General features: G+C 42.5%; 2 protein-coding genes across 11 annotated transcripts; one reads left to right on the top strand and one right to left on the bottom strand.

The window, feature by feature from the left end:
* The first annotated feature begins 23,008 nt into the window (after positions 1–23,008).
* On the top strand, positions 23,009–108,682 carry ncor2 (nuclear receptor corepressor 2). 10 transcript variants are annotated; one of them, XM_069706714.1, is made up of 47 exons: positions 23,009–23,338; positions 41,265–41,460; positions 42,181–42,296; positions 48,027–48,204; positions 53,555–53,737; positions 57,939–58,052; positions 63,513–63,569; positions 64,322–64,374; positions 67,151–67,217; positions 68,321–68,493; positions 68,698–68,791; positions 70,439–70,617; positions 71,394–71,448; positions 71,538–71,636; positions 73,887–74,020; positions 74,112–74,165; positions 76,039–76,199; positions 77,434–77,496; positions 83,118–83,260; positions 83,410–83,545; positions 84,295–84,718; positions 85,784–85,928; positions 86,410–86,818; positions 87,844–88,008; positions 88,167–88,303; positions 88,496–88,595; positions 88,743–88,850; positions 89,711–89,814; positions 92,910–93,060; positions 93,182–93,331; positions 93,443–93,535; positions 94,325–94,542; positions 94,628–94,973; positions 95,140–95,343; positions 95,939–96,187; positions 97,108–97,260; positions 97,368–97,640; positions 97,754–97,937; positions 98,066–98,562; positions 100,786–100,904; positions 101,167–101,354; positions 101,542–101,676; positions 102,687–102,829; positions 102,949–103,002; positions 104,052–104,243; positions 105,202–105,381; positions 105,479–108,682. In XM_069706714.1, the coding sequence occupies exons 2-47, from the start codon at positions 41,356–41,358 to the stop codon at positions 105,673–105,675; spliced, it is 7,482 nt and encodes a 2,493-aa protein (XP_069562815.1). In that variant the 5' UTR covers positions 23,009–23,338; positions 41,265–41,355; the 3' UTR covers positions 105,676–108,682. The 10 variants fall into 10 exon arrangements, with proteins under 10 accessions (XP_069562815.1, XP_069562814.1, XP_069562816.1 ...); XM_069706713.1 differs by having other exon boundaries at positions 83,407–83,545; XM_069706715.1 differs by having other exon boundaries at positions 23,010–23,338; positions 83,407–83,545; positions 85,784–85,904.
* A 2,088-nt stretch (positions 108,683–110,770) lies between these two features.
* rflna (refilin A) lies at positions 110,771–119,237 on the bottom strand. Its single transcript, XM_069706701.1, has 4 exons — positions 118,971–119,237; positions 118,501–118,854; positions 113,725–113,834; positions 110,771–113,621 (listed from the first exon to the last, which is right to left on the bottom strand). Exons 2-4 carry the CDS (start codon positions 118,717–118,719, stop codon positions 113,288–113,290), a joined length of 663 nt encoding a protein of 220 aa, XP_069562802.1. The 5' UTR covers positions 118,720–118,854; positions 118,971–119,237; the 3' UTR covers positions 110,771–113,287.
* Positions 119,238–134,729: the final 15,492 nt, after the last annotated feature.

Here is a 134,729-nt window from a genome sequence, read left to right as displayed (position 1 = left end):
AAAAACACCTTTCAAAACAGAAGTTGTCATCAAAGGCTGCTGTAGATCTTCAGTGAGTTTGCAGTTGATGGTGCATTTGAAGCATCTTGACAGTGGAGCTTAGAAAATGCCCCTCAGCACTGTCTGTTTGGACGCTGCTGATTCAGGCAACATGTCAGCTGAGTAAGTCGGACCCATCGGGCAAAGGAGCTGAGGCGTCATCGAACCAGCACGCACACTAGGAGCATTTCAATCTTTGAAGTCATTGGACTTGCAAACCGGCTTTCGAAATCAAGAAACATACTGAATCTTTAAAAGGCCGCTTGCCAACACACAGTGCAGTGCTGTGTTTGTCCACAGGGGGTCACTGTTGTATCAGTATCAGCTGCTTTCTGAAGAAGGCCCGCAACTACTCTAGATTTTCCAGCTCTTTGAAATGTCCCATCTGCTGCTCGGTGCAGGCCCTAGCGTCTCCTCTCCGCTCCGTGGCCGGTTCCACATTCACCACTAAACAAGTGAGACAAGAGAGGTGAGGTGGAAGGGAGGGCTCAGAGATGAACAGATGGGCGAAGCTGGTTCCTTTGGCCAGGACGTCACTCCGTCCCTGAGCTCAAACTCCCTATTTATTCCCAGAAAAACTGTCCTTTAAAAAAAAAAAAGAAAAAAAAAAAAGTCAAGGATAGTAATGGCTTATTTTATTTTTTTTTTTTTTACACAGAGCGAAATGAAAGCGCTAAAACGGTCTGGAAGAAAGAACAGCTGTCAGACTTCAGGACGTGGAGCTGTCATGGTCGTAGTGAAGGGAGAGAATATGAATCACACCGCTTCAGTTCATGCACGTAAGACCTCCTCTGGTGGGATGTGCGCATTTGACGGAAGGAGCTGTAGAGAAGCCCATCTCATCTCATCAGCTTTCAACTTTCGTTCAAATGCCAGTGTGCAGCAGATAAAGATGGGTGTGACTGCAACCTTTCACGCACCCGGTGTAAACACACAAGCCGCAACGTTTCCACTCTTGATTGGAGACCCGAGGCACAAAGACGAGCTCTGTGATCCAGGAACTGAGAGTGACACATTTACAGCTGACAGATCTGCTAGTAGAAAGCCCCCCCCACCCCCTCCCCTACCCCCCCTACCCCCCCCCCCGACAGCGGCGCTTTGGAGTTCAGGCTTTTATTGTCATATCTCTTATTTCCAAATGAAACAGCTCCGCGTTAGGACGAGGTGGGGAGGGGGGGGCGAGGGGGGGAGGAGGTGGCAGGATGAGCAGTGTGGCTGCGGCGGCGGCGGCTGTTTTATGCTCCTGCTCAGACACCAGCCTCCCACCGTGTCACTGTTAACCTCAGCAGGGTCTTTCAAAGCCTCTGGACGGTGGCAAGCGTGCGAGCGAGGAATCGGGGCAGCTGTTTCCCCTGTTGTGTGTTTTCCTGCCTTTGCACAGCGCCGTGAAGGAGAGCCGTTTGAATGACAGCCCGTGGAAACAAAGGAGGACACACTCATTACATGTGTTGACACAAGCGCAGAGAAGGGATCAACACGGCGAGAGGTTTTTGTTGCTGCCCGAGAGGGCACGCGGAGCTGAGGGAGGACACTGAGGAGTGTGTGCGTGTGTGTGTGTGTGTGTGTGTGTGTGTGTGCGTGCGTGCGTGCGGGAGGAGAGGGCGACATCCAGGTACCAGGAGGTAAACCGCGGAGCTGAGCCTCACACTGCATCCTGTGTAGATGCTGAAGGCCAAATCCTCCATCACTCTCTCCACACTGTCTAATGTCCCGGCCGGGCGCTGATCGCACCGCCCCGGGGAGCTCCCTGCTAATGATGCTCCGCCAATGATGCTGATGATCACCGCCGCTGGAAGAGAAACAGGCCATCTATACTGAAAGGTTGCCTTGGTAACCGACTGCGACCCCGTTTAGTGCAAATCGCAGGGCTGGTGGAACAATGGGGGTTTTTATGTTGGAAATGCAGCTTTTCAGACGTTGCCTCAGTTTGAGTTTCTCCTTAAACTTCACATCCCGAACAACAACAACCAAAAAAAAGTACATTCGCACCGTGCAGTCTGAAGGCTGCCCGTGTGCTCTTAAGCAAAGGGGTGTTTAACCCTCAGTCGTTCCTGGGGAGCTGCTCTGTGCCAAACCGTGGAGCACCAGGTAATAAAAAATTTAAAGAAAAAAAAAAAAAACCCTCATGGCAGCTTTTGTTTAATAATAAACTCCTGCCTTTCTGATCCATATTAATAAATAGGGGTAAAAGGTGAGATTATTTCCATGGTGTCCGCCCCCTTCCCCCCCTCCCCTCTCCTCCCCCCCTGTAATGCGATAACTTCTCTGTTTAGTCACCTCCCTGTGCTCCTTAAGCCTCCTGCAAGCCGCGAGGCTCCCCAGGCCAATACAGGACAGGCCTATTACTCTAAATGATGAGTCACAGGTCTGCTGGCTGATTTTACTGAATTGAAGGGGGATGTTGGGGAGGGGAGGGGGGGGGGGGCTATGTGCCAGTGGTAATTGCTCCGCATGCAAGACGGGGTGAGAAAGCACCGGAGCTGACACGCTCCACTTCCCTCGACACAGTGATAGGAAGTGTCATTGGGCTCTTTGAAAACATGCCACGGAGATCTACACTCTCGGCTCCCCACCTCCCACCTCCCACTCCTTTTTCCTCTGAATCTCTCTGTATCTCTCTGTTTCCGCGTCTCCCTCGGCTTCTCCCCCCCTCCCCTCCCCTCCCCTCCTCCTCCCTCCCTCCTGCCTGCTCCTCTGCTCCTCTTCCTCTCTGCCTGCTCCTGTCAAGCTCACTTCGCTCGGCTGCTCTCATCTTCCACGCAAATGTCTTGCGGTATGACAGTCATGTAAGCGAGTGGCTGTGAACCACAAAGGGGATCTCTGTCTGTCTCGAGGTGTGGCCCTGCGCTCCCTGCCAGCGCCGGCCTCAACACACAAGCCCCCTCCTCCTCCTCCTCCTCCTCCTCCCTCCACCCCTCCCTCCACCTGGCTGTCATTTGCCCGTCCTGTATGTGCTGTGTGAAAATATTTAGGTCCACTTTAAGGACACAGGGAAAGAAATTCCCCCAACCTGAATTGCACCCTCCAGCTGTAGTTTCTCGTTTCCAGGTGCATCCACGGTCTCCTCCTCCGTGTTACAACATTGGGTTGTCACATACTGTATATCATGATTTACAGTTATGTTATGCTTTAATGAGTAATGCACTGAATTTATCTGACAGCTTCTAATACTGACTAAAATGTACCACAGTCTTTTCCCTTGTTGTTGTTTTTTTTGCTTCTTTTTTTTTTACACAGCTTACAAATTAGAGACACCTCAACGATTTTGAATTGCACTTTTTTTTTTTAATAAAGAAGAGAGATTAAAATCATCAGGGGGAGAGATGTGCACAATTATATTCCTGGTATGAGTGAGGCTTCAAAAACATGTTTATTAGACCGTCATCTTTGAAAGATGCTGAGTTAGGATTATTCTCAGGCCTAAAAGGAACGTTTATGCATTTAGGGAAATGTGCGTGTTCAATTCCTGAGGGAGAGTAAGATGAGACGATCACTACCACTTTAAAAAAAGTATGGTCTGGTCGAGTGATGGCTGCAGCACCGCATTTAACTGTCCGATGATGTGACCAGTGTGGTATTGATTTTTTTTTTCATCTAACTCGCAACCAGAATGAGAATATATATCCAAAGTGAGCTCAGAAGAACTTCAGCTATTTGGACAAGTTGTTTAGTATTAACCATAACATGTTAAATTGTAGGAATGCCCCTTTAAATGATGTTAAAAACATTAGTTTGGTGAAATTCAGAAATCTAGTATGTGTGTTGTGATGTCAGAAGTAAAAGTAGCTTTGAGGCTGAACTGTTGCTGCTTCCGAGGGAAGAAGACGAGCTCCATCTCCTCTTCTTCTTGGTTTTGTGAGGAGCGAAACTCATGGCTAATGTTTAAACCAGCCGGCTCCCCCAGTGAAACCACCGTGCAGAGTCTGGTGGTCTGCAACGGGGAGCGAGACAGAATACAGAATGGTGTTTAAGGGGGATGGGTGTGTGGTGAAACATAGAAGACCCCCCACCACACACACACACACACACACACACACACACACATACACCCCACACCCTTCCATCTCTCCATCCCCGTCCCCACCAGTCCCTGCCACCCCCTCATCCACTGAGCCCCCACCCCCTAAACAAACCCACACACATGCTGAAAGATGAATGTCCAACAAATGGAGGCAAGAGTTGAGTGAGGGCCCCGAATGAGAGGTGTATTGTGCAGCCGGGCCTCCATCCCCCTCCCTCCCCACTCTCAGAGGCCAGTAATCAAGGGGGCCCAGTCGGCGGGGCCAATGGGGTTAGGGGTGGAACGGGTCGGTGGTGGCGGCGGAGGGGGGGGGGGAGGCAGTCGCTGTCTCACTAGGATGTTATTTATTGGCCTACTTTGAATCTCCTGCTGCCTCCTGCACTCCCTGTCACTCCCATTGATCTTGTACTGATCCGCCCCCATGGACGGCTCTGTAGACCCCCCCCCCACCCTTCCTCCTCCGCCTCCCCTCCCTCTCTCTCATGAAGTACATTTTCTAAAAAGCCTTCTGCCCCTGACTCGATGTCCAGAGGGAATGGAGAAAGTGCTTTTGCATCATTTGAACCCATCTGACAACAGGTATAAGTGATGTTAGTGTATATGTTTATGGTTTTTAAAGAGGAGTCACTGTTTACATACCAAGCATGACCTCAAGCTTTGTCATGACATCAACCCCATTTGCTCTGTACAGTCTGAGTATGTCGGCTAAATTAAATCTTAAGAACCCCTTAGTGCTTGTTCTCCCCTTGTCGAGGGTCAGATTGTTGGCTAAAAACTAGAATTATGAGTAGGTTTAAGGTGCTGACTATGAACACACTGCTTGTTCTAGTCTCGCCAGGTACTTTTATTTATATAATCCTTCTCCCTCTGTCCTTCTTTCCTATCTTCGCTTCTGTGAAATCCCTATTAAAGGCATGAAATGGCCCCCAAAGTGCTTATATAATAGTTTAACTGCAATGCTAACTAAAAGTGAACAAACAGAGCGTGAAGCATCACAAGTCACAAGTAAAGAGTCAGACATGCCAGTTTCTAGCAACAAATCCCCAACAATTTGGGTGCCAAACCTTACTTTTGCTTTTGTTTGTGTCTATAATCTTGGAGGCAATGGGCACACAAAAGAGGGATCCCAGGAGCTACAGAAATAATCTTCCCTTACACAGACGTGTTCCCACGCTGTTGGCGCACCCACAGCAACACTAATGTGGCAGAAACGATGCCACGCAATTTGTTGGCTTCACATGGGTTTTCACCAAGTGGCTGTGATGGTGGTTCGAGCTAAACCCTGACATCAGCATGTTAAAATGCCAATGTTTAAAAGGTAGGATTTTTCACCCTCTTAGATCTGTAAATCTAAAATGTCTGAAATAGCACTAAAGGAAAAGTCTGGGCATCTGCAAAATCCTATGGATATATTTACTGGTAAGTACATGTGTTATTATTTTTGAATGTTGGTTCAAAATCTTTTGGTAATTCTTTATTTGTATGTTGTAGTTTGAAAACCTTTCCGTGTAGTCTGGACGTGGGAAACCTTTGAAAACGATAACGCAGACGTCCACGTCCTCTTCCTGATTGGGCCTTATCAGTCACGACCTGTCCTTCCTTGATACGTCACCACCTTACCACGTGAGCTTTTTTTTTGTTTGTTGAAGAAACAGCCTTGACTATCGGTGGTTAAGTCAACATAGAAAACAAATTACGGGATTTGCTGACCTTGTTGTCCACGCTAGCATCTGTCTACGTATATATCTACGTACAAGCAAGTTATTATTCAAGCAACATGCGACAATTTATGTCTAAATTAAATCTTAATTTATGGGTGCACTCATGTTGCCAGTCTAGATGCTCGCGCACAGCGTCTCGCTCCTTCCCAGCTCGTCCAAGAGTGGTCACTTCAAAACGACAGTTCACAAACCAGTGGGTGACTTCGCGGTAGGTTGCTGCTTGATCGGGCGGCGCTATCATCACTACATGAAGCACCGGTGTCGCACCTGCCCTGATATTCTTACCTCAACCATCTTAATCCTCACAAACCTAAACTTAATCGACGCTGCCAGTCGCAGAATCTGACGGGTCACCAAATACGATGCATCAGCGGGTTTCATCGAAAGGCCCAGACTGGTCCCGTGTTGTGTATTTTTTGGAGTGTTAGTGTCGACGGCGATCAGTCCTGAAATAGTGCTAAATCAATAGTAATGATGGAGATCGTTTTAGTTAAGAAGTGTATTAAAACAAGTGATTATTTGTGTATAGTTGGGGTTGTCCAACAGAGAAGCATCACCTTTATACTTCACCAGTAGCATCTTGGTATTTACTTACAATATATACTGCCATATGAAGTTAAACAAGTGAAATTCAAATTTATTCTCCACAGTTTTGTTTTGCACATTTTGTTTGGAAATAGTAAGACATGGGCGACCAGGTAGCCGAGTGGTTAGGGAACATACCACATGGGTGTAAACGCCTTCAGCAGTGAATGCCCGCTTTGATTCCTGGTCCCGACTGCATGTCATTCCTTTGCTCTCTTTCCCAACGTTTCCTGTCTGTTTACTCTGCAACTGATTAATGGCAAACATGGCAAAAAAGAAAGAAAAAAGAAGAAGGAAATAGTTTAACAGGGCTGGGACACTGCAGTGTGACAGTGTGAACAAGGTCAAAACTGGCGTCGGTGAGAATTATGCGTTCAGTGCAGATTTGCTAACAACTGCACTGATTTCCATTTCCTTTATCACATTACATACATCACACGGACGGACATAAATTCGTATTAGGTTTCCATCGCTGTGGTTTTATCTTTGTTCTATCTGGACGTGCTCGGTATTTAATAGATCTTTTCTGTGGAACGCCTGGAATGTCCCGACCGTGATGGGAAACATGTGTGTTAGATGTGTGCTGAGGGGGGAGGGGGTGGTGGTGGTGGTGGTGGTGGTGGTGGGTGGGGGCTCCAGTCATACATCACAGGTACAACACATTGATCATACAAGTCAGCTGGCTCTGCTCCATAAACCGCCCAGACGCCCATTCATAGTGCTCGCTCCTCCTTGTGAATGTCACAGGGTGTGCATGCAGTACCTCCACACGCAGCAAACACGTGATACAAACACACACATTCCTGCCACAAATATAACAGAGTTTGAGCAATGCAGAGGGAGCAGGGGTCATTAATCTGAGCATTGTTATTCTGGTCTGTCCGCATCCACAAATCCCGCCGCTACCCCCATGGACAGCCAACGGCCGGAGGATTCAGACGTGCAGACAAACCAGCTAATAACGTCGCTGTTTGAAAATGGCTGAAAGGCACGCACATGCGGTCACAATGCTCCCGGCGAGGTGGGGTGCGGCTTTAGCTGCAGCACATCCACAACCAGCCGTCGACTTTATACCCACACTAATACTGAGGCTTCAGTGATGGGGAAGTCAGAAATATCTCAGCAACTCTTAGAGGGATGGCGAGTTTTATTTCTAATTGTTACATTTTAAAACTTTTTTTTTTTTTTTTTTTACAGAGAATGAATCTGAATGCCTTTGTTGTCTTTTGATTTTTTTTTTCCGACAAACACCACCAGCAGCTCAAACTTGTCATGGATCCAGGGAAATATTTCCACACCTACCCGACGGGTTGGCCCCAAATTTTGTGTAGGCTACATATTCATAGTTCCTTGAGGATGTATCCCGGTGATTTAGGGATAAGATGTTGTGCATGGTCGGCGTCATACCGGGTGTTAGGGTGTTTGTGTGCATACTAAAATGTTGATTTTAGGATTTTGCCGTAAAAACTCCTGAGATTAATGCAGTCTTCAAAACGGGGTCGTGTTGATCGTGTTAACGAGAAGGGTTCATGAACACCCCCTTCTTTTGGTATTCACGACGCTGGACCTCTGAATTTTCGGAAAGCTCCGAGGTCACGAGGAAGCGGCGACCAACAAACCCGCTGTTTTGTGAACGGCCATTATGAGTCCTCGTGTTCGGATTTGGCCGCCACCGTGCTGCACGTTCAGAGCGTTTGGAGCCTGAAGGGAAAAGATATGGATGAGATGGAGGGGATCTAACTCGATTTGACTGGACGACACTACGATACTAAGTCCCGCCCACCAATAGCCGTAACCTGACTGCACTGTAGGCCTGTCAATCGAACATGCACGCCCCCAAAAACACGGCATTTTGAAACTTATTTTCGAATTAATGACGGGATTATTTTCAGATGGACCGCCAGAAAACTAATAGGGGGGAGTGACTTTAGCTAGAAAAAAACAAAATAACTTCATCGACTTAGAATTTTTTGGAACTAGTTGAATGGGAGTCTAAGGAGCTGGAGTCTATTTTGGAGCCAACCTCTAGTGGCACTCGGTGGTATTGCAACTTAAGGCACTTCTGGTATATAATGATCACGAGTTTCACATGTTTGCTGACCTTTATGGAAATGATGGAGGCCATGTAATTCATTTTCCGTTAGATCTTATGCTAATATATTGTCATTTTAGACATACAGAGTTTTTCTTCATAATTTAATAATACTGTGGAGAAAAATGTTGATGTTCCCATTGGCCTCATGTTTTCTCTACATTATTAAACTTTTGCATTTCCTGCACTATATTACCAGCCTGATAGCTTGCTTAAATTTTTTTTTGCCTGTGTGGCTTCTGGACGCTGTCCATGTTTCCATTCCCTAGCAACAATGCTGTCATGACTCTAACAATTGAACGGCAAGCACACCGTGCGCGCGGCTTCCCGTGCCGTAACCACTGACTTGTATATAAAAGGTCATGATGTCACGATTTGAAGGAAGAGTTGATTTCAGCCTCGCATGGCTGCCAGGCTAACAGCCAGCTTTGCGGTCGAGTTTTGTGTTCCGCACCGAGCATTCATTAAAAGCCCTGATGGCCTTTGTATCCTCACTTCTACAACTTATACTGTAAATTCCTGTGTACCATATTGGAATCAATACACATCACTGCACTTCGGGGGTCCTTTTAGATTTGACTGTGTTACGGTGCATGGTATTATAGCCAATCCATAACATTACTCGATCACCCATGGCTGTTGTGTGGCAGAGACTGCACTGCTGTGTGCAGGATTGGCTGCGGTGCCCACAACATGCAGTCTGCGAGCACGTCGATAACGAGCAGCAGCCTCTCTGACAGAATCGTTTACTGCCCGGAGGGCTTGGAGACGAAAGTGGAGTGTGCATGCCTGCCTCTAACCTACTTAAGCCTCTAGCTGCACAAATGGACGTGTTGATATGCAACATGAGATGTCCTGGTGAATTCCTGCCTGCAAGTAGACTGACCAGAATAAAAGTGTGAGATTAATGCGAGAGGAAGCACTTTTATTGTGTGTGTGTGTGTGTGTGTGTGTGTGTGTGTGTGTGTGTGTGTGTGTGTGTGTGTGTGTGTGTGTGTGTGTGTGTGTGTGTGTGTGTGTGTGTGTGTGTGTGTGTGTGCGCGTGCGTGCGTGCCTTATTCCTTGCTTATGTCAGCATGCGAGTTCAGAGCCATAATATTTAGGAAGTGTATCTTATTGCAAATGATACATTCTCTGGGTGTTTAGTCTGGAATGTTGGTCAAAAATAATGATTCAATTCGATCACTCTCTCTGTTTACCTGACAGTGTTATGTAAAAAATGTGCAGGTATGAGAAAGACAAACAGGGAGAGGGAACACTGACTGGCTTGGGTGTGTGCTCCCGCTGTCACTGAGGAGCTACAGCATAGTTTCAGTGACTCAAGTTGGCTCCTTAATTCAGTCTCTCAGGGGAACCTCCCCCAAACCTCTGACACACATTTTTAGAGAGCTTTGTTGGGCAAGTGAGGGAGGATGGGGGGAGGTTTTTACTCTCAGCTTCCACTGTGTCTGGACAAGACACATAAATCACATGGTCACAAACTAACTGACGCAGAGCAAACCTGGGGCCAGGTCTTCCTGCACAGGGCTGGTTATTGTTCACTCAGCCTCCAGATTTAATATTATTTAGATGTTATAAGTATTCTGCTCTGAGAACTGCATGTGACTGATATTTGTGCACCAGAGCTGGAGGAATTTACAGCTTGTTTTGGTACCTGGGTCCTCGAGCAGTTTCATTTTAGCCAAATACAATTGAATTATAGTTGATGGTTTGTATTCTACCAAAATAAATCCTGAAAGATAAACCTCAACGGACTGGCCAGTCTGTCATGGAATATTAACACAAGGGGAATTGTATGCTGTACACTGCGTAGCACACTCCAACTATTTCTGGTGGTTAGTATTTAACAGACATTGCAGCTGCCTTCGCTGTCTTGTTCTTACTACTGAGCATTCAAATCAAATCCAAATCTAGCCATGAGGTGATGAGACTACAAATGTTATCCTTAATCCTGAATGGGATTATTCTCTTTGGAGAAAAACAAACAGAAAACGGAGTTGGGAATTAGATGGAATGTAAAAATGAATTTAAAATACCATCACCATCGCTGACAACATTCCAGCCGCTGAAGTAAAAGCACACTCAGTTTAAAAACATTACTGACAAATAGACAAGCATCCCTACCAACATTTGGGCAGCCTCGTACGCATTATCTTTGGAGTATGAAGTCATTTTAGATCATTCTGATGTGTCCTCCCAGAAGCTCCAAGACGACTAGTTTAGGCATACTAACATTTGATTGCCTAAATCTGAAGGCTCAAGTCACTTGCAAAAGTATTTTTCACGTGCTCAGGTAGCTCGTTGAGACAAATAATCTAACCTCTACGCGAACTATGTAGGCTAGGCGTACCAAGTCGGACTATTTCACCTTATTTTCAACGCATTTACTCCTTTACTCAAGTGTCGTCAAACCCCCCCTCTGCCTCTGCCTCTGCTCCAGTGCCGGTAGAGGCTGCTGGTCTCAGCCACAGACCCAGACAACAGCTGGAGGCCAGGCCCGGGGTCAGAGGAGATCAGGTCCTCAGCCAGGAACTTACAGAGGCAGGCCTGGCCTTTAAAAGCCACAAGCCAATAGACCGGCTCCTCCAAAACCACTGAGGGGAAAGACTGGAGGGAAAAGTGGAGCCACTTCTGTGGGGGAGGTGAAGTGAGGAGACTCTGAAGGAGGGGGAGAAAATCATATTTTGTCTTAGCTGCAGTCCTGTACCTGGATGGGCGAACATCCTGTGCTAATAAGTGTTTATTTGTCAAACTAACCTCTGAAATGTTTATACTATCCATCAGTTACATTTCTCTCTTTTAAATGAGGCACTTATTCTGATTGGCTTCTATTCTGTGAGTCTGACCTGAGTTCTGCTGCTGCAGTGTTGTTGTGAATCCTTTACAATACTAATCAGGCCCTGCAGTGTGAATTTAGTTAGTTTGCTGATTTTAAATATCTCCAGTATATACACATAAAATGTCTTAACATGGTCATTTAAAAAGGTTTAAGCACAGTTCACCTGATTTCATTCATTACACTTTAACTGCACAATTCACTGCTTTCTGTTACACATCAACTGTTAGACTGTTTTTATTTGTAATTATTTAATAAAAAAAACAAAACTTTTTTTTAAGTAATTACAATGCAGCTGACGCTTCCAACTCATGTTAATCACACTTTCTGTTTCTTTTTTGTGCTTAAATTTTAATACTAAAACTTTTGCTTTTTTCAGCACTTTCATTTAATTTAATCTCCCTTCAGTAATTGTATTTCAACTGTCTCTTAACTTCTGTCAGTATTTCAGCTACTTCAGAAGTTTCAACTGCAAATTTAAGCTACGTGCAAATTAAAATTGATTATTTTGGAGTCTCCCTGGGAATGTCAATGACAGTCAGTCAGCCAGCCTGTCACTTGGTCCAGACCTAATTGAATACTTAAATGGATTGCTCTGAATTGTGATAAAGACATCTATAGTCTCCAGGGGACAAATCATTATGACTTAAATGATCCCTTGACTTTTGCTCCTGAGTCAAAGTGAGGTTAACAGTTTTGTTTTTCTATGAAATGTCTTCACAACTATTGGATGGATTTGATCGAATTTGCATTCATGTTCTCCCCCAGCATGAGTTGTGATTTCTTCACTTTCCAAATAGGGCCGTCATCGGGTCAAATCTTTCATTTCTCCACTACTTTGGTGACCGAACAAACAAATACCTGCAGAGTGAATGTTGTTTCCATCAGCCTCAGCTGTTTAAATTTGCAGTTTTTAGCATGTTAACACGCTGATGGTGGACATAATATCAGTATGTAGCACAATATTCAGTGTGTTTGTGAATGCTACCATGCTGATGATAGTATTTAGCTCACAGCAACACTGAGGCATGAGTTCAATTTAATCCAAATAACCATTATTACAGATATTAGTAATTAGCTACCTTCCCTTGCCACATGTTCGTAAACAAAACATTGCTCATTGCTTTCAGTGAGTAAACTGACATTGAAATGTTTTGTATAATCTTTTTAAACTTATATGTATTTTGTGTTTGCATTGACAAACAGTCAATGCAATGAAGTGACTGAAGAGTCCAGAAAGCACAGATGAGCAGTAAGCTCATCTGCTCAGGCTGATCCCACCACCCCGCCACCTCACACTCCCCCATCACAGACAAAGACACACACACACACACAGACTATTCTCCTGCCTCGCCTCCCAGGCACAGAATTGCCATAAATCCTGTCACAGTTCCCAGACAATGACAAGCCTGGCCTTTGCCTCTCCTCTATATCACTCTGACTCATCCAATGTACACAAAGCTGTGGCTCATCAATGGACCTCGCCGGCTCTCTCTCCCTTCTTCTAACAGCAATGGGGGAATAGCGAGCAAGAGAATGTAAATATTGGATTAAATATGTATAAACTGGGGCAGATGACAGTCCTTTGGGTGGATCATGCATTTGTGTTTGTGAGCTTTATCAGAGCGATATGCGGAGACAGGAGACAGAATGTCGTTGGCATTTTGCCTGCCAGAACAAGCATTCATTGCATGATATGCGAAAGAGATAACAAATAAAAATCTTGCTGTTTCTCATCACTGACACAAAGAATATTTTACAGCCTTTGAGACACCAAAAAAAATGTCTTCTGATTTAACAATGGAACATCTAATCATGTGCTCACCGAGGAAAAATTTCACTCAGTCAAACAGATCCCGGGAAGAAATCTTAAGATCATTCAGCCGTCATACAATGAGTTTTCACTGTTCATGTTTTGTATTTTGATATTCTGGGGGGTGACTCTTCAGAACATCTGTGAGGTGTTAACCAGCTTCCAGTGCCGAGCTGACGCCATCTCGAAAGAGCGTCATTAATTAACATGCCATTATCAGAGCTGAAAGCTGGCTGGAGGAGATTAATGCTGAAAGGAGCTGCTAGTGGATTAAAGGTCACATCCTGTGTGTTAATCACCCAGCACCCCTGACCTCTGGAAGGAAACACAGTAGAATGGGCACATTATTGCCACCTGGCTGGGCACCAGTTACTACCAGGATCAAAATGAGGACTGTTCCTCTGGGCAGACACTGACAGTGAATAGTTGGGATGGAGAGAGGTTAAAAAAAAAAAAATAAGGAAATTGTTTTGGCCAAATATTGACATGAAAGGGATATAACTGCAAGAGAGGAGATAGAGGTGAGCGTGTAGTTAAGATACGACACATGCAATGGAGATCTTCATCATTTGAATAGTTTAAAATGGTTGCAAAGGTCACTGAGTGCAAACCTGCTCTAAGTATGACTGCTGTTGTCGAGTTACACACCGGAACCAAGTCATGAGTGCAAGTCTAGGGTATCATTATCACTGAGTTTCTTCAAACAAAAGATTCAATGTGCATCTTAGCTTTTAAGCATACAGTGTATAGTTTCCCTTCCTTCACAGTCTCCTCTCTGTCTCTTATGGACATAAACACACAAAGAGCCTGTGTAAGTCGAACACATTACATTCTTAGTGTGAAAAGCCTTGAGGACTTTCCAATGTGGATGGATTAATTTCTGGGTGTTCAAGAGAGAACGCTCCCAGGCTGGATTGGCGCTTCTATATCATATTTCTGCAGCCCACACACACCTCCCACTCCACCACATCTGACACGCATCGCTCAGATCGGATGTGACTCACTACCTCTGGCAGTGGAAGGCTAAATTCTTCTTCTGTTACTCTCTTACGATGGCCACTTAGCTCCTTTCACTGCCTTTATGTTTTCCCTCTTATAGTCAACCGAGCTGGACTCCAGCAACTACTGTGTGTTATAACACCAATGAACACGTTGTTTTGCAGGAATTTACATTATGTCAAAATGAGGTTTCGATTTTATTGATATGAATGCCATCTGACAGCTGTGGTGGTGTAAATCCAATAAAGTGAATTACATCCTCTATTAGTATCCGTTTTCATGACAAAAGCCTGACAAAAAGACAATTCTGCAAACGCACCTCGAGTGTGTTCGAGGACAGAAGTCGAGGTCTGGTGGAAAAAAAGAGTCCACACTATATGCTCAGGGAGCGTTGTATATGCTTACAGAGCGGCATCTATTCTCAGAGGACCCCTGTATTCCTGCATCAACAGTTTCCAGGATGCAGGCACTTGGTTCATTGCTCGTTTGATGGACTATTTTCCCTCTTTTGCAGGCAGGACTGTGTGCGTTTTGACCTTGGTGTCAGCACAGCCCGACAGAAGCTGCTGAGTAGGATATCTCCCTCTTCCTCAAGGACACACAGCAACACACACTCTTTTGGGTTTTTATTGATAAATTTGAAAAAGAATCCTGAAATGTATTTGCTATGATAATGTGTTTTTTTTGCAGATTCCCATAAATATGTATAATCTACACTGTCCATCGTGTGCATTATCATACTGCATCGTACTCTATATGTCATCTTTTATTCTTGTACCATGTGTGAGTTAAAGTGTGAACGGTGGTTATATACATCTTCTGTAATTACTGCAGCTATAAATATTAATACTTGGATCCTGACTGAAATAGCACAAGAACTATTTAATGGATTGACTCTTTCACTACTATAAAGTACATTGTTGTTTTTCATGGAAATGTCTCAACTATCCATGAAATCTTATGCGTTCATCTTCCACTTTTGATTGGAAACTTTAGATGTCCTTTCAATAGTGCTGCCATCAGGTCAAGCTTTCTACCTCTCCAATACTTTGGTTTATGATCAAATGCACTAAAATATTTTAAGTGCTATTGCTACTACTGATATTAGCATTTAGTTGAAAGCACCATTGTGCCAAAATACAGCATTTAGCAGCTTAAAAGATCCCCAGTAGTTGGCAGGGACCAATAACAGAGCTAAAAGGAGGCAGAGTATTAGTCTGGTCGTGAGAAACCCAACTCCAAATGAATGCTAATGTTGCTTCATAGCAGGTGTAAATAGACATCTATATGCTAAGAAGTTCATGATATCATCTTGCAATAAGAGGTGATGACCATTCAGTACATCAGTGTTATGTTTGTGGTTTGTGTCCATTGCCTCGGAGCCAAAGTTATGTAACGTAAGCTTCATTATCAAGACACACTTCTGTATTATTACAAGATTGACTCCACCAATGTGATTCTATTTTATAAGAAGAGACATTGCCTCTTGTGCTATTTAGTTTAGATAGCAATAGAAAACAAAAGATATACGTGTCTTATCTGCAAAGAGTAACAGCAGTGTAGATCAGAGGTTCACAAACTTGTCAGACGTCTGAAGTACCACAGATACTACAGATACTAAGAGATTTTTTTCAATAACATAAATTTCTCTGGTTTAACCATGCAATAGCCTCAGAAAGGCTAAACAACAATAACAACAAAAGGCTGGCATTTCAAAATCAAAGGAAACATTTACATCTCTTGCAAGAAATGAAGCTACTTGGCAGCTCAACTGTCAACACTGACTTGAGACTTATGTTTGGCCCTCACATTTTAAAATTCTTTTCATTCTACTTGCAAAAATCACTGAGGTGAAAAAAAAAAATCAGAGGTGTCCGCTAATGTTAGTGTTATGCCGTGTTGTACAAAGTGACAACCTACCGTGACGTCACTCATTGGTTTGTGAACTGCAGAGGTTGCTTTATTTGGATGAGCTGAGGAGGCTCTCAATCTGACTGAGAGCTCGAGGACACTACACCGACAAGAGCAATACTGGAAACCTTACTGCACCCCGGACATGTCAAACCAGACACACCTAAACATATCTCTTTTCGAGGACTAATATTTAATTAACTTTAGAGCACTTCCACATTAGCTTCACTTGTCAGATCCGGAGGCTGCGTTTTTGTATACAGCCTATGTCTCAGACACTTATTTATAGAATATTTGAAGATTGCAAAAAGTGTTTAGGACCTTTAGTAACAATGAAATACAGAGAACCTTTGCTTTGCTGCTCTCCTCTTCTTGTTAAAAAAGACAAAAGAACTCAGCAGCGTAAGGACTCACAATAACACTGTGGTCTGTAAATGGGCTGGTGGTCAGTGTATCTGACTGCAGCACCAGGCTGTACGATGTAACATCTTCACTTTACATTTCGCTCTCCTTTAATATCACAGTTGTGCTGTATTTAGCTGATAGGCTACATCCCATTGGTAACAGCAGATTATGGGAAGTTGTCATCTTTAATAACGCACTGTGCTTCTAAATTATTCAACTTGCACAAATCTATTTTTAGTTGCACATGCAAGTGATTTACTTGCACTATAGAGCCCTGATAACAGGCATATTTGAACAAAAGTTTGAGGTTTTAGGCCCCCTTGATTTTATAACATTCACATCGTTGCGTGTTTGTTGAATTTCAAACAACACTCACAATACTTTTGTCCGTGTGGAAGCGCACTGTCTGACGCGTTTTCATGTCACCTTTTGATATCGGCTCAGCTCGCCTGTAACCCCAACATGGTGATACTAAAATAGTAGCAGGTCCCACACAGCATCCACGGACAATGGAAAACAAAACAAAAAAGCAAGTTGATTTGATCCGATTTCAGCCAGTGCTTTCAGCAGAGACGAGGATAAGGATAAGGATTATACTTTCTGTGAGGCCAAGGGCACTATGCTTCTGTTTTAGTGAAAATGTATTAATATAAAACGCGTCGCTTATCCAAGTTGCAATGAACTCGCCAGTGCACAACCTCGGGCCCCCAGCAACACACCCAGCAAGTTTGAAGCAGATGGGGCGAACGGTTCTCGAGCCATGGGAGGCACAAACAAACACGCATACATACAAACATACATACAGAGATTTTGGACTTGTGCTAGTTGGAGTGTAACTGTTATTAGGCTTTTTGGCAAGGCTCTTGTGTACCACTAGTAATACGCATACCAAAGTTTGGGAAATTCTGCTGTAGAGGTACCTTCAGCTGGGAGGAGTGGAACTGTTAATTCTGTGTAAGCTGTGCAGAATAGTTTAAAATAGCTCAGTCTTCCTTTGGTCTGTCAGAGTTTGAGTCTCGGGCTGCTGCAATTCACAGGAGAACTGCATCACCATGTCTGGAGACTCCGTTTGCTTTTTTGACAGCGAGGTGTAATGAGGTTGTTTGTCTGTTGGAAGGCAAAGCTGAGTACTGAGTAGCAAATTAAACTTTGAATGCCCTCGCTAAGGCTCACTAGGCAACACATCAAGGCACAGACGAGGCAGATTTATATTACGTCGCGAGGGTCGAGGATAAGCTTTGAAGGAGAGAGATTCAGTCTCCTTCATTTCATTCTCTATAAAGCTAGAATTGCTGCACTTCCATAGTCCAAACGTCTCAAAGCGAGAGGTTACGTTTTTGGAGAATTTCGCCAAGTGTAAATCTGAATTCTTGACTTGATACAAGGAGTGAAATCCTCAACTGTGTGATCAAAGTCCAACATTTGCTCAGCTGACACCGGAGCAGTTGAGGGAAAAAACGGGGGGACTGACTCAGATGGAGAGTGACTGACAGGGATTTTATTCAGTGTCTTTCTGTGGCATGTTTGAGTGTCGAGCTTCCTCCTTTCAGCCGTGCCGCTGAAAAGCCATTCCCTCAGGGTGTCTTACTCAGCCGGCGCAGACACTGCCACTATCTTGTGATCTCACTGCAAAAAGCACATGAAAGAACATTCTCAAACACACACACACACACACACACACACACACACACACACACACACACACACACACACACACACACACACACACACACACACACACACACACACAGAAGGAGGGGTGTGTGACAGAGATTACTTCAGTCACAGTGTCTACTATTGCACTCTATTCTTATCTCCGCACTCTTATCAACTCCCTCTAGACCAAAAAGCTCTGTTGACATTTCACCTCATTTCTGGTGTAAAATACTTCCAAGGCCTTATTATCTTCATCACATGCCTTGTCTTAATTCCACGACTCTGTTGCAGTAAAGAACTATTTCTTGCTCCTTCATATTTTCAGCCTGCCCCTTTGGGATCATTTAAAATCCCCTGCACTGTTTATAGTATATCATAATCTTAGGCATGTGCTGTTCTAGTTTATTAACAGCCCTGCTTATGAATTAGGTGAACCTTATCAACCATTTATGAGTCTCTTTCTTGTCATTCTCTGAGATGATGGCTCCTTGCGTTTTCTGACTCACACAGCCTTTTCACCATCCACCCACAGAACTAGAACAAAGATACTGTGTCCAAAGGGGAAATACAGAATGCAAAGGTTTCCATTGCCTTTTAAAACGCATATGCATGTGATCATAAGTTGCGGCAATGTGCTTGGTGTGTTCTGTGCTATATGTTGAGCTACCAGTCTGCACAGTGTGCCGAAAGTTACCCATCCCCCAGCTGAGACATTTCTGCTCTCTCTCTATGTGTGACTACATTACACCATCCCCCCACTAAAGTGAGCCTTCTGAGCAGGTCCCCAGGGTGGGTGTCAGTGTGGAAAGCAGACCTTTTTTCCTGTCCATGGGATGTTATTGATGAGGTGAGGTAATAGATCCCTCCCGCTGTGCTCACAGGGACACTGAGGATAAATCAGACAGTGGGTAAGACCCAACCAGCCATTCCACCTCTCTCCAGACTCAACTGCCATTTCATTAGCTTTATTTATGGGGGTGCTGCACTCTTCTGAACCCCTCCCCTTTCCGTTCTCCCACTGAAAATGCTGCTATTCTTCTTCCTCCTTTATATAGTGCTATGGCAACCGATGTACACCTCAGTCCTTCCTTCCTCCCTTTTTTCCCCCTGGAAACACAAGTACTCTCCCTCCCACACATCTGTCCGACTAGTCCTTGCCTAAATCGAGTTTACTGTATTTGAAAGTGAGCCCTCAGTCTGTTATCATGCATGGAAAAAGAGCTCCCATAGATAGTGATGTGCTCTGAAGTGCTGAAGGACTCGGCACCGGCTGGGCTTTTAACATTAGATACAAGACCATCCAGCTCAGCACTTCCTGCAGAGCCATGTTTGAGTTGGCTGATCAGCAACAATTCACCTCTGCACTTACAGCACAGCCACTTAGTGAGAAAACAGCCAAAACCATCTTTGTCCTTGAGGAAAGAAGAATAATTTCTTGTTTGTCCTTGCTGGAAAGGACTAGTTGAAAACGTATCATCATCATTGCAGATCAAATGTCATTTCTTTTCTGTCAGAGATGGTGTCCATTATTAGCTGGCAGACAGGATTCATTCTGCTTGAGTTGGAGAAGCTTTCACCTCACCTCCACTGTACATCCAAGCCAGCAGAATACTGCTTTAATTCCCTTGAACTCTTTTATCACTATTGCCTCTCACCTGCCCAGGTTTATCACACAACATGGTATCACATACTGAGGAAAGTCCCCAACACCATAACCTGATTTAATCTGTAAAAGACATCCGTGTTGTCACTCCTATTGCTGTCTGTTGATGTTGTGGCATACAACCAGAGAGCAAATATCAACGCTGAATTGCTATTCAACATTTTTGAATGCCCAAATTTGAGCCATATGTAACTGCTGATATACATACATAATATATGCTGTATCATGTGTCTGTACCTAATTTATTTAAAGTAGTGAAACGTGGATTACACATGAAAGGTGGTGAATCATAATCTGCTCACATGCGTTTTCCATTAGAAAGAGAAAGGAATGTTTTTTCATGGTGAACATTGATGTCATGACAGTCATGCTGGAACATGTCCATACAAGGTCCACTTTAGTGTGCTCTGCATGAATTCATGCAACCTAACAGATGGTTGACTGAGCTAAGCTGCAGCGATGCTGTGCCACTGCCAGCTTCATTACAGGGGTTCACTTGGACTTTGGACAAGTGTGAATGTGTCTGTCACGCCCACAGCGACAAGAAGCAAATTCAAGCACAGTTTTCTACATGAAAATAGAGAGCACATTTGATCATGACACGCTGCTTCCTATTAAGGATCTATATTTGCTGCTGGAACACATAGTGGTTATACTATTATAAGCGATAAAAAATTAAATAAATAAAAAAAGAAGGAAAAAAAAAAAGCTGTTAAAAACATGAATATATGATGTAACAGAAACATAGAACATTATCCGACTTTGTGGGTGAGGCTGAAAAGACTCAAATTATGTCTCAACAGTAAAATTTAGTCTACATATGATCTCGATAAAAAGAAAGGAAAGGAAAAAATGAGAGAAAAGCGCATGTTGGCGGTCGGCCAGGTGTGGACAGACCCAGGAAGTTAAGCCGGAATTCCAACAATGCAGGCAGTCGTTAGACTCTTCAGTGAGGTGCTGCCATTTCTGCTCTCAGTGCTGCCTTTGTTGTGGCGAGGAGGAGGCAGTTAGGTTTAAGTCCTGTGGCTGTGAATACATTTCAGCCCTGACTTTGCATCGTAAACCAAGACTGATTTGTGAATGATACGAGGGAAATAGTGTCATGATTGAGCAGATAAAAACAGGCTCCTCCGTCTGCCTCTGACATCCACAGAGAAGGATCATTTTCCCAGGCTGTTTGACTGGAGCCCAGTCAGTGACAATAATAAATGCCAGCCGGTGGCAGAATGAATTATGTCTCGGCTAAAAATGTACATCATAGCAAAAGGAAGAACCTGGCATGTAATTATACCGGTGTTATAAATAGCAACACGTGCCACATATTATCCATCTCCTCCATCTGAAAATCGGGTTATTAATGAACCCCATGACATATTTCATGTTTTTAGAGCACGATTAGTTTCTAGTTTAACTGTGCTTGAATCCAATTAGTTTAATTCTTACTGAGCAAGCCTTAAATACTAATCATGAGGACAATAGAAAACTAAGACTGCTAGAGTGTAATCATGTGTTACTAATCAGCCACAGTTTTGAAGGATGGCACTAGCCCACAAGTATTTGAATTTCTAACCAAAGCTGATCATTCACAAAGAGGAGCGCCATTAATCTGGTCGACTCCGGGTGGCAGCTCGCCTTTTTAAGAGCGCTGTTTTGATGAGGATTTTTCCCTCCAGCCTCCTTCATGTTCATCTTTTATTTCAGAAACATTATGACTGTCTGCAGTGCATCTATCAACCGACGCCTTTGAAATCTCCAAAGTCTGCTCAGTTGATGCCGTCACTCTCGGTGGAGTCTTTCATGAGAGCCCCTGGATCTACACTAAAACAGTCCTGTCCAGTAATTTGCATTACTGGTAGAAAAGATACTTCAGGTGGTTGCCCCTGAAGTGGGTTTGCGAATTTATTTCCGTAATCATGAAAAGTATTTATTAGTTGTGAGAATTTAGGATCTGGAGATCGTTCATCTGTCCATTTGGCCTTTGCCTGAAGCTTTGTTTATCTCCATGGGGAAGCTGGCTGCAGATGAAACACAGCTGTTGACATCAAAACTAGCAAGTGAGAAACAGTTGTGTTTATCACCCGGCTGACAAATTGGGCATTGCAGAGATAGGGGGGTAGATATTATTCAGACGTACGCCTGGGTGCAGAAAGCCCAGCTGAAATAAACAGTTATCTTTCCTGCTCCGTGATGGCAGGATGAAGAGATGGTTGTTATACTGATGGTTAGAGGGGGTCTCCCAAACCACAGGGCAGAAAGAAAAACACAGGGAAGAAAAACAATCCCATCTGACATCATAGGAAAGGCTGCTGCTGAAATTTAGGTCAAGATATAGCCTGCCTGAAGTGTGCCAGATAGTCGAATGGCAAACACAAGTTGCCAGTGCCTCGTCCAAGTGAAATACCATGACACACAATCAAGATTATGCAGTATAAAACGATCTTAAACTAGTTGCCATAGCCTGTCAAACCCTGTCAAAGGATTACGTACAAAAGCAACAGATTTCCTTCTTTAGTCTCCACTGACTTGAAGGTAGTCAAGACTTTAAAAAAAAAAAAAAAAATTACACAAAAGCTTTTCTATAGTGTGGGTGGTGATTTAGGAAGCTTGTATAGCTGTGTGAACCAGAGAGAGAGGTTTCAGATCATTAACAAGGACCGGGCTTCAGTTGAGTCATCAACCATGTACACAGCATGGGATGTTGTGATCTCCCAAATACTATCCTTCAATGTTGAGTCACTGTATTCACAGCTTGTCCTTCTCCATGGGAATCAAGCAGCACAGATGTAGACTTCCTGGTGTGTTGATGAGTTGGACTCTGAGTTCAGAGTGGAGCAGGGAGGGAGGAGGAGGAGGAGGAGGAGGAGGAGGAGGGGGTGTGCTTGATGTGTGAGAGGGACAATATAAGTTTACAGAATAAATCAAAGTTTAATGTGCATCTATCTATCTTATATGTAACTGTTTTGTGGAATATGTTATGGCCCGGCATTGCTATTGTGATGGACATATAATGTATGCAGACGATCTCTCGTGCAGTTTTAACATTTTCTGATCAAACGTAAAGCACACAGGACACTTCCAGAAATCTACGAACCGTGATACGTGAACCCTGTAATATGTGCAAGGTCGTCTGCAAACATGTGAGATGAGAAGATGAGAGTTATATCTGAAATGTGCAGCGCTTTGAGTAAAGAGGAGGGGCGAGAGAGCTTGTGGACCTATGGAGAGAGAGAGAGAGAGAGAGAGGCGGTTCAGCCCCATGCTATGGTCTCAGCAGCAGCAGCAGCAGCAGGAGGAGGATCAGGGAGTATAGTACCAGACCACCGTGTTGTGCAGGAACACGCACGACATCGCTGAAAACCCGCCAGCGGAACAGATGAAAACGAAAACTACTCGTTCATGTGGATTAAATCAAGCTCGAGACGTTCAATCGAAGCGAGAAGATCTTTAAAGCGAAACCGGGACCGACTTGACGAGGGGACTGGGACACCAGCTTACTGTACACACACACAACAACAACAACAACAACAACAAAAACAACAACAACAACAACAAAAAACCCCAACCGCCGAATGGTTTCCCCTCGCTCCCGCCGCTAAGGTTAGTTAGCTTCCATTGCTTGGGTTGGTTTGGAGGGGTGGAGGAAGGGTGGAGGTGGTGTCTGCTCTGTTGTTGGATGACGGGGTCCGGCTATTCTTTGGGAGGAGAAACAGCCGTAGCTGTATTGACCCTTCCCCCCCCCCCCCCCCCCAGAGTCTCCCACGTTAAGCTGGTCGTAACACGGTTCGTCAAACCTCCGGGAGATGAAACGCGGAAGGCGGACTGTCGGTCGGGCCGCCCGGTTGATCGCCTCGCCTCGCCGCGGTGCGGTGCTCGTCGTCGGCCGGTCTGTCGGAGAGCTCCTTCGTTATTTTAGAAATCCGGAACACGTGCTACATGGCTAGGCTAGGCTAGGCTAGCTCAACGCTAGGCTAGCTGGCTAGCTGTCAGACTCGCCGAGAAGCCAGTTTAATTGAACAAAAAACAACAAATTTGAATTCATCCAACACTGGTTTTTGTGTCTTTTTTTTAAATTTTTATTTTTTTTATTTTAAAGACGCTTGCTCCAACACACGACACTACCAATATCCCTCCCCCCCCTCCTCCCCACACGTTAATAATGAATGTCAATATATCTCGATATCTGGCTAAGTCATCTAGCCTGCTAACTTGGCTATATGCACAAAAGCGCCCGGTTTGTAAACATTGTTGTTTTTTTTGTTGTTGTTTTTACATGAAGTTGACAAAATCTGCTGCAGCTAATGGTTTGTTGTCGGAGTGGTTGAACAGCTACGATTTACTGACTGTTAGCTGTCCAATCATCTCGATATGAAATCGCACAAGACGCGAGTAAATGTGAACATTTAAGTGAGTCGGCGTCAAAGATTAGTCGTCTCCGATTGATGATGCGTTGTTGTTGTGTTTTGAAAACATAGTTTTGAACTTTATTATTTTTGCTAGATTACTTTCCGAATCACCTTTGGACCTGAGCACTGAATTTAGATTGTGACCCATCATTTTTGTTAATTTTTTTAATTACTACACGTTTGTATTTTTGCATTAAACTACACGTGGCCTTGGTTTCATGATAACATTGTCCCCTAAATGCTTAAAACAGCACTTTATTTTTTTTATTGAATCTTCTAGTGAGAGACGGCTCGGTGTTATTTCTGTAACGTTGATGTTTAGCAATTTGGTTGGATACACAAGTAATGAGTTACAAATATGATTTAAAAGATTGTATATGTGGTATTTAATGCTGTGGTCGACGCTCAGTTTGATCCGTGTACTTTTTGTTGTGGTGTTGCAACTGCTGTATTTTGTAAAAGCAATTATTGGAAGAGGTTTGTGGTCTGGTGACTTCTACTGGGTTGAAGACATTTGTCAGCTATCAAACAACTCAGTTTTTTTTTTTTTTTTTTTATAAACTGTTGTCCTGTTTGTTGTTGATGTGTTTGTTCACCCAAAACAAAACATAAAAAAAACAACTATTTTGTCTCTTACCTCTGGTGGGCTCTAACTATATAGTCAGTTTCAGTTTTACGTGCCAAGGGTTTACGATGTCTGTCTTTGAAATTTCACCCCATGCCAGTGAAATGAACTTGTGTAACCTATCTCAAAACTTGTAAACATGAAACTTTGGCTGTCTAGTGGTGGTAAAGGACTTTGGTGAATTGTCCTTTTTGATTACGTAACACAGGGGTTTCCCCAGGAAATGGCTCGACTGAGGCGGTAAGCCATGATCTTGAAACACCTCATCTCGTGATCCACTTAGTTGTTGATGACCTATAACCTAAAGCCACGCTCATTAAATATCAGCTATAGAGTTTGCTGTTTGAAATGGAGCATGTTCTCTTTAGCTTAGTGTTTTATTTCATGGGTGTATCACATTTTATGATGCCAGTAGAGGCGGTCTTTGTTTTGGGTTATGCTGTAACACACCACAAAAGAAAAACCTTGCTTGAAAACCTGTAATACTGTTGTTGCTGCTTCACGATTAAGACTTACACCGGTCAACCCTGTCAGGGTTCTTATTGAGAAACAAGCTACGAGTTCCTTATTGCTTGATCAGTAAAGTTAATGAGTGCTACTCCCTCAGAGTAAATATGGATATGTATTTGTTGTTCATAGCGTCCATGTTTTCAATATTGCAGGGAGGAACTGGGAGAGGAAATGACCTCAGCCACAAGCACCTGTATTGTGCCTGCATCCCAGCTTCTAAACACATACTGTACACGGACATATGCGGGGGTGCACCTTATGGGAAAAATAGAACCACTTTTAATAATTGACATTCGTATAACAAAAACAAGCTCAGTCAATATTTGCTTTGTTTAATAACTTTGTGGTGATGCTTGCCTGGTAAAGACAACATAGGTTCACAAAAAGCTGTTAACAAAAAAATTTAGTCTAGCATGGCACGTAGGAAAAACAGCATCAACTACATTGTGGCTAAACACCATTAATAATTTGATTTGGCACCTTGTTCTGCTGCGTTTTGACATTTTCTGCAAAAGTTTTTATTTACTTGATTTACTTCTATGTGTACTAATACTGATGCTTCTTATATGTATCTCAGTACACACCGTGGTTTTATTTAATTTGTAAAGTGCGCAGTGATGTTTAAACTGAAGTTGATTTGATGAACAAAGCCACACTTCTCCAACATCAGATTTTCCTGCTGTCGTCACGTAAATTAAAAGAAGATACAATATTTCGGTGGATGATATATTAATACCTGACATGAACTGAAAACCAGTCCAACAGTAACTTTAATGGTTTTTGATGTGAAAACTGGAAGGTTTGGTCTAATTCAAGTCTGTATAATGTGTGCATCATTATATATTATATATCATCTTATTACAAATGTGATAACAATGATTTACCTTAATCTTAAATCTAGGGTTGATGAAAACTCTTTATGGGTTGGTACTGTTAAAACAATAAACTTATGAACTTTATTTTTTTGCATTTGCAAGATCAATATCTGTTATCGTGTTGATAAGAGACACACAACAAAGAGATTATCAGTAATCATTGCCTGCCCCGTTATTCCACATCATTGCATCTAAACAAATAGAAATATATGTCCAAAGAATAGACTAAGACTGATCACACAGTTTGTGCCAAGTTTGGTTACTTGCTGGTTAAATCATTTGTGGTATGGAAACGGCTTATTTGGTACGTGAACATGAAATATTCGGGCATTATACGCACTCATGGTGTCTGAAGAAAGTCGGTTTGTCTGAAGAGGCAGCCTAAAGAGCACAAAGTCTCCCGATTATCCATACAGGCATGACATTGCTGTCATAAATCCACAGAGCTCAAGTCAGCATAGTACAGTGTGAGTTTAGCACTTTGGATTGTAAAGAGTTAAACGAGATTGAGGAGATATCTCCCCCTTATCCAAAAGGGTAACGGGGGCAGAGATAATCCCGTGCTCTGCGTGGTGCCTCAGGGAGACCGTTTCACTGCTCGTTCAATTTCAACTCGTATTATGAAACACAACACAGTTATGAAACTGGAAAGGGGAAAGTCCTCGCTCATTTTATTGTCTGTGAAAGATGAATCCTCCCACTGTATTCTTGTGGGAAGACAAAGCATGTTGCGTCATCATAAATTAAATGTTTCCATTCAAATTACAAATGTCCTTCAAAAGCATAAATATTGTAAGTCGTCACTTCTAGTTGAATCTGGAAGTGTCAGTAATTTATAGAGTGATCTCTTGATCATTTTAGAGCAAGAGTAGATGTAGTAGTTTTCATTTTACCAAGCATAAGATAGATGTTGTTATTGTTAATCAATAATTATGAGCAGGTAATGAAAACTGCAGTGCTGCAACATTTGTATTAGTGGTATACGGCACAGTGGTAGACGCTGCTATATTCAACCATTGTGCTGTTAACATACTGTTATGCCACTAATAAATATCATGACACTGTTTTCCACAGACAGATACCAGCTTCCTGGTGTAAAACATGAGGAAATTGTTGTGTGCATTTATGTGAAACAGTGGAGAATTGTTGTGCACAACCATTGTCTGTCATTTTTTTATTATGTGAATGTGACCTGATCCTTCCTCATGTTTAGTCTGTGCTAGGGAACTGTAACATTTCTTGTGTCGTCCTCTATCGAGTTGATGAAGTATACTACCATACCATATCATACTGTGCTCACAGCAAGCCCAATAAACCTAAACATTTATGTTTTGGTTTCGGAAGCGGTTCTGGTTTTGTAGCTTTAAAACCTGCGCAGCAGACGAGCTTATTGGGAACCATTCGTAGCCTGGAGTTGAGGGCTCTGTGGGAAGAGAAGTTCGAGAGAAAGAAGGCCAATTCACTGTAATTACAATTTCATTGTGTTTCTTTTTTAGTAGATTGAAGCTTGTTTTTTTTACCTGAACTTGGTACACCAACGGCCAACGTGGCACTAACACGCATGTGTACACACTCTAATGCCACATATTGAATTGGCTGAATAACAGATGTTAACATATGACTAGAGCAAGCAACGTTTGGCCACATCCAAGCAGTCTGCTTGGTCTGTCCAGGCCATAAGACGTGATTCGTATCATATATAGTCCTGGTTAAAATCCCAACTGGAATTTCAGATGCTAATAAATAGGTTGGATGTGTAATTAAATCTCTGGTCAACATATTCCGTGACCTTATAAATAAATAAAAATGTCCACAGAGAGAAATATTCAGCATTTGAAGGTTTAAAGGTGAGCTTTAATATAGGCATATCAGATGTAACTATTCCAACAATTTCCAATTCACACAGCATTGGAAATTTATGTTGACTGTAATTACTGGCAGCACACATGAAACAATGATTATAGGGAGATGACACAGCTTTGGCATGTGGTGGTGCACTTTATGAACCTTTAAGTTAACGTGCAGAAACCTAAGAGGGGAATATGAGGCAGTCGCCGTGAAACTGCCTCCCAGGCGCATTCCCTCCTCCCACCCAGTTTCCCTCTCACTGAATGAGTAACAGCAGCTGTCGAGCATTTCTTGCTCACCAGTGGACTGCACCTGGTAGGTTTTTGTGTGTGGAGAATGTTATGCGTGGTAGAATAATATGATCAAGCTTAGCTGCTCTGTTGCTGGGCCTCAAATTACTCACAATCAAAGTGCCATAGAGCTGAAAACAGGGCCACCTCAGTCCCAGTGGTTATGCGGGAGCTGAATTTGAGCAGTTGTACTATTTTCTGGGAATTTCCGAATGGAAAAACTGTGGTTGTGACATGTTATTTGAGGAAAATGTGTCTCTTCTGGGCCCCTGCAGAACCCCTGCAGACCTCGCAAGTAACTATTAGCTTACGGCCTCACAAGTCCGTCTTCATCTTAAATACCCTCCTGTTTTCACATTTAGGATGCAGTTGAGATGCGGTCTTCGAAGGGTGGCGGGAGGGGTATGTCGGGCCTTCTGGGCCAGGGGTTAATGGGGTCTGGAGGTCAGACTGATTCTGCATCTGTCACCCTGTAGAGCTTAAAAGGAGGACAGGATTTATTTGTCCCTCCAGAAATTTGTTAGGCTGCTTGTAATAATTATATTTGACGCGTTCAAATTCATTATAATTTTGTCTTTATGTATGTTAGACCTTGTAATTTGGACTAGTTGTTGCATTTCAATTACTGTATGCATATTTATTTCCTGTGTAAAATTAACAATTTAAAAACCACTATTACCAGCTCAGGTGAAATAAAACTGACATTTGTTCTCAACAAAAAAACAATTAAATCTGAGTAAAGATAAGGGGTTTTCCCCTTGAAGTTGTCTTCACCGGCGGCAGTTTAACACCAAGGTGTGTGTCGCTCTGAACAAGCATAAGCAATTCTGATTCAAATGTTTAAAGATAATGATTTCTCTTACAGGAACTTTATTTTACAGTTTTCTGAGTGTTTGTTTTTTTAGGCATTCACATAATTTTCAAACTGTTTAGACTACGGCTTTTCCATTTGGCTTCTGTGGATGACGTACACACCCTGTTGTCAGGCTGTATTTACAGTGTGATTTTGTGGTAAACAGACTGCACTAATGCCTGATGCTGTGTCTGTTGGTGTAGCAGTCAATGTGTTAACCCTGTACCCATCGTGTCTGTGCTTAATTCAAATCTTTTGAGTCTTTGCTCCTAAAGTTAGCCATTATCTTTTGAACAAAGTCAAGTTCAAGTTTAGTTTATAAACGGCTCTTTCTCGCTTCTTTTAGTGGACATGCCATGTTGTCTCATAAATATTGCTCACGAGCAGCTATCACTGAGCAAAAAAATTCACTGTTTATTATACACAAGCACAGGCTATCCTTTTTGCCTACATAGTGTATATGTAAACAATTAACCTTTTAAAACACACCTATTTTTTAGACCTCTGCTCGAAAATTGCATACCCATAATAAAAAGAGTATATCTCTGCTACCACAATAAAATACAAATTAAAAAAAATCATTAAAAAAAATATTTGAAAAAATAAAGGGAACACTTGTGAGATTTGTGTAAATATCAGCTTACATGTTCATATTTTAACAATAGTTTTGCTAAGTCTTCTCCCCGGCCCCCAAATGGGCTTAAAGGGTTAAAGGTCCTGTATTTTACACTTTTCTAGTGTTTTATTTTCTGTCTCGATATCCAAAAGAAAATATTTTTTGTGGTTTTAAGTACCAAAACCATTTCAGTATAGTTTTACATCCTCTCTCTTAAGCTTCTTTGTGGAGCTCTACCAGCGATATCTTAACGACACAAAACAGCTTATAATATCACTGACTCTCTCCTCTGATTGGCTGCTTTTCGGAGGCACGCCCAGGCTAACAACAGGTTTACTTTGATCTTGTGGCTTGTTAGCTCCTACACAGAATGACCGCTCTGTGTATTCCTCCAGATAAAAGGTTGGACAGTGGGCTATACTGGTGGGGCACATATGACATGACCGTAAGTTTGTGACATCACAAATTTAAGGAAGTACAAACACAGTTGCTGATTATGGGCTGTGTGAATCTTTAGGTTGACTGAGTGTTTAGACTCTTTCATAGTATTTATGTAGTGCCTAGACGTTGTGCCAGTAAAATCCCATGACCTTTCATGTGACATAATATTTTTAAAGCTGCTGATTACGTGGCCTTTTTGTTGAAACAATAGTCTAAACAACTGTTCTGTGTTTTTATATTTTGGTATTGTTAGATGTCCCTAGTGTTTTGAGAGTGTGCCTTTGCCATAATGTGCTGCAATTACAAAGTACTAGCTAGGTGCCAGTTGAACTAACCTTTTTTTTTTTTTTTTTTTTTTGGTTAATTTATAAAACCAACAATATAATTGATTGGTCAAATAAGTCCTTGTTAACGGGCCACAGAGTTACTTGTCAGTGCTTATTGTGTTCCAAAGGAATTTGATTTAAAAACCTCTGATAATATCCCTTTGTTTGCATCTTGTTTTGTCTGCTATTAGATATTGATTCAAAGTTAGTCATTTATCATTCATAAGGCGTTCTGTTTTGCTTTCCCTGGCTATGAGATGGAGTTGCTATTAAAATCAGTCACCCATATTTAAACATACTAACAGAGAGCCAGATAGTGGATCAGCAGAGATTAGAAATGGCTTTGTGGTAAGTGATTCACTTGACTCTGTTACGCAACACAGATGACAGCATGTTATAGGACATTACTCTTGTTTGTGTGTAGGCTGCAGCTGTGGTGGGTAGCATTATATTTTTTCTCTCTCTCTGATTAGCCTACCTCTTCTACTAGGAACGTGTGTTACATAAAACAGTAGTGTGCTATTTTAACATTAAAGCACGTTAGAAAAGGCAGCCAAGGGCTTCCACCTCAGGGTTGATGATCTTACAGTGGAAACACAGGTGACGTGCAACAGTGAAAGGCATGAATGTGTAATTACAGGTTATACTTTGCTTTTGTCTGAGGATTTCAGCGCCTGTCTTGACATGTACACTGGATCCATGACGGTTCAGTTTGGAACAAATTAGTCCCCTAAATCCATTTGAAATCAAGCTGATGTCTGTTATGCGTTTTGAAATGTTTGTATTTCAAAACCCTCCTCCTGTTTATCAAATATTGGTGGGGATGTTTTCCTTATGCTGTCGATGGAAATAACACTGGCATCTATGGACAGTCGTGTTTGGCGTTGCACACACACATGCACACTGTCACAATGTACTCACACTCTCTGGCACCCTCTCATACATAAATGGAAGCTCTGTGAGGCTGCTATCATGAGGGGCAAACAGAGGCACTCGGGTTGCACACTGCCATACAGAAGAACATTTCAAAGCTCTTGAATAATTAATTAGCAGTGCGGAGGAAGTAGGTCACCTCGGCAGACAAGTGCACTCCTCAGTTTTACTTCCTGCTGCTCAGATTGGAGAGCTGAATGTCAGGTGGGCTTTAAGAACAGAGCCGACCGAGAATAAAGAGGGAGTCATAAGTTGGGACCTCGTACATCACAGAAACGATACCACCTCGTGTCCCACGGAGCCGAGTAGAAGGGGGATCTGTTGAGAGTCATTTTGTGACTCAGTAACCAACAAATAATTATCCGCACCACTTCAGCAACAGCTATAGAATAACATTTGCTTCAATAAAGTGTAAAACTGCAATTCAAACAACTCCTTGTCTGTACCATATTCATTTTACCAGTACCATTTCTTACTTTGTAGAATTGCTTTATTGATTCATAATCATGGACATCATAGATTTTTGTTGTTGTGAATTTGTCTTATCGTGGGTTGGAATGTCCTGCATTGATGGTTTCGTTTTGTTGTTTTTCTTGTTGCTATTATTATGATAATAATGGGGATGTGATGTCTGATAGGTAATGTGGTGGTCTGTAGGCATTAGGGCTGGACAATATGCTTATCTCTCGATTTGGTAACATCACAATACCTAGGATGTATTTTGAAAAGTATTTGATAACCACATTTGAGGAATAATTGCACAAACAAGTTTTATATAGTGGGTATACAGTATATACATAAATAATATAGACCGGTATATCAATCTTGGAATCTTTTTTTCTCGGCCCTAAACAACCAGCATCAGTCAGACTCCTCTAATTTCTTGCCAAAACCACCAACAAACAAACAAAATGTATTTTACACATGTGCTACACATCACTAACAAACAGTAACAATGCAATTTATTGCATAACAAAATCCCAAACCAAATCAAATAAAGAACACACTTCTAATACATCATGCTTCAGAGACAAATGCAGCATGTCTTAGAACAAAGAAACAAATCTCATGACTTTTGGCACAATCTTTCTGCAGTCATTATTGTTCCACAAATGTTCTGCGTATTTCTCCTTGCAGCTCCACTTTGTGTTTTCAGCCTTCCTGGAAGGACAAAGCAAAGCAAAACTGTTCAGTGTCACTTGTAAGGTTGACTAGTTTGCTTTGTTTTGTTCTCTGCAGTGTCTTGTCTTCAGGTATTGTCTTTATGGGTTGTGAAAACATGCAGCTCACAGGTTATTCTCTCTCTCTCTCTCTCTCTCTCTCTCACACACACACACACACACACACACACACACACACACACACGTGCAGAACATATGTTCATCTCAGTCGTCATGTGGGGCGATGCAGAGTATTAAAACAGTTTGGCTCTCCTGGTGTTACAGGGTCTCGGTAGGGCTCACGCAAACCCACACAGCAGCACGCATATAGCTTCAACCACACGTGTTTTCATGTAAATAAGCAGTAATGATAGAGACGGAATATGTTCGAGTCTTTAGGCAATGTTGGGTACAGACTTTCATTAAAATGTAATGTTCGTGTAATCTAAATGATTACACAAATACTGTGTTCTCGCTTTCTGCTTTGGTGTGTTTGGTGTGGGGATGTATCCCTGAAGACTCGATCGTTGGTAGAAACGTATCGAGGTCGGGAGTCGAGAACAAGCGAGATTGCAGTTGATTGTTATTAGTTATAATGAATTGATCAGAGCGCTTATGTAAAATGTGTTTCCCTGATGTCAGCCTGTGTCTGTGAACAGAGGGAGCAGCTTTGAGATCCTCTGGTGTGTTTTGGTAGAGTGCCTTTGCCTCCATGGTTACGGGGAGCAGCAGTTGGCTGAGGCAGTGTGTGAAGGCCCCAGTTCTCCGCCGAGAGGGGGGGAAAGGGGGGTGGGGGACGGGGAGGGGGAAGGCCAAGCCTTATGTAATTTCACACAGTCGCTGAGGCTGCCAGCAGCGAGGATACTCGGCAGGAAATCCAACAGTGGCTTTGTTGTACAGCAGGGATACAGCTGGATAACCACATCTGCACGTATAGGACGCGGCACTCTCTCGTCCCGAACCCTTTCAGACACGCACGTCTACAATCTGTGTGTTGAAACACAGCTTTTGATAAATATACGTAAATATGTGTTGCAAAATATATATATATATATATATATATATTCCGTAAAATTTTTGTCTGATCAATGTATTGTTTATTTTTCTGAAATATCACACAAGTAACTAGAGATGCCACAAGAACCGATGATTTGGCCCCAAGTTGGGATCGAGCATCGTGGACTTTAAGTGGAATTTGGTACCAACTACCAAAACTTTTGGATTCGGGGCAAACCTTCATGTAACTCAATGTTTAGCCAGTGATATTTTTCTTTTAGTTGTTTCTAAAGGGCACAACAATAGACAAAATTAACAGTTTAACATTTCTTTTTAGAGATGTCATTTAGTATATTTCTTGTTGCGGTAGCTAAAACAAATAAAGGTATATTACTACATATTATAATTCTTTTGTTCTTTAATACACCTCGCGCCTAAGATTAAAAAAATATATTTACAGCCACAAAATAGTTACACTACAGTCCACTGCAAAGCTGACGTAATGTCTAATACTCAGGTTTTAAATCATTTAATTCATTGTCTTGTGACACAAAATACAACAATAGAGAAAAAGACATAACTTGACAAAAGTGGATTTGAAACCGTGATATTTAGGGACCAGTGATAACAATTCTGAGCTCCCTTCTGCTTTGTGTTTGGATAGTTGTAACAGTTGATGTAGCAGCACATCCTAAAAGGATGTACTTCTTCGTTGTCTGTTTTTCTTTTTTTCTTTTGTCTGACAGATGGAAAGCAGTTTAGCTGTGTTTTCCAGTTGTCCATCTTCTGTATGTCTAATGAACAGACACATTTCTATTTTTAGCAGCTACTTTACCAATGCGGCGTAACGGCTCATGATTTACTTAAGCCAAGTTTAACGCTCCTAACTACAGTAATTGTGAAATGGGCTTTGATTTCCTCCAGCTCAATACTGTATTTGAGTACCTCCTGACCTACTTTTGACCTGTCTTATGAGTATGAAACCCATAATGTAATAAAAGTCATATATGGTAGACATTAACAGTGTTTTATATTTGCTGGCTAAAATCCTTTTAAACTCTATTAGACCATAATTTCACAGAATAAACCAGATGACCTTTTTTAATCTAAACTGACAACCCATTTCAGCAACATTACCTTTGTTCTTTTAGCCAAAGATGATCAGTATTAGGAGGTTTTATGTGCTGCATTCGAACACTGTTTATCTGTCAATACTACATACTACCACTTTCACTTTCATAACACGTTATATATATTTTTTTCTCTGCTTGCTTGTGGCTGCTACTAATCATGTTGTTGTTGGCGTGATAAGAAGTGTTGTTCAGTCAGATTCAAAATGAGAGGTGTGACAGGCTGTGGTTAAGGGAGGTGATTGAAGCTCTTTCCATCAGACAAATTACAGTGTCAAAGTTGACTGTGAGTGTTCATGATTTTCTCACAACGCCCTCAGCTGCTGACGGTGTTGTGACCGCACATTTCCTATTTGACAGTTGAGCTGAGGTAAAGCAAATCAGCTTGGTGTGTTGGGATGTTCTTTAAGTATTTGCTACTATTAGCTATGTGCTAGCCACCTGCCTGCCAGGAACTGCAATATATATCAAAGCTGGCACACAGGGAATAATTAAACCACCCGCTGCCTTTTATAGCCTCTCTCTATATTTTGGTTTGAATTTAACTTCCTTGGTTGAAGGACCTTATTAGTTTGGATTAAAAGACTTTTGATTCCTCTGAGTATTACATTATTTTTGATGAGGTTTGTTAGATTTGAGTTTTTGTTGTTGTTGTTCCTGCTAAATGATAGGCATGTGTTCATCTTGTGAGCGGTATTTGTGGTAAAGCATGTACCCACAGTAAAATAAGCTTACATTATTGACCTCTGCACCTCATTGATGTTGTGTTATTGTCCCATTTTTTTTTTTTTTTTAATGCCGGTGGGTTTAGAAGGAAAATAGCAGTCTTGGACATTATTGCTTTGCAGTGGAAGTTGCACTACAGTTTTTTTTTTCCTGCTGTTGTGCTGCTGTTACTGTGCCTTCCTCCCCTTTACTTCACTGTTTCATTTGGTTTAACTGATGCCGTGTGGTTGTCAACACAGGCCAAGAGACATGGATCATGTAAGAGTTCAAAGATTGAGACTTTATTGCACAGAAGGCAATGAAATGAGACGGTCTTTGCCTGAATCTGTGGGTAATGGCCGTGTCATCGAGAACCCCATAAATATTTCTGATAAAACAAAGTGAGTGAGGTCATTTGGAAAAGACAAGTACTTCCACAGTGTGATCTTGAGCTGTGTAGATTGACCTTGTTTCCGCACCATGACCTTAAAAAAACCTCTCCGGGCCCAATTCTGAAGCTTCTGTGGATTAATTGGAGGTTTTGCTTCTCTGTTAAATTTGAGTGGATGGGGAGGAAGGCGAAGTGTGGGAGTAGAGCAGCGAGCAACTACAGATGAGTGTTGAAGCCAATTACTAAAGTTCCTCAAGATTTAGCTGTAAGACTGCAAAGAGTTGACTCTACAAAAGACTGGATGGACGTTGGTGGAAAAGAACACGTATGAAAATATGAAATCAATATATTATTTCTACAAGATGTTAGAATATGAACACCAAGTGAAACTTTAGCTGGACTGATGAGGGCATCCCTAGAAACCTGATGTCCGTCACTGAGTGAATGACTGACATGCCGAATGCCGCATGAGTTTTCAAATTAAAAGCCCCAGTTTCAATGTAAATGCCCTTTAGCAATTTTATATATTTAGTAGGTTTTGACCTAGTGTTGTTCTGTGTGCCGTAAACCATGAACTGGCCCTTACCAATGCTCGTCAGGAAGAATTCTGTTTCTTTTGGGAAAATCCTTTGGAAAGCAACTGTTTACATGCATGTATAGTTTTTCTGAACAATTGAGGTTTAGGGTGAGTGAACAGCAGAGTGAGCAAGTGAGAGAGCCTCCTTTTCCAGGGCCCTTCGGTAATGAGGCTCCTGGGAGATAAATCCTTATGAGACCTGACAGGGTGCCACATTCCTCGGCGGAGAGTCTTAGCAGCCCCCTCACATGAGCTCTGCTCTCTAGGGCACTGCTTTATAAACTTCTCGTGTTGTTCCCAGACCGAGCCTCATGCCCATTAGGGTTTACTTGTCTGTGTTTTTTTCCGTGGCAGCTCCTTTGATTGGAACCACCATCCCTCGTTGACTGTCGTAATAATAATAACAACGGAAGTCCAGCTCAATACCACAATGTATATTTTCTGTATCAAAATACGAGCCACATATTTTGTACTGGTGCAGAATTAACAGTGTATTACTACTACTGCAATGATACAATTCTTGGTTGTATCAAGGTCGAAGCCATGCTATCATACCTCCTATGAGAATATGTGCTTCAAGGCAAGTTTATTTGCAACAACAACAAAACGCAAAGTGCTTTACAAGACAAGATAGAAGCAAAACTCAAGGTCATGTAAAAAATAAATACATTAATAGGTTTTTAAAAGAGAAGAACATGATCTAAAACACAATATAAAAATAATTTAAAATAGAACATGACAGATTAAACAAGAGGAAAAAAACCCATTCCTGAATATGAATAGATGTCGCAGATGTAACCTGTGCATTCGCAAATATAACATGCAAATGAGAATTGGAGCAGCCTTAATGTTTTCTGGCAGGAGGTTTAATTTGTGTGAATCATAAAAACTGAATGTTGCTTCACCGTGTGTAGTATAACTCGGGAACAGTAAGTAGACCGGTCCCAACCCAGATGATCTGCGGGATCTGGGCAGTTCAAAGTGAAACCGTCCATCAGAAAGGTATTCTGGTCTTAACCACTTAGTGCTTCATAAACCAACAGTAGAATTTTAAAGCCAGTGCTTTGACACACAGGAAGTCAGTGCAAAGATGTGAGAGCTGGAATGATTTATTTCACTTTCCTGCTCTTGGTGTGGACAGCGGTGTTCTGAATCAGCTGCAGCTGATTTGACTTTTTGACCAGTAAATACATCGTTACAGTCATGGAGCCTCCTGAAAACATATGTATGGGCAGTTTTTAAAAAAAAATTTAAGTCCTGTTGAGACAGGACACTCTTTAGTTCTTGATATATTGTAAAGGTGATAGAAAGCGGATTTTGTAGTTGTCGTAATGTGGATCTTAAAAGTTGGGGCCATGTCCATAAATATAGATTTTGAGAATGCTTAGCAACGGAAGCTGAGCACTGATGTAATCATTCTTCTTTGGGTTTGAATTAAATTCCATTTGATGATAGAATTTTTTAATGGTCATTAAGTTATTAAAAATCTTAAAATAAAAGTGTATTTGGTTGTTTTTGTTGTTTCATTTTATGGTGTGGTTGAAATCCTGACTGTAAAACATCTAAACAATCATTTCAAACAACCCTTTCACTCATTTTCCTAATAAATTTTAGGTTTAAAAAAAGGCCTTGTAATTGTTGATCAGCAAAACGTCTACATTGAAGATAAGGTAGTTTAATACCGGCAACTTTTAGTACCTCTTAGAAATAGCCTAATAGTACAAAAACGTTGACAATTTGCAAAATGTTTGAAGCTGTTCAGTTAAAAAAAAAAACCCAAAAAAAACAAGGTAGGAGGAGGATTTCAAATGTTGCACAATCTCCTCCAAGGTTATATGCTTGATGGGATCGAATGGTGTCATGCTAATTGAATTGGTTTAAAATTGACACAAGGCCAGGACGGACCTTTTACCTGATACAGAGGACCTGACAGCTTTTCTTAATTTTGTCAGCAAAGAATGAGGCCAAGCTGTTAAACCCATTGTTCTCTCATTCTAGTGCTCAACTGTCAAGTTACCAAGTCTGACTAGACAGAGATTTGATTAACTGTTTATGTCAGTAGAATTAAACTGTTGTTTGAAGTCTACCTCCTGCTCTCCTTGGCAGGCTGGAGGCCGTCTGTGCTGCTCTGTGCTAGTATTTCCACAACCGTTCCTAAAATGGAGAGGGAGGGGGGGTTGAGGGGGGGGGGGTGTAAGAGGATGAAATATTGGCTTGCACCGCTGAAGGCTGAGGCCCACTCTGCTCTGTGGAAGAGACCAAAGCAAAAAATAAAAGAGTGGAGAAGGAAAGCACGCTAGAGAGTGAGGTGACCGAGTTCATTTGCAGTGTTGGCAGCGAGCCATGGACTTGCCTGTGGGTGTCTGTAGCGGTGCCAGTGCATGTGTTTAGCCTCTCGTCTGGAAGGCCCCTTTCGCCTCAGAGTTGATGTCAAAGCTCTTTCATTGTGTTGGTCCTCTCATCTTGATTCAGGTTTTTTTTTTGTCCTCTGCAGATCTTGTGACTGCTTTCAGACTTGTTTTTCCCGTCTCGGGGGAATCTCTCTGGACTGGACACTCATCAAAGAGAGGATTCCGAGTAGATGGCTTTTCTCACCCCTTGTTGTCTCTCCAGCCTCCTTTTCTGCTCTTTCTTGAGAGCATTGCCTACTATGTTAATATAATACGTTTTTTGTTTTTTCTAATCTAGTATTTTGTCAGCAGTGAGGTCTACTCAAGGACTTCCCCTTTGTGTGGTCTGTTTACTTGGGTCTATCTGACCAAAAGATGGATGTGCACTACTTTCATGAAAATATTTGAAGCCATAGTTTAGACGACTCGACACAAAGGCACAGTCTCCAGTTGGTGTGTGACTTGCAGCAGTGTTTTCCCATCCTGGGGCCTCTATGATCCTATGTTTACAGAGCTCTTCTGTTTCTTACAGCCAGAGCCATGTTCAGCCTTTCGTAATAGAGCCTTTTGCGTAACTAAAATCAAGTGACACTTTGTGTTTGTGACAGTGGAGCAGGAAGGAAGGGGCAGATAGTGCCCCTCTTTGTGCTGCAAAAAAAAAAAAAAAAAAAAAAGTCCAAACCAGAATCAAACAATGGAGGCTGGCACGCTGGCATCCTACCACAACTTCTACTATGCCAACTATGTGGGCACCTTATAGTGCTACAAAAAGTAGCTGGTTTCAGAGGTTATTACTCAGCCTATCCTAGTTCAGAGACTTTAAAGGAACCACTCTGAGGAACTACAGCCACCAACAGAGGTTCATAGCTTACCTGCCATTGGTGTTACATAAATATCACAGTTTATAAACCACCACTGGATGTGGCTTTGATCCAATGCATTTGTCTTTAGTTTTCACTTAAAGTTTTTCCATTTCGAAGTAAAATAATAATCAAGAATTTGTCCTGCCACTACTCATATTTGTATCTACACCCTGATACACTCTAACCCTCTTCTACAATGGTCTATTCAAAGTGGTAATGTTGCACCATAATTCTACGTCGCCGTTCTGTATTCAAGGTACAAACACAGAACGTTGTTCCATTGTTGTTCTGCCGTTAAGCCAGCACTGACCTGAATCAGCACAATACCAGCTCTCTCTTTTACTCTGTCATAGAGTAATGACCTCGGCATGATCTGTTAAATCTCATTTCTACTATTTTTCTAAAAATTTCTGACTCAATTAATTACGATTAGGATTCCTATCAATACGGTATTTATTTTGTTTTTCTTCTGCACTTTTAAGGGGTTGGCTCAGCGGTGTTGGCTTTCCCATTCGGTTAACAAAATTGCAGTCCACTTAGAGCACTTTGCCTTCTTGTCAAGATTTCGATCAGTGCCATGTCGAGAGCTGCCCCCGTACCTCTTGTTGTGTGGTTCACACAGCGCTGAAACATGAGCTATGAGAGAGGCGTCATTAGTCAGCGGCCCATAGAACTGGCAGGAGTGCTAATTTCTCTGTTGGCAGGAGTCACAGGGACACATGTCACGAGCGCTAGTCCACCTACTACTACTATCAAAGGCCGAGTGCTCGAGAATACCGCAGTAACAGGTTGGACAAAGCCGAACGGCAGCTAGAATGGAATTTCACAAATCCATCCAACCCACTGAAAGATGGAAACTAATTTCTGATGTCCACGATGTTCTGTTTCGGAATTTTCTCAAATTTTCTCAGCATAGATACGTTTTGTCAATGTGTGCAGTAATAGGATTTGTGTTCATTCTTTACCTCTTCCTGTTGCTTCTACAGAGTCCTGTAGGTTGAGTTGTGCTGCAGCTTAGTGTCCGGCTGTTTTCTCTTATATCATCGTGGTTGTTATATGACATACTCCTTGTAGATGAGGCCACTGTGGTTTATGTAACATCAGCTGGAGTTTAATTCTAGTGCCTGACTGTTGAAGCCTACATCTTTATCTGGCGCGGAGTTATTTATGTCGCCTCTAAACCCCCATTAAACTTGGATTATTTTTACCGGCTAGCTGCTTGACTTGGCTGCTCTCTGCCTGAGTCCTCAGTGTGAGGACAGTAGGCCATTCAGTAAGCAGCGAAGGAGGGGTTGAGTCTAGCAGGTGCAGGGATTCTCACTCCTTTACTAGAAGCAATGGAAGGGGGGGGGCAACTGTGGTAGGGAGGTGATGACCCTGATATCCGGAGGAGACACAGACACACACTTTCATCTCGAGATACTCTGGAGGTGCCATCCAGAAAACATCAAAGTTTCCCAGCAATAGTCATGAGTATCACAAGTTTTATGCTTTGCTCTTTGCAGGTGTGAAAGTATCCAAAGAAATTCTGCTGAGGTTGCTTAACTTCAAACAGTGTCTCATGACTCATGTTTTCTTTTTTTTCTTACAGGTTGCAGGCTAAATGAAACAGCTGATAATGTGCAGCAACTGCTCTACAGCCACACCCACTTCCTGCCTGTAGAGGAAGCGGCTGTGCCAGCATGTCCTCTCATCCCCAGTCTGTGCCACCGGGCAGGAGGACTGTGGACACACGGCACCTGCCAAACCCTGCCACCCTACCCCTGCAGCTGCAACGGGCACACACGGTAAGAGGCCCGGCATTGCCACAGCATTTTTACGTGTTACTGTAGTTGTAGCTCGGGCTCAGCCTACTTGCTGGATATTTAGTAAACAGGGTGGGACTGCACCCAGAATGGCTCTCTCATTAGATGTTTGAGTTGAAAGGTCATGTTTTCGTTGTGGAGTCACATTGAGGCCCCCCCTATTATTTCCCCACACATCTCCTAATTATCAAGATGATGTTTTTCTATGCATCAGAGACAAAGCTGTCTGCGCTTGAAAGAAGAGGCCCTTTAGCTGCTGTAAAAGTTCGTTCAGTGACCTCCAGTGTTGGCAGGGCTTATTTTGTTATTGAATGGCGGGAGAATCCAAAGCTTTAACCCCCCCCCTCCCCGAGGTCCCCACAGCTGCACCTGTAGTTAATCCGACTGCTCCCGCTTGTCATCGCGTTCAGGAGAAGATGAGGGTTGATGGACTGTGTCCTGCAATCCCTGATTGGCAGAGATGCAGGTTTTACGGTAGTTGCATGCATTGCCCCACTTGGCTATGAAACAAATGGAAGGAGCGGGAGAAATAAGAGCTGGAGAGAAGAAGACTACATTTTACAGGAGAAAAAAGGCAGGAAATGGAAGAATAAAAAAATGTTTTACTATCATGTTTTTTTTTGCTTTATTCTCAAGGAGAAGGAATTAATGCAAGCTTTCTGCTTCTGGTGTGCTGACAACTTGTTATTTTTTGTATTCCAGGAAGTGGGGCTGGTTGACTACCACTCTCATCATGCCAGGGACTATAGCTCCCACCTGGCCCAGCCCCATCGGCGTCGGCCTTCCTTACTTTCAGAGTTTCAGCCTGGGAATGAAAGGTAGGAACCCCGTGCTCATACATACAATTTATTCTCTCACGAGCAACATATTTCCATTGTTTTTAGATTCTTCGTGCATTTTATTACGTTGACATTTTTATACTACCTACTTTACTGAGTTCTGTTGTATGTATTTATGATACAAATATAATGTCAATGTATGTAAATAAATAATTAACTGCATGGAATTATGCCAGGCCCAAATTTTGCATTGTTATAAATCTGGGGTTTGTATATTTTGTAATAATAGATGCATCTATTTTTTTATTTAATTAGTTTTTTTTTTTTTAAATTTTGTACCTTTTATTGATAGCAATAGTTGAAAGTGAGAGAATGTGGGTTTTGTCAGGCAACAAGGGGGGGGCATCTGGAAGTCGACCTGTGTACGCTACAGTTATGTACTATGGCAGTATTGACTCTTTAATGTATTTGTCCTTATTGAGTTTTGGTGACTGAGAGACAGAGCAGGGTCAGTGGAGGCTGCATTTTTATACAATATAATTCTAGTAAAGCCTCTGCCTGTTAACCCTCCCCCAGTGTAATCCTTATGTAATTGGCATCCGCAAGTCATTCTTTTGTAATGTTGTGTTAAAGTTCTACGGGGCAATGGAGCTTTGCCATCTTCAATAGACCAACAATAAGTCGGGCAAAGCATTGTAGGAATAGCACTTGGTCTCTGGAGACTCAGGTCTTGTACCTACCGATGTCTTTATTATTTATATTGCCATGCTTTTTTTTGAAGATGAGACTTGATGAATACTTATGAATGATTTATGTGCATGCTATGAATTTTGCATGATGCACAGAGGATAAGTCACAGGAATATATTTTTTCATCTCAGTTGATTTTCTTGCATGTGTTAAAACACACAACGAGTATACAGTTTTGGCTGATTTGACTGGAAATCAGCTGGCAGATATTTGTTGAATGCATAGTATGTGAGATGTAGTGGGGGGAGGGGGGGGCTGTCTGTCAAGATAGAAAATATCTTGTTTGTCTGAAACGTAGTGGAGTTATAACAGCAGACAGCAGATGGTTCAATGACACTGTAGCAGTGTGGGGCTGTTGCGAGTTGTGTCGGTGTCTATAAGTATCAATCAGATAGGATTATGGTCTTCATAGTACGGCGGAGAGCGTGTTTGGCCTCGTTTAACAGTTATTAGCTAGCCCACAGTGTGGCAACAGTTGGTCATGGGTTGATACAGAAATAAAACACCACACAGTTTCGAATGCTACCCACCAGCTTCTGATTTGCTGACATCCTTCATTCAATCACGGGTGTTTTGGCAGCCTCTCGGCGTTGACTCAGCCGGTGCCTCTGCCTTGTGCAACTTCTACAGTGGAGCGGCGAATTTGTTTGTCGGTAGATTTAAAAAAAAAAAAAAAAAAAAAAAAAAAAAGCTATGTTATCAAAAGGGGAGACTATAGACAGTTAGCCCACGTTTCTTTGTGGAGACTGAATTATGCCACTGGTCTTGCTGGCAAGTGTCTGGGGTGGGTGAATGGGGGGGGTGTCTTTCAGTTGAATATATCAGGGCCTTCAGCATTCCTTTAGAGGGCTTAGAATCCACTCTGAAGCCCTCATTCAGAGTCTGAATAGTGTAATTCTGGCTTTGGCGATCCTTCAATCTATTCTCCGCTAAGATGCGTGCTTGTCTTTTCATAAGTCTCAGTAATTCTGCACACCCTGTCTCCATTTGGAGCAACCTCACATTACTGCTCTGACAAAGTGTGAGCGCTAATATGGCCTTCGGAACTGTACTTTTCATCAAAGATGGCATGATGTGCTTCTCAGTCTGACAAATCGATGTATCCATCATCTGCTCTTTAATTGTCTGCTCTGAACTCAAGGTGAAGATGTGCTATTAAGCTAGTGCTCCAAATTTGGTCGAATTACAGGTCAGAAAAACACAACAGTATAATCATTGGTGAGCCACTGTGCTTGTTGTTTGTTTCCTCCTCTTTACTCCAGGCAGCATCTCAGTCACTCCGCCTCTTCCCATCTGTCGGAGATCATATTGGCTTCTTGAGAAAAAGGAGAGAATACATTTTATAGGAAGCATCACAATACGGAGAAATCGCTAGGCTAGAGTTGGGGTTAGTTTATCTTCTGGCCAGAACAGAGAGTAAAAACAAGTATGATGCAATAACAGTAAATTAGTTTGTAATGGCTAGAATAATTCTGGTGAAACTTTGATTAGCATAGTAAATGGGGGGTATAATTCTGAGGTTTTTGGTATATGGATATGTGCAGTTTGATCATTGCTATTATTTACGGATTATTCCAGATAATCTTTCCAAATATGTGTCTTTCATTTGTAATTGTAATGTGACCTTTCTTGATTAAGGAGTTTAGTTTATCAGTGCTGAATTACTCATAAGAGAATTACAATGCATCGAGGCTTTCTTTGCTTTTCCCACTTCTACCCATAAGCTACAATCCCCCATTGATCCCACAGCTCACTTCCCACTCTCCAGAATTTATACGACATATTGATTGCTGAAAAACATTACATTTATTGCAGTATCCTGTGTTTATGTGGATACCTTTGGTAAATAACCCTGTCTCATGTAGGTCTGGCCATTGGGTAATGTGTTTTTTTTGTTCAGCAACATGAACAGAAGAGTTAAGTGTTTGATTTTTGGACTCCACCCGCCGTCCCTTCTCTTGATGATGTGCACTTTCTCAGTCTCATTCATCCCAGCTGTGGTGCACTTGGCCAGGCGTCTCTCTGTCAGCCACCCCTACGCCATGCACAGCTGCGTAGCTGCTCCTCCGGGGAGCCACGGAGAGATTGGCAGCCACACAAACGCCGTAGTGCTTTCACAATAACAGGCTATCGGCACACATGATCTCTGTTCTTGTCATAATGGGGTCCAAGCCAGTAAGAAAGTAATGGAGCTGTTGTTGGGTGTTGTGATGTTGCCCCCCCCCCCCCAACACACACACACACACACACACACACACACACACACACACACACACACACACACACACACACACACACCTTCCCACCGCCCTCCCCCAGTGCCCCGCCCCCCACCTCCACACACATTTTTTTCTCTTGTCCTTCAGACAAATCCTCCCCAGGGATCAGATTATTCTGCACGCTCACAAGAGGGAGAAGGGGAAAAGAGAGAGGGAGAGAGAGGGAGAGAGGGAGAGAAGGAGAGCTTGATGATGTGATTATGTAAGTGCCAACCCTCCATGGAGATGAGGAAGTATTCGACTGAATGAGTGAGAAAATTGTGTCCGGGGGAGTAGTCACACACCATCTGGGTAATAATTTTGGTCCACTATTTTCTGTGGCACTTATTTAAGCAATCACAGATAAACATCCACCATCCATTTCTCTCCTCACACACACACACACACACGCACACACACACACACACACACACACACACACACACACACACACACACACACACACACACACACACACACACACACACACACACACACACACACACACACTGCATGCCACCTCTTTAACGTGCAGATTCAGACATATCTCTCCATAAATCTCTGTTCCACTCAGTGGATGGTGTCGATTGTTACACCACCCGTCCTGCACCTTACTTCAACAGAGAAGGGCTCCATGCTCTTTGGCACATAGAGAAACCGCACACTAGGCCATTGTGGGCCTGGACCAGCAATTATGGTTGTGTTTTCCCTCTTCTCTTCAGAAGCCACTTCCATTTTGACACTGGCACTCACATTCTGGCATCTGCTTCCAGGGCCGACTTGAGAAAACTGTTCCCTGAAAGGAACAGAGAGCCATTTACAAGTGGGCTAATAAAATTGCCCAGATCTAAGTAACGAGTGCAGTTAACATTTGGAAGCTGTCATTTGACTGCACACCAAGAGCCCCCTTTACTGGGCTGCTCTAACTTGTTGCTGGCTATTTTCCCCCATTCTCCTAACGAGTTTAATGATTGTGATGAGTGTGACTTATACTTGTACCACACATGCAGCAGATCATGAACAGATCACATTACATTATAGAGCATCTTCCTACTCCAATTACTGTTAAAGTAATTATTGTCATTCCCAGCCTTCCAGATGAGTTGTATTTCTGTGGTACATTATAGTGAGTGTCATAGTTCCTACTGTAAGAATTTAACAAATCGCATTATAGCCTTTGTGTGTGTGGCCACTGACTTTCTACCATCTCCTGTAAAACCTTTTCCACTTTTCCACCATCCCCTGCTATATTTAAAACCATTAGATGGTAGTGTTACAGTGAGTCACCATTTCCAGTTTCTTGCTTGCCTTTCTTTCCACTTTCAGCCCTGAGTGACCCATTGCAGTCTTCCATTTCTACAGAAGAAAAGCCTTCAGTGATTACTTGATGTTTGAGCCAAATCAAGCCAGCTGGCGTTTGTGTGTGCCTTGGATCACAACAGTAAAGATTTGGGTCAGACTGATCTCGGGCTGTAATTGTCATCTTGTGCTTTTGTACAAATGTGTCTTTGTATGCTAGTCTTTCTGAATGTGATGTGATTAGGTCATCATGTTTAAAAAAAAAAAACCAGACAACAACCAAAAAAACATGTCCTACCTCAGAAGGTCAGTGTTGTCTGAGTGCTACTGATGTCCTCACATCCTGGATCATTACCTCTGCCAATGAAGTTATGTTTTTGGTTTGTTCGTGTGTTTGTCAGCAGGATTATGGAAAAACGAACTTTGTGATTTTAATTAGGGAATCCGAATAACAAGGCCAATCCACAAATTAATTTTCACTTTTATTAACATTGTGAAATAGGACATTTCGCCTACTAAATGCCATACATCAAGAAGTCCTAACTCTAGAAATACTCTGTATTACAATCCAAATTCACAAGTAGCATTAATTCTCTGGGATACACATGCACTTGCTCAAACTTATTACAGTGCACAATTTGTAAGGCGCACTGGAGGACAATGATTTCATAGAAGTGAACTTGAACCATTACAGCAGCAGAGATGTGAAGCTTCAGCTAGGCACAAGCAATTAGACATCATCTGATTCCTAATGCTTTTGGAGATATATTCAGATATAGGGGTTGTAGTTGCAGACTTGCATATCATAGAAGAGAATTCGATGGATTTCTTTTTTTTTTTTTTTTTTTTTTGGTCCACCTTTCATTGAGTTATTGACCATCTCTCTTTCTGTTCGCTTCACTGTTCCCTTGAGTATGCTTTGGAAGTGAGCTTTCTTTTATTGCGGTCTGGTCTAATATTTCAGGTAAAAGATCATGATCAAATTGTCCGACTTCACATGGTCCTTATTGTCCATTAGTTGTTCCTTGGGATCAGTCTCTCCCTCACACTTGATCAGATTTGGCTAAATTTATATTAGTTTATGCTTTAATTCACCTGCCTCAGCTGTACCTGAGCTCCGCTGTGCTTTGAGCTGAATCCCACCCAAACAGCCTTTTGTGTTTCGGACATGCTCCGGGCTCAATTGTCTGGCCATAGTGACTTGGCCCTTGTTAAAATCATTGAGGTCTTTACAAATTTGGTGTTTCCATTTGCCAGTTGAAAATTCATCAGTCTTTAATATCGAAAAAATCTTGAAATGTTTAAAGTGGCATCACAATTCAGTCTGAAGAACAGAAAAGTGGTCCAGACTGTCAGCGTAGCTAAGAACCTGAAACAAAACATATTTAGTTTCCATTCAAGTTTTTCAGTAGCTCTCCATACTTTTTCTAATCTGCTACACTTTGTGTTTTTCTGTGTTGCAGAGGACAAGAACAGCATATCCGCTACGAGCACATCTACCTACAAGATCCCACCGGCCAATCAGAGGTGGAGTATGCGGAAATCAAAAGGCCTCGTTTGGATATGGGACCAGAGGCTCTGATGAGGCCTTCATCCCACCGGCCGCTATTGCCTCTGGGAGGAGCTGATGATATGTCAAAGGTCAGTAGTCATTATAAAGTGCAGTGTATCATATTGACAGTTTGCAGTATGTTACAGTACGATGGTACAAGCCAAGCAAAACAGTCAATTGAACAAAAGCTTTGTGAAATGCAAAGAATAAACTGAATTTATGCTAAATTTCATAATAGAAGGCTTGGCATATATCATATTTTTGAAGTATTGCTTATTAATGATGATGTGCCAATAGGAGATTTTGAGAAATTATGATTCATAAAGTAGATGTTGCGACCACTTTTCTTCCTAGAAGATGGTGTGAGCTTCGTCTCTGAGTCTTTTGTATTTCATTAATCCTGCCAGCTTCCTTCAAAGCCCCCAAAGGATGTTATTAGACACACCACAGCAGAAGTCATAGAAGGAGATTCTGCATTGTAGTTAAGCTGGATCTCTGAGAGCAGCAGTGGGAAGACTGAGGGTGCTGTGAAACGGCAATTAATAAATAATAGAGCTGACCTAGATTTCAAAAGACTGAGGATGAAACTGTGTGAACTGCAGATCAAAACGACTTGCTTGCTGTGTAGAGCTGCTGATGGGGAGGCGTTCCTGACATTACACAGAGAGCTTCAAACCGTCAGGGGAGGCAGACAGCCAAGAAATGGTAAATAGATACACCAATAACAGGGTACAGAAAAAAAGAAACATTGACTGTAAAGCTAGCAGGGAAATATTCAGGAATGCCAGTAACTCCCCTCGGAGCAGTAAGGGCTGTAAACCCATTATATAAGTGGTGTCGGATACAATCACTGGCACGGAACAAGTGCACCGAGCAGATAGTGGGATAGCAGGAGAGATGCAACTGAAAATAAGGCAAAGGGCAAGTGTATAAAAGGCACAGATAAAGGGGAAGAGGGGAGGGGAAGGGAGGCGTGAGAGACCTACGACCGACAGGAAAAGAGGGAGTAGGCCAGTAGTATCAGAAACAACTGATGTTTGTAGCATGACTCGCATGAACAGGGATTCAGGGAAGGACAAAATCAGCATTTTCTTACTATACACCATAGCAGTTCAATGGATTTTGTCTTTTTTTTTTTTTTTTTTTTTTACAAGGAAATGAATTACAAAAGCAGATTAGAATGAGGACTTTGTCACACCCGCCTTGAATGGCTTAAAGAGTGAGCATTGCTACTGAAGTTATAAAATATGTATGTCATTGTAGAAATCCATGAGACAAAGCTGACTAATAGTTTACACCATTCAGACCTAAACAGCTTTGCTTGTCAGACTTCTGTCAGAAGTGTATCTATGTATGTTAACTGACCCTCTTTTGAAGCTAGAACCAGACAGATGGCTGATATTAGCTCATCACAGTTATATTGGAATCTGTGTGTATGTCAGATGATATATTGTTCTCAAATATAAATAATGGTATTCGCCTCAAAAATCCAATATTCAGTGGGCTTTATTCAAGATGTCTCCCCTGGTCAGATGCTTTTCTGGTTTTGGTGACAACTCATCTCTAATAGGGGTGAACGTTATTTTAATGATAAATGGTGTGCACCTCGATGGTACTTCATCACCTTAGCGGTCTCAAAGCGCTTTACAGTTTGCTTCCCATTCACCCACTCACACACACAATGATGTTAAAATGTCATTGACTGATGCCCCAATAAGAATGAGGTACAGAAAGGAGTGAAGAAGGTGAAGAAATAGGAAGATTGAAAGGCAAGTGTGTTTGATAGAGCAGAGCAGAATTGCGTCTGTGGCCGCACACTTTTATTTGGTTTTAATGAAACTTTATTTGGTATTTAACTACTAGTGGTCGAGCTGCGAAATGTATGATGCAGACTCCAATGTCATCAGAGTGTCTGCTAACAATGACGGCCAGAGATTAACTTGTGACAGCTTTCATAAATCCATTTCAAAAAGATGCATGATAATATTTGAAAGATATCGGTATCAGTAGATAAAGGCTTTATGATTAAATAATGGCATTAACCCAAAATGAACATTTCTGTCTATAGGACAGGCCAATAAAACATCGCTTTGATTGTATACGCTCGATGGGAGACTAAATACAATATATCAAACTTCTACATGTCACTAAAACATCACTATTGTGTTATTGTCACCTAAGAGAAATTACGGTCACACATATAAGGAGGGCTGTGGTATTATTTACACATAGATATTGTTTTAGCCAAAGTCAAACCATCCAAAACATTATTTTCCTGTTGTAGTTTTGATCTGTGGTGAATTTTTATGACTAACTGGCAACCTTGGGCTTCTTCATCTTGGACGACCGCTCGACATCCTCTGGCACTGACATGTTCAATCATCGCAGGTCTACGGGGCTGTAATGCCGCCTGCCTAGTCCAGATTAGCCCACTTACATAAAGTCCATTTCAGACATTTTAAAAATAACGCAGAACAAACGCCAAGCTGGATCAACACAGTCATTTATGGAGGATAAACTCCAGAGTGGTTACATACATTCAGAAAGTAGGAACGCAAATACAGAAACAGAGAAATCCTGCTCCTGCAACTGGGCCCCGTCTTCCTCTTTCCATGTGTTGTTGCATAAAGAGGTTTATGTAATACCAGCATCATTAATTTTCATTTACATCATCTTATTGTATCCTGTTTCTCTGCGCCCAGAAAATTTGTGCCTCCAACTGTTCATAGTTTTGACGATTTAATAAAGATTTTTGCTTTACTTAAAAAAAAATAAAAAATAAAATAGAAGATTGATTGATGATAGTAAACTGAATATTTTTGGGTTTTGGTAGATACAAGCAATTTGATGATCAATATGTTAGCTGTTAGCTTAATCTTTGGGAAATTGTAATTAATATTTTTAACTGTTTTCTTACATTGTACATTATACATTTCTTACATTATTAGACCAAATAAAAATGAATGAAAAATCTGGCAGATGAATTGGTTATAAAAAAAGAATCATTAGTTGTTGCTTAATCTCATTTTCCCATTACCAATTTTGCACATCAATTTCAGGACGCTGTGTAAAGCATTGATGTCTGTATGCTCTAATCTGCACTGTGATAAAGTTCCTTGTTATTTCCACTAGCTGTCCAGACCTAAGATTGTTCAACATAGTACTAAAGAGGGCTCTGTGTTTTTCTGATAAACGAGTGTATACGCTTGCTTTATTTCAATTAATTTTATTATAAAGGCCATACTATGTGTTATTTCAGGGAAATTGCACTTAATGACATTTAGGAGGACTTAGGAGCAAATAAAAGTACTGTTACTTGGGAAAACTAGTAACCATCAGAGTAACAACTGAAGTTAGATTATTTACAAGTAAGGACTTGCTTGGTTAAGAAAAAAATACTGTTTCTCTCCCTTCTTTTAATTAATGTGGAGATGACTGACATCATTTCAGCTCTGTCATGTAAACTTCCTTAGATAAAGACGCAAATCAACAGATGTTTTTATCATCTGCTTGTGTCGTCTCCTGAACAATCTGACACACACACACACACACACACACACACACACACACCAAGGCAACAATATCTCCAATTTGTATCTCTGTCCACAAATTTCCCTATTCTTGATAAGCAGTTTCACTCAGCTGCTTTCTCTAAGATGTTTTAATGTTATTCAGATGATAAACAAAGGCGTTCCTCTTGCTGTCAGGAGGTTGCCGTCGTGTTTTTGAGTGCATGTGTGGAACTTCTGAGTGTGTATTCTCTCGATTGTTGTATATATAAAAGTATGTGTCCGTGTACGACTTAAAGATAAATCATACGAGATGACTCATTAGGCTCATTACACTGAGCTGACATCATGAATTGTCTTTAAGGTACAAGCATGCTCACCTCCTCGCTTTTACCTGAGGAAAATCATCTGTTGTTGAAACAGCAGTTTTGTCCACATAAAATAAAAGCAGTCTTTTTTCAGGGGAGTCATCTTCTCTCTACTTCTGCCTCTTTTCATTAGGCTTTGTGAATGACCATGAATATTTACATACAGTTACAAAGTTAACTTCAGTATTTACATTCAACAGAAAGGCAGAGGAATAACTGTGCGTGCGTGTGCGCGCCTAATAGCACAGTGTCAAGTGACTCTGATGTACTGACTTCAGACCAGCTTTCACAACTGGATCTGAGTGCTATTGGCTGCTGATGCAGTTTGAAAGCCAATCCCTAACACCGATAAAAAGAAAACGGGGCTGTAAGGCCACGGACGCTCTTGCTCATCTCAACCTCCCGCTGTAGCTTCAGCCATTATTCTGCTACAAACAACGTCACGAGGGGACGTCAGCAGACAGGTGATAGAGCAACAGTAGACCAGCTTCTGGAGGGAAAATAATGGCTGAAAGTAGCACCATCAATGTATCCAAATGTAATGGGGTAAAAGTTATGAAAGAGTGGATTTTACTCAATATTACTTCAGAGTACTGTACTGTGCCTGGAAGATCAGTGTTTCCATGCATCGCTTCTATAATTGATCTTATCAGGAAGGATGCTCAGTTGATGAGCCACACTGCGTATTGTTAGCTTGACTGACAGACACTATTTTCATGTTTTTGCCAGAGGGTACTGTTTATAAGTACCTCCTGACTTTAAACCCACTTACACATTGTACTACCCTTCAGATCCCCCCCACCCCTCCAACACACACACACACACACACACACACACACACACACACACACACACACACACACACACACACACACACACACACACACACACACACACACACACACACACACACACACACACACACACACACACACACACACACACACACACACACACATATCCAAAAAAAGTATTTTATTTTTTTATTTTTTTTATTTTTTTTAATGCTTCACACTAAGTCTCTTAAGCAAAGCCAGCTGCCGGCACTCTTGTGCATAATCCTGGCGAGGGAGGCTGCGACCTCATATTCATTAGTGTGGTCTAGTGGCACGGAGACACTACACCGACTTTCATTACCCAGTGGACTTCATTACTGGCATGTGTTACCTTCTTGAAGGGTACACTCACTGTGTTTGGGTGAATTCTTGTACAGTAATGTACAGACAGTCACATGAAGATATGGCTGCTATCAGCAGGAAAAAGAGGAAATGAAAATGTGCACGCTCACTCATTAAATATGGTCATTCCCATCAAGACGGTCTTTATGCTTGTCGTGAAATATCTTCTTCTGACCTGCCGTTTATAATAATCCCCCCCCCGCCCCCCCAAACATTGGGTACACTTGTCTTATTTCATGAAAAATCCTTTTTGAAATATTCCTCTTTGTTGTCATTCTTCCTTCTACTGTCTGATTTAAATTAAATTACTTTATGATTGTGTTTGCCTGTAAACATACTATATCTTTTACATTTTACATTCTTCTTTTTGTTGTGCTTCTGTAGGAGCGTGGAAGTGGCATGGGGAAGCTGGAGCCAATCTCGCCTGTGAGCCCGGTCCACATGGACCAGGACTTGGATCTGGTGCCAGCTCGCTTCTCCAAGGAGGAGCTGATCCAGAACATGGACCGCGTGGACAGGGAGATCACTATGGTGGAGCAGCAGATTTGCAAGCTTCGCAAAAAACAGGTCTGTACAAGTACGAATCCGGTTGTAACTTCACAACTTTATATTGGCTTGCTTTGTGTTAAGCGATTGACGAATGATGCTATCTCCCGCTTGGTTCCTTGTTTTTAAGATGGATTTATTTCTTTCTGCAGGGAAATTATTTTGGCAGTCGGGCCCGAGGTGCCTCCTGATTAATATTCCTGTCGGAGTTTTAACTTCTTGATTGTTATAGCACCTTTAAAGCATGAGTTGGATGTCAATGGGAATGTGTGCTCCTTTACATATTTGTCTAGCTACTGAAAGGAAGACAAATAATGAGCTCCACATGACTGTTTTTATGTTCTGTCATTCACGTTGTAGTCAGAAGGTGGCAGTCACAACAAAGCTGGGTTTTGGAGGGAAAGTGGCCTTTGAGATCACAACATCTGATTTTATTTTAAATTCTAGATAATGTTAATTTTGCTATCTAGGAACTCCAGCACTGCTTGACATGCAGTTATATTTTCCCTGAGGTATTATTTTGTGTACAGCCTGTGAGAAATGAAGACAGTTGGGTAGAAGCCATTTTAAGATGTCATTTATGTGACTTGTACACAAATTCTGACAAGGCAGATGAGCCTAAAAACACTTGAGAGGTACAGATGTGTTTGTTTGTCATGCCTGTAGAAGTCCTTGCCAGTGTTGGTATCCTTGTTGTATTTTCTTAGTGCAGTTTTTCATTTGTTTATAATGTGGGGTTTTCCAATGTGATTTCCCCTGCCAGGCTTCAGTTGGCATCAGAGCAACAAAGTCTTAAATAGGTTTCGCTGTGTTGTAATCGCTGCATTCAAGCTTGTAGCTGTTTGTGCTCAGTGTGCAGTGATTATGTACGAGCACTCCTCCAGGCATCTGCATTTCTTTTTGTCTTCTCTCCTCTGTGTCTTTTTATTTAGGAGAAAAGTAGGTTAAAAATATATGTGGCTATAAATAACAGCTTCCCTGGGGGAGGAGTAGGATTATGGTGGAGGTTTTGTGACTCCTAAACCACTCATATCCCTGCCACACTGTCTCCCTTTTGGCTGCTTGCAATGTTTAGGAAAGAAACTGTACGGGTTAGCTTTGCCTCTCTTCGACCCAAATCTTTTCCTCCACAACACACAGCAATACGTTAACATATTGTTTATTGTACTCATTAAAAAGACAATCATCATTTAAAATCAGCATTACTTTACTTTATTGATGACAGGTACATTTGTAATTTTGTCTCATCTGACAGTGTTTAAGATAATAGACATTCAGATTGATGAGCTACTTCACAGCTTAGACTTGAGGAGATCCCTATTCATGACTATTGATTTGATAACCTTAGAATATTGATTATAAGAAGCTCAGACATTTGAGTGGGAAGTTTTAACTGAAAATGACCCAAAGCAAAAAGCCACTCACCTCTCCGTTGACCATCCTCTGGGTACCCAACATAGACTGTATATGGAAATGGATGTCATTTCCAAGTCTAAAAAGTGAAGCAATGCAAAGGCTCTTTAAAGTGCAATACCACTGAAGGCCACTAGGGGCTGGCTTCAAAAACACTCTAGGCTCAAATAGACTTACATTCAAAAAGCATCAACTTATCTCATAATATACAAAGTCAACAAAAAAAAAAAAATGTCCGCAAGTCATACCGGTGTTATTAGCTACATAAAAAAAAAATGTGCGGGCAGAGTGTCCTCGGGTTCTCAGTCAGATCAACCCCTCACTTCCCTTGTCCAAATATGGTCACTTCTGGCTCCAAAAATCAAGATAGCGACACTCATGGTGGATTGCCACTTGGAACACAGCTAGTTGTTGAGAAAGGCCTCCAAATACAAACAAGACGAATGCTAAGTGTTTACATTTTTAGTCTTTTTTTTTTGGCCAAACTAACATAAATAAACTATAGCTGATAAAATCTCCTGAAATATGCAAGTCCTGTTTTTCTTTGTTAATAGAAAATATTGTGTGAAAGAAATCTGGGTATTTTACCAAGTTGTGACAAAGACCACAATAAAACTGGCTATTTCATTTCAACCTTGGTGTTCTTCTGAACGATGAAGAACCTTTGCTCTGTCGCTTACAAGCACAACTCAAGATCCCTCCCCTCACTCAGTCTTCATACACACAGTGTTTTTATGGATATTTTTACAGTGCAGCTCTCCTCAAGCATTAAAACATCTGGACTAATTAAGTGGCATGATAAAACTTTATTTAAAAGAGTTCTGGCAGAGCTGGTGAACGGGCAGGGCTTGGGGCTTAGGTTACAGCCAGCGTGTGTCATGTCAGCCTAGCCTAGCTCAGGATGGCTGGTTTATTTTTTTTTTACTCTGTGGTGGGTTTGGAAAGAAAAGGGGGGCAAATGAAGAGGGGAGGGGGTGGGGGGGGTCTATGGGAATGTCTGCGTTTCCCTCACCAGATGCTTATCCAGAGCTATCATGGCACAAGATGATCTATCTTGCTCTGCTCTCATGTGGATCCCCTGGAGGCTGCCTTTTCCCCCTCTCTGAAGCCCCTGTTAGTAGATGAGTGGGGGGTGACTCAACTGTAGATGAGCTGTATGCACGCCACTCAGCAACACTTGGCCTCCAGACAGCTAATTACAGCTGAATACACTCTGCTCTTGTCTTGCACTTACAAAAATGTGTGTAACTCTCGTGCTGATGATAATCAAGCAACAAAACTTAATAATAATACTTTCTCACAAACGTTTTGGCTTCCCCCTGCTCCGTGCACATCACCGTGCTACTTACCATTCAGGCTCAACAAGAGCAGCCTCTGAACTTTTCGATAGACCCTCGTAGTTTGTGTCATGCATTTGCATTTACCCTTTAATTATTAGAGTATGGGAAAAAAAAAATTGTGATTTGAATGGTTTTTGTTTGGGCACTTGAGACCTTTCATGCCCTGAAGAAGTTGAGATTATTATTAAACATCAGAGAATACCAGCTGCTGAAATATGTTTTTGTCAAGCTTTTACTGAAAGTCTGTCTCTTTCATAAAGTAGACTTGTAGCAGATACATAAACTTAAAAGTCCCTTCAATAAAATGTGTTTATCCAGATGATTTTGTACATCAATGTTCATCAGTGTTCTTGTTGACATACTAATATACCCAGGGCTAAGGAAAACCAAAGTTTTAGCACTTTAAGAGCTGCTAAAACAATTAACGCACGCTTTCTGTGTCACATCAGAAAAGCCTGTGTAATAAACTGTTTGAATCATTTTTTACTCATTGTTTCCCACCTTCATGAAAGGCAGACGGAAGTGGCTACTTCCACATTGTAAAATGTGGGAGGATTAATGACCTTGTCTGATCCATTTATTCAGATAGCAGTCCCTCGCTAATGCTCTTGGGTTGGCTTTTTAAATTTTTGATATCTATCCAACATGCCAAAGATGTAAATACATGTAAATATATGTAAATGGACTGCCAGAGTCAAACACTAGCATTTCTCTCTATAAGCTATTTAGCTTCTTTCTGCACACATTCAACAGAAGACTGACGGACAAGAACTGACCAAAACAAAGGCTCACGGATATCAGCCATGGTAGAATCTCTCACCCCTAAATTACTGCCTTTTGCTCGGTCTTCACCGTAGACAGTATTTCCTTAAATTCTCTGTTGCTGGAATACAGTCACAAGTAATGGTTGGTGACATGCCAGGGTGACTAATAAGTTAAGGGAACCACACTGTTTTCCAGTATTCGTCCACGATTCACTCTCTTTAGTTTTCCCTCGTCTGTCTCTCTTTTATTTTTTTTAATCTCTCGCTGGATGTTCCAGCTACACAGCAGGCATTGGCTTTGTTTACAGGCTGTTGTGGTAACTCTTTGATTAACCGGACCCTGGGGAGCTAATAGCTATTACAGCTAATAGGACAGTTGGTGTCATCCCTGCTGGAGAGCTGAGGAGGAACGGTTGATCTAACACGCGTGCGCGCGCACACACACACGCACACACACACGCACACACACACACACACACACACACACACACACACACACACACACACACACACACACACACACACACACACACACACACACACACACACACACACACACACACACACACACACACACACACACACTCTAATCTCGCAGCAGAAGTGTGTGAGCCACAGATCTTCCTGGAAGATCCAGGCCCTTTTTTGGAATTTGTTTAGTGAACTCATCATCTTTGTGTGTGTGTGTGTGTTTGTGTGTTACAGCAACAGCTCGAGGAGGAGGCTGCGAAGCCTCACGAGCCAGAGAGGCCCATCTCACCGCCACCCAGCGAGGCCAAGCACCGCAGCCTGGTGCAGATCATCTACGATGAGAATCGGGTCAGTACAATATATACGCACGCACGTCCACCACTCTAGCCTGAATTTGGTTTCACTTGCTCATGTATGCTGTATGTTGAATAACACAAGTAAAGAATGGAAGAGGAGATGTTTCAGCTTTGTTTCACTGAGCAAGACAAACAAGGCCAGGCTGTTGCATCTCCTGGATATTCTCTGTTGCCTCGTGTAGTTATCTCATTCTGATATCAGAGATAAGGCAACTAGTCAGTATTGGAGATAAAAACAGTATTTGTAAGATAAACTAAGCCCCTCTAAACCCTACTGTACTCGACTCTACTTGCGTTTAGTACCAGGTACTCTTGTGGACTCTCTGCAGATAGTAGCCCCCTCAGTGCAGCGTTGCATGAAACTCTCATCTTTGATGTAACACAAATACAAATAGTGAAATTTATTCACCTCCCAATTATTCACCAGTTCAATGATTTTTTTTTTCTTCTTTTTTTTAAAGGTTGCCGCAAAAGTAGCTTGGCTGGTTAACAATAGTGACACAGTGATTTTGATGATTCACTCTGACCAATCAGTGGTCTGCAGTGTTCTCGCGTCACCTGTTCATATCTCACTCACTTGGAGGTGATGCCACTAATTGTACCATACACCAGGTGCAATCCACAACTTATGCCAAAGTAAAACCAGAAAAAGTGAGTAGAATAGAGGCAAACCAAGCTGGTCCTGGCAGTGGAAAAGGGGCTCTTGATTACCAAGCAGGGACCACAGAGAGTCTCTGATTTTACCATGAGTAAGAGACCAGTGCTTTGTAGGCCTTTCATTATATTTTTCAATACATTTAATAGACAACGTAAACAAAGTGTTGACAACTCTTGTAGTGTGTATTTTAGAGAGCACAAAACTGTGGCTTTGAAGAGACAAATGTCTGTCTGTAGCAGAAGTGTTTTCTTGAAAATCTGTCTTTTTCATTTACCTTGTTTAATGAAATTCTTGGGGGGGGACGACAATCCTTTCCCCCAAAAACAGAATGTGTCACAAAGTATTCATGTCATACCTGACCCTCCTACTCTGTACTGTCTGACTCTTGCCTAACATAATAAGCTAATAAAGGTCATCATAGCAGGCACGATGAATCACTTGTATGCACATGAAAACCTGCACCCATTAGAAGGTGACTCAGATGCACACTGACACAAATATTTGTTTTGTTTTTTCCAAGCATTACAAATGTATCATTCTTTCAGCAAAGACAAAACAGCAGCGTTAAGGTCATATAAAGCTGTTAGGAAGTGTTACATTAGTCCAAGTAACAGCAATAAGTATAAGCAGCAGAGCTGTGTGTAGATTAACTTCATAATGGAGTGATTCTCAGTGCTCTCAGTCCACCTAGTGGTTAGAGGCACAAGTTTCCTTTTTTATGGGGTTTGGCATTTAAAGCAGGGAAGTCCTCTTTCACTGCATCAGAGCCTATATTTAACCTGTATGGGGCCTGAAGCCCCCTGTGGGAATCACAGGTTAAAGTTAAAGCTCTTGAATGTTTTGAACACACATTCAAGACAGATCATGTGTATTGAATGGAAAAGCAGTGTAGGATGTTGAAAATGGAGATCCATGTTTAAAACCCATTAGCTGGCAAACAAAGGTAGGTAGGTAGGTACAAAGCATTCAGTCATAAAATGTCATTGAGCAAGAGACAGTTCTAGAAATGATGGCATGACACTTTGCTCTAACCTGCACACACACTACCCGATGAGCACAAAAAACATGTAACGGCACAGGGATTGTCCTTCATGACTCACTGTCATCATGCACACATTTCTATGGCAGGACAGGACATTGCAGATTGCTTGAGACTTCTCTAAAAGGCTGGAAGTTTGAGAATGACTCGAGGCTTACTCCACAACGTAGTCTGACCTCGGCAACACTCCCCACTTCCCTCTGACTGACAGGAAGTACGCTGGTCCACTGCCCTGCCACACCAACCCTCTCTCCCTTAACCAGCTTCTGTTCTAGTTTCCCCATTCAGATTTACTCATCCACTCATTTTCATATCCATTTTTAACTTGACTTTTAAAGATTTGTGTTGCTATTAATCTATTCCTAAATAGTCTTGATTCACTGGATGTAAACTGTGGCTATCAACCTGCCATTTCCTTCCCTTCTGCTATCTGTGTGTTACTGTTTTTAAAATCCCTGTTGCAATAGGAAACAACAACCAACTTCTGAGCTAGCAACCCACACGCTGAAAATGGCAAAGTTTAGCGAAGATTTGGATCATGCAATAAGGCCTGCTTCGTTCTTTTCGGTCTTTAGTGAGTATTTGGCCATTTTACTGCTCGGGCTCGCCTCCCCACGTTGTGTAAATGTTCCACTAAAACAACTTCAACCTCCAACACTATTGTACAAGGCTAGTGTCGCTGCATCCCTAGCTTAGCGCTGCCCGAGATGATTGTGACTGGTTTAAATTAATGCAAACAAACTAAAGGGTCCCCCCCCCCCCCATACTATCATGATAATGGGCCCAGTACAGCGTGTTGGAGACACTGTAGGTCTGACTATGCAAGACTATTTCCTTATTAATTATCATTACATAGGCTCCGTTTACCCATGTCTTTTAAAGCATTTCAATTTAGATGAATCCAGATGATATTTAATACACTTGTATTTCTATTTGACCACATGTTTGCATCTCCCATTTGCCAGATCAAAGCAAGCTTCCATACATCTTGGTTTTCAATGACTGCATTTAAAAATGAGACCAAACCCTGTTACAGCCCAGAGGTCGGTCGTCATGCACCCAAAACCCTAAAAAAAATGCAAAAAGAAGCAGTTCAGCAATTTGTTTTAAACAAAAGTTGAGGTAGCTTGCCACCAATCTGTCAACACTCTCAAACAAATACATAGATGATAGCTGATGTCAGTTTAGCTGCCATGATCCCTTTACACAGACCCTGTAAATGCCCTCTTCTACACATCACTATCCTACATAATTACATGTGGAAGGAGTAAAAACAATGCATGCTTCCTGAAGCGACAGCATTTACCTGACAACATCTGGCTTTAGTCCTTCTTGAATGCATTTAAACTTGTTTTTGGTATCGGATAGCTATCCTTTCTGCTCAAGACACGTAAAATAGCTGTGGCTTGTGTGTATTTGTAGATATATTTAGTACAGTATGTATACATTTTAAGGTACATTTGTTTAGGCACCTACCTATAATCAAAGCGGCCTCAGCTCGTCCTTGTTGAGCTGGTGTCTCTACGGTGTCATCTGTCCCTCCTGGGCTCGGTGTCACCAGCTCGCCGAGACAGGGTTACAGCCACATTTCTACTGACAGCCCATTGTCAAACCCCGAGGATGGCTCACCTCAAGTTCCCTCTTCTCATATTTGGAACATGGCAGTCATGGACAAGAACACAAGAGACAGCCCTACTGAGGCTGCATTATTTTAACTCTGATAGCTCTGCTGAATCCTGGATTAAGATGGCAATGTCTCTTTTTTTTTTTTTGTTTGCCTTTCTTTGTTTCCCCTGTTTTCTTTTCTGTGTTGCTCCAATGGGAGTTTCAGATTTCTGTGATTGTACTTGCATCCACTGTGCTTTTTCATAGGTTTAGTTTGAGTTTTCTGATATTAAATGTTATATTTAAGGGGTCTTGTGACCTGCTGGAGAAATGATCTTGATTCAGTTGCTAATCTCACAGCCCTGTAATGCCTCTGCCAGAGTAGCAGTCCTGTGTGCTGCCACAGGGGGGCACGGTTGAAATATTGCAGCCGCCTCTTTGCTTGGGTCTGGTGAGGTTTTGTGTGTGTATGCGGTGGAGACGGATGGAGAGGGCAGTCATTAAACCATCAGCTCTGTCTGTATAATTAACCACGCAGACAGAGCGATAGCACAATACTCTGTGCAGCTTCTTTTGCGTCTCGCCCCTCCCCCTCTCTTCATTGCTAAATGTGTCGTTCCCACTATTTGATTCTTCATGAGTTTTGAAGTCAGCATCATGTAGTCTTGTTTTTAAAATTTGCTTAAAGAAGCACAGCTAGGAAATGAAGTGAAATCCTTGAGGCTCTCTGTTCCCCGAGGATGAAAGGATGCTTTTAATAATTGCTGCTCATTAACTGCTCCTGTAGTGAGCAAGCTCTCTGAGGCAACACTATGCAGCCTGTTACACCTGCTCACTGGTGAGGAAGCAACAGGAATGACTGAAGGAAGAATAGCAGCAGCATTTTTCCTGTATTTGCATTTAAATGAGACGTATTGCATGTGGAAATATTGAGCATCTGTGCTTTTCTTTTAACCGTAAATGCACAGGGCACTTTTAAAGACGGGAGCCATGTCAATTTGCTTCACTCACAGGTGACCCAGTTGTAAGCTGGTGTTGACTCGCGGTGAGCTGCGTGTGTGAGCTTCTCTGGGGTCTTACATTCTAGTGTGTTAGCGTGAGCCTTGTATAAACTCAGAAGTAGATCCCAATCACCTCCTGTGTTCGCACTCCAGTGGAGACGGAGTGAAATGGACAAGGAAGCAGCATGACCCGGTGGGTGATGAGGAATAAAGGTTGACACGCACACAGGCACTGGCAGCTTCAGTCTTTGTTATCACATCTGAAATTTCTCACACATGTTCCTCTCCATTCACCCCTCTTCCACCTGTACTTCCATCCTGCCTTTGAGTGTCTCAGCGGCCGGTCTCACTGGTCATTGGGGGAAATAAACTGAGATGGAAAGCAATAGAGCATGCGGCGTGTCACCAAGGAAGCTCTGTTTGATCGATGAAGCAGAGCGATCATACAGAGTGGAATGACAAGAAGAGTGGAGCCAACACTGAGAGGGGTAGTCTGGGACACTGCTTGCACATTTGTCTGGTGGAGCTAAATATAAATGTATGGAGGAGCAGAGTTGTAGGGAGGTCATCCAGAGACACAGATGGGAGGTCTTTTTTGCTGCCCATCTTCATGCCCCAACACCTCTCCCTTCTTACTCTATTGTAGTAAGTTTGTTTTTGATTGTTGTATGTAGAGGTGAGATCCTTCTCTGTCTTTCATCAGATGTCTCTTATTAGATGAACACCAAAGCCCTACAGCCCCCCCTCCCTGTTTTTTTTTTTCTCAAGTCTTTCACTCCCACTCACTTTTTATTCCACTCCCACTTGCTTTTCTGCCTGCCTTCTCTTTCTCTCTCTCTCTTTCTCTCTCTCCGCTCCGGGGAGGTGAGTAATGTTTTTTTTTTTTTTTTGGTGTTTTTTTTTTTTCTGGGTGAAGGGAGAAGGGAGAGGGGAGGGTAGAGGGGGCTGAGGCAAGGAGCTGTGGCCCAGCTTGAGTTAAAAGCTCTAATAATAGTCAGTGCATCCATCTCTCCGTTTCTCCATGCATCCAGCCGTCCGTCCATCCATCCGGCAAGCAGTGATCAAGTGAGCATGTTCACTGCGTTGCCGTGGTGATGGCAGAGGTGCAGGCGGCCGGCTAATGTACTACTTCTGTTTGTCTTCCACCAGAAAAAGGCAGAAGAGGCTCACAGGATACTGGAGGGACTGGGACCCAGGGTAGAACTGGTGAGTAGAGACTTTTGATTTTATGTCACAATTCTCTGCTTGTAATTTTCTTTTTCACACTGTTCATTTTTGCAAGGTCACATTAGATGAATAAAGGATGATGAGGCGAGAGGAGGAATAAGCCTGAATGTCCCCATTTCTTAAGAGCAATGAAGTACACACTTGATTACTTCCCCTTAAAACTGTATGACACAATATGGTTGATATGTAACTTTAAAGAAGGAAACTTCTATTACAGTAAAATGTTAAAGGATTGCTTGTTCCTACATCTACTTTCAAAATTCTGATACTGTGATAATAATTCTCAGACTGGTTTTTGTTGTCATAATATATTTTTCAGTTCTTTGCCTTTGTCAATAATTTGCTGACGCATATTATCTGTCCATCTTCCTGTCCATCCATCTTGCGCTCACTCTCACAAACAGTCATCCACTGAATTTGATCATTTGGGTCTATTTGATGAATTATCTGTTGAGCCTGTGCAAGATGCAACACAACAGGTTTTGCTCTCTGAGGGCTTTCATTTAGTGACCTCTCTGGATTCAATTCAATCGGGTGATTGGACTGCCATTAATCAATAGCTTTGTGTCACTGTGGTTATTTCTTGGGGTCAGGTCAGAATCATGTTCAAGACATGTTGGATTCGACACTGTCAAACAGCCTTTGTGTTGCTGCTATTTATAATCTGTTGCGCAATTGTAAATATGGCTGATTCTTTTTTTTTCATCTGGTTGTTTCTTCTCCTGTTTCAGCCTCTCTACAACCAGCCTTCTGATACCAAACAGTACCATGAGAACATCAAAATGTAAGTCTGTCTCTACTTATGCCTCATTTATAATGTTTTATTGTACACAACCGCTAAAGCATAGATATAAAATTGCTGAAGAGTTGAATGGTTGAAATCTGAGCTCCGGTGGGACTGTTTGATGTGCAAATTATGTCACTACAGATTTCTGAGATGGATGTGTTTTTATAGATTTTAAATACAAATATATTATATTTTGAAATATATTATCAATTATAAATAATGCATTTAAAACTACAATGATTTTCTTTATTGACCAGATTACACCAAACTCAGATTCATTCAACAAATCTGGATCATGAGAATTTTTGAACCTCTCAAAGGGTAACAGACTTGAAAAGGTTGAGAAGTCAACTTGTTATTACATTATATAAATGATACATATGCAGTCATTACAATTTTTGTTGTATTCTCTTTATGGGTCTTGGCAGATCCTTGGATTTTTTATTTTTTTTTAATATAAGAAATTGAATCTTGGTAATTTAAGCAGCTCTTACTTCCTGTAGTGGCTGTATATTGCATCAGTGAGAGAGACTTGCTACTTGTCTCCACCCCTGTACTTTAACCCTCCTTTCCCCCTTGGCAGAGTGCAAAGAATTACATTTCAGAGGGGGATATGAAATTGTCATTATGTAAACTTAGTAATGAAACTCACTGGAATAAACGTGCGGAATGATGGAGGCTGCAGAGGGTAAAGAAGAAAAATGCAAACGCCTGGTGGGAAAGGATGTGAACTGTCATTGAGAGTGTGTTTAATTTGGAAGTGACTCTGCACAAACAGTAGCACTTAAATTAGCAAGCATATTAATCTATAGGCAAAGAAAATGCAGTGATTTTTATTTACGTTCAGGTTTTGTTAATTCAGCAGTAAGGGGAGTAGAAAGTAGACACCATTGCATGGCGCTGCCATGTCTATCAATAAGGCTTATATCCATCTGTAATCTTTTAAGCACCATAATTCACTGAGGCACATCAAAAGGCTTTAGGAAGGTTATAATGGCTTGCCCTCCGCCGTTGGCACTGTAGTCTGGGCACAGTTTCATACCGCAAGATGTGTGACCTCTTTGCCGCACACTGCTGTCTTCACTCCTTTTGATCTCTGCACCGTTTGATCAGTATTATTACCTCAAAGCAATTAACTGAAAACTGTCCTCTCTCCCTCTGTGTGTGTGTGTGTGTGTGTGTGTGTGTGTGTGTGTGTGTGTGTGTGTGTGTGTGTGTGTGTGTGTGTGTGTGTGTGTGTGTGTGTGCCTGTGTGCCTGCGTGCGTGCGCGTGTGTGTGTGTGTGTTATTAAATACCAGTGTGTCGCTCTGGGCCAGCACAATTGACTGCTTTGTTTTAGTAACCGGTTTGATATCGTTGGCATTCATCCCTGCTCAGATAGACGGCTACCAATATCTCTGTGGAGCTCTCAGTCCCCATCCCAGTTCATCTCCTGCACACACAGTGCTTCTACTTCTCAGCTGATGATGAATTTGTCAATATGCTTTGCATATGCAGACTACTGTGAGGACAAATTCAACCTTTGAAGGTCAAAAAGCTTTTGCTCAGTGCATTTGTACCACTGCAGAACATCTGTCGCAAAGTGTGCGTATAATGAATCTTTCAGCCATCATGTTTTAGAGGTATTATGCCAAATTACAGTGGTCTCCGATATCTTAGAAATGGCACAGGCTTAGAGCAGGACAAAGGAAACCTTTTGTAGGGGTTCAGGGCTGCTAATCTTTTCCTTTGCCATCTGGTGTCCAGAGGACAATGCCATCTCTGTCTTTAAAGGGCTCAATCTATCAGCCCTGTTTTTGCCATACCAAGTTAGTTCTCACCCATTATGTGCCACAATATGTAAACACCTATTCTATCTAGCTGGCTTTGGCAGCTTTTATCTTTCCTGCTGCAATGGCATGGCTCAACATGTGTCTGTTTGTATGTGTGGGAGTGTTTATGTAGGTTGGGGGTTGAGGCCATTTAGACTTAACTTGGTCTTGTTTCTGCAGATAGAGTGTTTGAAAAATGAAGAACAGGTCATCGTGCGTGTGTTTATCTCTCGAGACGCTAAATGTTATCACACTATCTTCAAATTTTCTCAAAACTCATCCACCGTCAGTAGCCCACTTCCTCGTCTCCCGTCCTTGCCTGTGACCCGAAGGACCCTGCGGCTCAGCTGAAGTGACTAATGTAGAATAAGATTACATTAATCAGCGGGGAACGTGACCTTACAAGTGACAGATTAAGTGTCAGGAATAAAACTCTGTCTTGCAGCAAAGAAAGAGACAAACTGAGTGGCTGCCTAAGGAGATTACTGGCCCTGACCTTTATTTGAAGCACTGTCGCTTGCTGTTCCCAGCACAGACAAGTTTTATAAGTTTGGCTCCCCTCGCTGTCCTTTCCACCCAGAAACAAGTTTGAGTTTATCGAGCGGTGGCATACAAGGACAGGGAGTGTGTGTGTGTGTGTGTGTGTGTGTGTGTGTGTGTGTGTGTGTGTGTGTGTGTGTGTGTGTGTGTGTGTGTGTGTGTGTGTGTGTGTGTGTGTGTGTGTGTGTGTGTGCGCGTGTGCGTGCGTGCGTATTTATTGGTGAAAGAAGTGAGATGGCGAAAGTGCAGAGGGAAGACATTGTGTACCTGAAGATCTGGAGAGCATCACACATTCGGATATACTGTGATGAAAGCCAAAGCACTGTCTGATATTGAGTGTTATCCTCACCTTATTCTTTTCTTCCTGTCCCTCTGCCCCTTCTGTTCTCTCCATGCCTCCCTTTTTCTTCTGCCCTATTAGAAACCAGGCGATGAGGAAGAAGCTCATCTTATACTTCAAAAGAAGAAATCATGCTCGTAAGCAGTGGGTAAGTCACATTTTTTGACTCTCTGCTGGGACTCAGCCCATGACGGATGGCTAGTGTGAAACTGGGCCAGCTGCTCCTTGAAGTGAGTGGCCATTTTAGGCATACCAAAGAGGAAAGGAACTCTTTGCATGGTCTGTTGTCAGTACTTGCACTGTGCCCCGGGGATGTGTTTGCTTTGTAAAAACAAAGAACATCCCTCATGCTGTCATCTGAAAGCATAATTTTATACGTCTATTGAATTCACTGTCAGCCAAGCACTATAATGATCATTGCACAGAGTTAGTCTGTGTTCGTGCCTGCCAGTGATTGAGCAAGACTGAGCCAAAGAGCATGACTATAAATAAAGCAAAGATCAATGGGGTGAGCTCTGATGCTAGAGCCGGGCGGACATCGTAAAATCAACTGGCATGACAGAAAATCTTCATTGCAAATCAAGTCCACAATTTGTTTACCAACCACAAGTTGGTTATATAGTGAGAAAATAGCTGTCTTTTAAAGACTGCAACCATGTCACAGCTCTGCTTTTGTTACATGTTTTAAGTTCATGTGATGTTAGAAATAATAGTTCAATTGCAGCACCTGTATGAAAAAGTCTGAGAGTGGTGGGCTTGTGTCCACTCTCTTCCCATGTTGTGTCTTAGTGGGGGAAGGTAGCTCCTTGTGGGCAAAGAGTGGGGAGACATCGCCTTGTGGTTTACGAGCCCAGTGAGGGTCGTGTCTCCACCAGGGTTAATGGTCTGCTTTATAGCCTGCCTGTGAGGAAGCTGGGAAAACGGTGCACTGCCGTCTGCCAGGGTTGTGACTCAAGGCTAGACTCCCCATAGAATATCAACATGACACTTTTCCCCCTCTGAACATGGGGGCAAACATGGTGGGACACACGGAAAGCTTCAGGATTCCTGGGTACAATTACAGAATAACTCAATCTTTAGTGTTACGGCAGCATAACACATCATTCTGAGCATTAGGAGTTGTCTTGTTTGAGCAGTAACTTTCAAATCTTCTGTGCAGTATATGTCTCCAGTTCAAAGACAAAGCTGAAATGTTTATAATCAAGTGGATCTGCTGTGGATTGAGATCTTTCTTTTTCTATGATCCTTCAGGAACAGAAGTTTTGCCAGCGCTATGACCAGCTAATGGAAGCCTGGGAGAAGAAGGTGGAGCGCATTGAAAATAACCCACGGCGCAGGGCCAAGGAGAGCAAGGTGCGGGAGTACTATGAAAAACAGTTCCCGGAGATCCGCAAGCAAAGAGAGCTGCAGGAGCGAATGCAGAGGTGGGATCATTTTCTCCCCTTTCACAACAGGCACTCGGGCACAATTTGTGAAACAGGCTTAATCGCTTTGATTTGTTGCCTTGTTACTGCTGCTATTGTGAAGAATTACTGTGGATTTGTGTCACTGTGCGATGTAGGTGGCTCAGTTACAGTAATATGTGGGTAGATTTGAGTGACGGGTCTTCTTTATTTTACCTTTTGTAGCCGCGTTGGGCAGCGAGGAGGTGGGCTGGCTTCATCTGCAGCTCGCAGTGAACATGAAGTCTCTGAAATCATTGATGGGATATCAGAGCATGAGGTAAGCTCCTCTGATAAAGATGGTTTGCTCCTCCATTTGCTCTCACTGTCGCCTGTCACCAAGGTGGGTTGCGTACCAAGAAATACTTAAATACTATATATTGTTACTTTTTTGTGTGATGATAAAATCCCTTTTGCTATATACTGTATTCAGAAATGTGCCCATTTTATAGCAATTGGGTCAAGTCCTCCCAAGATGCTTTAAAACAACCTACATCAATCTTTTACCTTGTAAAACTGTGCAAGTGAATTGGTTTTAAGGGAAAGGGTGCACACACCAAATATTGATTTGATTTAGGGTCATTTTTCCACTTTATTTCGCTAAATTTGTTAATTGATAAACTAATAAGTGCATAGTTTTTGGAAAACATCCTCATTTATGTATAGTGCTTAAAGCTTTTGCACAGTACTGTGTGAATGTGTACCTACACTATATATCTGTGTGTGTATATATATATTTATATGCTGTCCATAGTAATTAAGATAAGTAATAAAGTGAGCTTAGTAATAACAATAATAGGAACAACATCATAACAACATTGTCTGCATAAATGTGAATCAAGTCCTCTAGTGTCAAAGGAACATAGTTTTGTTTTACAGGCATGTGGCCTTCAATACTGGCCTATAATACAGATGGTGTGGAATGCCACAGGAACATTGTAGTAGCCAAACTAGCAGAGCGAGCCACAGCTAAATACTAGCTGCTTAAAGCCACCCCATCCCAGCGGCAAGCACAGCAGCACAGCTGCTTTCAATTGGATCGCTTCCAAAACTTTGACAGTTTCTGGCAGTTTTTACTGTCCGTCTCAATTTTACAGTCTTCCCTCTTTCCTCCATTTATAACGTGCACAGCCGACACATAGCTTCAGCTGCTGGTGCAACAGCAATCGTCGTCCGTGTACTCGTCCACTGTATTAATGGTTCCATGATGAATCTTAACTTCGTGACATTCGTAAACTTCTGCATTGACTACAAAATCACAGCCACATAACTGCTTGCAGATTTAGCTGCTTTTGGAAAAGTTTTCACATCAGAAGTGTAAATCTTGTCTAAGAAAACATTTTTTAGTGATAGGTCAAGCCCCCTGAGGCAGATTATATAAAAACAACTGGCTTGACTTTATACATACCAGCCAAACTAATGACAAGGTTTCCGTAGTTAATTTCAAACATTCAAAAGCTCCTAGTTTGCACATTTGAAATCCAATTGAAACCAGATCTGGTTGCCTGCAGTGCATTCAATTGGCACGTCTTGTCTCATCCCAAGAAATGCCTCCTCAAGATAGGACAGTGCCTTTCCTTTACCACCCTCCTGTCCAAACCCCAGGCGTTATCTGATGTTGATTTTTTTTTTCTTTGTTAAGTTGTAAATTTAAGAGTGACAGTTTTAGAGTTGCCTAAACTGCTGAGCATACAAAGCACATTGAACTTCCGGTTGTGTTTTCTGAACTCTTCCACACAAACCATTATGTATTACTACAGTAGGTTTCATATAGGTCATGTCTGCATGAACACTATGTTGTCATAAAAGAAACTATGCTTCATGGCAGAAGACTCCGCTGTACGATGTGATTTTCTCTGTGTGTGCGTGTGTACGTGCGTGCGTGTGTGCGTGTGCGTGCGTGCGTGCGTGCGTGCGTGTGCATCAGAACACAGAGAAGCAAATGCGACAGCTGGCGGTCATCCCACCGATGTTATTTGATGCTGAGCAGCAACGCATCAAGTTTATCAACATGAACGGACTGATGGATGACCCCATGAAGGTGTACAAGGACCGGCAGGTTATGAACATGTGGAGCGAGCAGGAGAAGGACACTTTCAGAGAGAAGTAAGTAAAACACGCCAACAAACTCAGGGTTTCAAATACATTATTTTAATAATGAAAATACATCCTTTTATTCCCATTTTCTATCAGCTAGATTATGTTTCCCTTGCAAAAGATAGTTTTTGACAGTAACATTTTGCCATTTGGTCCCCAGAATACCATCCATGAATTTTCCTGTTGCTTTTGGGCTTTTTACATTAAACACATTTTTTTTTTTTTCAAATGCCATCTTAGCTTCCAGTTCCGTTTATCATTCAGTTTATTAGATCAAGTGCTTGGGAGCTTCTTTTTAAGTAACAAGATGAAGTATGCCTTTTGCTCCCTGTGAAATGTGGGTGACTGATAGAGGGTCAGTCAGTTGTTGGTAAGGAAGTGGATCTTCCCCTTTCGTGAGAATCGAGATGAGGCGTTTGAAGCTGACAAATTAAATCAAACCCACACAAGGAAACCAGTGACTTGAACGTTTGCCCACATTCAAACAGCTTCAGTTTCTTCCTCTGAGCAAAAACAAACACTAAAACATGTCATCACTGGTCATTATCGACTGTGATAATAATATAATAAATGACATTTTTAAATTTGGGATTCATGTAATAGATTTAGTGAACCTTTTTAGGGCACTGTTTTTGTCAGAAAGCGTAGTCTTCATTTTAGATGTCCTTTTTCTGTGTCAGCACTGACGTCAATCTCTTTGTGTTATTTTGTGATCTTCTTTTAGGGCCTTTCAGCAAATGTCAGTGATTTTGAGTCATCCCATTAGCTTTGTTATCCTCCCACAGGTTCATACAGCACCCCAAAAACTTTAGTCTGATTGCATCTTTCCTGGAGAGAAAGGTATTGATACATTTAATTTTTTTTATGTATTTTTCAGATTGAGCCCATCTTCTCATGAAATGAAAAATGACATTTATTTAATGTTCCAGACTGTGGCGGAGTGTGTGCTCTTTTACTACCTGACCAAAAAGAACGAAAACTATAAGAACATCGTACGAAGGAACTACCGACGCCGAGGAAGAAGCCAGGTATGTTCTCCATTCCAGCTCGCAGTTCTAACGGATGCTTGACATTTTGATTGAGTCCAGATCACACACTGCAAATTTCAGGTGCACCCGTCTGTCTTTAGTTTTAAGAAATCCTGCACACACACAAACACGGAAGTCTCCTTTTGCAATTGATTGGCAACCACAAAGTTGGCTGCTGTTTGTGACTTGGCTAACTTATGGACAGTAAATGATACCATTCGCTTGTCGAAGAAACGTTTGTTAATACGATACTCTGTCATCCAACTAATTTGGCAGGAATCGCCAACATTAACTTTTCTCCTATTATTCTTATAGTCTGTCACATTGACAGCACAGAAAAAGTTGCTTTGGCATTTTTTCTATGTGAAGTTGCGAGGCACACAACAAAGAAAAACATGGACTATGTTGTGCTCAAATACAGCATCCAACAGGATTTCACCTCGTTAAAAGCTACTAAAAATGGGCCACCGTCTGACTTAAAAAATGTGTCCCAAGTAACATAAACATGATCTAATATCCAGCGCTAAAGCTGTATGGATGTCTTTGCAGAACTGTGAAGAAGTCTGAAGAGGTCACACTCAATTTTGCTGAATATTTTGTATTTTGTATCTCAGCAGTGTTTCATAATGATAGTCTCCAAACAAAGGTTATTTCTGCTGCTGAGGAGCTACCGGTTATTCGGAGCCTCAGATCAGGTGCTATCTGTTCAACTTCATGGTGGTTTGCACGAATGAAATGTTGCAGTAATTTACTGGCGACCTTTTCCCTGTGGGTGTGAGGACAGTCTCTCCTCATCTTTCCTGAGGAAACCTCTGCTCATTACCTGGCAGTTTGCTCCATATCTCCTGAGTAGCAGCTAGCAATAATAGCTCACCGTCACAGTGTGGGAGGTACTTACAGAGGAGGAACCCAAAGTGTATCGTTATACTGATTGCAAATGCTAATCGAGATTATGTTTGGGGAGAGTAAGTAATAGCTAAATGCCGATGTTAATGTTTTTCCAGCCATTCTCAGTCTTTTCTTTCACTGTGCTGTCGTGGAGTTTCTCCTTTTAGTCGTTACACGGCCCAGGGTCAGCTTGGAACATGCCTTAGCGCTCTGCAGCTCTCTGCTGAGGGTAGATGGAGATTATGAGGCTGCTTTTGTGTCCTGGGAAAAGAACAAGTGTCTGTTCAGCACAAGCGACTGGGAGACCATTAAGGCCTATTGAGTTATGACTTGTATTTGTGTTCTGTCTGAGTTAATTTCAAAGGGAGGGAGAGGATATTGCAAATGGAGAAAAAGGTCATTACTGCGTGTAAAAGGTGCATTTTGGTTTTATTTTTCTACGCCCCATCTTTCTCTACTGTTTTTTACGTTTGCTCGCCTAGAGCCTCATGCGATGTGTCTTTTTTTAGAGCAGATATGTAGTAAAGCGATCAACAAAGGTTGCTTGCAAGAGCATTTGCCTAAAGGCAGAAACTGCAAAGATTTCAAATTGAGTAGAAGATGTTGATAGAGATCTGCTTGGTTAATGTTGAGCAGCTTTGGAGGTTTTTGGTCAGGCTGCGTGTCTATACTAATCTGAACTCTAACCCTAAAAGCCCAGACAGGCAGGAAACTGGTAAGGAAGTGGTTCTGGGCGCATCAAGAGCAAATGTTATACAGCAGAAATGTGCTTCTGTAATTACGGAACTTTCGTATCCTGTTTTGTTTTAACGCGGCTCGAAATGAATTGGATTGTTCAGGTTAGTAATTGTTCAGTATTGAAATCAGTGATACTAAGATTTTAGAAATGACAAAGAATGAAATGATTAATTGGTATTTTACGTTTCTGTTTTTAAAACACCGTTTGTGTAGTTGTTATTTTATCAAAAAGCCAGCCAAACTTTCATTGTACCCTGCATGTGGACATCAGCTCTGCCACTGAAAGTGGAACCTCATTCACTGTTTGCAAACGTGCAGAAAATATATGTGGTGAGGGGAATATTAGTGAATCTCCTGAGGTAAAATGAGAATATCAGCCACTGACATACTCAAAGGCAGTCTTGTGACAGCCCTCCTTATAATTATCTGATTTGCAGAATGCAGCGTTATTAAGACAGAAAAACATTTACCACTCTTGACTGTCCAATAAATTCTTTATTATTTTATGTGCTTGTGTGTTTCAAAGGTAAACAGTTTACCGGAGATGTTGAGATGTTAGTAAATCCGTGCCCATTATTTGGGATTATCCTTTTAATACAGTTGTTTCTGTCTCTTTCATTGCAGCATGGCCAGCAGCAGCAGCAGCAGCAACAAGTGAACCGGAGCAGCCAGGAAGAGAAAGAGAAGGAGGAGAAGGAGAAGGAGGGAGAGCGGGAGGAAGAGAAAAATGAAGCTGAAGACAAAGAAGATGGAATGAAGTGAGTTGCTTTATTAAAGACAGACTACACCTTCAAAGCCAGTCATGTCACACGTGCTCTGCAAAAATGGCTTTTCTTATTGATTCTTCAGAAAGGCAGACTGCGAGGAAAAGATGGAGCGGAGGGAAAAGATTTGTATGATATTGTACGAGCCCGAACTTGCACAACTATAGTGATCCTCTAACTTGCTCCATTTCTCCAACTCACAATTTTTTTGAATTGTTCCAGGTCAGGATGCAGGAAATGGAGTAGGAGTAAGTTTTGGCTGGTGGGAGTGGATCTGAAAATCCAATCACTCCGTAACCCTTGAGCTCGTACTTCCTCACCTCCAGCCAGAATTTTCCACCTACGGCAAATTCAAGCATTCATTTGTTCTCCCCACTTCAGCAGCTGTTTTCCTGTTAATATTTCTCCCCTTCCCGATGGGACGCCAAGCCTCATTTGTAAAAAGATTTTTGCTTATTTTTATTACTCTGGGTTGTTTTTGGTGGGGAAATAAGCAGTGCCATTAACCTGGCTGTCAGTTTGAAATGCCAGTGCGTAAGGAGGAGTGTAACTGTGTTTGTATATTGCTGGGTGGTCAGGTGGGGTGGGGTGGGGGGGGGCACAGTGCCAGCAAAGGATGCAAAACTACAGATGGAGTATCACTGCTTTCCGCTGCCTGAAAATGAATAGATGTCTGTATTTAGGCACTGTTATGTTGTCAGCTGAAACTGTACACTGCAGTAGTTTTTAGCATTGGCAGGTCATATTTATTAGCAGTTGTATTGGACTAGAAGATGATGATGATGATGAAGTGTTGCCTAATGTCTCCCTGCACTGAGGCGGGGTCAGGGGACTCCGTGACTCCCAGCACACCCTGCTGCCTGCCTGTCACCCCTGGCACAGCTGGCTTGTCTATATTTAGTGTGCCACCAGCTCCCCTTAGCAAGATTAATGGAGCTGGGGGAAGATGAATGGAGGAGCAGAGGGTTCAAACTCAGTGGCTGTCTCCTGGCATGCCATTGTGCTGACACTCGATAAATTATCCTGGAAAAAAAAAAAAAAAAAATGAAAAAGCCAGCTTCTGCATACACGTTCACATTTTGTCTTCCAAGTTTGTGTTTCATTGTGCTGCAGTCTCGACTGTTCTCAGGCAGACAAACTCATCTGTCCCCACATAGGACTTGTGGTGCTAAAGCCAATGCAATGTAGCAGACAAACACATTAAGGAAAGGATGGGGAGGGATGTTTGATGTTTGAAGTTTGAATTTAGTTTTTGCGACTGACTGAAGTGTGGACCAGTTGAAACACTTGTAGGTCACACATTTGATCTGGTTGCCTGCAGTGTGTGCTGCTTCCTGAAGATAGAACAGGGCCTTTTCTTTACTACCCTCATGCTGTGAGCAGCATGGCCCACATCTTCATCTCTTAAAAGGGGGATCTTCCTACATTTGCTTTTGTTATTAAACACAATATATCTGGATGATTTTGAACATTGCAGCTTGCAAATGTTATTTCGATGAGATATTTTGACGCTGGCGCTGTACTTCAGCATTATGGGTTTAAAACGTCAACTTTCCAATGTAATTGAAAATTGTGTACATTTTTATCAGTTTACAACAGTTAGAAATTTCATAGCTCCAATAAATATAAAATAGACCCAAAGCCATCATATTGAATATTTGGTTGCAAATTTTTTGCAGTCAGTGACAGTATGAAGTCTCTCATCAGAGGCAGCCTGTTCATGCAGTACTTTGCCTTGACAACAGCTGCCTTCAGTTCTTGCTCTTATTTTTGCCTTCAGACTGATCTTCAGCAGTAAAACACATCTTTAATTGGCATGACAACATTAAGATGTTTATCAATAAAGACAGTGCTCTTTTTGTCTAAATGGTTATTATCAGTGACCTCCAGTGCTTTCCAGAAATGTATGTGCTGCTTAAAGAGCTTTGAGTCATTTTCGTGAACCGTCATGTGCAAACCAGTCGCAAAGCTGGTGTTTTTCCCTCAAAAACATTGACATTTCTCCATTGCAGGGACGACACCTCTGGAGAGGATGCCGAGGACAAAGAGCCTGCTGTGGCTTTCAAGGGTCGACGCACAGCCAACAGCCAGGGGCGCCGCAAGGGCCGTATCACCCGCTCTATGACCAGTGAAGTGGAGGAGACCACCACACCGCCACTCAACAATGAGCTCGGTCAGTCTGAGTCACTCTGCACCAAATTAGTGCAAATTGTGCCGCGTGTTAGTTTAACATCAGAAAAAAATTCCGCATGTGAATACAAGCACATTACTTACTGTAGTTTGAGGAGGTGATGCGGATGAAGTCATTATATATTTAATAAACTCAGACATAAGAACACTCTTTATTGTATTATATCTTTCTAAATAGCTTACTTATTTCAAAATAGATGCAAAATAGTAGGCTGCTAAAATAGCTAATAATCAATAATGACTGAAAATTTCTTCGGATATGTCGGGAACTCTTAAACAATATAGAAGGTTTATAAACAAATATTTCACCAGCATCACGCAGGATTGAGTTTGGTCACCTTTGTTCTAGTTGTAGCGTCTTGTCCAACACCACAAGAGTGCACTGTTGTTCCTCCATCTCTATTTGTTCACATTCGGTCTTGCGCTCACTACTTTTTTTCCTAAGATACGCTCATAAGTGTCCTGATAAGAAATCAGAACAGTGAAGAGCTGTGACTGCATCAGGGGTGTAGTCAAAATCCCATCTGTCGGCAGAAGACACAAGTATTATTTAAGGACAAAATACTCTGTGTCAGCTCGCTAAATGTAAGTTAGCCATGCACGCACTAACAGTCTTGCTGCAGGCCAGAATGGGACTTTTGATGTTTCAGCAGTTGTGTGTACACGCTGCAGTCGCTGCTGCTGCTGCTGCTGCTGCTGCTGCTGCACAGGTTTAGTCACAGGGAATCCCCAGGTGACTCGATCTGTAGGGGCTCTCAGTCAGCAGCCCCACCGCTGCCACTGTTTGTTCCCTTGCTGGCAGCAATGCAAGCTGGCCCACTGTGCCCTTCACAGGTCCATATAGAGGACACATACGCACTGGCTCCAGCTCTGCCAGGGACAACCTGGCTTGTGGCCTGTGCAGGGAAAGAAGCCAGTTGTTATGTCTATAATCATTAACTGACTTCTCTCCTTGGATTTCCTGCTTCCTCCATCTAAAACAAACAGTCCCTAGCGACCCGTGCTGCAGTGCTCCTTTGGCAAGCAGCTAAAGCTACCCTGCCCCCCACCTTCTTATTCTTTTTTTCTTCTCTAATTTCTGTCTCTTCTTCTTTTCCTCTCGTCAGTCACTCCCTAACTGACTTTGTGACAACTGCCCACTCCCCCCTTCCTCCCGCCTTCTTCAACTTGTTGGTTCTCTATTTTTTTTTTTTTTTTTTTTTTTTTTTTTTTGACAGCCAATCTGGAGATGAATGAGAGCTCTCGCTGGACTGAAGAAGAGATGGAAACTGCCAAAAAAGGTAATACACAGCAAACGTTTCTTCTTTCTGTGATGTGTAGCATTATCTCAGCTACTGTATATTATAAAACAAATGTCAAAGGAAGGAACACGAACAACTCAAGCGCTGTTTAAAAGCATAGCCGAGTGATGCGGCTGTGACTTCCTGTTAGTGAGGCAGCAACCGCCACGTGCTACTCGTTTGTGTCAATGCGTGTGTGCGTGTGCGTGTGTGTGCGTGTGTGTGTGTGTGTGTGTGTGTGTGTGTGTGTGTGTGTGTGTGTGTGTGTGTGTGTGTGTGTGTCCGTGTCCGTCTGCCTGGACGGAGTCTGTCGCTCTTTGGAGCCGTTTCCTCGTCTCTCTGGGTCAAAGCAGCCTGCCTTTTATCAAGGAGGCTGTAAAGTCTGTCCCTTATCAGCCAGCCTCTGTGAATGCAGCAGTCATTAACTCGGGGCTGTTTATTGTCTCTGACTGAAGATTACCCAGAAGCCTATGGCTGATTCACAGAGGTCGCTGACACTGCCTGTTTTCTTTGCACCAGCGCTCTGTGTGTTCAAAAGAGTTTATTTGCAGTGCATGAGCCACAGTTACTAATTGAATGAGCTCTTCACCCTCATTGATTTGTACTGCATACTACTCGTTTAATTGGGATCCTCCACTGATCTGTTACACCAGACTGATGGTCAGATTTGCTGCTTGTCAGTCATTTTTTATATATACAAATATCTTTGCGTTACCAAATTCGCAGCCTGAACTGTGTATTAAATGTATCTTTTTACAAATGATTTTTAAATCTTGAACTTGGGTGACAAAGTGCCCTCTTTGTAATGTCAACTCCTGCGTTCTCTACATGACTGAACTGGTAGGCGGCGTCTTTGTGGCCATTTGTGGATATGATGTGTCATCGTACTTTGTGTGACTCTCACTTCTGCTTCTGACTATTTTAACCTGTCCTCCCATGTCATGCCTCTTGCAAACTTGAATATGATAATTAAACTTAATTTAGTCTGCATCTGCTCTGCTTGTAGTGGCCCCTGCAAATTGGGGTGTGTGTGCGTGTGTGCGTGCAGGTTTGTGTGTTAAGAGGTTATTTTATGATAACTGGTGCTGGCCTGGCTCGAACACGGTCCTGTGTAGTAATCCCGGTTAATGTCTTCAGTTCCATTCTCCTGCTGCGGGATTAGTGGGGCGCTCCATCCCGGAGGATTAGCCTGGCAGCTCGGTGAGAGCAGGGCTTCCATGAAGGGCTTATGTAACCACAACCACAGAACCCCGGCTACAGTACTGAGGGCTGAAGAGGGGGAGCTGCTCTTACCGTTTTTTCATCAGTTCTGACTTCCACCCCCACACCTGCCAAAAGGGATTCCCCTTCCAAGAACTCAAAACACTCCAAGATCATAACCTCCCCCCCCCCATTTCCTCCAAGTATTGAATAAGCTCGTCAAGGTGCTTTCCCTGGAAAGTGCTCGACATGTATATGTTTTAAAGAGGCTTAGGTGTCCTCATGCTAATGTGTTTATCTCCTTGAGCTAAACAGATGTGAATAATTGCATTGATAGTGTGAGCCAGCGTTGCCTTTGAGGATGACATGGCCACAAGGAGATAGATCACTCTTGTCTTCACTGGTAGCCCACACCAGAGACGGCAGGGCTTTTTAACGCCACTTGTCTTAAATCCACCAGCTCTGCCTGCCTGTGTGTATGTCTGCACGGAAGGTATGTGTAGCAAAGGTTGTATCTGTGTGCACTTGGTCCAAGCTGTGTTTGCATGTGCACCAGTCTTGGCTGGCATTTATGTAAGTGCACTAATCTGCCAGGCTGTGCTCGGGTGCAGGCAGGCAGCTGGATAATGGCCCCTGCTCTGTGTGCTGGAAGAACCCATTTAAAGGAGCAGCAGGTAGAGAATGCCACATTATCTTTTTTTTTCTCCCTTTCTCCTCCACCGTTGCTCTATCTCTGTCTCTCGGTTGGGAGATGGCAACAGCCCAGATTGGCAAGAGCTGTGGAAGATTTGGCAAGTGCCTCTTTCCCCCACTCACTTTCTCTCTCCTCTCACTCCATGTTGTTATAAACTAGAGAGGTCACATTCAAGATGAAAAGCAGGTCAGTCAGGAAAAATGTGAAAGCCTTTATGCTTTCTCATGGTATCAACATCAACTCCCTCTCCACCCCCTCCTGCCCTCCCTCACTCTTCTCTCTGTGCTTACTCTCCACTTCTGTATCCTTTCCCTTTCTCCATTGTCTCTCTGGCTCAGTGGCTCTGCTTGCTCTCTCTCTCTCTCTCTCCCTCCCCCCACCCCTCTCTCCCCCCTCCCTCTCCCCACCCCTCTCTCCCCTCTCCCTCTCCTCTCTCTCCAGGCTGCTCTCTCTCTCTGCTCTCTGTTTACTCTTGGACTGCCTGAGTGTGTGTTTGTGTCTGTGTGCTAGAGTATTAACAAGAGAGACAGAGAGAGAGGGTTCGAGTGAGTTTGTACTCACTCATGCATGTGTGTGTGTGTGTGTGTGTGTGTGTGTGTGTGTGTGTGTGTGTGTGTGTGTGTGTGCATGCGCGCGCCGCGGTGCCTGCTGGCAGAGTGAGGTAGGGGGAGGGACAGACCGACGGAAAGAGGGAGGGAGGGAAAAAAAAAAAAAGAGAGATAGAGGAGAGATCAGATGAGGGGAGAGAGTGGCTGAGCACATAGCACCGCCCCACAGTCCCACTTTCCTGTGGAAGTCTTCCCAGACGACCGCCATTGGGGAGAGAGACACGGCAGAGAAGAACAGACCAGCACTTATCGAAGCACAGGGACGACAGAGAGAGAGGAGAAAGGAGGGGAGAGGCCAGGAGCATGTGCTGTTTTGGAGCATGTCAACCTGACACCGGCTCAAGTTTCAAGCCAGCTGGCAGGAAGAGCGCCGAGACTGAGCTGTTTTCATCTCCTCTGCTCTGGATCGGAAGGCCCAGCCCCGAAGAGCTTCCCGGCCGGCCCTCCAGAGATCAGACTGTCTGATAGTGTTATACAGAGCAGGGCCACGAGACGACGGCTGGAGTGACAGGCATGTGACAGACGGGAACAACCACTCTCAGGCTGAGCCAGGTGTTGATTGGACTTTCTCTGGGAGGAGCTAATGTGAATACAGTGTCCTGATTGGGTGTGAGGCTACCACCTGTTTCAGTTTTGCTGCTGCTGATTGGATGTATTTTCCATGTGGTGTTGCTCCAGCAACTAAGGCCCTGAGTCAGCTAGAGCTTTTTGGATTTGAGCTTTCTGTCTTTGCATATGTTGGAATACACTGGACGTAGTTAGAGGTCATAGCAAAGTGACCTTTGACTTTGAGTAAATTAACTTTTAACTTTACCGTTATTGTTTCAGCTTCACTGCATGCTGCAAAGAGTTTGTCTTCCTTGCTTAAATGATATCATGCCACTGTCTGTCATGGTTGAGCATGTGTATGTTTGTGTGTACTCCTGGGTGTCTAACTTGTAGGGCAGCCCCCCACCCCGCTCCTCCCCCTCCCTTCCTCTCCCCTGCTGTGAGACGAGACTGCTGTAAAAGGTTAATAGGTGTTGGTCACATGTCTCTGTCCTCTTGGAGTGAGTCAGGCCAACCGGTCTTTCTTTTCTTTTCTGTGTTGGAGAGGCTTTTCCAGCAATGCCTTTAGTGGCAGCGATGAATATTTCAGCTGAAAAACCTCTTCCACTTCAACACTTGACAGGTTGTAGGTGCGCAGCAGCTTTTAGACACCAGAAGCTCAGACTTGAAGATCAACCCCTCCTTGTTATGGCCGTTCTTTTTATATTGGCATTAATAAATTCTCAGCTTGACAGTGAATATTATACATTCCCACATTTGCTGGATGATGCAAAGCTTTTCTAGCCCTTTTGGCAAAAGTTTTTTTTTTCTTTTCTATCAGTCGGTATGTGTGACAGATGTAGTGTTTGACATATGTCAGTGCAGAGACAAATGTAATGATAATGATTTTGAAAAGGGTGGATTGAACTTCATGACCCGCTGTGCATGGCCAATGAAACTCAGGTTTATGGAGAAAACAAAGAACATGACGTGCAGAGATAACTACCTGCAAGGCAGTGTCCTGTGCTTCATGCGTACCGGCAGAAAGGGTTTTGTTAGCTGCTTTTTGAAAGTTTTGTCACAAACAGAATGCCTGATGGGAGAAATTAATTTCATTTACAAACTTTACGGCATTCATCTGTGTTGGTGTAAATAGTTTGATGTGTTCTGTTTTATTTACATGACATTTTCCACAACAGCACCTGTTTTGTTTCCAAAACATGCCAAATATTATTCTTTGGTCTTTTGGTCTTCTTAGACCAAACTCATGCATCTACCACAAGTTTACTTTTAAGAATTATTTTAACAAAATTGTAGTGTTTTTAAGGGGTTAAGAATCGTTAGTGTGCAGACAGATTTCTAGATATTTTATCATTTTTAGGGACCTTTTTACTTGTATCTTCATATTTTGAATTTCCTAGTACACATATGTAAATTCATCCCAGTGAATAACATCCAGGAAATTAAACAAATAGCAGCCCAGCTCTTATTGCAGCTGGCACTCTGTAATCATCTTATTACTGACTGATTCAATCAAGCGTTAGTATCAGTCAGTGTTTCTGATGACGGGGCTGTAAACAGCTGTCCTTTCCTCTCCTTTGGCTCACTGTTCTGCTTGTTGTCCTACTACCTCCATTAAGCGATTAGATGCAGGGACCTCTGAACCCATGTCCAAGGTTATCCCAAGACGAGTTGGCGCAGCGCCTGTTAATGACACCCCCCCCCCCCAACCCCCAAACAACCTTTTGAGAAGCTGTCCTGTTGCCAGGACCTGTCAGGCTGGCACAGGAAACAAGTGGGTGGTGTAAGCTAAGCCTCTTACAACACACACTGTTAATGAGCTGCCTTTAGCTAGCAGCAAACTCTTGGAGGGGGGCACTGGAGCAAATTCGACACTATCTGTCTCTCTCTCACACACTGACTGCTCTGTGCATCTCTTTTTTTTAGCACACATACACTGCACAATTGTGTGCGAGTGCGCGTGCATGCTTGTGTGTTTCATGACAGGTTGATCTATCACAGCTCTGGCCCAGCGGGTGCTTGTTGACTCTTGTGTAAGGCACAATCATGTGGTTGACTGGGTAAAGGACTGGGGTTTCTTGGAACTGGGTCACATCAAAGTCAGTTAGAATATGACACAGAGTGACCCCAGTGGGGAGAGTTAGTGATGTCATTGGTGTGACTGATGGTTCACCTATCACACTAGCACTCCTCTCTATTTTTTCCTCTTTGACTCTTATGTCTCTATCTCTGTATCTCTACTTAGGAAGTGAGTGGCATCAGGCCATACTGCTGCTGCTGCTGGGAGACTCAAACTGTGTCTGTGTTAGGCTACAGACAGCTGTGTAGAGCTATAGAGATTGATGTTTATGGCTATTTTATACTATACACATGATTGTGGTTGGAGATAGCGCTGATAGTATATATACCAAATAACCATTCAATTTACAATGTACTCAACAGGTGCACTTTGCACAGCTTTCATAATATTTTTTTACAGCTGTAAAGTGAATATCAATAAGGTCACATCTGTCTGTTTGTCGTTGTTTCTGTCCTGTCCTAATCGCTCTGCCTCCATCTGTTAATTCCAGGCCTTCTCCAGTATGGTAGGAATTGGTCCGCCATCGCCAAGATGGTGGGATCAAAAACCGTGTCACAGTGCAAGAACTTCTACTTCAACTACAAGAAGAGGCAGAAACTGGATGAGATTCTGCAGCAGCATAAAATGAAATCGGTAAGAAAAATGGAAAGTTTTCCTCCACCTCATGCTGACAAAGTAAAGTCATTTATGCTTTTTGTGCACCATCAAGTTATAGGATGGTTTCTGTTTTTCTTCTTGATCTGACTTTTTTTATTTAGTGTGTCCTTGTTTTGTTTCAGGAGAAGGAGCGAAAGGCCCGTCGTAGGGGTAAAGCCCTGCAGAATGAAGAGACCAGTGCCCCGTATACAGCTGAGGAGGAGGAGATGGAGGGTTCAGGAGCCAGCTGCAATGAAGAGGAAGCCCCTGAGGATGGAGAAGGTACACCAGCCCCAGGAACAACATACATTTCGTTTATATCCAAAATAGAACATCATCACATGAATGTTTTATTGAGGTGCTATTTAATTTTATTTTTCAGCATTTTTTTTTATTGCATTTAGTATTTCTGGTGTTCTTAACCCCTCATTTGAAAATAAGGTTTGCATTAAAAAACATTAAAAAAAATAAAAATAGAACACCTCTTTATGTAATGAAGTTCAGTTCTCTGTAAACAACAACTTCAATAACATGCATATAGTTAGAATAATACCTCTCTTGCAGTTTCAATCAGAACTGAACATTATTATCTTATTTAAAGGTAGAATTTATGTCCAAGTTGTTGTTTTGGATTGCATTAGATTGTGCAGGTGTACCTAATAAAGTGGCACCTTAATGCATATTAATTAATATAACAGTGAAAATGTTTGAGTCGCTTCCTTTTGGCATGAACAATCATGCTCTGCAGCGACAAACATAAAAGTAGGCTGAAAATCCTGCTGTAGTCTGTTGATAGACGTAAACTGCGTGGACTGCAGCGCGCTGTAGAGCTCTGAAGCCTCAGGGGATTTTATCCATCATCCCAATTGGTTTTGTGTTCCCCCTTATTGTACAGTGAAACCTGATTAAGACAAAGACTGGCACTGTAAGGAATCTGGTTTAGCAAAAAAAGATGGAAGCGAAAAGGACAAAGAGATCAAACATGATTTACAGTCTAATCTGTGGTTCATTTTGTCCCCTGTCCCTGCCAGGTGGAGCCAACAACAGCTCTGACACAGAGAGCCTGCCCTCGCCGCACTCGTCCGAGGACAGTAAGGCTAAGGAGGAAGGCTCAGGCAGGTCGAAGGGCAGCTCCAACCCCGGGAACAAGGAGGAGACCCGGTCAGACCCGGGCCAGGCAGTGGACGAGAAACCTCCAGTCAAGGAGGATGCAGACTCAGTCATCAAGCAGGAGATAAAGATTGAGGCAGGGGAGCCCTACAAAGAGCAGCCAGCAGTACCCAGCGATGCCACAGATAAAAAACCTCCCACAGCAGAGGCAGAGGAAGTCAAAAGCTCCACCAAGAGCTCCAAGAAGGACCATGCAGCCAAAACTGGCTCCCATGGGGACAGTGACTCCAGTGCCACTTGCAGCGCTGATGAGGTGGAGGAGACAGACAATTTGGATAAGAACAGGTGAAAATTCTGAGCAAAAAATATAGAAGTGGAAATTCGATTGTTTGTTTCTTGCTTCTTTCCTGCTTCATTTGACATCTTATGGAATTTTTAGATTTTTAGTGTCAAAGAGCTTCTGGATTTTGAGTGGTTTACCAGGTGTCCTACTTTCTGATTTACCACAGCAAACATTAGAAAACAAAGCAGTGAGGGTTTTGAAGTGGTATTAGTTGCCTAGCTACACTGTGTGAAACCATATTTGTTAAGCCACTTGTGAGTATACCACAAGTTGCTCTTTTCTGTCAACCAACAATTTTATGTGCACTCCTTGAATGAATGCAAATATATATTTACTGTATATATATATATATATATATATATATATACATATATATGTTGTGTGTGTCTGCGAATGAGGCCACTAGAAATGAGTGTCAAAAGTGTGTGGGAGGAGTGATTAGTCTTGTTTGCACGGTATTTGTCCAATTTTTTCCATGACAGCAGACTGCATGTACTGGCAGAGCTGAGGGAAACGCTGCCCTCTCTGCCAAAGCAAACAAAGGGAGTGTGTGTGTGTGTGTTTGTGAGTGTGTATACCCTCTTGTGCATCAGTGTGTGTGTGTCTGTCTGTGATTCAGAGTATGTTGTGTGCTCTTGACAGATGTTGTGAGACATGGATATGGATTTTTACTTGTAATTCTTTTCCACAGTCTCCGACTCTGTCAACACACACACCCGCCATATATTTCTGCTTCCTCTCCATAAATTGAATGCTTTAACTTTTTTTTTTTTTGAGTGAGGATTTGTGAATGTGTCTTGTGTCTCCTGGGGGAATAGGATAGTAGGCGTGTGGGATATAAACACAGATAGAAGCTGTACTTTTTTTCTTGTTGTTGTTTTTCCCCCTTTAAAGTTCTCAGATGAATTGTTGCATTTGGTTTCATATGGGGAAAGAAAATTACACTGGGCAGTTTGTGGACATTTGGTAGTACATCCGTAGGCGGAAACACTAAACAGGATATGTTGTACCCTCTACTCTCATCCTCCTCTTCAATCCATCTAACTTCTCTTTGTCTGTGTGTGTAGAATGAATTCTCCACGGCCAAGCCTGCTAAACTACAGTCACGATGGGGTCATATCATCCCCCCTACAGAAGCCCATGGACCTGAAACAGCTCAAACAGAGGGCTGCGGCTATACCACCTATTGTGAGTTATATTTGGGGTGTTTCGGTGTGTATATTTTTTTTTACTCGCACATCTTACAACAGTTAAGTGATGAGCATCACAGCTTTTACAGCCTTGGAAAGTGTCTTTGATCAAAGTAGTCTTTTATAACAGAAAACTGATTTTGCAAACGCACACACATATACTCACTCTCACTCCTCAGTTGCAGTGGTATCAATGCTATCCCTGTATCTCTGCTTATAGAGATAACAGTATAGCATGTGAAATTGTTAAGTCATATTTGTTTAAGATAAGGTAGCCAGATGGAGGATGATGGGATAGGATTGCTTTGTGGAGAAGAAAGGAGATGCCAGGCATTAGGGAAACTTTAGCTTACCAAGAAATAAGAGCTGCGTATGAGCTATCATGTTTATCAGATACTGTATGTGGCTAACCATATGTCAAATGCCAGCTAGGAGTGGGCCTGTGTTGTGTGTGGCATGTGTGTAACCTTTTTTTTTTAATTTCCCTCTCGTCCTGTGTGCAGATGCCAGAAGCCTCCATGCAGGGCAGTCAGCGGGGTGGTGGTGGGAAGGCGGTGCTGCCCCCACACGCCCTGGCACTGTACCAGCAACAGATCACCATGGCTCATGGAGAGTCCTCTCAGGACATCAAACAGCACCACCAGCAGCACCACCACCAGCAGCAGCAGCAGCAACAACAGCAACAACAACAACAACAGCAGCAGCAGCAACAGCAGCAACAACAGCAACAGCAGCAACAGCAACACCTACAGCACCAGCTACAGCAACAGCAGCAGCAGCAGCTGCAGCTGCTTTCAGGCCAGCCAGGTAAACAGCAGCCTTACACCCCGCAGCCAGACAGAGACAGGGAGGCTCTTCACTGCAGCAGCCCTCGTGTTCGCCCACGCAGCCCCTCCACCAGCGAAAAGGATGGTACGCACACCTCCATCACTCCAGAAAACTACGCTTATTACCTACAAACTCATTAAGCTGCTAAAGTTAACAATGTGGGAACTCCTCTCACAATTTCCAGCACATTAATCTCCCTTTGTTTTTTCTTCCAATGCCGTTATTCTCTGACTCTAAGCCATAGTCTCACTACTGTAGGACGCATTTCCGCATGTCGTGGTGTTTTCAGTTTTAAAAATGAGCCGAATAAATCGATTTACGAAAACATGATCAGAGGAATAATGAAATAAGAAAATGGAGGTTAATGAAATTTCTGCACAACATGCAGTTCCAGTAGCATTTGATCTAGTTTAACTTAGTTGGTCCTTGCTACAAGCTCTAACCTTGAGTCTGTGTTCTCCAGTGTTCAGGGTATTGAAGTGTTTCTGGGACACTGGTGGAGCAGGAACTGATAAATGATCTGGTATTGCTATTGACCCAGAAGGGAATATAGTCTAGTTCAGTGCACTTACTGTAAGCTTGTGGAATGAGAATCTGTGAGAGCCCAGTGCAAGACTTTTTAACAGTCAGGACAAAGACAGGTCTTTTATAACCACCTGGGCACCGCAGCTGTGAACTCTAAAGTACTGCAGCTGCTTTTTCATTCATTTTCAGAAAGGAAAAATACTTAAAAAGCTCTTTTATACCTGTCATGAGGGCAGGTGGAGACATATTCAAGCTGAATTTTATGAGCAATTTTTCTGCTGGTGAACACAATGTGGTGATGGACGTTTCACACCCGTAGTATACTGAAGTGCACTCACCTACTCTGCTGGATTCTACTTGTGTGCCTTAAAATAAACATTAGCAATGGGTTTTTATATATTATATTGTACAATTCAAAGGCTAGAAAGTGGAATGAGGGTTTCTGTGTCCTCACTATGATGACAGTGACAAAGGTGTCGACAATAGTGAGATATAGGAGTCAAAAAGACACCTTTTTGTATCAGCGGAGATCGACTTGAATGCTGTATGGTAATCGCGTCTCTCTCTCTGTGTTGATGTTCCAGAAAAGTCCCGAGCTTTCTCTCCACATGGTGAAGCCAAGAAGCAGGCGCTGGGCCCCGATGATCTGAGGACCTCGAACTTGGGTCGCCCAGTTCTCTCCCCCTACCCCATGTCCCCCCGAGACATGGCCAAGATCAGTCACGACCAGCACCTGCTCCACTTCAACTGTGAGTCTTCTTCTCTGCACTCTTCTATCTGTTTCTTCTTTGCAAGCATCCTATACGACATATTGTCAGATATATTATGGGAACAACCTCCTGACACTGAAGTGCATCGAGAAACCCTTTGCCAATAATCAAATCTCATAATCTCTTATGTCTGCCAGCGTTCCAGCAAGCAGGCCACTCTTCGCTCTCCGGTCTGCCACAGGACAGTGGGAGACTCGCAGCAGTGAGACCCCTCACAATGCCAGAGCCTCCACCTCTCATTTCCTCCACCAAGCCAGGAGGCTCTATCACACAGGTATAACACCATACACAAAAGCTAACAAAAACTTTATGGGTTCATTTAGTTGACCTACATAAATTATGAAATTTCAGTAGACTTCTTAGCTGCACACTTTGGATTTTGGTGCATAAATTGTTCAGATATTTATACATACGCTAGAGCAGTGATGGTGTATATTACCATTATGACCAAATTTGTGTTTTTTAGGGCACCCCCGTGCAGTTGCACAGTCCAGCTCATGGGTTGGACCATGGAAAGATGACGCCCACACAGATGGGGTTATCGTGGATGGATCAGAGGAAAATGGGTGAGGGGATTTGTTGACTTCTGTTTTTCTTCTTTAAATGTCGCTATCAACTTCTGATACAACCGTCACACTAATATTGAGTTCTGATCATGTGCCTTTCTTAAAACCATCTCTCTGTTCATTCCTTGCTTTTTTCATCCTGTACAGGTACTTTCCCAGTGGTGAAGCAGGAACAGTTGTCCCCTCACAGCTCGTCCTCACAACCTGATAACCTGTCAATCCAGGGGGCGCCTCATGATAGTGCTGCTGGACGTGGTGGGTGCCCCATCTTTCCCCCTCTTTGTTTGATTTCAATATACCTTAATATGGTATTGGAGCTTTGTATTTTCCCTTCTCCTGTATAGGGGGGTAAAGAATCATATCAATGATATTGATAAAAAAAATGCACTTATTTTTTCCAATTGTTATTCCCATCACACATCTCCTTTAAAACAATGATTTTGTGTGTGTGTGTGTGTGTGTGTGTGTGTGTGTGTGTGTGTGTGTGTGTGTGTGTGTGTGTGTGTGTGTGTGTGTGTGTGTGATCCGTCAAGATGCCATACACCCCACAATAACAAAGTCTAGTCATGAGTTTTTCCAGTTTCTATTCAACACTGTTATACTGTAAAGATCCACTTTCTCAACATGACAGCAAGGACCACACTGGAGTGACCTGAAGACAAGTCTTTGAATGTACTTGAGTGACCCAGGCTAGACTTAAATCTCAATTGAAAATCGGCGGGGAGTTGAGTTCTCTGAAGCTCATCTAATCTGACAGAGCTTGAGAGGATGTGAAGAATGGGAGACTCTGCCCGAATCTGTGCGTGTGATGCTGGTAGACACGTACTCAGGGAAATTTAAAGCTGCAATTACAGACCGTGGTGCCTCAACACTGCAGTTTTCCTTTTTAAAATACAAGTGGAAGAGTATCGAGAACCATGTTCTCACTCTTAACATCAGTATGTACAGTGTTCAGACTGAAAATTAGAATTGTAAATATTTTGCTTTATAACCAACCTTGCAGAACGTTTTGCAAACTTTTATTCCCAATGTTTGTTTACATTGTGTTTTACTCTTTAAACAGTTTCACACATTGAATTATAGTGACGAAAATCGATCTCCTTCTGTCCATACAGCTTCTATTCCAGCCGTTCAGGGGGGTAGTATCACTAAGGGCATCCCAGGGACCAGAATGCATCCAGATTCTTCAATTTCCTACCGAGGGGGCTCCATTACTCAGGTGAGCTCAGACCACTGAAGTAGGTCCTTGGTCCTTTCTTTCAGTTTGCTGTACAGAAGTTAGAAATGTCCTAGTCAAGGTTTTTTTCTGTCTCTTCCTGCTGATTTTCTACACAACCGATGTTTTCTTTCCACACTTGATCTCTATGTTAATTTTGGTACGTTTGAGAGGTGAATAACTTTACATTCAGACAATAGCTTTTGGTGGAGACATCTTTTTCTGGGCCTCCTTAATCATGCCCTTTCTATTTCCTTTTAATAGTGGAATTATCTGTAGATTATGTCATTAAGATATGATTTAACAACAGAATTGCAACAGAGTTTTGTATATGTGCTGTTGTGCTGGGTGGGGATATTGTCATGTGTGTTTGCGTTATGAATATTCTGCTGACAGTGTTTAAGTTTGAGTAGTACATTACGACAGACAACCGGCGAACAGTTCTCTTCCCCTTTTATTTAGAGAACTTCTGAACAACCTCTGAAATTCATTGAAATAAGTCACTAAAGTGAGCCTTTGCAAATGATCCATTATGTAGGTTCAGGAGAGACTTGCTACTATATCTAAGATTCAATTTGGCCCATTCTTACTTTACTAAAGCGATGTGCTCTGGTTAATGTGATTTGTCAGTGACTGATTAACTAAATGTAAATTGTGAACTGAATCGAACACCAAACTGTGTTAAGGTTCAAGCTGGTTAACAAACTTTTATGGTACCGACTGACTGAAATGTCATGTTATTCGGTACCACATTTCCATTTAAAACATAAGTTTTGCTATGTTTACGCAGAATTAAATTTCATCAGTGTCAGTGAAACAATTGAGCATTTCCCATATAAAGGCTGTACCTGCCCAGAATGAGAATATTCACTGAGTCTGAACCTATAGCTAAATCTTAAACTGCCGTATTTCACTCTTTTCAAACTAGTTTTTGGCATCATACCTGTCTTAAGTTTTATGTGCAGCAGTGACTCGAGCTTCTCTGTGTGCCGCCGGTTAGCAACCATCTACCAATAGCATGTGAGGCGTTCAGGGACCGTCAGTAAATTGTTGCGTCCAGCGATGGTTCGCATTTGAGACGCTTGGGTGACATCTGTAAAACCGGATTTTGCTCTCCCCCTCGAAACTCCACGAAAACTAAAGATTTCTACCATAACGTGTAATGTAATTTTCTTTTTGTTAAAATGGATTTTATAAAATCAGTATCAAAAAAGTATCATTCAGGAAGCTGTATCGAAGTCAGGTATAACTACTAGCATCAAACATTATTTAAATACAGTACATCCAGCCTTAGTTAAGGGTCATGATATACGTGGCTTGTACGGCTGTACACAGACAAGCCACGCTCATTATTTTTAATTACTCCCAACCTCTCCTGATGGTTATCACCAGTGTTGTTCATATTGATGCAGTCATTGGCCCCTGATCACACAGTTCAAAGCACTACAGTCAAATTTAGCAGCATTTGAGCTGTGTACTTATGAAAGAGAGCGCAGCAGCACTGGTATAAGAGATCATGCGGCAGACCAAGTGCTGTGGCTGCTGGATTTCCCTGGTGCTGTGACATAACCACAGCTCTTGAGTGCCCCTGTCACCCTAGCAACAGGTACACACTGTACCCTCTGTTCCCTCTTTTATTTATCTCTTTACTCTAGATGCTGGCTAAACCCAGTCATTGATATGCCCACTGTAATATCACATCCAACTGGCACAGCAAGTGAGAACGAGTGTTGAGGGGGCTGGTTAGCACCACGGTAGATTAGTAAAAGGAAAAAGTGAGAACAACAAAGTGTTATCAGTCCCGTTGGACAGCGACTGCTTTATTTGTTTACCTTGCAGCTTGATTGATTAATAGATGTGTGTTTGTAAGCGCTCAGATATAGCAATGATGTATTTTCTTAAGGAGTAGATGAGGACTGCTTCAGTCAGTGCTATCTGATCCTGTAAACAGAAACCCCCCCATTATGCAAACCCTAACAAGTCTGGCCCTCAACCTTTAGCAGCATCTTCCTGGAAAGGCTGCAATCAGCAGACTATAAATGTGGTCTCAGTTACTATTGTGTCTCTGAGTCAACCGTCTACTCCTACTCTCAACCCTTCACCTGGCAGTGTAGAAATATGAATCATATTCTGAGAACAAGTGATGTGACTCAAGTTTTGAAAAAGCTGCCTGTTGTCATCTACTGTTGCCAAGTGGCTGCACCTCCGCTTCTTCTGGGAGTACTACTCTGTATTTCGAAGAAGTGTGTTTGTTTACTTACTTTTTTTGGATCCCTGTTATGTCACCATTGCAAAAAAAATATTTTTTGTGATTAAAAACAATTAAAGAAATGCAGTACACATTCTACACATAACAAACTCTACAATATGCATCACAGTTAAACAGCTTACTGTTGCTCCACCCTTAACAATCCTGAGAAGAAAAGCAAAGAGTGCTCCCACACTAACTGTACCATAACTGTCATTATTGACCTACAGTGTGACTCCTTATTGGCCTTTCTATGTTTTTTAATCTAACAAGATATTGGTTATTTTATTGAATGAGGCCATTGTAACATAACACTCGTGATATAACATTTGTTTTCATTGCACCGGTTGTGCGAATGTTTATTGTTGCCACTGTTGGGTTTTTCATGGTTGTGCAAGTCCTGAATAGGGGCAGTTTAGGATATAAGAAATACATCTTTAGTAGAGGTATGAGTCATATATTAAACAGGAGAAGCCCCAGATTAAACCCAACCTTCATCCAACAGTGTAATTAACTGCTTCTGACATATATATTTCAGCTTTGTTATTGGGAGCTGTGCCGTTAGCTGGAAAGGGGGATCCAAATGCAAAGGCTTCCTGTAAAGACAAATTCCACATAGTTTTATCTGTATCAGGCTTGATGTTTTTCATTTTTGACATTCAAATTTGGTTCTGAAAATTGTCCAATTTGACAGAGGTGAGGCGTGTTAATGGAGTTTGCTGATAGTCAAGGCCTTCGCTTATAAATCTTTGCTTTAATTTGTCATATCAAAATAATGATGAGACTGTTTTTTAAGGGCTGTTGCACACTGAGATGACAAAGTGTCTCATTTCTTCTCTCGTCACCACAGGGGACGCCGGCTGATGTGCTATATAAGGGAACCATAACACGTCTAATCACAGAGGACAGTGCCAGCCGAGCTGAGAGGGAGCGGGATGAGGCGCTGTCGAAAGGACACGTGGTCTATGAGGGCATCAGTGCGCACATTCTCACATATGACCGTGAGTACATCAGCGAGGCACACTGTGTCAGGGTCACCATGGCATAACAAAGGCTTTCCAGTTGCAAGCGAGATACGGCGCCTGGAGTTATTCATGCAAATTATTACATCTCAATTTGTAGGTCCACCATCTCAGACCCCCAAAGATGAGTGCAGAGGCCCGGGGCAGTCTGGGGAGCTTCTAGGCCTGAAGCGGCCTTACGATGTTATGGAGGGAGGCATCTCTAGAGGACTGCCTATGAGGGACTCGCTGTCTGCTGCCAACTGTGAGGGTAAGACATGACCCCTCTTAACCACATTCATTTAACGATAATCGACTCTCATTACTGGAATTATTTACTAGAGTCCTCCATCTCTCTACTCCCGTTCTTCTTCCACCTCAGGTCTGATTGGTCGAGCCATGCCTCATGATAGAGACAGTCCGCACCACACACCTTACAAGGACGCTCATCACATCCGTGGTTCCATCTCGCAAGGTAGGATAACGCTTCAGTATAAAACACGAAAATGTGATTTTATTCTCTTTTTCAATATGTATTCATTTTGAATCAAATTCTCAAACCCTCCTGGTGGGAGATTTGTTTCCTAATCTCTGCTCAGCACACATTAAAGAAGCATTTAAATGCACTGTGTGTTTATTGATGATTTCAGAAGAGAAGCAGACTGGCATTGTTTTACCAGTCGCAGTGGATTGAGGGACGCGTGCATGATTATATGTATTATAAGCATGGCGGATCAAAGTGACCCAGTTGTTACTGAGAAAAGTGTTTAAGATGTTGCAGCACATTGAATCTTTAAACTGAACGTGAAAGTATCTGTTTGCAACATAATGCTGTTTAATGTCTTTATACATCGTCCGTGTTTGTGGGAGTCACTCGTTGCGCTCTCAAAACTCACTTGGCAAAGCTGCAGAGAAAGACAGATTTTTCTTTTACTTTTTCCCTTACAAGAACCAGATTGTGCTAGTTTACCAGAAATCTCCCGCTGGCAGACGTATTTTCATGTTGATATTCATATTTATCTGTCCTTTAGCAGTCAAGTCAGATAACCATCTTGTATCATCTGTCAGAGATAGTAGCAGATGAAGCAGCTCTCAAAACTCTGCTGGTTGGGCTGAGCTGATAAATCAGAATCTTTCTTTATATCTGCTGTGTCTGTTCTCCATCTCTCTGCTCCCTTCTGGCTATATTATGAAAAGACATTTGAAATGTGGTGCCCAATGTTGTTTGACGAGAAAGAGAGTTGACGTATTCTTAAAATTTCAGGTATACCTCGTCATCTGGACCCTCAGGACGGCTACCTGAGGAGGGAGGCTAAGCAGATGAAAAGAGAGAGCTCCCCACCCCGAGGACCTGGCTCACATTCTGACCCCATGAAGGGCAGAGAGGCCATCGTGCCCACGGTGAAGGAGGCTGGCCGTTCAATCCATCTCATTCCCAGGGAGGAGCTCAGACAGCCTGCCAAGGAGGGCATCATAGCACAGGTACACACTCGCTAGTAACACATGTCCAGGCTATTCAACCCTTAATGTTTCTTAGCACATAATTTCCTGTTGTGCATCTCTTCAGGGAACATCCATGAAGCAGGAAGCAACTGGTTCAGGGAAACGTCACGATGTCCGCTCCATCATAGCCAGTTCACCACGTTCCTACCACAACACACCCTCCCACCTGGAGATGCGGGCTGAGAGGGGTCGATATGAAGAGGCACCTAAAGGGCGGCCCAGTGCCGTGGTCAGTACGGCGAGCCCCATAGCCCGCTCTTCTCCCCTTACACTGGGGTCAGAGCCAGGAGGCAAGGCCCATCATAGCCCAGTGGGCTACGAGGAAAAAGGCGCCTTAAGGTCTCCTTATCCTGGACCTTCACATCGTGGCTCCCCGCTGTCCAGGGAGGCAAGCCAAAGGCAGCATGAGGGTGGGTATATTTCAGGTAGAAAATTGATATAAGATTGATTCATAGCAGGCATAGAAAATAGATCTGGTATGTAACATGTGGAATTGTGTTAAAATACTTTAGATCAAGATAATTTACCCTTCATTCCACAAAAATCGTACATCAATCTCTTCTGTTTTTACTTCAGGTTCCAGTAAGAACCCGCCACAGGAACGTAAAGCCACACCGACCCCCAGAGAGATGAGTGCCACCAAGTCACCGCTCTCTGGTGTGGCGGACCCACAGAGCTATGAGCGTCTGCTGCAGGGTCTCGGAGCTACAGACGTTTACCGTCAGATCCCCTTAGCATTTGATCCTGCATCGCTGCCCCGTGGCATCCCTATTGACCCAGGTACAGACACAGTCCAAAGTCAATTAACAAAAGGTCATAACATGTAATTCTTTATTTTGGTTGATTTTCCATGAAGGCTCTGTACATTCTCTCAGCTGTTTTCAACTTATCTGATCTAAATAGACCTCTATTTATTTGAGGCTGGGCGACGCAATAATCATAAAGACTTCCTGTGTGTTGGTGCATCAAAAATGCAGCATTGAGAGCCTTGTGTTGTTGCAGGAAGAGGGCTATAGTCTGGCAGATTTTGGCTCAGCGGTGCTTTGTCACCCGAGAACATCAGTTGCGTACCAGTGTCTCTTTATAATCCTTCCTTGTATTTCATCTTCAGTACAGTCATACCAACGTAGCCCCTTGCTGTGTTTTTCTGGAAGGCCTGTCGGTCTGAACACAGCCTAACAAGGGAGACAAAAGAGTTTAGTAGGAGGAGGATGTCAATCCGCCACAGTGTGTACATGCCCACCCAGTCCTGAGAATAGTTTAAACAAGACAAATAAACGCAAACATCTGTGTGGGCTGTAAAAACTTTGATTTGTTATGTAGTCCAAGATGAATGATTTCCTGACAGACGTTTCCCTCTCTTTATACACAACAGCCTACTACTTGCCTCGCCACCTAGCTCCCAACCCGGCGTACCCTCATCCCTACCCCTACCTCATCCGTGGCTTTCCCGACACCGCCGCCCTGGAGAACCGCCAGACGCTGCTCAACGACTACATCACCTCTCAGCAGATGCACCAGTGGCCCGCAGCTGCTGCCATGGCCGCGCAGCGCTCAGACCTGCTGAGGGGCCTCACTCCACGAGACCAGCCCCTTTCTCTGCCCTACTCTGCAGCCCCACGTGGTAATAAGACTAATGGAGTCCCCCCAGCTCTCTCATTTGTGTTACTTTGTCTTCACACTGGCTTTTTTAAGATGTCTGGCAAGTTGTTGGCGCTTTTTGACAGCCCTTCCCATCCCGAAACAACAGCAGGGTTCATGTTGCCTGGATTTTATTCTATAATAGAACCACGTGTAAAGTGAAATATGATGTGCAGTTCTGTTCATGGCCTACTTAACTGTGTACCTAACTCGGGTAGATAATACATTAATAGTGCAATGTCTATATTAAAGTCAGCTGGTGTTCAGTATCAATCAGCAGTTAGAGTAAAAGTAATCAGTCACTTCTGGAGAGGAGGAATAATCTGACGGTTGGTTGTCGAAATTCATTGGCATATTTGTAATTGGCATTTATGTTGCCAAAGTTAATTAGCTGCAGCACTTATTTTTTTTTTATAAATAAATTGACAATACAAAAAAGTTACATTTAATTTGCTGAAAAGTTGTCATGAAGGGAGCACTGAGTCAGTTTGGTTTCCAATAAAATGCAATAGAGGATTAAATCCAACAAACCAGAAGTCAAAGTGTTAACAGGAACAGGTGTTGCATCATTCCTCAGTGACTTTGCTTTGAAAGACTCACTAAAGCAGAATCTAAACAGGTAATCTCTCATTTATTACCTCATAAGCATTGTTGCCTGTGTTGATAGTCTAATATTTTCTGCAAGATGTAGTTGTTAGTGATCATTAATTAATTAATCATTTCATGTTGACAGGCTGCATTACTCTTGGCAAAAAGTTAGTTTACTGTTGGAGCTGCATATCATCTTGTGATGTGGGTGGATATGAAAAGTAGTGTTAAGCTTTGTTTACCTGTTCTCCACACCAACACATCTGGACCAGCTGTTTGGTAGTTTGTGACCCTTCTCTTCTCTCTGCTCCCTAGGGATCATCGATCTTTCTCAGGTGCCACACTTACCTGTCCTGGTCCCTCCCTCTGCAGGGACAGCTGGCTCGCCAATGGATCGCATCACTTACATCCCCGGGACAAGCACCACCTTCCCCGGCAGGCCTTACACCACCTCTCCCATCTCACCTGGTACAATGCAGTTCATACAAGCAAACTCACCTACAGCTTAAATATGTTGCACTATTATTATTTTTTATAATGCTTTCTTTTTCCCTTTTTTTTTTTTTTCTGTACAGTTGGCTCCTCACACATGAACAAAATGCAAGGCTCATCTTCAGAGCGTGAAAGAGACCGTGAACGTGACAGGGAGCGGGAGAGGGACAGAGAGCGGGAGAGGGAGAGGGAGAGGGAGCGCGAACGGGACCGGGAGAGAGATCGGGAAAGAGAACGAGAGAGAGACCGAGAGAGGGAAAGGGACCGGGACCGAGAGAGAGACAGAGACCGAGAGCGTGACAGGGAGAAGGGCGGCTCTCTTGGGAATGTGGAGCACGCTCCTATCTGGCGACCAGGTGTGTGGAGGAGATACTGCTTTTCATTTTCCTTGAAGTCACATCTCAGCAGCACCGTTTGAGAACACGGTCACGTGCTCGGAAAGGTAAATGAGTCTGTTTGTGCTCGTCAGGTACGGAGCACAGCTTGGCAAGCAGCAGCAGCAGCATGAGACCTTCCTCCCAACCATACAGCCACCAGCACTCGCCAGTATCACCTCGCACCCAGGAGAACGTGCAGCAGAGGCCAAGTGTCCTGCACAACACTGGGGGCAAAAGTCTTTCTGTCAATGAGCACTCCAGCTCATCTGTCTTACGGTAAACTGCATTCTAGTTGTGTTTTTATAAAAACTTTACTTGGGACAGTTTTCAAAGTTAAAATCTTCTAACAAGAACATTTTGATTGCCATGTTTTTTTTAAGTGTGGTTTTTTTTTGGCCTGCTAGGTCCATGTCCTCAGGGTCATCCCGCTACCAAGGTTACCCGGGCCACCTCCAAAGGACAGGTTTGCCCCCCGAGGCCTACCCACCTGCTATGGACTCAAGTGTAGCCAAAGAGCAGAGTCGCGATGGAGGCAAAAACAGGGGAGGCCTACCCAAGCATGTGCAGGACCAGCACGGGCCCTCCAGTAAATCGGACCCCAAGCTGTCTATCCCCAGCCCAGGAGGAATATACCCAGGTTCTTATTCCTCGGCTTCAGGCCGTACCCAGCACCTGCTGCCTCTCCAGTCGGATAACCCTCCTGGCCGTGGAGAAAGCGGTACACCTTGTAGGGAAAAGACTCAAAACAAACAGATGTCCATTCAGGAACAAGAGCTTCGAGCACTCGGTAAGACCACCATGACTGCGGCCAACTTCATAAACGCGATTATTATGCGTCAAATTTCTTGTGAAACGGGGATGCCAGAGACGGGCTCGCTTGTTGCCAGCAGCGCCACTGATGGTAAGACGCTCTGGATCCCAGGGTCCCCCTCATCACCCAGACCCTCCCCCGTCAGTCTGTGGCCTATTGCACGCTGTGGTGATTGGCATTATCAAATCAGCCCAATTCATTTACATTTTTTTTTAATTTTTACGCTATAATTTTTTGGCTTTTTTTCCCCAGTTTTATTGTTAGTTTTTCTTTACAGACTTAAAGACCACCAAGGGAGCCCACTGAAAAACAAAACTTTAGCCCATCCAAATTGGACATAACTGGCTTAAATTAGAAAAGGCAGTTTACAAGTTTAAATTATGATGGCTAATGATTAAATTTTCCATTTATATATAAAAAAAAAAAAAAAAAAAAAAATCCTGGGTGTCCTTTAAGGAAGCTAAAGCTGGTGGGACATTAAGGCGGAACATCCTTTGCTGCTTATCTTCATTTTCTTTTCGTAGAGGATGTGACTTGACTTTCACATGTGGCACCCCTCCTCCCTCCCATTCGGCCGCTCACTTTAAACAGAATATTTCACCGCATGCAAGTGGGCATGACCAGAATGTTTTCGACGCTTGAAAAGGTAATTCACCACAGGAGGCTTTTATATCCCATGTTCAATAAGACTACAATAATTGTCTTTACCAATGCAGTGACTCTACTTCCCTGCTGCATGTCTTATGAGGCACTAATTCCAGCAGATACTCAAAATCTATTTGAAACATATTGTGCTACGTTGGATGAAGACCACATGCAACCCAGGAGATTAAATGTGAACAGAAAATTGGTATGATTGTAGTTTCATTAAACATGGAAAGCCTTACCAACCATCAAACTCACTCCCTGGGGTCCCAGAGTGCAGGAGGACATGGGGAGACTCTCAGCCATCCAGGGGGAGGGGGGTACTACAGCCTCTGGCCCTCCAAATCTCTGCATGTTCCTCTTTATGGCTTACTGTAATCTATGCTGATTTTTACTTTGTTTTTTTCTTCTTTGTTTTTTTTTTTCCGCACACACCAAACGCTCAACACATCTCTCTCAATCAAGCCTCTGGGAGTTTGTCTGTCATTTGGAATGTGATTTTTGTTTTGTCGTTTTCTGCTTGTAGAGCAGTGTATCACATCTGTATTTACACAAGGCTTTAGGACAAGGAACGATGGCATGCCGAGTTCAAATGAGTGTCGTAGGCTAATATACTCATTCATATACAGTAGTCAACAGGAAGCATGCTTTTAAAAACAAATGGGACGGTTAGACAGACATCATCACCTCGTTGTTGGCATGCGTTCACAAACTAAAAGACAGAATCCACAGAGAAATCCAGGCTATTGTAGGCTGCTGTTGAAATGAACCCGAGTCTCTTATGTCATTGCTAGCTAACAACAAAAGGCGCAGCATCTCGTCCCCTGTGGGGGACCTGTCCTCTCTGGGGAGTCCATACAAGCAATCCTGCCCCCCACACTCAACTTACATCATCCTCTTCAGAGATGAATACACAAGAGTTGTGTAAGAACACGCATAATGAGATGTGACGCTCAAAGGAAACAAGTCTTAAAATGGACTCCGATTCTCCAGAGCATTCAGACAGAACGTTTTAGTCCCACAATGGTTCAATAATCATTTATGGCCAAATATGAACGGGACTAATTTGAGTGCATTCTTTGGATTAATAGATGACTTATTAATAGCATGAAGTAAACACTTTTGTATTTTCCCTGGGATTTTTTTCAACTCTGTCCACGGTCTCTAATATATGAGACATAAAGGAACTTATTTGACTTCTTCATTTATGAGTCACGGATGGATGGTTTTAGCATCATTTCTGTTCAAAGTTCATCTTGCCAGGTCGATATGCAAACTACACTAAAAAACTAAAAATAATTTAGACATCTGCAGTAGTTCGTCACACACACGCTCATTCATACTGTAGTGTTTTTGCCCTTTCAGCTCTCGTGCAGATGCATCATGAAATGTGTTAATTGAACATCCACCATAAATCTTCATGGGTGAACAGACATTTCTGAGAAATGCATGTTTTCATTAGGATGTTAATTTGTGTCACTTGAGACTGAAAAGTGAAACTGATTACACGTGTGTGTGTGTGTGTGTGTGTGTGTGTGTGTGTGTGTGTGTGTGTGTGTGTGTGTGTGTGTGTGTGTGTGTGTGTGTGTGTGTGTGTGTGTGTGTGTGTGTGTGTGTGTCCGTCCGTGTCCGTTTCCTTCCTTCCTTCCTTTTGTGTTTGACTCTCAGCTCAGCCACACGGCCTGTACCGTCCTCCGTCTGAGGAGCGACTGTCTCCAGGTCAACAGCCCCCGTCTCCCTGTGTTAAAGGCAGCCAGAGGGTGGTCACCCTGGCACAGCACATCAGCGTAAGTCTGCTCAACGACGACATTACAACTAGCACAAATAACATCGCATCCAAATAATAATCATATGACAACATTTAAGTGTTTTCAAAGTGCTTAAAAAAAAAAAACGTAACATGGTGAACAGACTAGATGAAAGATGATAAAGTTTGTGTTGTGTTGATCTTGTCAATCTAGAATCAAATTCTCAAGTACCGTCAAGGGATTTGTATGCGAAACAGTGTTGTGCAATGTCTCTGACGGACACGCGTCCTTGTGCAAACAGGAGGTGATAACTAAAGACTACACCAGGCAGAGTCAGCAGCAGCAGCAGCAACAGCAAAGCTATCATGGCTCTCCTGTCCTGGACTTGACCCGTCCACCCAGTGCCTCCCAGCCCCCGCCCACTTCACAGGAGTCTGCCCAGGGATCCCGCTACCTGGAGGGCCTCTGCGGAGAACGCAACAGAGATCGGTAGGAGTCACTGTCAGATGTGATCACAGCCTTTCACCCTTTGCTAATCTTTTCAGTAAATGAACTGCAAGTTAAGTATGTGTTTCAGTGCAGATTTATTTAGTTTTTTTTTTAATCATGTATACTGTACATCTAGGTAGACTCATTATATACTTACTGTAAATCCATCTGTTTGAATTCTCTTCAGGTCTCCTCCTCAGCCCAAGACGTCACCTGTCAGTGTTTCCAATGACGGTATTGAACCAGTGTCTCCTGCTGGAGCCAATTCTGAACCTGAAGTCCAGGGAGGGTGCTCCTACCCCAGCGACCAGGGAGAGCAAGGGTACGTCCTCACATGTATTGTTCGCATCGACTCTAGTGGGCTGAAATCACGTGAAAGTGGAGTTGAGGATTCCAGTATTTTAACAAACTAAACAAAGTTTGGTCTTTTAGTTGTCGTACAGCGTACAGTGTGTTTGTGTGAATACCATCGTATCAGGAGTAGCAGCTCGGAGAGCTCCTGTGTCTCTCTCTGGATGTTGCTATGGTAGCTACAAAGGTCAAGAATCCTGGGATTGGCATCAGTGCACTGGGGCTGTCGGAGGGGGGGGGGGCTTGTGGCCACATTGAGAGTGTGGGCTCCGGTTGTCAGCGTCACACTGCTAGCCATTTCCCTGGGAAAGCTTGTGCTGAAAAGGAGATTCCAGCATGTTGTCAAGCTTCATATTCAAGCACACCACCTCCTGTAAATCGTCCCATTGGTTTGTGGTTGGAATATAAATGCCTCGGTTTCTGCTCTAACCTACCCAAACGATGCTGTGTGTCATATGCCTATATACTCCGAGATTTTTGTCCCTGAGGAGCGCAGCAGTGAGGTGTCCACATGATCCCTTTGTGTCATTGTTGTTGCTCTCTGAGAGGTTTGCAGCTGAAGTGGTTGGTATGTTTTTTTTTTTTTTAGCCATTAAGTGATGTATTACCTGGGTGGGCGTCACGGAGGCTGTCCTAATTTCAGGATTTGTTTATGACCGAGAGGTCTCAGTTTACAAGGCAGCTGTTGCTCTGTTGTGGTCCCAAGTCTTGGGATGGGCACTGAAAGAATTACATTTGAAATATATGTGCTTGCATTAAGGCTGGATGGATGATTTACAATTACAGCGTCAGAATGGATTTACCTGTAAATGCTGTTTAGACATGTCAGTTGTTGAATTTAAAACCTGCCTGTAAATATTTACGTCAACATTTTGCATTGCAACATTAAGTAAATGATGGGAATATGTCAGAGGTCAGATTAGCATGTTTGTGTTAACCATGCACTATCTATACCCCTCCCCTCACCCCTCCCCCCCACAGGATGGGCTCTCGTTCTCCTCCCAACACCTCCCAGCCTCCTGCTTTCTTCAGCAAACTGACCGAGAGCACCTCCGCCATTGTGAAGTCGAAGAAACAGGAGATGATCAAAAAGATGACTGTGGTGGGAAGCGACAGTGATTTCAGTAAGTCCAAACTTCAGCACCGGCACAAGCAAACAATTTAAAATAGTAAAATATAGCCTCAAGTGTGATTTCATAAAGTAAATGGACCTTTTAAAAAGAAACCCTGTTCACCCTTTCAGATGCTGGTCAGCCAGGAACTGAAATCTTCAACATGCCAGCGTCGACAACTGCAGGTAATCGTTAAATCTCATCATTATTGATAGACATTTAGAAAGAGACTCTCCAGACACCACTTTTATCAACTGGAGGAAATGTTTTAGTAAAACAAGAACAGTGGCTGAATGTTGAGGCCAAGACGTGGGCTTTCTTGGTACTGGAGCCTCCTGGTGATGGTAACGTTATGAAAAGATTGTAGAGTTTGCATAATTCTTTAAATACAAATTTATTTTACACGTTCGTAAAGTCGGTCAAATAAGTCAAAAGCACGAACTTGATCTTGGTCTGTGTAATAAAAATGCAAAATGTAGGCGCTTTCGTAACATTGTTGATCAACTGCAGGCAGCAGAAAGAGAGGGAGGCAATGAGAAATACATTTTAGCTTAGTTGCGTTATCAAACCCAAAGCCTTTGTACCGAAGTGAACCGGACACATTTGATTTCGGTTCATGTAAAGTGATGTCCATCGTAACAGCAGTGGTTGGCTGCATGTTTTCTGACTGTGGGTAAAGGTACTACAAGTACAGCAGGTCCTGACGTGAGGAGACAGGTGGCGTCTACACAGGAAATCTGACTTCTGTTCCTACATGACACAGACGGGGGGAAATTATGAGAGCGTCAGCAACATAAGATGAATGCAGGACATGGACGATTTTTTTTAGTTTATTTTTTTTTAGAGAAATTCAAAACCTTTTCAACTGCATCCTGTGGGCATCCTCTCCACACTGCTAGCCCATATAGTGCCCAAGGATAGACTGAAATACTGATTCAGAGACCACGTCATCATTTCTCAGCTCTCATGTTGTGCTTAGTCATGGTCCCATCACCTCCCTGATAGTTATTATATTCATCTCCATTGGTTGAAACTCTTCTGTTTTTATATCTAGACCCCATTTAAAATATCTCTTCACACTTACTTTCTCTCGGATGCTATTTTTTTTTTTTATCTGCCTAACTCATTTTACTGTCTTTCTCGCTCCCTGACCGTTTTCCCTCTCATTGTACTGGTTTCTTTACCCACCACCTCGTTCTCCCGCTAACATTTTTAACCCTCGTTCCTTCCACAGGACCTGTGAGTGTCCGCAGCCACCCAGCTCCAGAGACACCCGGTAACTCAATAGGCCTGGAGGCCATCATAAGAAAGGCCTTAATGGGTAAATACGATGATCAGTCAGAGGAACGTTCCCCATCCAACGCTGCTAACCCAACGGGCTCCGGCATGTCAGCGGACGGACGGGCCGAGGACTCTTTCTCACAAGGTGCAGCCTCTTCAAACACTTTAGTTTTGCTCGCCGAGGTGCAATTCAAGGCTGCAATATATTTTCATATAATTTGCATCCTTGTCATCTGATCAGTGGCTCTTAACGTTGTCCTCATGTCACCTGAGTCTGACACTGTGGAACAGTCTTGACTACACACAGAGCTGTGTGATAAATAATGTATCCAGTGTACCGACAGAAGAACTGAGATTAGTTTTATTGTGCCTGAAATTAGCTTCATCACCAGCCTGCCTCAAAATAACCTCAAATTTATAAAGTAATGTGACTGCAAATCAGGGATTCGGGTTGCTTATATCTCATCATGTTAATCTTCAGACACATTAAGTGTGTTCATGTCACTCCTCGTCTGACCTCCACACCACCTTTGAATTTGGATACAAAATTCAAAGCACTTTTAGAATTTGCACCAAACTTTGCATCAAACTTTTGATTTTCCTACAACTGATCTCACATCATCAGGCAGACTGAAGTTCATAAATGGTGGGTCGCGGGGAAATTTTGAGCAGGTCATAGATGTGTACATGGAAAACAAAGCTGTGGGGAACTTTCATACAGCTTTTATTTTTGAAGTATGCATCATTTCTGATACTGTGCTTTTATTTTGAAGGACATGTGTTTCCCAGTGTGCGATTTTCTAATTTGGGCCGAGATGCTTTAAATATGGTGTTAAACGTTACCAGTTAATTATTCTGTTGAGTCTGCAAGGAAACCTTCTATGACGGCACATCAAGCAACATTTTTTAACATAGTTTATGAAAGATACTGAAGGATTGAATTATTTGTTTTGTCTCCTGGTTTTATTAAACGTATCTACATACAGTAAAGGGACACACTGTAAGGGACTTGTACTATATGGGATAAGAGGCAGCTGAGGATCATCAGCTGTAAACTGAAGGGTCACGTCTGAGCTCTTCCTCCTCCTCCTCTTCCTCTGCAGGTGGGGCGAAGTCCTCAAAGGGCAGCGGGCGCTCCAATGGGCGTAAGGCCAAGTCCCCAGGACCAGGTCTGTCAGGGGGGGAGAGACCGTCCTCCGTGTCCTCAGTCCACTCAGAGGGAGACTGCAACAGACGAACTCCCCTCACCAACCGTGTGTGGGAGGACCGACCTTCCTCTGCAGGTACAAACTCCCCATTTCACATTTACTTTACTACTAACCGACTGGACACGATTTCCTGGAACACGTCGGAACAATCCTTTCACTGTGCTTTTTGCAGGTTCAACACCGACTCCCTTTCCGTGCAACCCGCTGATCATGCGTTTCCCCAGCGGGACAGTGTCCGCTCATTCCCCCTCCTCCGGCCAGCAGGGGGCCCAGGGCCCCGGGTCGGTACCCGGACAGGGTCGCCCCTGGGAGGAGGAGCCCAAACCTCTGCTCATGTCACAGTACGAGACACTGTCTGACAGCGAGTGACCGGAAATGCCACTGTACTACAGGACCCGCTAACAGTCAACCAACTCTGTGCTGCTGCAGCCACACACACACACACACACACACACACACACACACACACACACACACACACACACACACACACACACACACACACACACACACACACACACACACACACACACACACACACACACACACACACCTGCTGAGGCATCTGCAGACCTGCCCACACCATTCCAACCTGCATTTCCTCCATCAGTCATCAAGCAACAATCGTGTCCTCCTTTTACACACCTGAGACTCCCAGCAGCCATGAAGTGGGACACTGCTGCTCCCCGAGTGTGTGCGTGTGTGCGTGTGTGTGTGTGTGTGCATGTGTGCGCGCGTGTATGTGTGCGTTTGCGCTTACGTGTTATGCATTCACTCCAGGACTACTCTAAAGGACAAATCACTTCTCTGTATTTTTTTTTTTTTAAACTTTACTACTTTTCCTCACTGGCCTTATAAATACAGACACATTGACCTGCACCTTCTGGGTCTGATGTGCTCACAGTTGTGTGGAAGGGACTCTGCGGTCGCGTTGCCGGTCCGGTCAGGAGCCTGACGACGGCTGCTCGAGTGACAGAAGAATTGACCCGAGCGCCGCGGCCCGCCCAGCGAGGACCCCTCTCGTGTTATTTGACGGTTGAACTCCAGGTGCAGGCGGCCTGTGCACTGCTACCACTACGACAACACGTGCGAGGGGACAGGAGGAGAATCAACATCTTGTTTTTCTTGTTTTGGTTCTTTCTTTTTTTTTTTCTCCTTTTTAAATTCTGTCAGTCCAGTCCTGTGTTTGGTGAGCTGAGACCTTTAGTACATTTTGATGGTGAACTTTTGATGGTGTCATTTATTGTCTCTTATCTGCAATGATGTATCTTTTTGGGGGCTCGGGGTTTGGGGTCAGAGATTGTTATGCGGGAGGGTCATATCATTGGTTTACAGGGTAAACATGCTGTTCATTGCTGATGTCATCGTATATTAGCGAGGGCCCTGGAGAAAAGCCCTGCTGACTTCAGGAATCCACGTGGGGAGAGAGGAATTGCCAGATGGATGGCACTGAGACAAGTGACACTTTCTCACTGTTTTTATATTAACCATGTCTGTGTTTGTTGAAACAGTTTTTGGATATTAAGCACTTAGTTGTCAATGTGTTCACAATGGCAATTTTTTTTAAGAATCTGTGTATCCTGGGGCAGGTGAAAAATGGACTCAAGAACAGCATAGAAATATGTGGAGGTAACCTCGAACACCTTTTCTCTTTATTTTGGACTGGCCACCTTCATTCTTCAGCGCTCCCACACTCAAAGCGACAATCACATTTCAGTGAACGATGACGAAGCCGCTTCGAGCCGGTCGCAGACCAACCTTAAAGCTGCTTCAAGGCAAACTCCGCAGCATCACTCGGAGTTTCCTCACGTTAAAAAGGTGACAAAAAAAAAAAAAAAAAAAAAAAAGCCATCTTTCTACGACCCTAGGTCCGTAAGATTGTCGGCTTCCTCCGGCCTGCTAGAAGCCCATATAAGAGCTGTTGTGACCTCTGACCTTTTACTGCCGAGAGGAGGCGCTGAGACTCAACTCCTCACCAGGCAGATTTTGTACAGTTCTGAGATATTCCTAGTGTTAAGTGCCATTTATTTTACATATACAAAACTGAAGTTACCAAGTGACGCACAAGTTTTTCTTTTCGCCCCCCCATGCCAGGGTTTATATTGTCCGCACAGGGAAATCTAAAACAAACAAAAAAAAAAGTAAATGAAACGTCCTGCCTTTTTTTTTGTGTGTGCTTTTCTTTTCTTTTTTTTTTCTTCCAAATCCATCACTGCCTTAGCTTTGAACTTTTTCACTCGGTAGATTTACCCTCTGAAGCAAGATAAAACTGTGTCACAGGTCTGCTCAGCCGGACCTGCATCCTTCACCGAGACCTACGACACTCCTTCAAGTGTACTTCATTGCACCTCCTGTGTTTGTTGTACGGGATAGAGGAAGACGAGGGCGAGGCTCAAGAGCATTCTGGTAGTTTTACGTAACGCTAGCTGACATGTTGTCACCTTTTCATGCAGTATTTTTAAAGGTCACCCTCGCTGTAAGTTTGTGTTGGAAGGTTTCCGGTTCGGTGACTTTGAGCAGACGGTTTCGAAAGACCTTTTATCGCTTGTTCATTTTTGTCACAGTGGAGTCTCACAACACAAACATGACTGTTATAGGACTACCTCCTCTTCCTCCTTCATCCTATGTGTCGGCGGTGAAGCATCTCGCATGCCTCACCTGCAGAAAACTCATCTCATCCATGCTTTTGGGTCCGAATCCTCTTTTCTTTTTTCTTTTTTTTCTTTTTTCTATCAGGACAGACGGAGGGTTTGTAATTTTATCAGACGTGGCAGAACATGCAACCGCACTCTGTGCATCGGTCCCTCTGCGTGTGTTATCATTTATCCACTGATGAAATTTAAGAATGTGACGCTAAACAGACTAAGCCATATCCAGCTGTTCCCTAAACTGGTGACTAATATGTTGTTTTTAAAAGTATTCTGAAATGAATTTATAACATGCATCCATCTTGTTTATGTCCTTATAGTTTGTTCAGTGCACACCTGTTGTCAATATAAATCAAATTAATCATTCAAAACCTAAAAAGGACACAGTTGATTGCTGATGTGTTTCCCTGGACTGTCCAATGGTGGGTGGGTTGGGGGATTGACAAACAATACATTGTTCAACCATTTTGTGCATAATTTTTTTTTTTTTTTTTTTAATTTTTTTTTTTTAATTATAACCCACTGTATAATAGCAAGGATTGTATATACAACTGAAGAGATGTAAATATTTATGTGGCTTGCTTCATGGTTGGTATTACAAAAACAAAAAGAAATATTCACATGGTTAAATTCTACATGCCCACCAGCAAGCTTTGTGGATAGCAGTGTAAAAATGAAAAACAAAAAAGACACTGCCTTAATGTTTAAATAAAAAGCTTATTGCCATTCATGGTCTCAGAGTCATATTATTTATTGATATTGCATGTTTACAGTCTAACTCTGTTGTTGTTGTTTTTTTCCCCCTCATTTTGTCCCGCAGGGAAAGTTAACGGGCCCAAAGTAATGAAGGTGGAGTTCCAGCAGGGGGCGTGACGAGCTTGTATTTAAGTTCAGGAGAGAGACGCTTTCATTACAATGTGCCTTAATTGAAGGAAGTAAGTAGAACTAATGCTGCAGAGCTGATTAGTGGTTGATAATTCCTCCGCTCACGTCCAAATGTGCCGCTGCTCTTTTCTCCTGTGATCTGCTGCGCTTACGCAACTCCCACGAGCTCTGCGATGTTACAAAGTAAGTCACTAAGTTAACTTCAAAGTGGATATTCTTCAACTAGTTTGTCTTTTTAAAAAAACAAATTTTAAAACTTGTCCTTCAGACACCCAACTTCCAGTTTACTTTTTTAAAATTCTACATACAGAAACAGGAGGCATGCGACTTAAAAGTACAAATCTGAGGTACTTCAGTTGAGCATTTCTACTTCATGCTACTTTGTACCTACTATCTGCTACAGTTTTCATTAAGTTTAATATTTTTCTCCATTTATTTGAGCATTTTAGTTTCTTTTCAGGTTTACATTAAAAGTATTTTATAAAATATGAGCATTGTTTTAGATTTCTCTATTCAACAGCATGCACTTATTAAAATCAGCACAATCTTGACCAGCTACAGCAGCAAAATGCTACTCGCACATTAAATGTATAATTCATAATCTGATAATGTATAAAACATAATACTGTACTCTCACGAGTCATTATTTTACTTATTTTTTTATTTTTATTGACTTATTTTTAATTGAGTATTTTCAGTCTCACATTTCTACTTTTACCCGATGCAAATGTTTTATGTTTTTAAAAATAATATTATCTCAAATTGTGCATTGTTTATATCCATGTTTATTCACTCATGTTTCTGTGCTTCAGTTGGCTGCCTATGTCCCTGCCCATTAAAGCCAGTAAACAAAACAAGTGCCTGCGAATAAAAAAACAAAAACAAAACATTGGCTCCACAGCGCTGCTAGTGGCCAAAAAAAAAAGAATACAGATTATCAACATTTTTCATCAGCTACTTGTTGTTGTTTTGCTGTTGTTCCTCTGGAGTAGACACCACTGAGAGATGGAGGGGGAACCATTTCTGAGGACAACAGATAAAACATTATTTATGTTTCAGGGACTTTTCAAAACAGTTGTCATGACTCCTAACAGCGTCCTTCACGGTCTCCTTTCTTTGATTTACTGCTAAGAAAGTTTCTGAGAGCTGCGATTGTTGATGAGGTTTGAAGTTTGTTTTTCAGTTTGATGTATTGCATAATTTGGAAAAGAGCTCTTTAATCTGCTCATTTTCACACCTTAAATCTCTTCTTTTTTTTTGTTGTTGCTTTGATTTATTCACAGGATCCAAACCGTGTCTGACAGACGAGGCCTTGGTAACTATAACACTGTGGTCGGGCCTGTTTGCCGCGTCGCCATCGGGAGGCACCTCGCTTTCATCCAACACCAGAGAGCGACCGATGAGGCGCTGAATGATGTGAGCTGCTGTGGAGACCCTGAGGCACCGATACAAAACCCTGTGCCGAGTATGGCTGCAGGAGCTGCTGTAATTTTAGTTGCAGGCTGACATTTAAAGCCTGCGAAGGATCTACATGCATACAGGACGACTGGCACCTGAATTTACAGTCTGTGTTCTCGTTCACGAAGAGGGGAAGGCCTCAGGTACATTTATTATAAAATTAGTTATTATACTTATAATCTGATATAATTGCTGTTTTTCTGTTTTGTGATTTAGTCTTTGTGAGGCTTATACACTGGGAATGCTGATTCATTTACTTAGCTCTTTAAAAAAAAAAAAAATCATTGTAATTGTTTGCTTAATGAGAATTCCTTAATTCTATTTTTATGCAGCATAATAGTTACTGAACTGAAAAGGTTTTAAGGATTACACTGCACCACATTAATTGTTAATTTGTGACATTAAACCTGTGGTTAGTCGGGAAATACAAAATTAAGCAACAAATGTACTTAAAACAACAGAATTAGGTTTTGGGATTTTTTTTTTTTTTTTTTTTATTCAATTAGGATATACATCTTTTTAAATTATTTTCTTTGATCAGAACAGAAACAATGATTGACGTACAAAAATATAAAGAGAATTATTATGAAGTGCCTCGATGCCACATATACAACAGGAAAATATTTTACAGTAACAAAATCAAGTGTTAGAAAACACACAAGTATCTCACATAAAACCACCACGATATTCGTCTTAAACATCCAACAACTTTCTCATCATTTTCTGACATTTCACGGACCATCAACACGTAGCCAAAATCCAACATCCTCCCAGGAAACTTTACTGTTTCGTATAAAAAATAAAAAATAAACATCTCCAGAACAATCCTCTTAAGAGCAGAAGCTCTTTACGTCGCTACTTACTCTTCCCTCATTAAAACCCAGCACCCGTCCCACAGTACTGATGCACTGCCTCAGCTTCAGGGCCTCCCGTTGTTTCTACTCAAACTCAAATTTAAAACTGTGAAATAAAACAAGAGCTCAACTGAAGATCAGGAATACACATCTGCAATGAAATATAACTGATATCTCAGAAATTTTGAGGTAAAGTCTGAAGTTTCAATATTTGCCTTGTTCAATCATCTAAATATATATTTTTATATATAAGACAGACACATAAAGAAGTGATGAAAAAAAAAAAGACATCTTCAACACGGAAATCTAGTTTGGTTTCACTGCTTCACTTTTTACATGTTGGGTGTTTTTGATCAGAAACTCATGTTTAACATGTGAAAACTGTGAAACACCCGGCTGCTCCAGCTCTTCATAAGTTCAAGTGTTGTTTACTAATTGGAGATCTGCACAACTAAAAGAGGTTGCATCTCATAAACTAGTTCTCATAGAGAGATGGCTGGTTATTAATCATGAGACTGTAAATCTGATTCAGTTCTGGCGCAACATTTGAGATATTTTTAATTAAATGTCACTGAAGTATCAACAAATTCCTTAAAGTTATGCTCATGAAGTCATGCTTTAAGGCTACATTAGTTTCATAAACTGTAATTTTTGAAAGTCACGCAACAATTAGTGATGCTGCTGTTGCTGCATGTTTACATCTGTTTGTTTGTTTTATTACTTAAATGACAGCATTTTTTTTTCCAGCTGAGACTTTACTTAAGTTTTGATGGTGCAACATAATTGAGTAAATCACAAGTTGAAAACTAACAGCGAGTTACTTCATGCACAAACTTAGTGATGGATTTACAACCAGCTGGTGCCGTCCGATCCAGCCATGTTTTGAAGTAGAAACGGATTCGTTTGTAGCTCAAAAACCACGAGACAAACTGAAGCTGGAAAAGCTCCTTGTGTTTGTTTTTGCAGTAGACGTGTGAGTGCTGCTCATCAGTACAGTTTGCTCCGTACCGAGCGTCGTGGCAGAGAAGTGTCAGGTCTGTTTTTTTTGGCACCAAAGCAGGTTCAAATGAGCTGTTGCCACCAGTCTGAAAGGCCCCGTTCTCAGCCATCATGATGTGGTCCTGCACCCACACAGTCCTGATGACTTTTTAACTTAGCTGTTAAAACTTAACGGTTAAACTCTTAATAAATAATAACTAAGGCTGTTTTTCCCCCTCAAACTTTAACTTTGATTTTCACTCTGCACCTCCTGAATAGCAAACCAGAACCAGCTAACCAAAACATTTTCTTAACCAAAGTATTCACATTAACAACTGCTGTGATCCGACACGGCTGAATATAGAAAGGTTTTAGAGGGTATTTAAATGTCTCCCGGTTTCAGATATTCTCAAGACACTCTTTAATTGTGTTGTGTTGTGATCCTTCTTTTAATTAGACTTCAGTCTCTCTCGATCAAACTAGACAAACTGCTGTTTGAATGTGAGCTAATTAAAGCTGTAAAACAAAAAGCAAGTGCTCTGTCTCGGTGTGTGGAGTCGCTGGGGGAGAATAAACTGTTCAAACTGTCTTTGGTCCAATTTTTTCAGATGCAGTCCTGAAGTTCCCCGCCTGCGATGCCACGTCCTCCAAGAGAACTGCCGTACTTTAGAAAACAAGTGCAATAAAACCGTACTTAGAAAGCTTTGCATTGGCGCGACTGGGTTTGCGCAGGCTCGGCTGAAATCCACCACACGTGTCACCTCGACTTTTCTCTATTTACACATTAGACATCTACAATCTGATTGTCACCTTCACTGAAGTTACAATCCATCGTGAAGGAGAGCAAAGGCCACCAATTTGTCAGCTCTTGTTTTAAATAAGACATGAACTGCTGAAGTGCAGCTTCAAACTGTCAGAGGACCAACACCTCTTTTTAAAGGCTGCGACAGCAGGAAATCTAAATACACTCAGGTGAAATGTCACTAAAGGGTTCCCAGAGTTTCCTCCATGGCCAGTAAAGATGAACAGAGCAGGTTTTTAGGGTCATTACTCGAAGTATTCCCCTTTTAATGTGGCCCTTTTCAAGTTCCTCATCTTCAGCCACCAACATGATCACCAGGCAGGTCTCTTCCCGTCTGGGCCGTCTGGTTCTGGGCTCTACAGGTCCTCTGTGTAGATGATACAGGGACTAGTGTCCTCACTGGACTCCAGCTGCACCGTGGAGACGAACCAGCGGCGGGAACCCGTGGCGTTGTAGTTGAGCGTGGTGCGGTAAGTGTTCTTGGCGTGTTTCGGGTAGATGATGGTGGTGCTCTGGTAGCTGACGGGCCTCTGCCGGGGCTCCAGGTACACCTGGCTCTTGTAGCTCCTCCAAGTGCAGTTCCGCACCGCCACCACCGTCTCGCTGAAGGACGTTGCCGTGGGAACGGGTGCGCAGAAAACCCCGTCCAGGTAATGCTTGTCAGAGTCGTACTTGACCTCGGAGTTACACCTGGAAGGGAGAAGGAGACTGTTTAGAAACCCGTCTGAGGAATAATCACTAGGTGGCAGCGTTGAGTAAGTGAATCAAGCACCACACTGCAAACAATGCTTACTTGATTTCTTGCTCTGGTTTGGGTTTGACCTCGATGCTTTCTCCAAAGAAGACAGGGTACATGCGAGTCTTTGGGTCTGTTCCTGTGGCGTTCAGCAGCAGGTAGGGCAGCTGTGCAGAGGAAACACAAGAGTCACAGAAACATCCATGAACCGCTGAACTATTTGTAACCAGCCTGCCAACGTGTCCATTCAAAGAATTCCAGTAAAAAATCCCAGCATGGTTGGGGGGTTTCGACAGAGCCAGCAACCCAAATTAAAAACACTGCAGTCCCCACCCTCTCCAGGAAAACACACTCCTTGATCCTCCCTCATGAGAGCTCGCCCCGTCGATGGCACGGCTCTTACTCCAGCAACAATTAGGCAAGAATCACAGCAGTCGGGGCAACACTTCCCTTTTAATACAGATAATTACGCTGTGTGGGTCTGGCCAAAATGAAGTGTTGGTGGTAAATCTCTTTCTCACAAGCTTTCACTGCAGTTCAGGCTGGCTGGAGACGTGTGACCCAGACACACAGCCTGTGACTGGACCCAAAATAGGCTGACAGATGTCGGGGCTCACAGTGGTTAAAAAAAAAAAGGAAAGGAAATTATTTGACAAAAAGTAGGCCTCTGGAGCTGCTGCCGGTGAAGAGGTGATACTGAAGGACTTTTCTTTTTGGCCACCGGCAGCCAAAGAGAGGTCAGAGGTCAAGTTCAAAGCAACAACCCTACAGCTGGTAGAGATGCAGTGTGGAGACTGATATTGGATTCTTATGTAACCTGTTTGTATGTGTTTAAATGATCAAGGTCGTGTGTTATTATGTGTAACATACTCTTGCAACCAAAACAAACCAGATGACTTCTGATGTACCTGATTTACCAAGGAGAGGTTCTAATACCGAATATAATAATAATTTTCATAATTGATTCATCTGGTTATTTTTTCAAATAGGATAAAATGCTCATCATAGCATCAGTCATCTTCAAATTACTTGTCTCATCTGACATCAAGACTAAAACTATTTATTTCTAATATATTTTCAGTTTAAGTAAAAAAAACAAGCAGAATTGTCTGTTATTGCTTAAAAATCAATTAAATAATACATTTATTGCCATAGAAGTTTATATGGTCTGTTTTAAGCGGAGTACCACACCAGAGAATATAAGATAAGATGCCAGATAAGCTGCTGATGACACGTCAGATATATTGTGCTCAACTACCTGTTTAAACCAGGTCTGTTTGTGTGCTGACCTTTGACCTCTGGGGCCAGAAGAGGACAAAGACAGCCGCACCAATCAGAAACATTGATACGGTGGGTTGCGGCTGACCGTTTTCTCTGCAGGTGCGTCTCCAAACACCGACCAGTCCGAATCAAATGGCAGAGCAACCACAACTCTGGCACCTCTCACATTACACAGGGCGGCTGTCACATGCTGCGGTCGGACTGCACATGCCACGGCAGCGGACGAGCAAGAACGGGCCAAGGTCACGGCAGATCACCGTGGAGCTCGTCTTACCTACAGCCTACGATCACCACCACACACTCTTATCTGAACGGTGGCTCTGAACCTGCACAGCTGCTCGTTTTGCCAAGCAGGACTGACAGAAGTTCAACGGCAGGCCGTTCATTTTCCGCCGCCGCTACTTCGTGTCCTGGAAAAAGGGTGCGTGATTGTCTTTCCTCCCCTGCTGCCGCATGGAGAGCATTCCAGGTATTTCTCTACGGTGTGTTCTGGCAGTTTCTGCAAAGCAAACACTGGTTTGACGTGGGTCACCTCCACGCAGCGTATCCCCCAGCATGCACACAAAGCATAACCCCCCCCCCCTCCCGGAAGCACATTTCTGCCCAGGAGAAACAATCTGCAGCTGAGCAACCCACACAATGTACAATGCACAATGCAGAGCTACAGAGAGAAACGCCAACCCAAACACAGATTTCCAACTGCAGGCTGTTTGGTGCAGCGAAGCCTCTGACTTTACATCCTGTGTTTGCATGGATGTGAATGTGAGAGCATCAGTATCATCCGGTGGAACAGATTTAGAAAAAGTCATGAGATATGTCTCCTGCCTGTCCTCCTGTCTAATCCACCAACATTTAAACCACCTCCTTGAACCGGACATGAACAGAACCTTATCCCGTCCCGGAATATTCATGATTACGTGACCACGCACGTATTTTTCATGGGTCTTGTTCCTCTTGTAAATCTGTTCCCATGTAAAAAAGATGCAGGTATAAGAATAATTTTCCTGCATCTGCATAAATTTGAACCGTGTTTGAAAACATACAGGCTGTCTGAGCATTAATCCATGTTGAATTTAGAAGTGAGAGCAAACACTTATGCAATGGCCTGCAGCCACTCTAACAAGGCCCTGCACCTCAAAATAGAGCCTGGGGATTGTTCCTAGGTGGCATACAAAAACAACACAAAAATAGATTTTGAAAGAGGAAAAAACACACGTGAGGTGTCAGCTTGTCCTGACAGTATTCACACACTCAAACAGCTCGAAAAACTCTTCTTCAGACGGAAACGTTCGAGTCTTTCGCAGACGGAATAACAAACACAAACTGGAGCGGCTCCTATTGAGACCGATCTTTAAAAGTGAAACCACAAAGCAGAGGAGTCCTTCTAATCTGAACCTCCAGAGGATTACGGGACCTCTCTCCTCTTTTTTACTTTTTTGTTTCGGGCCTCAGCAACCCAGCGTCACGCAACTCCCAGGATGCAGCGCTGCATTTCTGAGGCCTCCCTCAGACACTTTAAAAGCCACCCCAACCTGCGCAGACATGTTCTTAAGACTTTTGAAACTGGGAGTGACCTGGAAATGATTTTCAATCAAATCAGCCGTGTCATGTGTGACACACAGGTCATTGCAGGATGTGTCATTAAAATGCATTTGTCCTCTTACAGAGAAGAAAACACATCAATTATCATAAATATAAGTTTCTATGGAAAGTTCTCATTGTCTACTTTTGTATGACTGTCCTCTGCAAAATTAGCACCGCAGGAATATTGCCTTGAGGTTACTGACTGTTTGTGTACAACTTTTGCACATACTGCTGAAACTATAACCTCAAGTTCTCATTGTCTTTTGACGAGTAAATTGCTGCTAATGCAGGAAGGTTTACAGGAAGTAAATAACGAGAAAATCAAAAAGTCTCTTTTTGCTGGTTTTCATGAGATCTGAGCAGGAACTGCTTCAGGCTAATAGATATATCGTCGTATTGTTACCAAAAGAGTCGTCACTGATGACTACCGACGCTACAAACACAGAACCAAATCAATAGGATCTGTTTGATACCGTTTCTATTGCAACCACATCGACACACATGGTGACGTGAACATCAGTAAATCCAGCAGGACGCTGGCCTCCAGATGTTGATGTATTTTTTAGAGCAATGTAATGATTTATTTGTCATTCATTCTGATACTCTCGGATACCCTGCAGCTTTGTTTTGATACTTCCAGCTTTTCATTACAGCGACTTCTGCTAGTTAATGTACACAGATGGAGCAGTTAATGTACACAGATGGAGCAGCTAATGTACACAGATGGACGCACGAGGGCCATCAGCAGGTAACGCAAACTATAAGGAAATATTCAACAGTAATCGCAAGCTTTCAAGTACTCGAGTTAATATTAAGGTATAAACTGACCCCAGGCATTATCATTATTCTGAGATACTGTGGAGTTTTATAGAGGAGGGACTTGAAAATCAGTGTTTAGTTAAAAAGCTTGCAGTCACAAACATGGACAACCTGTTGAGAAGGCTTACCACTGAACGTTGCTTCATTTAAAAGAGTCACAATTCAAACACATTAGGGAAGTCTTAATCTAATAAGCAACCAATTTACCAGTTAAAGCTGGTTTCAGCAGAGGACACAGAGCTGCTGCTGATGGCTCAGTTTAAGGTTTCGCATAGAGTGTCAAACAGTCTGGCTTTCTGTGTGTCACATAGTTTGATACTGATTGTAACTTAATAAATATTTTTACTGTTTTCTAGTCAACATGACGACAGACATCACGGACCTTGAAGAAGAAGCCTGACTCAAACCTTTTCATGACAGTTCCCCATTCTGATAAAGAAACACACAAAGAAAGACGCAAACACTGTTTGTGCTGCAGTATAGAGAAAAAGAAACCTGATCACTAGTCCCTCTTAAAGTGTACACACCTTATTCAAATACATGCTACTGCAGTAAGTATATACTATTAAACTCTTCTTTTTTGTTGCCCCTGAAATCCACAGAAAGGACCCCTGGGAGTCCCTGGACCCTAGTTTAGAAACCCAGCAGGGCCTACCAACTCCCTGACCTTCATGGCACCATGGAGTTTTGGGCCCAGCTGATGCACCATCGTCCAAAAGAAGGATTTAAAAAAAAATAATTTTTTTTAATGATTATGTTTTTGTATATGTATTACTGTGAGCCAGTAGCATCTTCAGCATGAGTGCAACATCAGAAGTTTGCAACTGAGGAATTCCAGAGAGAGAGAGAGAGAGAGAGAGAGAGAGAGAGAGAGAGAGAGAGAGAGAGCTTCCAGATGTTGTGTGAGGGGAACTGATGTGAAATCTGTTTCTGGCCAAACACTAAAATACTCTCAGATTTTCAGTTTCTCCCACAGCAGCGTCATCATTTCACCATTAAGTCTTTTTTTTTATTTTATTTTTTTTATCTTTAAATTCACTGTGTCAATGACTTCAAAATTATTATGGACAGAACACAGACCCAAGTCACTGTTTCCACCTTACAAAATAGTGTTAAATAATACAGTAAGTACAGCGACGTGTTTCTCACCAGTTTGCCTTCTCTGCTTTCCTTTTTATAATATCCATGGTGGCTTTCGACGGGCGTCGTGCAGCTGCCGGAGCGCGACTCGATCAGACCCGGAGAGAGTGAGCAGAAGGGCGGACTGGGACTGGGGGGTAAACCCGAATCCGGACTGTCGAGCAGTCCTTCCCGGTTCTTTCCTTTCAGGCTATCATCCATCGCTTGTAAATGTAGGTGCCCCACCATTTCTGGGACGGCTCAATGAAAAAGAAAAACACCAGACGAAGTCTCACTGACAACTTCTTTCTCTTGAAGCGCTCCGAACTGCTGCGCGCTCTTGCGTCAAGAAACAATCCTGGACGAACTTTTTCAAGATGACTTCTGAAAGTAGAGGAGAGGACAGAAAATTATGAAATGGTACGGAGCTGTAGCCCATACTCAACAGACTAAACTCCACAAAGTTATAAGCCTGTACTTGTTTTCAAACTTTACTGTACCTGCGCGTCGTTAAGTGTCCACTTTAGTCCAGAAATATATTCCAAATATGAGTGAAATCTATAACAAACCTCAATAAAAACATCAAACTCAGCTCATATGTGAAGTGTTGTCTATTTCTAATTTAAAAAAAAAAAAAAAAAAAAACTAAACAAAAACGTAGTTCAACTCGCGCAAAAACAGAAAGTTGACCGTGCGTCTGGCACCGATCTGGATGAGAGCTCCTCTGCTCTGCTCTGCTCTGACTGTGTGTCACTGTGTTTCAGTGTGTGTGCATACCGTGTGTGCGCGCTCTCCACTGGAGAGCTCCGTCTTAATGATCCTGCCAGGCTTCTTTTCCGCACCTGGACCCAGTCCAGCCCTCATGATCTGTATCACTTCCACGTACAACCGACAGGGGCGAGCACGTCCTGGTCGCTCCTGCTGTACAGTAGACTTTGGCTGGGTGTCTTCAGCAATCCTGCTGTATCTTCCTTTGAACAAATGATCCTAAATACCTGCCGCATCTGCTCATTTACAGTTAGCAGGTCGTTAGTTGAACTATACCTGCTTATATCCTTTAGAGGAAGGTAGAAGGCTGGAGCATGTCCCAGCTGGCTTTACAACACCATAGCAGTAATTTACTATATGATAATGGATCATTTTTACATTTGTGGTTATTAACTACATAAATATGTTACTAGTTAGTGGTCAAAAGTGACTAAACTATTATAATTACTATACTAATAACAGCAGTTACCAATAGTTAATTAGTAATTATGATCACATATTCTGTTCTGATAAGTATATCATTTTCAGTTAATATACATCACAGTTTGTGGTATGCTAATTACTTGGGAACTAACAGATAATAGTAATAGCCTATTAGCGTTGATAATTAGTAGTTTAATCAATAGAATTAGCTATTACTCAAGATTTTGTGAGCCATTTTATTACTGTTTACTTGTAATCCGATTTTTTTGTTTTGGAACATTTGTAAACACATTTGCGCTAAAAGAAGGATAAACATTTTGATGACTTGTGGAAATTTTTTTATTGACTTAATATTTCATGAAAAAAGAAAGATTTTTTTGAACTTGTTGAACAGGAATCTGTTGGAGCCAGAGTTTTATTTGGAGCCAGTCCCAGGTGGCCACCAGCGGTATTGCACTTCAAGGCACTTTTGCATTGGCTTGAATTTTCGGACTCAAAGGCTACGTCCATTTTAATATACAATCTATGGTAATTACTTCCGCCAAGGAGGTTCATGAAACTTGTTAGAAGGTTGTAACGTGGACCAAAGAGGAAACCATTCAGTTTGGGAGAAGATCTGAATCACAGGCGGATCAACGACTTTATTTTCACTTCCATTATCATTGCGAAAAAGGGCATACGCATACATCTTTAAATCCTGTAGACGGTAGTAAAGTTTAATATTGACAAAACATAGGCTACAAATACATTGACTACATATCACAATCTACCAGTAATTCTCTGTGATACACGTCTTTGTTCAAACCTAATACAGCACACAGTCAATATTTAGGTCTGCGCACTCCGGCTGCTCTTCTGGTTTTTCATGAGATCTATGTGTATGTGTGTCTTTGTGTGTCTGGAACTGTCCTGGTATATTTCAGGACTGGGTGGAGATGGGTGGGAACACTCCATCCAACCAGTCACCAAATGAGCTGTGCGCTCACAGACACACTCACGAACAGGCCGAGCCGACGAAGCAGACCTGTGTGAACAAACGAGCAGACAGCAGTCATCGGGGCAGGCTGAGAGGAGAAGGAACTGAGTCCCTGTTGACGGTTCCCTCCACACGATGTCTGGGCTCTCTGTACATACTGTTACTCTAACCAACAGTGGCTCTGCCAAAAGGGAAATCAGGGCATAAATAGGAGCCATTGCAGAGCTCCACAGAGCTGACTGTGTCTTAAGTGGTTGATTGTATCTTTGATGGTCCACCAGCTCTCCATGGTGATTACCACAGATTGCCAGGAAATCATGCGTGATGTTTTTTTTGTTTTTTTTTGTAGTTCTCATAAAAACTAAGATAACTCAGTGTTGTCCTTTGTTGTCTGGAAGATATACTTAATGGCATGGCTCTTAAACTTGTGCAGCTGTAATCTTTGTTTTGCTGAGAGTTGTTTTCCCTCCTCTGTGTTATTGTTTGGAAACTGCAGCAGGAAGCCGTGGAGCAACATTTTACAGGCGCTCCCCGCGTCAGGTGTGCTTTGGTGTCATCATGTCCATCTTAAAGAGCCCATCATGTTGAGCCTCAGGCATTCAAGGGATTAGAGTGGAGATCTGGTACAGATTAGCTGCAGAGATGATGAGCGTGTTTGTGAATGTGGGCATGTCTGTGAGCACGCCGAAGGCAAGAGTTGCTCAATTGCAGCTTCAATGAAGGAGAACCCAGAGAGCTCTGAAAATGACTGGAGTGACCATGCTGAAATTTTGTTTTGGTATTTCACACATCGGTCGGTCTACTCTGCTGTTCGTGGAAACATTAAGGGTCAGTTCACCCAGATGACAGAAACCAAAAACCTTTTTTTTCTCACTGCGTGTTATTTAGAAAGGAAGATCATTTTGGTTTTATAGATTGTGAGGTACCCATCTATGAATTTTCTGCTTCCACACCGATGCAGTGGGGGTGAATGGTTGTGGAAATGTTACTGTTGATTTTTCTAAATACAACTTTACGCCATGCTGACATTCATGATTCCATAGGGGCGGCATTGTGACTTTTGTGATTGCTGATTCATTTTTGATTTTATTCCCTCAATCAAATCCAAGTTGTAGTTTTTTTGTCCACCTCTTTTGTTTAGGCTACCACACCAAGTAGCATGCAAACATGTGAAAAAGATGTATGTAGATTCATGTTACAGTAAATGCAAATTTTCTAATTTCAAACTGATTTTAAAATTGCAAAAGTTGCAGACCACACGCATCATGACAAATTTAATGAATTTTTAATATTGTAATCATAATAACGCACACATAAGACTATTCATTCTAGAAGCAGGACAAAGCACTTGAAGTTGAGACCAACAATTTCAAGTGGCAATTTTAGGGATATGAAATCTCACAGAAACTTGTGAGATCAAACGTGGAGGCCAAAAGTGTGGCCAGCCATTTGTTCCCACTTCTGTGTGCTGTTTTTTGCACCATTAGACAAAATAGGAGAAAAAAAAAAGTGGGGATAAAGTCACCAAGTGAGAGCAGTGCAAGTTTGAGGTGAGTTGAGAGTAAAGTTTTATTGTTAATTTCAAACGGGGCTGGTGTAAGCTAATGCTACCAGCTAAACGTCAATGTTGTGTGCATACAGGCGGAGGGAGAGTGAAACCTGTGCTTATTAGAGATGCAGTAATTTGTATACATTCTCTGAGTTCCCACTGACAAGGAGATGCCCTTCCATATGAATATTGATTAATTAACTAAGGAATTAATGTCCTTTGTGGTTACGTAGTTGGTGACGCTTCCTGTCAACTCGCTCTCATTGGCTGTTGCGGTGTTCCGCTTAATATTCCCTCGCTGTTCCTTTCGCACGCCACGATTTCAGTACCAGTCGGTAACATTATTACCATGTTATTATGTTTGTAAACTGCTCATACTTTATCATACTTCGGGCAACTCCTCTTCCAGTGTGGAGCCAGTGTTACCATCAGTTTGTTGCCACTGTCATCAAAGCAGCCTCACAGTGGCGAGACTCTTGTTTGACGTTGAGGAACCACAATTTAAATCGCTTTCAGCTCTTTATTGCGTTGAGCTGGAGGCACAAATCTCTGAGACGTGTATCTAAAAAACATATAAAACTAAAACAGGTTCAACCTGATATCTCCAGACGACCCACTAAATATATCCTTTGGTTATTAAGATTAACTGACCAAAGGGGTAACCAGAGCTATTATGCCCAGTTTAGAGCATTGCAGGGAAGAGTTGTGCCGTTGGACTGTTTCCGGCTGATGGTGTTGCTTGCGACTAAGCTTGTGTAATCTCAAATGGGCTGTTTTAGACTGTGAAGCTTTGATCGTGTTTTTTCTGACACCAACTCCCCTAAACGTTGGAACTGCTCCAGTGTTGTTTTGTGTTTCATCTGGTTGCAAGTAGGCTGATTGGAGAATGTTGCAGACTGGTGAATTGTGAGACGTTTCAAGTTTCAAATGTGTTGTTTTAGGACATACTAACTAAAAGGACAGGCTGTTATTATAATTATGAGGATACTGTTGTTAATCAGTGTTTAAACTGCAGGTTATAGTGTCTCATCGTAGCCTCCACGTGTTGACTTTAACATGCATTTTCTTTCACATCTTCACATTTCCGCTGTTGTAACATATGACACCATTTGGCTCACATGTGACAACTTCATTTCAGACACACGGAGACACCTTTTAAAACCTGAGATAATAACCATGTCCAGTGTTTGGTTTTATGAGTTTTGTCTTAAGAAGGAGGAGTTGTGCTCTGAGCTGGTCACAGGTTTGTACAAACAAACAAGAAAAAGTCTGCCTAATGTTTTCTCCATGGACTCTCATTCATCACGTTCAGGGAGATGAAATGTTCTTTGAATGGCAGGGATCATTAACGTTAGGCATGGCTCTGCATACCTATTTTATCCCCCTCATTCACTTAGTAAAGTTACTCTGACAACGCATATCAAACCTATGACCCTTTTGTTACGGATGGTGGATCCGCTGGCATTATTGAACGGACACCTTTACCATTTGGCTCGAGCGGCCGCCTCCATTATGTGGGAGATGATTAAAGAGTTCTGCAATCAGGATTCTGTTCCTGAGAGCTTTGAGATCCCAGGAGGCGCTGAGACAGACGCAGAGGGTGGAAGACAGCCAAGCTGTCTGCTGTTGATTCATCATCCTTCCCCCTCGTAGAGCAATCCTCCTGAACATCCTGTGGACATCCTGCCACACATACACACGCACACACGGACGGAAACATAAGAACGCAAATGTTTGTATGCAGAAACTCACTCACACATTCCTGAGCTGTAGAAATCTGTGGCTCATTCTCACCGCATGCTCGTAACCTTGCCAAGCCAGCTGTTCGAACTGGGTCAGGAAAAGTGGGGGTTGGGGGTGATACAGGTGTATCTGTGTGTGTTTGTTTGCATGCAACAGAAACGAGGACTCATTTTACCCCTCCGACCAACCTTTGAAGTCTTGTGTTTTCACTGTGAGGTGCACATATTTTCTCGAGGCGTGCAGCTTCTCACCGTGCACGTTGGCGTGTGCACCTGCTGTCTGGAATAGCTCTCAATGTAAACAAACCGAAGAGAGACCGGCCCTGGCAAGGAGGTTGTTTTGAGACTGCGGGGACGTCACTGCGGTTTCCATACACAGCACTCTACTTTAGACTCCCAGACCTGAATCGTGTCCACCTCGCAGATAGGTGACTATTCTCCAGTTTGCTTTTCACACAATGTACACATAAACACTAGCTGCTTGTTCAGCGCACTCGTGCGACCCTGCACCTCTGCTGTGCTCTCCCTTTATCCCCCCCCCCCCTCCCATTTCCCCCCGTTTGAAAATAAGTTATGAACGCCCTTTGACTTGATGATGGATGATTTTAAATATGCCATCCAGACCTCAAAGTTAAATCCATAATGCACCTCACTTCTCTGGAGCCTGGCTGCATCTGGTTTTAATGTGTGGAGACGGTGCCTGGATGAAGAAGACAGACATCACCCTGCAACTCCCTCTATCACCATCAAGCCTCTTCTCCTCCCTACATTTCTAATCTTTTTCTATTGAGATAGATGGTTTTTACCGCCGCCATAGATCACAACACCACCAGACCGTGTTAGCTCTGAAAAACAGTTCTTAAGGGCTGCCTGTCAAAATATTTCACCGGCTTAAGATATAAAATAACTTTTAAAAATATATTTATATTGATGAGAAACCTGTGGCCCTGCACAGATTAGAGTAGAGACGTGCGTCTTTACTCTGAGTTAAATCTAGATTGCTTTAAAAGTGACATTTAAAGTTTGAAGAAATGATATGCAGCATTGCATTTTTTTTTAAATGTTTATTTGGTAAAGTAATACGAGTGCTTAAAGTGGAAAAAACTTGTGCCAGTACTTATTTAACCATGACAATGGAGAACATCTATTAGAAACAAAATCCTGATCCTTCTTTAGACGTAAGCAAGGTTTTTTTTTGTTTGTTGCAAAACAGAGATGAAAAATACCTGTGCTATATTTCCTGCTGCCGGAAGAGGCGGAAATTAAGGAAATGCTCCTCGGTCGTATTCAGAGGGAAGTATGTTCAAATATGGTGGATTTTGGGAATTATATGATTTTCTATTTTTTAACATAAGCTCGCACCCTAAGGTTCTGGCTCATTGCTATTTTATTAAAAAGACAACCAAAAATGTGCATTTAGATCTGCTTTTTGGAAACTTTTTATTTTTTGGAACCATTTGCAGAAGTATGTCCTGTTAGTTTCTGGACTGAACTGATTAGGTGGTGTGTTGCTCGGTGCAGTGTGCACACTCCGTGACCTCCTCGCTGGGACGTCCCTGAGGCTCCACAGCTGTTGGACTCGCATGCTAGCAGCTCATCCAGTCGCAGCTGTAATCAGTGATTCACCTGCACGCTGCTTCCTCTGACATTTTCGCTTCCTCCTCGCTCTGTGTGAACAGTCAATAGGTAAACACGGGAATGGCTTTTGTTTAATGTGTAACAGTCAGATTTGTGACATTGTGATATTTATTGATACGAAGATACAGACTTTATCTGTACATGTGGGTCTATATCCTGTACGGGTAAATATGCAGAGACAGTTTAAACAGACGAAATGTCATCAAAAGATTGACTTTGTGTCCAGACAGTCGATAGTCTGTCTGTGGTTTAGATGCGGTTGGTGCCCCGTGAGTCACAGATCTGCCAGACAAATACCAATGAACAGGAGTGTAAGTGGTTTTCACACTGAGAAAAAAGAAACGTGGACAGAGATACAATCTGTGCTTTGTGTCGGCCTGTCAATTCTCTGTGTTATTTATTGACTGAACAAGGTGTACAGTGGTCACAGGGAGAGCCGGGCTCAGCAGGGGAGCAAACACACAGCCAAGTGAGCGATGACGAGAATAAGTCATGGCAGGAGTAGAGGACAGAGAGATAGCAACTGTTTATGTTTTTTGTGCCATTCATCTCCATTCAGACGCATTCATAGACACACTCTCCCAATCGCCCAGCCTTTGAGTCTTTGAAGCGTAAACAAGCTCCACTATTGGGTCCTGACAAACAGCCCAGCCTGTTTGCTCAGTGTGTTTGCTCAGGCTCGCCGTTCCGGTTTGAGTGTCAGCCGTGCACAGGTAGCTCACAGCACCAAATCAAAGGCATCAATTTCAGATTGATGTCGGCGTGACAGCAGCTCACCACAGTAACATAATATTTATTACCCTGCGATTAGGCCAAAGTGATTCAGCTCAGGTTGTAGGAAGAACAAACAAGCTGCGACTTCTTCTTCGGTGACACAGGAATTTATTCTCCACAATGTTTTTTAACCGTCGAGCTTTTCCTCTCCTTTGCTGCCTTGGAGATAGTTTAAACTCCCATGCCCAAGTGATTTGTGCTTCTCTCAAAGTTCCGGACTTGTCTCCTTTCAGACTGACAGCTCCTCTAGCGCTCTGCCATCAGGGAAGGTTGTGTTTCCCATGGTGCTTTGTGTTTGCCTTCTTGCCTGCGGGGATATAATGACAAGCATGGACCACCCATGTCTGCTTTGGCCTGGCTGTTATTTAAGAAATTCCTCCAGCTTCAGTGTGTGTGTGTGTGTGTGTGTGTGTGTGTGTGTGTGTGTGTGTGTGTGTGTGTGTGTGTGTGTGTGTGTGTGTGTGTGTGTGTGTGTGTGTGTGTGTGTGTGTGTAAAACCATAATCTCTAGTTTATGTTTTCATGCATGCGCCTAAGCCACCATATTGAACCTTTATTTTGAAAGGTTGACGTGAAGATTTTAAGTGATCACACTGTAATATCTGATAATTGATCATGTCCTTTTTCTTTACACAAAACAAACATTTATTCAAAAGAATCTGTGAATCTTATTGGGGTTCTGAACCCAATGACGGCGAGAGTTGGAGCCAAATCAGCTTTTTTATCATTTGCTTTTCATCTTCTCAGCGTCTTTAGTTAAGTGGGGCAGCACCGTTCAAGTGTAACAGTCACTTTCTGCATCATAGAAACTGCTTACTATAATTTAGGCTTTTTTTTTTTAAAAAAAAAAAAAAAAAAAAGAAAAGCACTGGTTTCAGTGGAATAACTAAAACAGTGTCATCTGTGCATTTACACAGTCTTGCCAAATTCTTCTCACTCGCTGGGTACAATGTTACATGCTGCCTTGTAAATCTATAATCACTCTCAGTGCCTCTGTCAAAAGCAATCAGCTTTATCACAGCCTCTTTTCTCTCTGTGATTCTCCAAAGAGCCTCAAAGGAACAAGGAAGCAAACGCAGCTCTCGTCATGGGAGGTCCTGGCTTAGCAGGAGGTTGTAAAGTTCAGGTGGAGAGTTATTCATGAGCTGCCCATTCTCCAGAGGTCAGGGGATCTGCTGTGGAGGACAGTTTGCTGAACTCTGATGACAAACCACATCTTGGCTCCTCTACGGGGCTCCACACTGCTGTCCCTGTGTGTCTGTCTGCACTGTCAACACTTTACTGTTTTTCCAACTTCCTAAGCATCGTGCATGAGTTGGTAAGGTGGACTTTTGTGCAATGTCGTTCACTCACCAAAAAAAACTCACCAAAAAATAGTGCACAGCATCTAAGTTTGCACAGGCAGTTGAGGCCAATAATGATTGAAGTGTTACAAAGTTCATTATTCCTCAGAAGAATAAACATGGATTATCTAGGGTGGTCTTGGTCCACACTGAATATTCTGTCAATTAATGACTACAAATAACTCTTGCAGTGTAATGTTAAAAGATAAATTAGTACATGTAATACATACACATCCCTTTTCTTTCACTTTAATGATATCATTATAATCAATTCCAGGCATCAGTCTGTGTGTTGGTTTATTATTTGCTGCCACTGGCAAAGTAAATAAACACCTGACAGTCCATTCGCTTTGGAATCGGTGATTTTCACAATCAACTTTAAGTCTCTTTTGCTTCAAGATAGATCTTGTGAAGCGTTAGCTGACGTGAGTTTCTCCGTGGCGCCCCGGTCCAGAGTGAAGAGGGACTGAGCGAATGGTGGATGTAATCCTGCTGCCTGCTGTCAAACACTAATTGCTGTTGCTAACACACACGCAGGGTTTCCCCAATCTCCCCTGTCCCTACGCTGTCCTGTCGACAAGGTTACCCACAAAGTCTATAACTCAAGATGCTCCCTACCACTTGCTTACTTCCTTATATATCTGAGGTTCAGCTTGATTTGCAGGCAGCCTCTTGTGGGACATAGAAATAGTGAAAATGACCATATCCAAATTGGCCTGCTGTAAATGAATGGGACCATTGCAAAGAAAACTACAGGATTTTTTTTTTTAGGCCTTCACTCTGTTCATAGCGGCTGGAGTAGTTATTGGGGGAAAAAATGAAAGCCCAATGACAAAATAACTTTGACCAGGTTGTAACCTTTTGATCAAATAATCAAAAATCCAGCTGGTTTGATGAGAAATGTGGTCTAATGTAAGAAAAACTTTATTTTTAGTACAGCTGCCATACGTAGACGTTCATTTACTTGCCCAAAAAGTGAGTCGACCAAGTAAGTTTTGATTTCTTCCTCCTCTGCTTACATTCTTTCTCCCTCATTCAGCGTTGCTCAGTTTCACTCTTTCAGTTAATCACTCACTCACTTACTCATACACTTTCTCTCTGTCTTGCTCCACTCCCACACATCTTCTTTTTTCCCCATCTTCCATCTGACACTTACCTCTTCAATGAAGTGTTGACCTTTGAACTGTCGAAGTTGGACCTTTTTCCACCGCCTGGCGCTTCCTTCCTCGCTCTCTTTCCTCCTCCTCATGTCATATGGAGTGGGTGGCCATTATTCAGAAGTAGTCTCGTGAGTTATGTCTGTCCCATTGTTCAACCTCTCCTTTGTCAACTTTACAGTTTCATGTCAGATTAGAGGTGTGTGGAAAAGCCCTGCCAACATGAACGAAAAGTAAATTCCTCACATTTTTCCACATTAAAATGTCAAGCTCAAATATGCAGAGTGAAACCCACTTGAACCCCTGCTGGAGAGCCAAACTGTGATCTTAACACCCCACCCCAAAAAACATCTAGTCTTTCATGGAAATCTTTGAATAAGTCAGATATAGACTGTAATATTATTAGACGACAGTGCTGAAAGTGCGTTACTCAGGTTTGTGTTGATAGTAGACCAGTGAGTCAGACGTGTCTGCAGTGACACACACTGACAGGGATTCTTGTTTTCCGCCGTCTGCCCTCAGGCCTCAGGGAGGATACAACTCTGAGCTGTTGCTCAATACAGCAATACAGCAGTGGGTAAACAGGCTGTGTTTAGATGCTCGTGTCTCAACCTGTATACACAGACACACACAAACACGCAGGGACACAGGCACAGAGAGGCAAACAAACCAAGACCTACAGAGTGGGTGTATTTGCTGTGCCACACCAAAAATTCTTGCCACAACTTGTTAGAGTGAATAAAATTGCACTCTTGCACACCCATACAGAGTAATAACATGTGAGCACCTCTTCAGCACAGAGCTTAGAGATGTGCAGGAGAGTGTGTGTGTGTGTGTGTGTGTGTGTGTGTGTGTGTGTGTGTGTGTGTGTGTGTGTGTGTGTGTGTGTGTGTGTGTGTGTGTGTGTGTGTGTGTGTGTGTGTGTGTTTGGAAAGTGCAGAATGAATCACAGTCAGTGCTCCTAAGACTAAACAGCGCCTCTCATATCAGTGTCTCATATTGTGGTCACTGAAGAGGATCTACAAACAAATATTAGGTAACTCTTATCAGAATAGAAATAAACATGAAGAAATTCAATGCAGTAGTTTGTTGGAATTAAGAAAGACACTATCAGGTGGTTCTGCAGAAAAACAAACAAAAAAAACACGTTTATTTTGGCAATTATAGTTTTAATTATAATCAAACACAAGTCAAAATAAACACCAGTTTATGTAGTGGATGTGGAAAACGATAATAACCAATATTATTACAACGTATTGCCCATGAGAACAATATAGAAGGTAGTAGCCTCGGTTAAGTTACAAAAATACCTACAAATCCAAAATATGATGAATGAGAATTTTCTTGATCCACTTCCTGCTGACCTCCTCCCCTTAACTGTCACAGTCACTGGACAAAGAGGTCAATCTTGGTGGTTAAAAGCAGCTGAACTTTGTTAGGAGGAAGGACAGTGATCTGGTGAAACTTACACAACAGTTAGTCTTTGTGGCGTGCTGCATGTTATTTCCTAAAAGCAGGTCAGTCTGTGTCGCCCGTCACAGCCTCTGATTTAGTCGAAGTACAACCCACATTGTCTGACTCACTGCAGAAACAATGCATTTGTTATCTTTAAGCAACAGAAAAATATGAGTGGTTTACAAGTATGCTAAATTAACTCGGTTAATAATCTTGGTGTGCCTTTACTGCAGTTGAAGGTCCTGTATTTTACAAAGTTTATGATGTTACAAACTCACGCTCACTGTCCGCCCTCAGCACAGCCCACTGTCCATCTTTTTATCTGGAAGAAAACGCAGAGCAGTTATACTGATGCGGAGCTAGGAAGCTACAAGACCAGAGAAAACCTTCCCTCAGAAAAAAATGTGCCAATCAGAAGAGGGGGTCGTTGATATCAATGTGTCTAAAAGCACAGCCACAAAAAAGCCTGTCCTTGGTGGAGCTCCAGAGAGATGCTTAAGAGAACAAAAGTCAAACTATGTTAAGATGAATTTTGGTACTTAAAATCACAAAAACAACTCCAGAAGTATAAAATACGGAACCTTTAATATTACAACACACAGTAGTGAACAATCGAGTACACTGACTGAAGTAAGACCAAAACTACTCTGGAAATATTATTTAACCTGGTTGGAACTCACCCTTCTGTGTCCCGTCTAGACAAACAGCTGCAATTTAGTTTCCTAGAATTCATCCTGCGGCGATTAAGGGAGTAGGAGATGCTACTCCATTTTTATATGGCCCATTTTTACACAGGTTATGAGGGTTCAGACTCGAGCTCCAGCCTGGTTTTGGCTGGTTTCTTCAGCTGTGTGGGGCTGGACTGAGGTCACGTCCTAACCACCGTCCCATCAGTCCACATTGACCCAAACTGACCTGTGGGCGGCTTTTACATGCAGCCAACAACAGCAGAGCATACAGCTGCTGTCCGACAAGACTGGCAAACGTGTGCAGAAGGTCAGACAAAAGTGAGAAAGGTTTTTATAGTCGGCCCGCCACGGATTATTTCCTTCCACAATGGTAATATTTTCACATTGGCTGTATCCATTTGCCCCTGAGCATCCAAATAGGGAACTCATAATAAGATTTGTGCACATGTAAGCTATAAAGAGCCTTGAATGTTGTGGCAAGTGCAGCCCTGCCGCTAAACCGGGGGCCCTATTTGAGTTGGAGACGAGGGTTTTGGAGTGAAGTGTTTCTATTCGCTGCTCTGAGCTGTGAGCCAACTGGTCCATTTTCCCCGATCCACTTTCACAGGCTGCTTTTATCCCTCACAAAGCCCAAATACCGCAAAGAAAATGGGACGGGGCGGAGTTCAAACGACAGCTCAAAAGTTTTATGTTCAATGGGATCAGAAATGACTTTTTAAATGCCACTCTGTGTGTGCTGCCCCACTGTAAGAACTCAGCTAATGAATTTAATGTGCAGTTTTTGGCATAAGATGTTCATTTTTCTTCTTTGGATGATTAGAAATTAGAAGTGATTTATGACTGCAGCGGGTTGTTTTGTCATGTGGGCGTCTTATTATGATTTTAGCTCCCCTCATCTGCGTCACCAGTGTATCAAACTGGATTTACCCTTGTGCTCAACGCATTGTGTTGGCAGAGAAATATTACATTTCAGTTGTAACTTGAAGCTACCAGAACTGCAGCGCTGCAGGCTGCTGACTGACAGATTAAGAGTTGTCATCATTATACATGAGGTTTGAGATGAGAAGTTTATGTAGTCAGCACATCCCTACATTCATCCTATTGTGAATCCTGAGCATTTTTCTTTTAGAGAAATAGTCTTGAGGTTAAAACATCTTTAAGACATTCTGTTCCAGTGGACTGCTCTTCAGAAAAAAGAGAAAGACACAACGACTTTTTTCCTAATGTGGGTCTAAGCTTCAAAATTTTCAATCTGCCTGCTGCATTGAATCATTTACTAAAAAGCTATTTTTCTTGACAGGCAGCTGTATCATATTCATTGACAGTAGCCCGGTGGTTCAACATCAAAATTTTGGAGCACTTAATTAGCATTTTCTGTGTTTTTTTTTTTTTCCTTCTGAACATTTTTGTGGACAGGAGCAAAGGAAGTGGTGGCACTTATCTGCAGTGGTGGTCCCACCTCAAGCCCAGATGCTTTAGATAACCCAAATACTGCAATTAATATAAACTGAGGAGACTTGCATTGATGATTCAATAAATATAAAAATCTATCATTTTCAAATATTCATTAAATCATAAAAAAATCTGATAGTTTGTATCAAGTCAGTCTGCTTGTTTAACTTGTTTAAACACAACATATGTTCACCGAACAGATTAAAACAAATCATATTGGATAGAATTAAAAAAAATAAAAAGATGTAATAACAGAAACAAAACAAAAAACACCTAGCGCAACAAAGTATACATGAGCAGTCAGAATTACTGTAAAACATAAATTAAATTAAAAGATATAAATTAGGCTTAATCCGGACATACCAGCTTGAATAAGTGATCTCGGACCCACAAAAAGCTGTTTATGTGACTATTGTTTTGTCTTAAAAAAATATTTTTCCCCTTTTTAGTGACACCTAGTAGTAACGCATTACTTATTCCAGAAGGTGGCAGTAATGCACCTGAAAGCTTTTTGCCCACTGGCGTAAAGCAACAAAAGAAGAGGAAGGAAAACATGTCACGACGGGAGGAGTGGTGGTGTTGGTCATCAAATAATAGTCTAATAGTTATCAGTTAATATTGAATAATATTTTTGCTGAAAATGGGCATTGTTAATTATTTGACAGTCATGTTTAAGGTGAGTCAAGGGATTTTTAAAGACGCATTCTTGCCCCTCTACTCCCTCAGCACTGGGAGGCCATAAACATGATGAAGATTTACTACTGATGCTACTGAGGGATATATTTAGAGCCATCATTCTTCCATTGGCAAGTCATTGAAATGTTTTCCTTGCGGGTACAGATGAGTGAGGTGATGGCGGTGTGTTGTGGAGTGATTTATCTGAACTGAGCTAACGATGGGATAATTGATAAAGAACTGACCGGAGGGACAGTCCTGTTCTTTCTGAGGTTTTTCTTTCTGTATCACACTCCGTAGACAACCTGTCTGGTTCAATGTCCTCTGTAGGTTACGATACAGTGCATGGTGGCTCATATCCAAAAGATAGAGGAGTATTGTGACGATATGAGTTCAGGAAAATTTCCTTTTATTCCTTCATACTGTTTGGTTCTTTATACACCAGAAATGATTGTCCACCTCTAAGATCTGGATAGCTATCAGAAAAAAGAGAGGACGTCTTCAGTCTTTCTCATTTGCATAAAAATATAACTTTAACCTCTTCTATGGGTCACAGTAATTCTCAATTCTGGCAAATGAAAGTCCTTAAAATTGGGGTCCTTTCTGAAGAGGTGACATTTGTTTGGAGACGTTTATAAAACCTGGAGGGAATTTATCACAGTTTTCATTACCACTGGATGATTTTCATTTAAAAAAAATGTGAGTTGGCCAAGACAAAGTTGACGCACATAGAAAATTAGAAAACACAAATTTATTACTGAGAGCAGGGAGAGAATACGGGAGAAGTTTTTGTTCATGAAGTTTTGGCAATTACAATATATTTGGATTCTTGTGGGTATATTTTATGCCATGGAGGCTTTTACGTAAAGGACTCAAAGGAAATGTTTTTGAGTATCATTTAAAAAATTTCAATACTGGTGCCTGTACTTTGACTTTGACACCAGTTCCTAAACAATCATTTGATACCAATTTTATAAAATCCATTCTAAGAAAAAGAAAATTGCGAAACACTTTACTATACAACTTTAGTTTTGATGCGGTTTCGAGGGGGAGAGTGTAACCCACCGAGCAAACACCCGACACCAACGAAACATTCAGACCATGTCTGTAAAACGTCTGTCGGTCCAGACCTACTTTTGTACGGCTGGTGGACGTCCAAGACGGGTTCGATATCTGAACGTCTGAGCAGGACCCTGTTTAAAAGTCCAAGATTGTTTTTTTTTTTCTGTTGCTACATTTAATAGATGTCCACAAAATGCCTCACAAGCATGTTACCACGAGATGCACCAGTTCACTGATGTTCCCAAAAGCACTCGTGCTATCGGTAGACGCTAGCTAGCCAGCTGCACAAAGAAGCCCCCAGTCAATGCAGTGCATGTGTGTGGGCTATAATTCATTTGAAAAAGTGAAATCAGGCGTTATAATGTAAAAGTTGAATTTAGGTGATTTTATCTACTTATTGTAAATGCTGTGTTTCACTGATGAATAAGAGATTTACTCTTGTTGGAAATGGAGCTAAAGTCATACGTTTTACAATGAAAACATGTTGGTGTGGATTCGGTGCCAAATGACCAGTCCAGCATCCAGTCCAATTCTGAAGTTGAGTTTGTTTTGTTGCG

The sequence above is a fragment of the Brachyistius frenatus genome, unplaced genomic scaffold (genome assembly GCF_029030835.1).
Source record: "Brachyistius frenatus isolate BFR_SWC_R1_liver_20210118 unplaced genomic scaffold, ASM2903083v1 Contig_64, whole genome shotgun sequence".
Lineage (NCBI taxonomy): Eukaryota > Metazoa > Chordata > Actinopteri > Embiotocidae > Brachyistius > Brachyistius frenatus.
The sequence above is the reverse complement of the archived record's forward strand: the minus strand, read 5'-3'. Positions and strand labels throughout refer to the sequence as shown.

Bases quoted from the DNA above. Each gene is read 5' to 3' on its own strand.
- ncor2 (XM_069706713.1), top strand. From the start codon at position 41,356: ATGTCCTCTCATCCCCAGTCTGTGCCACCGGGCAGGAGGACTGTGGAC. The intron at 68,494-68,697 runs GTGGGATCATTT...TACCTTTTGTAG, and splicing joins CTGCAGGAGCGAATGCAGAG to CCGCGTTGGGCAGCGAGGAG. The intron at 98,563-100,785 runs GTAAGACGCTCT...TTTGACTCTCAG, and splicing joins TGCCAGCAGCGCCACTGATG to CTCAGCCACACGGCCTGTAC.
- rflna (XM_069706701.1), bottom strand. From the start codon at position 118,719: ATGGTGGGGCACCTACATTTACAAGCGATGGATGATAGCCTGAAAGGA. The intron at 113,835-118,500 runs GTGAGAAACACG...TCCTCTGCACAG, and splicing joins AAAGCAGAGAAGGCAAACTG to CTGCCCTACCTGCTGCTGAA. The intron at 113,622-113,724 runs GTAAGCATTGTT...TCTCCCTTCCAG, and splicing joins AAACCAGAGCAAGAAATCAA to GTGTAACTCCGAGGTCAAGT.